Here is a 135675-nt window from a genome sequence, read left to right on the forward strand (position 1 = left end):
TTCAAAACTTAGATATAAATTCCACTTCCCGGCTGCGTGGCCTTGGGCGAGTCACTCGACCTCTCTGAAACCCCGTTTTACCTTCTACTTAATGAGTGGGATGCTAGGTCTCCTAACAAATCAAGTCCGAACGTGCAGGTTGCAAGGGGTGGGAGGTAGGGGAAGGCTTCCTGGAAGAGGATTTAGGAATCAAGGGGTCGGGGAATGGAGGGAGAAAAGAACAGAAGAACGCTTGCGCAGTAAAAACCTCACGCTCTCTTGCCCCGCCCAGAGCCTTCTCTGCAGCAGGGAATTGCAGGCGTCGCTCCACCTATCCCAACCCAGCTAAGCGACACCCTCCTCTTCTCCTTCCTTCTCTACGGATCGTCGCCCTTCGCCCGCCTCCACAACCGCCCAATCCTGGGCGGAAAAAGGACTGGTCCGGCGAATTCGGGACGCCTGCGGGGGCGATCTACTCATCCATTGGTCCCGTTCAACCCAAGTCCCGCCTCCCAAGGCCCGTTCCCCCGCCTTCTTTCATGTCCTCCCTCTCGTCTTTGAGTGGGGGTCATATCCAATCAGTGTTGGATTCGGCCGCTCAGAGGAGGCGGTCCCATGGTGCGTAATCGAACCCTGCCCGTCTCTTGGGCAACGCCCCCTCCTCCGCTCCCGAACGGAAATAGCAGGGTACTGGACCAATCGTAACAGTGTGCTTTTGCGTTGCAACCAATGAAAGAGGGAATAGGGGCGACTACGATCCTAACAGGCAGAAAGAACAGCCAATGGTGGGCTAAAAGCCCCTGACGGCTGGGTGAGGGGGAGGGACCGAGGGCGGTCCGCGGCCTGCCCAGCCCGCCCGCTCTCCAGCCCGCCCTCCCCCTCGGCCGGCTGGGCTCCTCGGCGCGCCTGGGGTCCTTTCCGCCCGGTGCCCGCCTGCCAGCCCCCGCTGTGCTGTGCCCTGTCCGGCCAGGCCTGGAGCCAACACCACCGCCATCATGCCGGCCGTGTCCAAGGGCGATGGGATGCGGGGGCTTGCGGTGTTCATCTCCGACATCCGGAACTGTGAGCTCGCGGCCGGGGGACACAGAAGACGCGGGGGAGGGGGCAGCGTGGAACCGAGGAGTTTGGGGTCACAGAGGGGCCCGGGGCATAGAAAGCCTCTGCGGTCGAAGAGGGAGAGAAGAGGAGAGTCCTGGTGGGAACTTTAGGGTGGGGAGATCCAGGGGCTTGGGGTGTCATAGAGTGCCTCCTGAGGTGACGACACGGAGCGGCTAGAGGGGTCCGGGGGGTCTGCTAGGGGAGGAGGCAAGCGAGGTCCCGGGATAGGGCCCCGGGAATGATAAGAAAAGCTCTAGGCTCGTACAAACCATGGGGTTAGAGGGATCCCCGATGTAGATAGAAATGGAAGCGGGTGCGTGGCGGGGGTACCCTGTGGGGTGATGGAATGGGAGGCGGCCAGAGGGGGCCTGGAGGAAGTGGAACACAGGCAGCCTAATGGGGCAGGGCTTGAGGCCCCGGGGAAGGGGGTGTCATAGAGGGGAAGGGACTAGATAGGTCATTGAGGCTCCTGGTTAGTGGAATCAACGAAGCATAGGAGTGGTTGGAAGTCCAAGGGCCTCGGTAGGACAGATGGGAAGTGGGGGACTATGGAAGGACACTGGTGAGGGATAAAGAGGCTCCAGAATGGGGAATTGCTTAGGAGATATGGAGGACAGTGGGAGCAGGCTTGACTGAGGGAAAAGGAGGGGCCCAGGGAGTGCAGAAGGGAGGGACTACAAGTGTAGAGTCTGGAGAGAACGTGAGACCTGGAACAGGGGCCTGGAAAGGAGAGTGGGAACTGGGGGATGTGCCAGAAGCGGGAGGGCCCAGACCTCAAGGAAGAGGTCAGGGAGTCCTAGGGCTTTGTGGGGGAGAGATCTGTAAAGCCTGGGGTAGGGGAAGGCCAGTTCCAGAGGGAAGTCAGAGGTCAGGGAGCAGGACAGGCCTAGGTCTAGACCCTTCCCTATCTGACCACAGCTGTATGGGTACAATGATCCCCACCAGGAACAGTTGCCTTGTCAATGGCTGGTGGCACGTCAGTTTCAACTCCTGGAAGCGACTGTTGGTGTGTGGAACTGCCAGGAGCCTTCAGAAGCTACATCCACGTGGTTTTGGGGTCAGCCAAACTTGGCTTTGAATTTGAGCTCTGCCACCCCATAGCTGTGTGACCTTGAATGAGGGACTTTGACTATCTTTTTCCTCATCTGTCAGGAGGGAATGCTGATCACACCTTTCTGAGGGTAACTACAATAACATGTGAGACCTTTCATGTGGTCACGCCCTCCATGAATCTTGGCTGTTATTCGGCCAGGTCTTAAGGGGGCTCCCGTGAGGTGCCCATTTGTTGTTTTAGCTTTCATTAGTCCTGGAAGGTTCTGGAATGTAGTAAGTACTCAGTGAACAGGAGGGGTAGAAACTTGGGTTTCGTTTGAAGGAACGATGATGTGGTTATCATGAAAAGGGCTGGATCCGTAAGGTGTGATAGACTTGGAGGTGGTACAGCTGTTATAGGTAGGTATGCTTTGCTTCGGTACCTACCATTACTGTGTCTCTCAGCAAATCATCAAACCATTTTTAGGCTCAGCCTTTTTGTCTGCACACTCCATTCATAATAGCATCTTGCCTCTAAAAGCTCATTCATTCATTCACTTGACGTACTTTGAGATCCCCTCTGTGTACTGAGTCCTGTTCTCAGCCTTGGGGTATAACTAGGAACAAGAATCTCTGTTCTTAGAAGCTTCCATTCCCTGAGGGAGATAGGTAATAAACAGAGAAGGCAATGCATGATATACTGTCAGATGACGACTGGTACAATGAAGAAAAAGTAAGCAAAGAGGAGAGGGACCAGGCACGAGAGGGTGCTGAGAACAGGCTGTGACATGGAGGTGACATCTCAGTGGATCTGACCAACATAAGGGAGCAGGTCCTGTGGGTTTTGGAGAAAAAGGTTCCAGGCAGGGGAACCGTGTGTTCAAAGGTCCTGAGGTTACAGCATGGTTAGTGTGTGTTCAAATAAGAGGGAGGATACCAGTGTGACTGGAGCCGAGTGAGGGAGCAAAAGAGGGGGAAGAGATGAGGACAGAGGGGACAGCAGCTGGTTGAGCTTTGTGGGCCATGTGAGCACTTTGGCCTTGCTGTTAGTGAATTGGGAGCTGCAGGAAGATTTTGAGAGGAGGGACGTAGCTGACTGGTGTTTTAAAATAATTTCCCTGACTGCTGTGAGAAGAATTGACAATTTAGAGTGACACCATGAGCCAAGGGAAGGGTACGGGGGAGGGCTGGCCGGATAGGCTGAGAAGGGACCACCGGAAAGTACCTGGGCTGATGGGTTGTGCAGGGGGCCTGGTGATGGGAGTTCAGGAGAAAAGAGAAAACAGGCAGGTGTGCCGGAGCTCACAGGGGAGCCAGAGGCCGGTGGGACTTGGGTGCAGACTCTGAAAGTGGAAATACTTGCGCTGCTGGCTTGGGGGCTAGACAATTAGGGATCACTCCTGTCCTCTTATCAGCAAGTGTATGTGGAGTGGCTGATTTGTTTCCAGACTTATCGTGGTTTTGGGGACACAAGGACAAATAGGACAGATGTGTTCATGCCCCTGTTAAGTTGCCAGCCCTGTGGGGAGAAGATACTGCGAACAGATGGCAGCTGTCCTCACAGACTCATGCATGGATGTTCACGGCATGATTCCTAATAGCCCCAAAGTGGAAGCAACCCAAATATTCAGCAACTGATGAATAAGCAAAAGGTGGTCTGTCTCTACTGTGGAATATTACTGAGTCATGAAAAGGAATGAAGCACTGACATGCCACAACACAGTGGGCCTTGACAACATTTGGCCAAGTGGAGGGAGCCAGATGCAGAAGGCCACACAGTGTGTGACTCCCTGTAGACACAATGCCAGGATAGGCGAATCCATAGAGACACAAAGAAGATTGGTGACCGCCCAGCAAGGCAGCGGGGATGGGGAGGAGAATGTTTCTCAAGTAGTTTCTTTTGGGGTAATGAAGTTTTCTGGAATCAGTGGTGATGTCCCAGGACACTGAATAGACAAAGACTACCGATTTTGCACTAGAAATGGGTGGATTTTGTGGGCTGTGAATTATATCTCAATTTCTAAAAAGTGAGCAACAGCTGGGAGTGGGGGCCCAGACCTGTGGTCTCAGCCACCTAGAAGGCGGAGGCCGGGTGACCACAAGTTCAAGGGCCCACCTGGGTAACTAGCAGACAGACCAGGGCTCAAAACACAAAATAAAAAGGACGGCATTTAAGTTCAGTGGTAGGGCACCCCTAGGTTCAAACCCCAGTACTGCCAAAGTGAAATTAAATTAAAAAGTGGGGATCCAGCCACTCAGATGACTGAGGCAGGAGGATCATGAGTTCAAAGCCTGCCTCAGCAACTTAGCGAGACCCTGTCTCTAAATGAAATATAAAAGGGACTGGGATGTGGCTCAGCGGATGAGCGCCCCTGGGTTCCATCCCCAGTACAAAAAAAAAGAAAAAAAGATGAGGAACATTTGTGACTCTCATAATCCCATGAGGGGGAGGGAAAGGGCCACGATGTTGAGAAGATGGGGACTCCGTTAGGTCACAGGGCTTAGACCTTGCTAAGCAAGAGACTCTGAGAGCCACGTGGGCAGAATGTGGAAGAGTGATCCAGGCCAAGGGCAGTGGAGAAGAGCCGCGAAGGCAGAGGTGGCAAGTGCAAAGGTCCTGAGGCTCTTTGAGGCTTTGAGGAAAAGCCTGTAGGGCTGGTTCAGAGAGAGATGGATTTGACACTGAGTAGATGAGCAGAGGCCAGGCTGGTGTTTGTCCTGGAGGGCACAGGGGAGTTGGGAGAAAGGATTAGGAATGTGCATTGGGGAGCAGGGGGAGGTGCGTAGCCGTCCTGAGGGAGGGCGCCTTGGGCTCAGGGAAGGGGTGAAAGGCAGGTTTTGAGCAGAGCAGGGGAAGACACAGTCTGCTGATAAGAGGGAGAGACTGAGGCTAGGCCCAGCCTGAGGGTGTGGCCCTTGTCCTGCCTTGAGTGGGAATCCAGCTGAAGTCTTTTATCAACAGCTACTCGGGGCCAGGGCCGCCTCCTCTTCAGGCCCCCACTTTCCCTCAGAGCAGAGTCTGGCTCAGGAAGAACATGGGGAAGTTTGCTGAGCAAGTGACAAGGAGTGGAGTGCTGACTGCCATCATGTCCTGAGCTCCTCCATCAAATGGACCCACTGTGATTCACTGTGTTATGACATCTTCCGCAGACCCTGGAGCTCATCCCCTCCTGGGTCCCAAGTTCTGCCCTCTGCAGGTCCTGGTCCTCAGAGGCTTCAAGAACCAGCCTGCATTGAGTGCCAGGCACTGTTTGAGGGGATGGGGCTCCAGCAACAGAAGCCCCTGCCTGGTGGTGCTCACACTCAAGGACAGAGGCGGACAAGTATACAAGTCACTACGTTAGGTGTCCAGATAGGTAGCAATAGGAGTTGGGAAGGAACTAAGCAAGGAGCAGGGCTGGGGTTGGGGACTGTGCTCTATCTAGGCTAGTCAGAGTCTGGTTGAAAAGGTGGTGTCAAAGCCAGGAATCAATTTGGTAGGTGAATGAGGCATGCATAAAGCTGGAGGGAACAACCTGTGCAAAGGCCCTGAGGCTGGATTTTGCCTGGAGTATAGAAGGAGCTGGGATAAGGAGAAAGAGGCAGTGGTGGCAGCAGTGACTACAGCTATATGGAACGAGGATAGGACTTTAGCCGCAGAGGGACCAGTGCAGATGGTACAGACCCTTATGAGCCATGGAGGGGACTTTACTTTCATATTGAGTCCCCTGGGAGCCCTGGAGAGGGGTTTGGAGTGTGGAAGGCATAAGGTCTCACTCAAGTTTCCACAGGTTCCCCCTGGCTGCTGTGGAGAGAGCAGAAGGATGACTAAGTGCCACTCTGGTGGTGCTCTGGCATTAGTGAGCCTTTGGGATAATCCAACCCCAGGTCTGCACTTCAAGGAACTAGAGAGTTCTAAGCCTGATCCCCAGCCCCAACCCCACCCCCATCTGGGTGTTGTCTCATGGCCCCAGCCCACAGATCCGCGTTCCACGCCTCGCCTGTGCCAAGCAGCTGTAGACCCTGAGGACATGCCAGGACAGAGGCAGTCACATACATCCCTGCTTCAGGGCGCCGGTGTCCATGTCCAGGAGGGAAGGGTTTGCAAATCAGCACCCTGGGCACCTTCCTGCTCTGGACCTTGGCTTAGGCAGGGTCTGGGTGACTTTGGCGGGCACTGGCAGGGTGTGGCCTTGATTAAGGAGAATGTATTTTCCTCACTCAGGGATGGCGACTTTGTCGATAATGTGAGCAGTGTGTAATCCAGCCTAATGCAAGCCACATGTAGGTTTAGATTTTCTTACCACATTTGAAAAGCAAAACAGCCAGTGAGATTAATTTTAATACGTTTTGTTTCTCCCAATGTTGTTTCAATATGGGATCAATTTATTTTATTTTAATTTTTTTGCAGTACTGAGGATTGAACTCAGGGCCTAACGTATGCTAGACAAGCACTCTACCACTGAGCTACATCCCTAGTTTATTAGTTTTTATTATTATTATTATTATTACTATTATTATTATTAGTAGCTGGGCTGGGGATCAAACCCTGGACCTCGTACATGCTAAGCAAGGACAGTACCACTGAGCTTCACCCAGCCCTAGATTTCTTAATCATGGTTTATGTTCCCTTCTTACACTAAGTCTTCAAAATCTAATGTGTATTTCATACTCACTGCGAATCTCAGTTGGGGATCTCTAATTTTAACAATCATTTGCTCTGGATTAAGATTTCTTAAAAAGTGTAGTTGAAAATGTAGATTCACAAAATACCCAGGTGGTTCTAGACATACTTTTTCAGTCACCAAATTTAGAATCAGTTTTTAATAAACTAAAACGAAATAAAATGAGGAATTGAGTCCCTTGGTTGCACTAGCCACGTTTCAGGTGCCCAGTGGCCACATGGTGTTGGTGGCTTCCATTTTGGGGGTGGAAAGGCCAAAATGTTCTGGGCATCACCATGGTCTAGGGTCCAAGGTCTCCCAGAGCCCAGGGCCCTGAGGTTGATGCAGGTCACACGTGGAGTCGAGGTCCCGGCAGGCGGGCAGGTGCGGAGTTTGAAGACCTCTTGGGCTTCGCGGAGCTGTGCTGCTGGGTGCCTGGGTTTCCTCCTTCAGAGCACAGTGGTTCCTCCAGGGCAGGGGCCAGCTTTGTCAGGATGTCTTCAGTGGTAGCAACAGTCCCGCCCTGATGCCTCAGATGCTGCGGCTCATGCGCTTGGGAAGGCTTTATCTCCCCTGACCAGGAGCCCCAGCCAGCAGCTCCCTCAGCTCTGCCCTCTCCGGCCCGTGGCAACAGGGTGTCCTCCTTGCTGTTGCACGTCCATCACAGCAACAGCCACAGCCGCAGGCACAAGAGAGGCTGGCTCCTCCTGTGGTTCCCCAGCACCCTCAGGAAGAGCAGAGGCTTGCGTGGTCTGCCCTGCCTCTCGCGCCCCTTCCGCCCTCACTCCATCAGCCCGATGGCTTGACTGTTATGCTTCCTGACCTCCCACCCCTCCCCTCTCGTGCCTCCAGGCTACTGTACATGCTGGTCCTCCTGCGCAGAGCACACCTCACATGTGGGTCCATTCCAGCCTCACCTTCTGATCCTCAAAGCCTGGGAGCTGTGTACCAGGAAGCTTCGTCCCCTAGCTTGATTCCTGCCTCCCGGCCTCCATTGTTTTTGCCTCAAAACATTCACCGTTGTTCCCGTCAGCCTCTCCTCCAGTCCAGGGCCCACCAAGAAACCTCTTTGTGACCCAGCAGCTTGGGAGGCTGAGGCAGGAGGATCACAAGTTCAAAGCCAGTCTCAGGAATTAAACGAGACCCTGTCTCTAAGTAAAATATAAAAAAGGGCTGGGGATGTTACTCAGTGGTTAAGTGCCCCTGGGTTCAGTTCCCAGTACCAAAAGGAAAAAATCCTGAAATCTCTCAGTGAATGAGAGAATCCCTTTAAGTCTCCCTGACATGTTTGCATGCCGCCTGTGAGGGCAAGCTCATTCCCTGTCGCTGGCTGGCCCTGGGTGCCGGGCAGTCTTCCTTGCCATTAGCCTAGTCCCTGACAGCTGTTTGCAGCCCCTTCCCGCCATGCGTCACTCTCACAGCCCCAGCACACTGGTCCTGGGCCCCTAGCTCTATGGAGGCCACATCTTCTCTTTGGGAGATCTGGTTGGTGCTTTCGTTTCCTCTAAGGTATTTTTCACAGCAAAGTCTTTCAGTTATGCAGAAGACGGTATCAAATAGATGTGGGCGATTTAAAGACTATTTAAAGGAAATCATACACACACGCGCACACATACTCATATATTTAGATGGCCCTCTCTATTCATGGGTTTTGCATCTGGATTCAGCCAGCTGCAGACCAAAAATATTTGAAAAAAAAAATTGCTCCGTACTGAATAGGTTCAGCCTTTTTTCTTGTCATTATTCCCTAAACAATATACTGTTAGATCTGTTTTATAGTATTTACATTGTATTGAGGATTCTAAGTCACCCTGGAGATGACATAAGGTATACACCATTATGTTAGGGACTTGCAAATCCCTGAGTTTTGGTATCTGAGGGAGTCCTCGAACCAATCCCCTGTGGTCCTGGAGGACCACTAAAGAATTTCTTTAAAATGCATTGCTTAAGGAATATTAAAAGACTAAATGTACATGTACATATTTGTAGATATGTACATAAACCCATTTTAATTAGATGTAACTTAATACTTAAAGAATTTATATATCTATTTTTTTTTAGTTGTTGATGGACCTTTATTCATTTATTTATATGCAGTGCTGAGAATCGAGCCCAATGCCTCACACATGCTAGGCAAGCGCTCTACCACTGAGCCCCAGCCCCAGCCCAAGTGTTTCTTTTGATTTTTCGTTTTATTTCATGGTTCTGGCATGGAACCCAGGGCCTGTGCATGCTGGGGGAGTGCTATCCCTCTGAGCTGCCGTCCCAGTCCTTGCGAAGCTTTTTTTTTTGTTTTTTTTTGTTTTTTTTTTTTTTTTTTTTTTTTGGGTGCTGGGGATCGAACCCAGGGCCTTTTGCTTCTTGCGAAGCTTTTTAAAGCAGTTTCAACACAGGTCAGAGTTTTCCAGGGTTAACCTGGGAAACTCGCTGCTGTTCCAGTGTCCCTCTTCAGGTGGCAGAATTTAAGCATCTTCTGAATGATGTGCAATCCGTCTGCCAAAGATGTGGATTTTCTTACCCCTACAGAATAATTTTCAGGCAAACCATCAAAGTGACCGTGTGGGCATACATGAAGCAGGAGTAGACCAGAGCCTGCCCTTGTCACCGCCTCTGTCTTGCCCCAAGGGATGTGCTGCTGACCCTGGCCACCCTTGTTGGCATTCCCTCCCCAGGATGTGTCCCATGCCCCTCTGGTGAGCTGCTTCTGAGCCCTCCTTGTCTTTGAAGGTTCTCCTCAAATGTCCCTCCCCTGGAAGCCTCCACCCAGGCCCCAGGCAGTACCTGGGCAGCTTCTGTCCCTGTCCCTGTACTTCCTACTTAGGTGTAACTGACACATTGCGTGCCTGTCCCCCACTAGGCCAGGACTGCCCAGGGTCCTGCCAGTGTGCCTAGACCTGGGGCTCCTGGCATCATCCTGTTCCAGCTTGGCCCAAGAAACTACAGGAAACTTATAATTAATAAATTACAAGGATCAGGTGGCCTCTGAGGTGACATAGGCCGCGTGGAACTCATGGTGAAGTAAAGGCTTTATCGATTGGCCCCAGCGACCCCTCACCCTGGTCCCTACCATCCACCCTTTCTTAGGGGCAGATCACCACCCTGTACTTCCCAAGACCCATCATTCACAGCTTTTTTCTTTTTTGGTACTGGGGATTGAATCCAGTGGTGCTTTACCACAGAGTTACATCCCCAGCTTTTTTTTTTTCTTGGCACCAGGGATTGAACTCAGGGACACTCCACCACTGAATCATATCCCCAGCCCTATTTTGTATTTTATTTAGAGACAGGTTCTCACCAAGTTGTTTAGTGCCTTGCTGTTGCTGAAGCTGGCTTTGAACTCGCCATCTGCCTGCCTCAGCCTTCCAAGCCGCTGGGATTACAGGCATGCGCCACTGAGCCCTGCTCATCATTCACCTTTTGATGGACTTTACTGCCCCTTGGCACATGGAGCTGCTGCCCTTGAGGCTGGCCTGGGAGACAGGCAGATGCAGATAGTCATGACCTGTGTGGCTCCCCAGTAGCTGTGTGTTTCTTCATTAAAATGAAGTGGGCAAAATTAACTTTAATACTATGTTTCTGTAACCTAGTGCATCTAAAATATTATTTCAATGTGTTAATATTGTAACTATCTATTTTTATTTTTATTTTTTGCAGTGCTGGAGGTTGAACTCAGGGTTTGGCTCATGCTAGGCCAGCACTCTACCACTGAGCTACACCCCAGCTTCATATTTTAGCATTTTAATGAGCAGGTGCTTTATAAATCTCTGGTTATCTAAAGGACAGAGACCTGCTCTGACCCACATCCAGGCTACCCACATCCCTCAGCACGTGGCCTGGCCCCCAAGTGGCTCAGGTGTAAATGAATGAATGGAAGAGTGAGTGGGCACATGTGCCATCCTTCTCTAGAAATTCTGCCTCACCCCACTCCCAACTCCCAGAGAAGCTCCCACAAGCCCCACTTCAGTCTTCCTCCAAGAGGCCCCTCTGATTCAGGACTGAGGGACAGCTGCAGGGTGGCTGACCTCTCAGTCATGCATCTGTTGAGTGTCACTCTGGGACAGATGAGTGCTAGCAGTAAGGGCAGCTCCCTTGATGGAGCACTCAGAACCTGAGAGGCCAACCAGGGAGCCCCATTGAGCGGTGGCTACCGCGGGAGGAAAGGGTGGAGGTCAGCCACCCAGCAGGGTGCCAGGCGCTCTTCTCTCCAAACTTGTGACCTGGAGAGGACCCGGGGCAGAGAATTGATCCTTATAGCCCACAAGCAAGACAAGTCCTCACCACCTTCCTTGTCCTCTCCCAGGTAAGAGCAAAGAGGCAGAGATTAAGAGGATCAACAAGGAACTGGCCAACATCCGCTCCAAGTTCAAAGGTAGACTGGGAGCCCAGACCCCTGGCTGTAAGGGAGGAAGGAGCTGGGAGCTGAGGGTCTGGGGACTTGTCATATGTTCCTCACTGTTAGCTCTCTTTTCTCCTTCCTCTGCCCCAGGGGACAAGGCCTTGGATGGCTACAGTAAGAAAAAATATGTGTGTAAATTGCTCTTCATCTTCCTGCTTGGCCATGACATTGACTTCGGACACATGGAGGCTGTGAACCTGCTTAGCTCCAATAAGTACACAGAGAAGCAGATAGTGAGTCTGGGGAGGAGGGCAGTGGTCTGGACCCCTGGGTCTGAGGGAGGAGGGACTGGAAGTACAGCTCCAGGGTCCAAGGGTTGACCTGGAGCCCCAAAAGGCCACTTGGTCACAGCCTTGCACCTTCTTCTTCACCCAGGGTTACCTGTTCATCTCTGTGCTGGTGAACTCAAACTCTGAGCTGATCCGGCTCATCAACAACGCCATCAAGAATGACCTGGCGAGCCGCAACCCCACCTTCATGTGCCTGGCCCTGCACTGCATCGCCAACGTGGGCAGTCGTGAGATGGGCGAGGCCTTCGCTGCGGACATCCCCCGCATCCTGGTAGCTGGGTGAGGCCCTGAGGACCAACAGGGGAAGAGGGCTGGGGCGGTGAGGTGCAGCCAGGGAAGTTGTGTTCCCTATCAGGTCTCCCAGCCAGGCTGTGGGGCCACTGCTAGGCTAGAACCTCAGAGGTTCCAGCAGCAGCCTTTTGATTACCTCTCCTCTCACCGAGCTGATGGGAGGAGTGAGCCACAGAATCACTGGGCTTTGTGTCTATTATATGGACCTTTAGCATCTAGTATAAAAGTGGTGATAACCTTGCTCCTGCTGCTTCTCCATTTATTGAAGAAACATTTATTAAGCACCTACTATGTGCCAGGTACCATGCTGATGGGTGGTGATATCAACATGACCGGAACACGGTCACTGCTCTCCCAGTGTTCACAGACCAGAGTGAAGATGAACATTGGTGAAAACATTGCAGAATGAAATGTGGAATTCATCTCTCAAAACTGTAGGGCGCAGGGCCCTATAAGTGTGTTTAATGGGGATCAAGGAGGGCTTCCCAGAGGAAGTGGTATATATATATATATAGTCTCCCCTTTTGCAGTACTGGGGATTGAACCCAGGAATATTCTGTCTCTAAGCTACATTCTCAGCCACCACTTTTTGTGGGGATACAGGGGAATGAACCCAGATGTGCTTTACCACTGAGCTATATCCACAACCTTTTTTTTTTTAATATATTTTTTAAAATTATTGATGGACCTTTATGTTTATTTATTCATTTATTTATATGCAGTGCTGATAATCGGACCCAGTGCCTTACACATGTGAGGCAAACACTCTACCATTGAGCTTCTGAGCCACAACCCCAGACCTCCTTTAAAAAAAAAAAAAAAAAAAAGGACAGGGGCTCACTAAGTTGCTTAGGGCCTTCCTAAGTTGCTGAGACTGGTCTCAAACTTGTGGACCACCTGCTTCAGCCACTGGAGTTGCTGGGGTTGCATGTGCCATCGCACCCAGAAGAAAATATTCTTTAATAGATCTGTGAACTAGCCAGAAAATAAGGGACACACAAGACCCAGCACACAGGCTGATGAACAGAGTACAAAAACCAGATTTTGCTGGACCCAAGAGCCTCCCAAACCAAGCTTGTCCAAGGGAAGACTCTAGAAGGCCACACTTCAAAGTGAGAGTGACCTAGAAATAAATCCTCTTGGGGACACTATGCAGAATTATCTGTCACAAACTTTGGCCCAGAACATCCCTGAGACTGACTTTTAGCCTGATTTTACGTGACCTTGGTAGTCCAAACATCCCTTAGTTAATCTTCAGTTTAAAGTGATCCTATTTTCAAGCCAGGCCTCCAGGATTTCCACAGATGAAGTTCAGTGTTACATGAGTAGCTCACATTCAAAGAGCACTAAACACAAGACACTGTGAAGGAGAACTACTACAAATAGAACTAGAAAATAATACCAGAAAAGAAAATAAATGTTTAATGTGTTCCAAGAAGTTAAGAGAACAAGGTTGGGTTGTAGCTCAGTGGTAAAGAGAGTTTGCGTGACAAAGTACAAAGCAGATTGAAAAAGAAATGAAAAATGTAATTAAAATTTTACAAAATAAGTGATCAGTTTAACAGCAGAGCAGATGTAGTCAAAGCAAGAATTAGTGAACAGACAGTAAAACTAAGGGAAATAATCAGAATATAGCCCAGAAAAACCAAGAGATGGAGATTTATTTTATGTACTGGGGATTGCATTCAGGGGCACTCTATTGAGCTACATCCTCAGTTCTTTTATTTTGAGACAAGGTCTCACTTAGTAGCTGAGAGTTTTGCCAATTTGCTTAGCTAACCTTGAATTTGTGATCCTCTTGCCTTAGTCCCCCAAGTTGCTGAGATCACAGGTGTGTGCAAATGCACCTAGCTGAAATTGCATCTAGGAGATTTTTAAAAAAGAAATTGGAGCTGGGTGGTGGTGCATGTCTATAATCCCAGTGACTTGGGAGGCTGAGGCAGCAGGATCGTAAATTTGGGGCCAGTCTCAGCAATTTAGCATGACCCTGTCTCAAAATAAAATAAAAAAGATTGGATGTAGCTTAGTGGTACAGTGCTAGATTCAATTGCTAGTACCCCCCACACAAGCAAACAGAGAGAGAGAGAGAGAGAGGTTGGGCTAGGGATGTAGCTGAGTGGTAAAGCGGTAGAGTGCTTACCTAGCATGTGCGAGGCACTGGGTTTGATTCTCAGCACCACATAAAAATATAAATAAAAAATAGAATAAAGTTATAAAAAATAAATAAAAAGAGTCATAGAAGATAGCTGGCCATGGTGGTGCCTACCTGTCATTTCACCAATAGGGGAGGCTGAGGCAGAGGATTGCAAGCTCAAGGTCAGCCTCAACAACTTTTGACACCCTCAGCCACTTAGTGAGACTCTGCCTCAAAATAAAAAAAAGTAAAAAAGGACTAGGGATGTAACTCAGGTAAAACTCTCTTGGGATCAGTCCCCAGCCACCAAAAAGAGTCCTAGAAGACATATTGCTATGTGGAATTCTGGGATGAGAAGACTGTGGCAGAAGAGATAATGGCCAAGACTACTTCAGAATCAATGAAAGAGGCTGATCCCCAGATTCCAATAACCCAGGAAGTGATAGAAGCCCAGCGGGTGTGTGGGGGAAGCAGGAGACAGCCACGCACCGAGGTGTGTTGGAGCTGGGCGGTGTGGACCAGCCTTGAAGCAGTGGAGCGAGAGGGGCGAGCTCTAGAGCAGACAGAATGGCTTCCGTGTATGAGGAGAGGAGGGAGGGTGAGTCGGAGGGTGGGTGATAGTAGACCCGCACTAGGAGGGAGACTGGGGAGAGCCTGGCCAGGAGGGGAGGAGCTCGGAGCTGGGAGCAGGGAGCAGGCATGGGTGGCCGGCTGGGGCCGTGTCAGGCTGGGCCTCTGAGAGTCCGCGGGCTGCTGGAGCCTGAGGAGTCAGGGCCAGAGGGGACACCGAGTGCCATCCACCAGCGCCTTAACGTTCCCCAGCTCTTTAACGCTTCAGTTTAACCTCATCCATCCAAAATGTTGTTTGACACTGAATCAACACAAAAATTATTCTTGAGCTCTTTTCCTGGCATCCTGTTTCAGTGCTTGGTCTTTGAAATCTGGCGTGTAGTGTGCACACACGTCCTGTCTCCTTTTGAATTCACCTCAGTTCAAGCGCTCCAAGTGACACGTGACTGTGGGCTACTGCATTGGGCACATAGGAATAGATGACAGTTAAAGCCACAGCCTGAATGAAGTCCCTTGGGAGGGAGGTGAACAGGGAAAAGAGGCAGCCTGGAGGCCGAGCCCTGGGGTGGAGAGGAAGCGGAGGCAGGGGCGGTGAAAGGCCCCTGGGAGCTTGATGGGGGAGGGAGTGGTTGGTGGCAGATGCCACTGACAGTTTCAGAAGATAAGGACAGGCAGTCAATAGCAGGTCACCTGCCACCCTGAAGAGGGCAGCGGCCAGTGTGAGCATGGGCAGGCCTGTCTCCCTCCCACAAGGCAGTGGACACCTAGAGGCAGTGCCCTGCCAGGGTCACAGGGCTAGGATGGGGTTGCCTGGCTCTCCACTGGCCTCTGAGCACCGGAAGCTTGGCTTTGCAGCACCCGGGGTGTGGAAGAACTAGGAGTTGAGACAAAATTCACTATTTCAGTGTGTATAATTAACAACTATCAAATTCCAGAACATTTTTCTCACCCCCTCAAAGAGACCCCTTACCTTTTGGTGGTCATACATACCCTGTCTGCCGATCCCCCGAGCTCCTGGCGACCACCAGCCTGTCTTCTTCCTCTCTGCATCATGTGCTTCACATGCAGGTGGCACCTGTCCCAGCACTCCATTCCTTTTGCTGGCCTAGTATTATTCCATGGCAAAGGTGGAGCACATTTTCTTATCTGTGCATCAGAGGTGGCACATTTGGTTCTTGTAGATGATGCACTCCTCTGTGTCCCCTTTGTCTTCTGTTCTCTGTGTCAGTGCCTACGAGGGGAATTGCTGGTATTTGGTATCAACACCTTTTTGGAAAGGGAAAACAGTGAACTGCGTTCTCCCTCAATCCCTCACGTAATCTCTTGCTCCCCCGCCCTGCCTTCCATGTGCCCCTGTACTCGGGTCTAATGCCCCAGGTTTTGTCTAACACCTGGCTCCATATCCCTGGGTGGAAACTTGATCTAAGCAGTGCTGTGGTGATGAATAGCTCTTACTGCTTTTGCTTTCAACTGCATTTACGTCCTGACCCGTAAATGGCAAAGATAACAGGACCTGCGTCCTTGGAGGCCACGGTTAACACAGGGAAGCACTTGGAGCAGAGTTCCAGAGTGAGCACTGGGGTGGAGCCAGGTCTGTGGCAGAAGCACCACTGACCACGGTGTCCAAGACACACCTCCAACTGGCTTCTAGTTTTAACCCAGTGACTCAGGGTGGGGGCCCTTACCAGAGGTGGCCCAGCTCCTCAGAGGGCCAGTCCTGTGGCCACCCTTGGCTCTAGACTCGAGGGTACATCTCCCCGGCCTTGCTGATGGGTGCCTGGCAGAGGTGTTGCTGGCCACGCTGCTGCACTGCATTCTCCTGCACATCCAGGGAAGCAACTCTGCACCGGCCTTTGGCTCGGGTCTGCTCCTCTTCTAGGACTCTGCCTCGTGCCTTCGCCCCCTATTGGGTCCTTTCTGGGAAATCCTTTTTTGTTTTGTTTTGGGTTTATTTTGTGTTTGTCAGTGTGGTCTGGAGATTGAACCCAGGCCTTGTGCATGTGAGGCAAGCACTCTACCAACTGAGCTATAGCCCCAGCCCTCTGGGAAACGTTTAACCAAAGGCCCCAGAGGCCAGCGCACCTCCTCTGTGCTTGAGGCCACACCAGCTTCCTCAACACAGTCACCCCTTCACCCTCAGTCCCTAGAGAGCCCTCATTGCCCTGCTGAGGGGACCTGCTGCCCATCACAGAGTCTGTGGTTTCCTCAGGATCACGTGCCATAGCCAGAACGTCCAGCAGGTATGTCTGACCCCAGAACCTTGGAGGGCCTTTTGGAACAGCATCATATTCTTGCTCAGAACTGGGTAATAGTCCGACACAGAGTAAGCCTCTGAGGTGGGACCCTGTGGGCTACCAGGCTCGGTGTTGAACAAACAAGGGCCTGTTAATTTCCTTGGCCCTTAACAAATTGTGGTGGCTTAAGTCATGCTGACTCTCTCAGGGTTCCACTGGTCAAGTACAAAGTCTGCATCTCCCTGAACTGAAAGCAACCTGAGGGCAGGGCTGGTCCTTCCTGAGGCTCCAGGGGAAAATCTGTTCCCTGCCTTTTCCAGCTTGCAGAGGCTGCCTAATTCCGTGGCTTGTGTCCCCTTCCTCCATCTTTAAAGCCAACCGCAGAGGGCCAGGGTGTAGCTCAGAGGTAGAGTACTCACCTGGCATGAGCAAAGCCCTGACTTGGTCCCCAGAACCCTCGAAAGAGCCAGCAGTGGCAGCTCCTCTATTTGCCCCCTGCTTCCATCCTCACGTTTGTCTCTCTTTGACCCAGACCCTCATCTCCCCTCTTATAAGGATCCTGATGACACTGGGCCCACCCGGAGAATCCAGAATCCCCTCCCTATCTCACAGTTCTTAGTCACATCTTCTGAGTCCCCTGTCCATTCACCCATCCATCCCCATTTATTTATTGATTTGATACTTGGAATTGAACCCAAGAGTGCGTTAGCACTGAGCCACGTGCTCAGCCCGTATTATTTTAAGACAGAGTCTCACTGAGTTGCTTAGGGCCTTGCTAAGTTGCCAAAGCTGGCTTTGAACTTGTGATCATCCTGCGACTCCTGAGTTGCTGGGGTTACAGGAGTGTTCCTCTGCACCCAGCTATTTATTTATTTTTCGCAGTGCTGGGGATGAAACTCAGGCCCCGTGTGTGGGAGACAAGCACTCTGCCACTGAGCCACATCTCAGCCCCTTTCTGAATGTGAGGGAGCATATTCACAGGTGCTAGGGATTAGTAGGTGGCACCTTTGGAGGCCATTATTCAACTCGATGCAGCATTTTATAGGAGGGCAACAGGAACAGAGGCCCACATTTTAGAGGACGATATGGAGGCTCAGAGAGAGAAAGGGACTTGTGGATGTCACACAGCGTGGGCACCCTCCCTGGCTCCTCTGGATTCCAGTGCCACCTACCCACTCGGCACCCACCCTTCGAGTCTGTGCCCTTCGAGTGTTGAACTTGGGTTCCCTTCAAGGCCTGCCTTGTTGCCTGGGCCCCCCACACCCACATAGTGTTTCCACCACTTACCACACATATCCCTTGGGTCAGAAGGCAGACAGCCAGCGTGGTGCCATGCCTCTGCACAGTGACTCCCTGCACAGACGGTGTGCCCTCCTCCTGCCACCTGCTTCTGCTCTTGCCTCTCAGGTCTCTTCTCCACACGGCAGCCAGAGGGACCCTTGGAAAACAGACATCAGATCTGGGGATGCACACTGGACGATAGTACTTATTTCTTAGTTTACTGTGAAGGTGAAATAAACAAGTTAGTCCATGTAAGGGTAGCGCCCCATTCGTCGGGAGGGCTCTGGGTAACTGGCTGCTGTCAAGCTGGCGCCCCATTGCTTCTCTGCTCACCATCCCAGCAGCTCATGTCACTGCCCAGTGGTCTTGGCTCTCTCTCCCGCTGTCACTCGCTGGTTGCAGCCTCAGGCCCCCCTGCTTCTCCCCTTACACACAGACCTCTGCCTGCCGCAGGGGGATTGAAGCCAGGGCACTCTTCCACTGAGCTACACCCCCAGCCCTTTGAGCTTCTTTGGAGACAGGGTTTGCTGAGTTGCTCAGGCTGGCCTAGCACCTGTGACCCTCCCCCTCAGCCTCCTCAGTGACTGGGATTACCAGTGTGCGCCACTATGTGCTGCAGAAACGTTTCTGTCTCTCTGCATTGACTTGCTTTTCTGTACCTCTGTTGTCTTAGCTCCTGTGCTTTGTGCTCCCACTTGCCTTGGTTTGCTCTGCAGCAGTCAGAATCCCAGCAGTGTCTAGGTGGAGCGGGCCACCTGCAGAGGGAAGCATTAGGACAGACATTCGCACTGATGTGGCCCCACAGGGCCCGCAGCAGTGCCCGTGCCTCTGCGTGTGCTCAGGAAGTGTGTGGTGAATGGCAGAAGGTGCTGAGTCAGGCTGGACACTGCTTAGTCCTGCCAGGGACTCCACCTTGCAGATAGAGAAACTGAGTCCCCGCGAGGGCAGCCCCAGGCTGGACCCCATCTGCCTGGCTTCCTGCGTCTCTGGCTAGCCATCGGCAGCCTCCTGGGAGGAGCAGGAGAGGAGTGTGTGGAGCCCAGGTTGCACTGATGGTCTCCCGCCTGCCTTGTGCTGTGTCCCCACAGGGACAGCATGGACAGTGTGAAGCAGAGTGCGGCCCTGTGTTTGCTGCGGCTCTACAAGGCCTCGCCAGACCTGGTGCCCATGGGCGAGTGGACGGCTCGCGTGGTGCACTTGCTCAATGATCAGCACATGGTGAGGCCCTGGCTACCACCCCAAGACCCGCCCCCACCCAGCTGCCCTGAGGCCCCCTCTGTTCCAAGGCCACCTGGGTGCCTGAGCCCCCACCTCTTTCCTGATCTTCACCCAGGCACCTGGAGACCCTGATCTGGTATCCCTAATACACACAACCTGCCCAACTGTTCAGAAACCCTCTCACCTCTATCCCCGACAACCCCCGACTACCCAGGGATCATGTCCTGTACCCCCGTCACCCAGCATCCCTCCCGGACCCAACCCCTCAGAAAATTTTAGCCTCTTTCTGACTCCCAGAGATTTCCAGCAACCGCTATTTCTTGTCTGGCCAACAGAGACCCCAGTCCTCCCGTCCCCTTCCTGGTCTCCAGCCCTTAGGCTCCTCAGAGAGACCCTGGGGTCTGTGTTGGCTAGGGCCCTGACGCCCCATAGCCTTCTTACCCCCCAAAACACCCATATAGCGACAGGTGTGCACACCCCGGCCCCTGCCCCACTCATCCTCCTGATGTCCACACTGCCACCCTGCTCTGGAGCCACTACCCTTTGGTCCTCTGCAGGGACTGCAGCCTGACCCTGACCTGCCCCCTTCCCCTGTCTACAGGGCGTTGTCACCGCTGCTGTCAGCCTCATCACCTGCCTCTGCAAGAAGAACCCTGACGACTTCAAGACTTGCATCTCCCTGGCCGTGTCCCGCCTGAGCCGGGTAGGTGTGGTCTCTGCTGGCAGCAGGTCCTGTGCCTCTGACACCTCTCTGGTTCCCCTGCCTCCCTGACAGGCAGCCCAGCCCTGTGGTCACAAGCTCAGGCCCTGATGATCCAGGTGCAGACTGGTTTGGCCACTTCTTGGCCGTGTGGTCCTGGGCAAAGTGGATGCCTCTCTGGGGCTCGGTTGCTCCTTGTGCTCAGTGGGAATAGCAGTTCAGTGTGGCGCAGGCTCGGCTAGGGGAGGCCTGGGTGTACGGAGGCTCAGAGTCTAGAGTGCGGTGCCTGAGCACAGCGCTGCGGGCAGAGTACTCAGGTTGGGGCCTGAGGCCAGCGAGGCCAGCGCTGCCTCCCCGCCACCTCTTCCTCTTTTCCTGGCTTTGCTTCCCATGCTTCTCTCCCACATGCCTCCCTTACGCTCTCTCCTGTTCCTCTCACCACCTTTGCATCTGTCCTAGAGCACCCCCAAGGCCTCCTGTGTACCTGGTTGTGGGGTGACATCAGGGACATGTATGAGTCAGACGTTAGACCTCGCGGAACTCCCTGTCCGCGAGGAGGAGGGTGTGTGGCAGGGGAGGTGACTGTCAGACTGTCGCATAGGGGTAGTTTGTGTCTTCATGGAGGGAGCTCAGGGCAATGTAGGTACCCAGTGGAGGCACGTGACCAGCTCGGGAACCCAGGAGGGCTTGCTGGGGGAGGTGGTTCTGAATTGATGCTTGAAGTACATGTTTCCTAAATAAATAAGTAAGTGTTCCCTGTGCCCATAGGAAGAGGCCTGGATTCTTTTTTTTTTTTTTTTTTTTGTACTGGGGATTGAGCCCAGGGGCACATAACCACTGAGCCACATCCCCAAACCCTTTTATATTTTTTGAGACAGGGTCTCACTAAGTTGCTTAGGGCCTTGCTAAGTAGCTGAGGTTTGTGTAGAACTTGTGATCCTCCTGCCTCAGCCTCCTGAGTCACCGGGGTTGCAGGAATGCACCGCCGTGCCCAGCAAGGCCTGGATTTTTGAACAAGACACAGACCACTCATTCACTCTGTTCTTGTTTCTTTCATTCATTCATCACCCCTCTGTGCCAGGCCCTGTGGGAGGCACAGACAGTGACAGGGATGGGGCGCATGCCATCACGGAGGTGCTTCCTGCAGAAAGGGTTTTCAGGGTCGAGCAAGAGTTTGCCATGAGGAAAAAGTCACATGATTTTGATGTGATTCCCCACATCCTTCCTGAACCTTCCCCGATTCTGACCTTGTATCCGGCCCAGTGATGGCCCCTGAGTGGTGTCAGTGTGGCATGGGCTCTAGCAGAGGAGGCCTGGGCACTGGGAGGCTCAGAGTCAAGGTTGGGGCACCTGAGCCTGGGGACTGCCACGGAGGGGAACCAGCAGAGACTTCTGTCCCACTGAAGCCAGCATTGCTTGGAAAAAATCAGCCAACCCGGGCTGTCCCTGTCCCACTGTGCTAGGCATGTGCCCAAGGGACTCCGTTTCCTGCTCTGCAAAACCATTACACCTTTAGCATCCCCTGAAGGGTGGTGTTGGCTCCAGAGGACAGTGCCCACAGCCCCCACTCACTGCCCCCGGCCCCCGCCTGTGCCCATCTTTGGCCTCCTCCCTACAGATCGTCTCTTCGGCTTCCACCGACCTCCAGGACTACACCTACTACTTTGTGCCAGCGCCCTGGCTCTCTGTGAAGCTCCTGCGGCTACTGCAGTGCTACCCTCCTCCAGGTAACTCTGCCGCCCGCTTGCCTGTGGCTCTGGACTGCTCGGGCTTTCTGCGCTGGGTGGACACCTCTAGCTCTTGTGCTGCTGCACTTGGTGAGGGCAGCTCAGATCCCAGTGCTCCCTGCCCTAGCCGGGGTCCCTGCAGCTGGGCTCTCACTGAAGCCCTGTGGCCAGGGGCTGTTAGCAGGCCTGTTCTACAGAGGAGGAAACCAAGGCTTAGAGAGGAGCTCCTGGCCCAGGGTCACACAACTGGCCAGAGGACAGTTCCTGGCTGCTCTGTTAGGAGTTTTCGTCTCTTGTAGGGGACCTTCCCCCATTGCCCACAGCCACAACAGCTGTGGCAGTGAGCCAGGTGTGGCAGGGCCCATTCACACCTTCCCAGCAGAGCTGGAGAGGAAGAATTGTCTGGGAGCGGAGTCCATGATATGCAGACAGAGCAACTGAGGTCTGGCAGTGAGACGTGGCCATCCCAGGCAGAGTCCCACCCCTCCCTGTGTACCTGGTTGGGCACCCCCGAGCTTTCAGTGTCTCAGCCACATGGCCTCAAAGGGCAGTTGGTGGGACCCCTGTGCTGAGGCACTTGGCACATAGGCGGTGTCAGAGAACCAGTTCCCTTGAGTCAGCTGGCACCCAGCACCTGCTGCAGGCCTGGGCTGCTGTGTGTGCTCCAGGCATCTGTGTGGATCTGCCTGTGTGTCTGTGCGCATGACTACATGTGAGCGTGTCAGTGTCTGTGTACCTGTGTGCGTGTGCATTCCAGTCACTAACTGAACATATGATATAGGTGACGCCAAAGGCCCCACCCAGCTCTTGAGGCCAGGGATGGATATTGTCCTGTGGCCCTGTGGAGTCTCCACCTTCTCTGACTCTGTTCCAGGAATTGAAACCCTGGCCCTGCTCCTGGCCCTGCTGGGGGAACCCCCCTACCATCCTTTTCACCAGGTGGCCCTGGGCTACCTGCAGTTTATTTCTAAGTATTTGCAACATGTTATGAAAAGTTTCCCAACAGAAAAACTCCCATTAGGTCGACTTCATATTTTGCTGACTCCACACCCACTTCTGTTTTGTTCTGAACGGGTGTGGAGTTCGGGGGCAGAGCTCTTGCTTGGTGTGTGTGAGGCCCTGGGTTCCATCCCTGGCACTGAAAAACAAATTATTTTTCTGAAATACTTAAAAGTAGAAATAACCATGTTACCTTTAAATATTTTGTTGCATATTTTATTAAACTGTGTGAGCATTTTCAATTACAGCTGCAAGTCAGTTGTCACACCTCAAGCTACTGTTTTCTTAATTTTCCTCATAATGTCTTTCAGAGTTGACACCAAACGGGATCTTAGCAAGGCCTAAGATTGAGTTTGAGCATGATTTCTCACTTTCTACCTGATAGAATTGCCCCTTTTATTGCATGACATTAGTTTTTGCCATTATTATTATGAAAAATTTTCAAACTTAAAAATAGCTTGGGAGAACAGTGTCACAAACACCAGGCAACTCTGCCCAGACTCAGCGGTCGTTAGAGCTCTGCACTCTTTGTACTCCCCTTTGCTCTCAGACACGCACTTGCTGGACAACTATGAAAGTAGATTTGCAAAAGTAGATTTGGGGGGCTGGGGAGATAGCTCAGTTGGTAGAGTGCTTGCCTTGTAAGCACAAGGTCCTGGGTTCGATCCCTAGTACCGCAAAAAAAAAAAAAAAAAAAAAAAAAAAAAAAAATGTATACACACACACACACATTTATCACAAATATATCACAGTATTATCACATAATAAATTGGATATCTTGATTATGTCTTTTACTCTTTCTTTCTGTAGTGCCGAGGATTGAACCCAGAACATAGAACATGGCGTCTTCTACCACTGCTTCCTTTTTTTTTTTTTTTTTTTTGGTACTGGGGATTGAACTCAGGGAACTTAACCACTAAGCCACATTCCCGGCCCTTTTTTGTATTTTATTTAGCAACAGGGTCTCACTGAGTTGCTGAGACTGGCTTTGAACTTGATATCCTCCTGCCTCAGCCTCCTGAGCCCCTGGGATAGCAGGCGTGTGCCACCACACCCGGCTACCACTGTTTCTTTTACTCTTAATAATCCCCACTGCCACACAGACCTGTTTTGGGAGAAACCAGGACAATTGTGTCCCACAGGGTGTCCCATGTTCTAGATTTGACTGATTGCCCTTTGGGTGATTTTTCACTTGTTCCTCTGTCCCGTAAATTTCCCGATAGATTTGGGTTGATGGTTCTTGCTAGAACACTGGACAATGATTCTGTGCTTTTTTTTTTTTTTTTTTTTTTTTTTTTTTTTTTGGCGCGGTGCTGGGGATTGAACCCAGAGCCTTAGTGCTTGCAAGGCAAGCACTCTACCAACTGAGCTATCTCCCCAGCCCTGATTCTGTGCTCTTGATAGCACATCACATTTCAGGAAATGTCAGTGATTGGTATTCCTGTGGGCTTCTGGCTGGCATTCCTCTGTCTGAGCAGAGGGGAAGCTGGGGGCCCTGGGGAGCTTTCCTGCTGTTGAATTCCTAGCCCCAGTGAGGAGCACACCCCGAGCGAGCACACAGTGGTCTAGGCCAGCGGTGAGGGCCAGTGCTTTGTTCTGGGCACACAGATGACTCCTCGGGAAGGTCTGGGGAGGGGGTGCTTTCTTAGTTCTGGGAGGATCCTAATGACCACCAGTGCTGCAGGACAGGGAACAGCCTCCCCGGGGTGGAGCCGCTTGCCCAGCGGAGTCAGAGAGAGATGAGAGCTCGAGCTCAAGTCTGGGGATGGATCCTCTGTCTCAGGGGTGCCTTGTGTCCCTTCCCCTGCTGGACTGGGGACTTGAGAAGTGTTGAGGAGGCAAAGGCCCTGGCCTGGAGCTGCAGAAGCAGCCTGAGCTTCTCCAAGAGCAGTGGCAGGGCTGCTGCCTCACCAGGTGGACCAGTGGGCAGCCAACTCTGTGTGCTGTGTTCTCCGTTTGCTCAGAGGATGCGGCTGTGAAGGGGCGGCTGGTGGAATGTCTGGAGACCGTGCTCAACAAGGCCCAGGAGCCTCCCAAGTCCAAGAAGGTGCAGCACTCCAATGCTAAGAACGCCATCCTCTTCGAGACCATCAGCCTCATCATCCACTACGACAGGTATCCACCGGGCTGCTGAGGCTGGACCTGGGTCTGAGGGAGGAGGCTGGGCCTGGACCCTGGGTCTGAGGGAGGAGGCTGGGCCTGAGGGAGGAGGACTGGGGCTGGGTCCCTGGTTCTGGGGGAGGAGGGCTGGGCTTGGTAAGACGAGGATGGAGGTGTCAAATGTTACCCCACGAAGTTGGTGCTGCGGCCCTTCCTAGGTGGCAGAGTTGCTGTTTATCTGGGCTCATCTGAGTCCTCAGGAGGGTCAGGTCCAGGTTATAGGGGTGGGCAGAAGTTAAGACCTGAATCCTGTGGGAGCAGTGAGCTGGATCAGCTGGAATCTAAGACCTCTGTCTCATCTCCCATCTCTGTTTCTCCCCTGCCACTCCTCATGTGTGCCCTGCCTGTGGTGACAGTGAGCCCAACCTCCTGGTGCGCGCCTGTAACCAGCTGGGCCAGTTCCTGCAGCATCGAGAGACCAACCTGCGCTACCTGGCCCTGGAGAGCATGTGCATGCTGGCCAGCTCCGAGTTCTCCCACGAAGCTGTCAAGACCCACATTGACACTGTCATCAACGCTCTCAAGGTGCAGCTTTGCAAAACTTGCCCTGGGCCCTTGACCCACCTCAGGAAGCCAAGGGCTCCATGGCCCTCGAGTGGCCAGCCCTATTCCACAAGGGACCTTAGAACCCAGCCTGGCCCTGCTCTTCCCTCAGACGGAGCGGGACGTCAGCGTTCGGCAGCGGGCAGCTGACCTCCTGTATGCCATGTGTGACCGGAGCAATGCCAAGCAGATCGTGTCAGAGATGCTGCGGTACCTGGAGACGGCTGACTATGCCATCCGGGAAGAGATTGTGAGTCTGAAGTGGGCTGGAGCTGGAACTCCAGAGTCTCCAGATGAGGGCGGTGCTGAGCCAAGGTCCAGGTGAGTCCAGAGGCTGGCTCCCGCCCTGTCCCCCACCAGCCTTCCCACTTCCCTCCCTGCGGCAGGTACTGAAGGTGGCCATCCTGGCCGAGAAGTATGCCGTGGACTACAGCTGGTATGTGGACACCATCCTTAACCTCATCCGCATTGCTGGTGACTATGTGAGCGAGGAGGTGTGGTACCGCGTGCTGCAGATTGTCACCAACCGGGATGATGTCCAGGGCTACGCCGCCAAGACTGTTTTTGAGGTCAGCATCCTTCACTGTGACCCCTGTGATGGGACATCGATGCTGAGCAAGGACAGCTGGGCTGTGGGACCTTGGCTCCTGCAGTGTACCCTCAGTTCCATGCCTTTAGCCCTCTAGACTACCCAGGGGACACGGGGACTATGGCTCCTTGAGCCTGATAAAGAGTCCACAGAGCATGGTTGTGGGTGCCTAGGGTGTAGTGTCCCATCCTATAGTCTTAGTACTTTCCCATTTCCTGTGCCCAGGGAGGGAGGCCCAGTGCTGCCCCATTTTCCTACCTGCATGAGCTTGGGCCAGTCTCTTAACCTCTCTGTGCCTCTCCCTACCTGTAGTCCTACCTGTGGCACAGTTATAAAGGTTCCGCCAGTTAACAGGCCTAGCCCTGTGTCTGTGCATGCTGAGCATTCACAAGTCCCTTGACCCTCTCCTGATTGTCTTGGCCTCCTCCCTCCAGGCCCTCCAGGCCCCAGCCTGTCATGAGAATATGGTGAAGGTTGGTGGCTACATACTCGGGGAGTTTGGGAACCTGATTGCTGGAGACCCCCGCTCCAGGTGAGGGAGCCTCAGGCTGGGGGGTGAACACCGGAGCTTCTGAGGGGTCCAGGGCTGGGGAAGCTCTAGGAGTCTCAGGGCTGATAATGATGGGGTCGCCAGGAATTCTCTTGGCCTTGCACTCCCACCATCTGACCGGGTAAGAGAGAACCCAAGCCCCAGGCATCTGGGACAGTGATACAGTGACCGCTGTCCCTGGGGAGTCTCAGCCCCTTGGGCCAGCCTGTGGCCCTGGGGAGGGGCTTCCTGCGGGAGGCAGCTCCTGAGGGGGCTTCTGCAGGGCGGTGGCACCAGCTGCTGCTGACGCGGCCCCTCGCTCAGCCCCCCGGTGCAGTTCTCCCTGCTCCACTCCAAGTTCCACCTGTGCAGCGTGGCCACGCGAGCCCTGCTGCTGTCCACCTACATCAAGTTCATCAACCTCTTCCCCGAGACCAAGGCCACCATCCAGGGCGTGCTGAGAGCCGGCTCCCAGCTGCGCAATGCCGACGTGGAGCTGCAGCAGCGTGCCGTGGAGTACCTCACCCTCAGCTCCGTGGCCAGCACGGACGTCCTGGTCAGAGTCTTCGCTTCTCCCACCTGCCCTCCTTTTCCTACGACCAAAGGCCCCTCGCCTGACCTGCCCGTCCCACCTGCAGGCCACAGTCCTGGAGGAGATGCCCCCCTTCCCCGAGCGTGAGTCCTCCATCCTGGCCAAGTTGAAGCGCAAGAAGGGGCCGGGGGCCGGCAGCGCTCTGGATGATGGCCGGAGGGACCCCAGCAGCAATGACATCAATGGGGGTGTGGAGCCCACCCCCAGTACCGTGGTGAGCCCCACAGGGTGGCCCACACTCTTGGCCGAGGCTGGGTCATAGCGGTCGCCTTGTCTCAGCTTCGCCCCTCTCCCTTCCAGTCCACGCCTTCGCCCTCTGCTGACCTCTTGGGGCTGCGGGCAGCCCCTCCCCCGGCGGCACCCCCAGCTCCCGCAAGTGCAGGGAACCTCCTGGTGGACGTCTTCTCTGATGGCCCGCCTGCCCAACCCAGCCTGGGGCCCACTCCTGAGCAGGCCTTCCTCAGGTACTGCCTGCCACGCCAGGCCCTCCTCCAGCTCCCGGGGCTGCCCCCTCTCAGCTACTGCCCCCTCTTCCGCTCAGCCCCTAGCCACACTCCTCTCCCTGTCCCTGGTGCCTTTCCAGGCCTGGATGCTGCCTCCCTTTGGCCACTCTGGACTCTGCGCCACCCTGGCCACCCTTTTATTCTCCTCTCCCATCACCATTTCTTAGTCTACTCTTCCTTTTCTCCTTCCCTTCACCCTTTCTCTCTCTTCGGCCCTCTTGCTGCCTCTCTGGGATTGGCTGCCTGCTGCGCCTGTCTTCTCTGTCTGCTCTGGGATTGGATGGCCCAGCGAGCTGGAGCCGCCTGCCCCTGAGAGCCCCATGGCTTTGCTGGCTGATCCAGCTCCAGCTGCTGAGTAAGGGGTGGCCTCTGGGTTGGGGGAAGACTCAGGTGGCCCCAGGGTGGGTTGGGGGACTGGGCACACTGATCAAGGGGTTTCTGATGATCAGCAGAGGCAGGGATTGGAGGAAAGTGAAACTTGGTGCCCTCTGGTGCGGGGGGCAGGCATCTGCCAGGGTCCCATTTGCATTGGTGGCAGCTGCTGGTCTGATTCTGGAGTTCTCTGAGGTTCTTTGGAGAACCTAGGCATGGGAATTCTGGGGTTCTGACCTTCACAGGCTTGTGTTTTGCACCCTTTTCCTCCAGCCCCCCATTTCCTTCATGTCTCATTCCTTTCCCCACCCCCAGCCCAGGTCCTGAGGACATCGGCCCTCCCATCCCGGAAGCTGATGAACTGCTGAATAAGTGAGTCCCAGGAGAGATGGGCAAGGGTGACAGGGACAAGTGGGGAGACCAGGCCAAGCACCCTGCCATCCTAAACTCCCCACCACCCCATCCAGGTTTGTGTGCAAGAATAATGGGGTCCTATTTGAGAACCAGCTGCTGCAAATTGGAGTCAAGTCTGAGTTCCGGCAGAACCTGGGTGTGTTCCGCTGGCCTATGGGGACTGGGTTGGTGGGAGACCTTGGCTCGGCTGGTGGCTGGGGATGGGGTCAGAACTCAGACGGAACCCTGCCTCTCCACCACCCCAGGCCGTATGTATCTCTTCTATGGCAACAAGACATCAGTGCAGTTCCAAAACTTCTCGCCCACCGTTGTCCACCCGGGAGACCTCCAGACTCATATCCTCTCAGGCCTGGCCCACTAGGAAACCAAGACCCAGGTCCAGACATGTTCAGCCCTAGTACTGTGAGAGCCTGGGCATGTGAGATTTGGTGTCTTCATCTGTAAGTTGCGCCTCTGAATCTCTTCCCCCAGTCACAGATGATAATGAGTGATGTTCAGAAGACATTACTTTTTTTTTTTTTTTTTTTTTTTTTTTTTTTTGCGGTGCTGGGGATTGAACCCAGGGCCTTGTGCTTGTGGGGCAGGCACTCTACCAACTGAGGTATATCCCCAGCCCGAGACATTACTTTTGGAACTTCAGCAACCAGGGCCTTCTCTGTGGGACTTAGGCCCAGTCCCTGTGCCTCTCTCAGCCTCCCTAGCCCTTCTGTGAAACGCAGGTCCATCTCTCCCTTCTCATAGGGCTGCTTTGGAAGATCAAAGCAGTTGGAAAACTCTGGAAGGTGGCTGGCAGTGCCAGTCCCCTCCCACTTCTATAAAATTCAGGGAGCCAGACTTCCAAACTCAGAGCACCTTTTCGGTTTTTTGCTTCACTCATTAATCAGGGGCAGCTCTGTGCAGCACACAGGGTTGGGGGTGGGGGTGCTAAGACCCAGCCTCGCATGCGGTTGACGACGTGAAGGCAGGTGTGAATGCAGGTGATGACTATACCAACTGCCATGGTCTGTGTGTGACAGGCAAGTACCTGTGAAAGAGTCTTTCATTGACTCCTGAGGACATTTTACACGTCCGTTTTGTGGATGAGGCCAAGAGAGATTAAGTAGTTTGCCCAGTCACCAGCTGTAAGGGCAGGGAGTCAGCCCCTACCCCAAGCAATAATGGAGCCACCATAAAGGCCTGCAGACCAGAGAGGCAGCTAAGTGGCTCCAAGGTTTCTGCCTAGGAGGGGCTCTAGAGCGGGTCTGGCAAGATGAGCCCAGGATTGCCCTTGGGGCCCGTCAAAAGCCTATAGACAGGCTGCCAGAATTGCGGAGTTGTGACCAAGATCCCCTCAGGGCACCCTGCCTGTGTCCCTGGCTTCCTTGACCATTGGGGGACACAGCTGGCCGTGCAGACCAAGCGTGTAGCCGCACAGGTGGATGGCGGAGCGCAGGTGCAGCAAGTACTCAACATTGAGTGTCTGCGGGACTTCTTGACGCCACCCCTGTTGTCAGTGCGCTTCCGGTGAGTTGGGTGCAGCGCTCCCTGGAACACAGGGCTTCCAGGGCAAGGGTGAAGGGCCTCATGGGGCCCTCCCTCTCCCACCAGGTATGGTGGCGCCCCGCAGTCCCTCACCCTAAAGCTCCCAGTGACCATCAACAAGTTCTTCCAGCCCACGGAGATGGCGGCCCAGGACTTCTTCCAGCGTTGGAAGCAGCTGAGCCTGTGAGCAGTGGGGGCAGGCGGGGCAGCACATGGGGGGTGACAGGTCCCTGACTTTTGAGTTTTCCCTTCCCCCAGCCCTCTGCAGGAGGCACAGAAAATCTTCAAAGCCAACCACCCCATGGACGCTGAAGTTACCAAGGCCAAGGTGAGAGGCTGGGGGCGTGTTTGCCAAGAAGTAACTGCTTAACTTCCCTGAGCCTGTTTTGCCACCTGTAAAGTGGGACCAATACCCATTCACAAATATTTGGGGGACTGGGATTTGATGGGAGCTCACAGCTCTGGCACTGATGGACACTTCCCCGCACAGCTTCTGGGGTTTGGCTCAGCGCTCCTGGACAATGTGGACCCCAACCCTGAAAATTTCGTGGGGGCTGGAATCATCCAGACGAAAGCCCTACAGGTGGGCTGTCTGCTTCGGCTGGAGCCCAATGCTCAGGCTCAGGTGAGTGCTGCTGAGGGAGGCCTGAGGCCAGGGCTGACTCAGACTGGCCTGTGATGCATTTAGCACTGTCTCCTCCCCACTGTGCTCTTTTAATCCCTTCCCCCTCTTTGAAACTGCCTGTGTCCCCACTTCCTCCCAGCTCTGCTTTTCCCTACCATGCCCCTCCCTGATTTCTGCTTGAGTCCTCCCCACCCTTTCTTGTTCCTTTATCCTTCTTCCCTCTTTGTCTCTCATCTTCCCTGTGTCACCCTCTCCCTGGGCTCTCTCCCCTCTTGCTTGGCTATTTCCTCTGACTCCTTCCCCAATGTCCCCATCCAGATGTACCGGCTGACCCTGCGCACGAGCAAGGAGCCTGTCTCCCGCCACCTGTGTGAGCTGCTGGCCCAGCAGTTTTGAGCCCTGGACCCTGCCCGGGGGATGTAGCCATCACCAGGCAGCCCCTAGGACTGAGGCAGCTGTGGTGGGTGGGGCAGTAAGGGGGCCTCCACTGGTGACAGGGAAGACCCCAGGGGTAGGGGATGCCTGGGACCTTCCTCTGGCCTTTTGTATTTTTATTTTTGTTCATCTGCTGCTGTTTACATTCTGGGGGGGCAAGGGGGAGCCCCTCCCTCCCCCCCAAGCACAGAGGGGAGAGGGGCCAGGGAAGTGGGTACCCCCTCCTCTCCCCCCATTGTCGCCCTTCCTCCCCTCCCCGTCCAGGGGCTGTGTATTATTGTGAGCGAATAAACAGAGACGCTAACAGCCCCATGTCTGTGCTGGCGCCCATCCTAGGTGGTTCAAAGGAGAGGGCTGAGGGCATGCAGAGTGTGGGTGGCCAGGCTTCGCAGCCCATGGGTGGGGCTCTGAGGAGCCAGCAGCAGCAGCAGCAGCCGTAGCCCCAGCTGCAGAGCCACCAGTCGCAACCCTGTGCCTGGCTCCTCAGGCCCTAACACCAGATAGCAGGCGCGTGGCAGCTGGGCCCGGCTGACATCATCCTCCACCTTTTCCAGTGGTCCTGGCTCTGGGGAAGGACAGGGAGGGCTGAGGTAACCAGTGGGGCTCAGCAAGAATGCTGACCTTGAAAGTCATCCTTGGCCCAAGTCTGGAATCGGAGGGACTCAGCACAGGCTTTGGGACCTCCTTCTGAAGAGGGCCTTGCAGCTCAGCCAGCAGTCAGTAACCTGAAGAGGGCCAGGGGCTTTCTCCCTCAGCTTACCCTCTTCCCGCCCAGCCTTGGTTCTTGTTTCCCTGGGAATCCTGTGTGTGGCACCAGGCAATCCTCTTGGCAACACAAATGGCAACTTGCAGGTGACACCACATGCTAGACGCTAGGCTGACACCCAAGCTGGAGCCTCATGGAGGAGCTGGCTGGGGAGGTGGAGCTGCAGAGCTAGGGGGATCTGGCCTCAGACGGCCCTGCATAGATGTGCTACATTAATTGGGTCTCCTCAGGACTATGCTGTCTTCTAAGGGGCCCCCATGGGTTCTGTGACCACCTTTTCTTCCTAACCTGGAGTCTGCAGAAGCCTCACCCCCGAGAATGGGCAAAGCTGTGCTTTTAGCAGTAGGTGGATTTTCTGGAGTCTGTGGTTAGGGGAGCCTGGCCACTGGGGTTTGAACTGTGGCTCTGCCCCTTACTGGATGAGCGTCAATCTGCTCTTCCATGTGGGAATAATGACAGAGCAGGGTTATCCCCACCTAGAGGACAGAATGGGTTCTTAAATTAAAAATACTGGCAAGATGGGGCTGGAGTTGTGGCTGAGCAGTGGCCTAGCATGTGTGAGGCACTGGTTTCGATTCTCAGCACCACATATAAATAAATGAACAAAATAAAGGCTTAAATATTTTTAAAAATTACTGGCAAAAGAAAAGGCCTTGTGTTAATTATTATTAACTAGTAGAATTACCCAAGAAAGTCAGAAGCCAGGCAGGAGCCTGGGTACCCTCCCTTCCAGCCTGTGTCAATGCTGGGTGCTCAAGGGAAACCATGGCCAGCTGTGCTGGGTTTTCCTTTCAGTCTCTCTAGTGTCCCCCAGCACGCCTCTCACCTGCTGGGAAGTGCGCTGTAGTGACCAAGGCGTAGAAATGGCGGAGGAGGCGCCTGCGCTGTTCTGGGGAGGGTTCTGAGAGGGAGAAGAGCCGGTGATGGGGGGCCTCTCCCAGGCCCATGGCCCTCCACACCCGCCCTCCTCGATTACCTTTATTCCCCAGAGGCTCCACGGTGAAGAGGCAACGTTTCAGTTCCAGATGGAGGAGCAGCAGTCTGGGGGAAAGGAGATGTCAGGGCCAGAAAAGAGGAATGAGGGCTGCCACCCACTCCCTGCCCGAGCCCTACCCTAGGATGTCCGTGTGCAGGGGGAAGCCATCGGGCAGCCCTCGGGGGCCCAGCGGCAGGCAGGCCCGCAGCGGGTCCAACAGTGGCTGCCACCAGCGCTCCAGAAGCTGCAGGGGGAGCGGTCAGGTAGGGCGGGGCAGAGAGGAAGAAGGGAGTGCCCGATGGACCCTCAGGGCAAGGCAGGGACTAGGGAAAGGGAGCGTGGGAGAGCTGGGGCGAAAATGATTGGTGCGCGCCGCGAAGAGGGCGGGCCCAGGAGGGAAGAGCGGCCGCGCGCAGGTAGAGGGTAGAGCTGGGGAGCCTGACCGGCCTGACTCACCTGGGGATCCAGCTGGCTGAGGGGCGGGCGAGGACCGCAGAGCAAACACAGCTCCAAACCCGGTAGCAGCGTCAGCGTCAGGAGCCGATGCGGGACCTGACGCAGGCGACAAGGATGAGGTTGACCATAGCTGGGTCCCTTCCATCGCGGTTCCCACCTCCTGGGGCCTAGCGCTCTAGAGCCCGTCCCTGGTGCACCTGCCCCAGGGCAGAGCGCCTACTGCCCTGCCTACTTACCGTGGGACTCCCGTGGGGCAGGTACACCGGATAGTCACGAGTGGCCTGTGGCGGCAGGGACCCCACCAACCAGGGAAGCAGCACGGCCTCAGGTGTCCCGAGCCGCCACCATCCCTCTGTCGCTGATACCACGCGGCCTGACACCACCAGACTGACGAAGGCTGTGCCCATGGCTTCAGCGAACCCAGAGAGAGCTTCCTGGGTAAGGGAGGCCAGAGTGGGAGTCAGGAGACAAGGGCAGGGGCGGCAGGGACACCCTAGATGTGCAAGGAGGGGAAGGAGACCCACATACACAGTTCAGAGACTGCTAAGTGGCCAAGCTGTGTCTCACCCTCTCTCAGCCCCAGTTCCTTCACCTTCTTTCTTGTGCAGTCACAATCCACAACCCACTGTGAAGTTTGGTTAACGGCTCAGCCTGACCTGTGCATACGGAAGCTAATGTTTTTAACAGCAGCAGCTAACATCTGATGACCCCTCTTATGTGCCAAGTAGACATTATTAATGACCTCTTGTAGACACAAGAGGAAAGTCACACTGCGGGGAGGTGGCCCCATCAGGTGAATGAACAAAAGCAGTATTTTGGGAAAGGTGAAAATTCACCAGGTGAAGGAAGAATATGTTCCCAGATTGGGAAGCTGGAAAGTTGTTGGGCTTTGTGGAGCTGGAAAGACAGGTGGGAAGGTAGTTTGTGGATTTTGCAACAGCTTGACAGGTGCCAGATTCTACAAGGTCTAAAACACCAGGCTGAAGGGCTGGGAGTTTGTCCTGAGGGAAATGGAAGAGCTGTGGGCAGGGAAGGGGCAGAGCTGATTTTCAGTGCATAAAGATGCTTTGGAGCCAATGGGGGCTAGACTGGAGATCAGGAATATAGGAGGCTGGGATAATGGTCCAGGGGAAGAGGATGAGACTGAACCAGAGGCCTAGAGACAGATTTAGGAGTTTCCATAGCCTTGCCAATACCTGCAGGAGAGACCCCTCTGGAGGAATCACGCAGTCTACACATTGGGTCAGGTCTCCAATGAGTTCCGAGTCCCCCAGGAAGCTGTCAATGAGGTGATAACTGGCCTGGCAGAGGGAGAAGGGAGAAACCTGGACTTGGATGGGTCCCAGATCTGCCACTTCCTCCAGAGAAAACTGACAATGCTGGGCCTAGCTTCAAGGTCAGATAACCAAGTTGCCACCCCCAAAACCATGGGGTCTTGCTGTTCCAGAGGTTGCAGAGAGTTATAGTTCCCAAATGGCAAGGCATAGGTATCTTAGCTTCCCATCATGTGCTACAGCCTCACCCTCAACTCCTTCTTCAACCTCTCTACGTTGCGAATGTTGGTCAGTTCTTCAAGTCCCACAAGAAGAACCTAGAAGAACCACATAGGAGAGCAGGAAACCCTTGACAACAGTTCTAATAGAGGAGATAGTACCTGAACTCTCCAGTATGAGAGAAGAGGGGCCAGGTACTTTGACAGCTGGGACTGAAGACTAGGATTCCTGGGTTTTGGGGAAGGAAGATGTTGGGAGCTTGGACTTCTAGGTCTGAGGGAGAAGGATGCTAAGAGCTCAAAGCTCTGGGATTGGAAGAGAGCTGAAGATTCTCACCATGGCCCCAAATACCATCTGCAGTAGTCTCTCCAGCCTCAGCTCGGAGGTGCCCTCCTCAGATGACAGAACAATGAGGGTGATGCTGTGGGAACCAAAGATGAGAAGGAAAAATGAGTCCAGGCCTGGGAAACAGGGCAACAGGTATAGTAGAGTCTGCTTATTGATCCTAGAATTTTAGCTACAACCTCCCTCAGTCCAATCGGGAATCAAAGAGTAACTAGATTGTCAAAGATCCCACTGGCTAGATGACTAGTTGGAAGGGGGGTTGCAGTGTGGCTGAGTGGTAGAGTGCTCCCCTAGCACAGGTGAGGCCCTGGGTTTGATCCTCAGCACCACATAAAAACAAAAGGTATGAATAGCTGGAAAGCCTACGGGGTCTTCTTCGACATGGGCTATCACCCAGGCCCCAAGCTCCCGCCTAGAGACCTGTCGTGGAAGCTTTTCCACACCACGGTTGTGTCCTTGGTCCTCGCAGAGCTCAGTTGTACCTCCAAATTCTGCCCGAACATATGGACTCCATTGAGAGAGCCGATGACAGAGAACGGGAGCTGGGGATGAGTCGGAGATATTAGACAGGCGCAACCCACACCCTCCTCCTTGATACCCAAGTGTCTGAGCTCCAAGCCCCCTCCCTTTCCATATTCCCTGGTAGCCCCTCTTCCGGGAGCCAGGCTTATTGTCCTCCTGGGATATCTAAACTCAACACGGAAATCTCCCCAGCCCCTTCTCCCTTGAAGATCTGGAGTCTAAAGCACCCTAACTCCCTTCTATTTAGATCCAGGCGTCCAAAGCCCCACCTGCTGACGGGCGTGGGCGCCGCCGCGGCTGCTCCTGCAGAACAGGGGGACCCCGCTAGAGGCCGCGAGGCACAGCAGATGCACCGAGCCGCCTGTCCCCTCCTCTCCCATTTGGAACCCCCAGTACTCCGGGACGCGGGCACGCAATCACCCCCCTGGGCCGGTCAATGCCGGTCTGGGACCATGGTGGTAATAATCACACTAAACTGGCCTGCTGCTGGAGCCGCCAGAGGGCGAGAGGGAAGCTAATATGTAGCCGACTAAACTCCCGCCTTCTTCATCCAACTCAGACCCTCAAACCTTGTTAGATTCTCTTCCGCCCCAGCCGGAAGTCATAATGCCCCCAACAAAGATGGCGACTAATTGTACTTGCAAAGTTTTGTACTTCCTTTCTGACGTGATTTTTCATTTATGTAACGAGGAGAATGAAAAGAATATCTTGAAGATTGTCACAGTGCCAAAGTGTTGCCTAGCAACTATCCTACAGGCTATAATTTACATTCTAAACAACAAAAAAAATCTTTGCCCCGATCAAAGATGGCGACGGTGCCAAAGCGTTGCCTAGCAACCACATCCCTCTGGATTTCCATTTCGTGGTGGTAAACATTGTGCCCCACTTAAAGATGGCGACCGTGCAAGCTGTTGCCTAGTAACGACCATTCGCTCTAATTTCCATTCTAAAAGTGTAAACAGCCCTGCTCAAAGATGGCTGTTTGTCCAAGTCCCAGCACCCTCCTTTGGGCGATATCGAGAAAACACCCCCCACACAATTTTGAGGATGGTTTGGTCCGGAGAGCGTTGCCTAGTAACCACCGAAGGAGATGATTGTTTTTGTTAATAGAAAAAGGAAATTCTTTATTTTCCCGAATCATAAAAATTGCATTACTTTCCTAACAAATTTATACATGATAGTGTACGATGTAAAATGGGAAAATACTCCTCAAATTCTTTCCCTAAAATAATTTAAAAAATTAACAATGCAAACATGTTTTCGCAAATGTGATCATTGTACCGAACTTTTCATGCTTTTTCTCATCAAAAAGTATGTGTGCTTCATGTTTTTTTGTCTTAAAATCAATTTTATGGATGTAAAAAAGTGACTTGAACAATCCTGTATTGACATATATTAGATTCTTTCCTCTTAGTGTGTTTGAAGTGATACATTAAATCTTCATTGAGTTAGCAATTAAATCAGTTCGTTTCTTTCTTTGTGATAAGTTACCTTCATTTATCCAAGCGTATTTAAAATATATACAATATATTTAAAATAATATTTTTCTCCTTTTGATACTGGCAATTGAACCCACAGGTGATCTACCATTGAGCTACATCCCCAGCCCTTTTTCTTTTTTATTTTGATACAGGGTCTCACTAAATTGCCGAGGGTCTTGCAAAGTTGCTGAGACTGGCCTTGAACTTGTGATCATTCTGACTTGGCCTCCCAAGTGACTGGGATTATAGGAGTGCACCAACAGGCAACATTTGTTTCTTTAAAAATGTTTCATTTTCATTCTGGATTTGATTTTTAATAACTAAGAGAAAGTTAAGATCTTTACCCTGTGCATTAAATTGCAACAAACTTCTACAAGAAGAAACACAAACAAAAATTAGTTTGCAAAATAAAATGTTTCTTCCCATAGGCCCAGGATTTTTTTCTTTTTCTTTTTTAAACACAATACTTTTATTTTATTTATTTATTTTTATGTGGTGCTGAGGATTGAACCCAGTGCCTCACACATGATAGTAGGCAAGCGTTCTTACCACTGAGCTACAACCCCAGCTCCTTTTAAAGTAATTTTTGAAATTATTTTAATTTTATTTATTTATTTTATGCAGTGCAAAGGATCAAACCCAGTGCTTTACACTTGCTAGGCAAGTGCTCTGCCAGTGAGCTACAGCTCTAGCCCTTATTTTTTATTTTTATTTTTTTAATTTTTATTTGTTCTAATTAGTTGTACATGACAGTAGAATGCATTTATACAGTTTGATAGATCATACATAAATGGAGTGCAATCTTTCATTTTTCTAATTATGCATATTGCAGGATCACATGGGTCATGCAGTCATACATGTACATGAGATAATTATTTTTTATTTTGAGACAGTTTGGCCTCAAATTTGCAATCCTCCTGCCTCTGCCTCCTGAGTTGCTGGAATTACAACATGCCTGGCCTGTTTTTAAATTTTTAAAACTATTTTTCATTTCCTAATATTGCATTTTGACTAATACATATGTGTGTGTGTGTGTGTGTGTGTGTGTGTGTGTGTGTGTGTATTTTTTCTATACTGGACATTAAATCCGGGACCACAATTTGCAAGGCAAGCACCCTACCACTGAGCTGCATCCCCAGCCCATTTTGTTTTGTTTTGAGATGGGGCTTCACAAGTGAGATCCTCATGCCTCAGCCTCTGGACTATACATGTAAGTCACTGCATCTGACTTCTTGATATTTTCTTGCCGTTGACTGATTTTTGTGATTGTGTCTTCAGTAAACTGTTTCTAAAATGGGTCTCAATGACCTCCACCCTCTGGTATTCACCCCTCTCCTCTTTTCTTGTTTGTGAACAAATTTTTAATAAATGCAAGCCATTTTTAATAAATGGAGCCAGGCACAATCTATAATCCCAGCAGCTTGGGAGGCTGAGGCAGAAAGATTTCAAGTTTAAATCCAGCCTCAGCAAAAGCCAGGCACTAAGCAATTCAGTGAGACCCTGTCTCTAAATAAAACCTGCAAACACGCCCACCAAAAAAAAAAAAAAAAAAAGGGCTGGGGATGTGGCTCAGTGGTTGAGTGCCCCTGAATTCAATCCCAGTACCCCCCCCAATAAAATAAAATAAAAAATAAATGGAATTTAGTGAAAGTAATGGGAAGTCACTTCTGAGACTTTGTAAAGACTGTGTCTTCTATCTTACTTGAATGTGCTCTTGTTTGCTGTAATGCAGCAAGCTGCCCTATTGTGATCCACTCTAAGTCAAGACATAGGGAATCAAGGTTGGCTTCTGGTCAATAGCCTGTGAACTGAGTCCTGCCAACAATTGTGTGAGTGAGTGTGGGTTGTTATGTTTGAGCCTAGGGATGATTGCAACACTGGCCACCACTTCAGCTACAGCCTGGAAGAGTTCCTGAAACACAGAACCCAGCTAAGCCATGGCTGGACCACCTGGTCTACAGAAACCTTGAAACAATTGTATTGAACTGCACATTGAACTTTGAAATAATTTGCTACATGGCACAGATAACTAAGACAATGTCCTCTGTTTTTCCCTCTGTTTTTCTGCACTTTGTGGTACAATATAAACCTAAGATTTCCAGCACTTTGAAGTCTTTTTTTTTTTTTTTTTTTTTTTTTTTTTGCAGTCATTAGTATTATAAGCTCTTAGCTCACCCAGAGAGACTGGAGGCTGAGGTAGGAGGATCGAAAGTCCAAAGCCAGCTTCAGCAACTTAGTGAGGTCCTCAGCAATTTAGTGAGACCCTGCCTCAAAAAATAAACAGTGCTGGGGATGTGGCCCAGTGGTAAAGTTCCCAGAAAAGCAGCTTGCACTTGATGGGAAACCTCGGTGTGTGTTTGTGGGGTGGTCAGGCCCATTCCCTTTTGTCTCACTTGGAGCAAGGTCTAGCTCCATGGAGTATAGTTTCCTTGGTCTCTAATTTACAGTCCTCTTCGTTTTCTTTTAATATTTTTTCAGTTGTAAATGGACACAATACCTTTATTTTATGTATTTATTATATGTATTTTTTTAAAGTGGTGCTGAGGATCCAATTCAGTGCCTCAAGCATGCTAGGAAGTGCTCTACCACTGAGCTACAGTTTCAGCCCCTACAGTCCTCATTTCTTGGCTGGTTTTCCATAACTGTGAACTCACAACAGACTGTGAGTACTGGATACTGAGTCTTATGGGGAGTACTCACCTCTGCCTCTGCATGTGACCATGGGTGCTACCAACTTGGAACTAGATCTACTACTCTGGAAGACCATTGCCTAGCCGGGAAGCCAGACTCAGTTTTCCTATTCCGCAGTCCTCAGGCTTTTACCTGGTAATACCAAGGCAGCCCCTTCCCTTCTTAACTGATCCACGTTTTTGTGAGTTTCTGGTTCTCCATTTTTTTTTTTTTTTTTTTTTTGGGCGGGAGGGAGGGAGCAAGCAATTTTTGAAGTCTACCCAATGAAACCTCACTGAAACACAATGAGTGTTATGAAAAACAGTATCATAAAAACCATGTCATGATACATCAATTATTATGGCAGAAGCTGAAGTCCAGTCTAAAATATCTAATTATTTATTTTACAAATTATCTAATACATTAACAGGCATGGCAAAAAAAAAAAATCAGCTGATTCAATTGAATGTTCATTTTATGTAATGAAATGTTTCTTTATGGGTAATGGTAGATTTTAATTTCAGGTACCATTTTAATCTTTGTATCTGTTATTCATCTTTGTTTTCTTTGTTTCTTTTATCTTCCAGAGGGAAAAACAGAGGACATTGTCTAAGTTATCTGTGCCATGTAGCAAATTATTTCAAAGTTTAATTATACTGGCATGAAAGAGGAGGAAGCAGTTCTAGATGAAATGTTAGAGTCATAATATCTAAATGTGTGTGATTTGGATACTGATTCAAATAGAGCAACTATAAAAAGACTTTTTGAGATAATTGAGGATATTTGATTATGGACCTAGTGTCAGACGATTCTAAGAAATAATTTTGTTTTGATGTTGTGTTATGGTATTGTGGGAAACAGACTGGTCGAGAAGCAGCACTTGGAGAGAACTCCAAACTATTTTACGTCAGCAGGCTCAGAGGAAAACAAACTACAAATTCTGAGCGCTGATCCACAGTTTTTCACAACATGTATTGGCTATTTGGTGCCATAAAATTTCTGGTCTACATGACAGAAGGCCTTCTATGGGGCTTTCCAGTGGGAAGCATGGTTACAGAAGCAAAAAGCAATAAGAGAAACTGGCTGTTTTTCACAGCCAGTAGATAAATCTCTAGCCTTGTGTATGAAGCCTCCTGACAGGGGTGTTTACATTTCAAAAGGGAGTAGTCAGACTCCTAGAGATAGTTATTTGCCATCCAAAAGGTAGAAGCCCATGGTTAATTAGATTTCCTGAAGAAAGGCTGACAGAGGGGAGGAGAACTGACCCTTTCTCCTGGTATTTCTCAAGATAGTGTTCTTTTTATATATGCATATATATATATATATATATATATGTATACATATATACATATATATGTATATATGATTATATATAAAACTCAGGGCCTCATGCATGCTACTCGACCCCTCTACCACTGAGCCACAACCCCAGCCCCAAGATAACATTTTTCTAATTTCATTTTACAACTGAGTAATGGCACAGTGGCTATACAAGAAAGTGTCCATAAATTCTGAAAGATGCCTGACAACCATGTAGAGGTAAAATTACATGATTTTAGGAATTTGCTTCAAAAAATTTCTGCAAAGAAAATGAAAGAGAAAAGGAATGGATAAAATAAATGGGAGAAATGGCAACATTGCTTTGATATCAAAATACTTTGATGCTTAATACAAATATCAATGACCATTCTTTCTTTTTCTTTTCTTTTGCATCGCTGGGGATGGAACCCAAGGCCTTGTGCATGCAAGGCAGGCACCCTACCAACCGAGCTATATCCCTATTACTGATAGCCTTTCTTATTCAAACACAGGAACCACCCCTGGAGGCTGTCCTGCAGACATGTTCATGTGCACGATCAACCTTGAGGCTCACCTGTGGGAACACCTCCAGCCAGCTCCTTTGTCCTAGAGGTGGGAAAGGCAAGGCAGGGTAAACCTGGATGGAAGTTATAGGAAGGCGACATCCTTGGTACCTTTTCAATACCTGTTTTACATACATTTTGCTGCATGCCCTACACAGAACCATATAGAAACTCCTAAGCTGACACACCAAAATGGGTTTTTCTGTGATCAGGTCCCCTCCTCCACCAGCATGGCAGGAGTCGACCTTGATTAAATAAATCTTGCTCTGTTTACTCTTCCCTTCGGTGAGTGTGGATTTTATTCTTCAAAATTTGTGATCCAGAGGAATTTGGCAAAGCGAGAAATCTAGTCTCATCTCAAAACTCTGGTTTCAGTACTGCTGTGTTTGAAGGGAATGCATTTTTGCCCTAAAACATATTGCTGACCTGTATTGGAGAAAAAAAAAATTTTTTTTACTTCAATTTCCATTGGACAATGTCTGAGCTTGCTAATTTCATCTGAATTCAACCACATTATTATTATTGTTGTTGTTGTTGTTATTATTATTATTATTATTATTATTTCAGTATTGGGAATTGAACCTGGTGTTAGGGACGCTCTACCACTGAGTTACATCTCAGATCTTTTCATTTTTGTTTTGAGAAAGTGTCTCCCTAAATTGCTAAGGCTGGCCTTGAATTTGAGATCCTCCTGCCTCAGACTCCCTTGTTGCTGAAATTACAGGCAGGGGTCACCACACCAGGCTGTATTTTTAACTTTATTTATTTTATTATTATGAGTTTTTGTGGTGTTGGTGTTGTGAATCAAGTCCAGGGCCTCATGTATGCTAGGCAAGGGTCTACCATTGAGTTATGTCCCCAGCCCTCATTTAAAAATTTTGACACAATTGTACATATTTATGGGCTACCGTGTGACATTTCAAAACAAGTATATTATGTGTAATGATCAGAGCAGCTTAACTGAAATATCCATCACCAATTTATAATTTCTTTTTGCAGGAAACACAAAAAGTCTATTTAAAAAAAATTTTTTTAGGGTGTATATTTATGTGGGAGGAAGCCCCTTGAGAATTCTTCACATTTAAAAAAAATTTATTCTATTTTTATAAGTTGTTGATGAGTAATAGTGTTTGCAGGATAAAGTTCTATCTATCCATATGTTACAAAACTTCCAATTTATTGTATATTTTTCAACTTGTTTTTTGGAGCCTTTGTCGGTCAAATTTTATTAAGCTTTTGTGCTTTTGCTGTAATGAAGAGACTTCCAGTTTTCGGGATTATACAATGTATTCCTTTTCCCTTCTCTGATAGTTTTATAGAGTTTCATACGATACATTAATATTGCACTTGGAATGTATTTATGTTCTGGGCCACTTCCTGGCTTCTTCTCCAGAAAACAACTATGGCGTTGCCCAGCAACCTCCACTCGGGCTGGAGTTCAGTTTCTTTTCAAGGGAAAACAGCTGCACCCTCGTCCAAGTTGACCGCAACCTTAAAACGTTGCCTAGTAACCTCATCTCGGACGACGTGATTGGGCCCTTCATGCGTCCTTCCCCCCACTCTCCCGGTGCCAGAACAGAACCCAGAAACTTAATCCCTAGCTTAGAAAACACTGGAGGCGTGCGCGTAGCCTAGCAACCAGGTCTCCCGCCTCCCTCAAGACCAGAGACAAAAAAAAAAAAAAAAAAAAAAAAAAAAAAAAAAAAAAAAAAGAGGCGCCCCTCTCAAAGATGGCGGCCGGCTGTCCCGCTTTCCATTTACTGCTCTCGATAGTCCTGACAATAATTCAGTCTTCCCCATGAGGTCCACTAAGCGGTTCACTATGTCCTGTATGGGTCTCTCAGGCTGTGGGTGTAAACAAGGATGGAGATAAAACATCACACGCCGGGTGCCCCGCACAAACATGGCCGCCGGAGCATCCTTCGCGGCAACCAGCGGACCGGGCAAGGTGCGCGCGCAACCCGGGCGCACTTCCGCTCATCCCGGGGTGGCAGAGGCGACGGTGGCGGCTGCTGGTCGGGTTATGGTGCCCGGGTCGGAGGGCCCGGCCCGCGCCGGGGGCCTGGTGGCCGACGTGGTGTTTGTGATCGAGGGCACAGCCAACCTAGGGCCCTACTTCGAAGGGCTCCGTGAGCACTACCTGCTCCCGGCTATAGAGTGAGTGCGGTTTCGGGACTCAGCCTCGCTCTCCAACTTGAGTTTTCCGCAGCCTCCCTACCTGACCCAATCTTTACTCTCCGGTCCTCGCAGGTATTTTAATGGTGGTCCTCCGGCTGAGACGGACTTCGGGGGAGACGTGAGTGTTGGGAAGAGGAGGAAGGAGGAGCTGGGCCTGAACCCTTGGGTTGTGGGAGGAGGACTGGTTCTGGACCCCGGGTCGGAGGGAGGAGGGCTGGGCCTGGACCCCTGGGTCTGAGGGAGGAGGCTGGGCCTGGACCCCTGGGTCTGAGGGAGGAGGCTGGGCCTGGACCCTGGGTCTGAGGGAGGAGGAGGACTGGGCCTGGACCCTGGGTCTGAGGGAGGAGGAGGACTGGGCCTGGACCCCTGGGTCTGAGGGAGGAGGAGGACTGGGCCTGGACCCCTGGGTCTGAGGGAGGAGGGCTGGGCCTGGACCCCTGGGTCTGAGGGAGGAGGGCTGGGCCTGGACCCCTGGGTCTGAGGGAGGAGGGCTGGGCCTGGACCCCTGGGTCTGAGGGAGGAGGGCTGGGCCTGGACCCCTGAGTCTGAGGGAGGAGGGCTGGGCCTGGACCCCTGGGTCTGAGGGAGGAGGAGGACTGGGCCTGGACCCCTGGGTCTGAGGGAGGAGGAGGGCTGGGCCTGGACCCCTGGGTCTGAGGGAGGAGGGCTGGGCCTGGACCCCTGAGTCTGAGGGAGGTGGGCTGGGCCTGGACCCCTGGGTCTGAGGGAGGTGGGCTGGGCCTGGACCCCTGGGTCTGAGGGAGGTGGGCTGGGCCTGGACCCTGGGTCTGAGGGAGAAGGAGGACTGGGCCTGGACCCCTGGGTCTGAGGGAGGAGGAGGACTGGGCCTGGACCCCTGGGTCTGAGGGAGGTGGGCTGGGCATGGACCCCTGGGTCTGAGGGAGGAGGACTGGGTCTGGACCCCTGGGTCTGAGGGAGGAGGAGGACTGGGCCTGGACCCCTGGGTCTGAGGGAGGAGGGCTGGACCTGGACCCCTGGGTCTGAGGGAGAAGGGCTGGGCCTGGACCCTAGGGTCTGAGGGTGGAGGGCTGGGCCTGGACCCCTGGGTCTGAGGGAGGAGGGCTGGACCTGGACCCCTGGGTCTGAGGGAGAAGGGCTGGGCCTGGACCCTAGGGTCTGAGGGTGGAGGGCCAGGTTCCAGATTCCTGAGTCTGAGGGAAGAGAAGGATGCTGAGATCCTTAAGATTTTTTTCTGAGGGAAAAGATTAAACTTTCCTCTGCCTTTCCCTCCCAGTATGGAGGGACCCAGTACAGCCTCGTGGTTTTCAACACTGTGGACTGCGCTCCAGAGTCTTACGTGCAATGCCATGCTCCCACCAGCAGCGCCTATGAGTTTGTCACCTGGCTCGATGGCATTAAGTGAGCTTTTCCCCCTACTGTGGTGGGGTTTGGGTCCTGTGAGGGACTGTGAAAATGGTGTCTTGGGCCAGACCTGCAGGAGCCATTCTTTCACATAAGGTAGTTGAAAAAACTTTGAGGGTCCATGTATTATAATCCATAAATCACTTGTCCAGGGCCTGATTCCTGGGCTGTGGGAGAAGGGCCGGGCCCTGGAAGAGCTCAGAAGTGTGTTCATCTGGTTTATCTGGTTTACTTCCCATTCAGGGAGGCTTGGTTGAGCAGCACATCTGCCATGCACTCCATATGTGATTCCACCTTTTGTCCCCTTTCCCCGTCCTCCCTGTCCTCCTTCAGATGAGTACATTGAAGGGATTGTACTGTGGTTTGGGTTAGAGCTTGATAGTTCATATTGCAAACTCTGGAGTCAGGTGGCTGCGGGTCATGTCATTGCTACTCCTCTACACATCTCAAGAGTCCCTGGCTCCTGTGTGCTCCTTTCCCATGTAGTGATGTTCGTAATAATTGCATTAGTTCTTTTAATTATCTATTGCTGCAAAATGGTCACCCCCAACCTAATGATTTAAAACTACAGTAAGTCATTGCCAGTGGCCCATACCTCCAATCCCAGAGACTCGGGAGGCTGATGCAGGAGGATCACAAGTTCAAAGTCAGTTTCTCAGCCACTTAATGAGACTCTGTCTCAAAAATTAAAAATGACTGGAGATGTGATTTAGTAGTTAAGCACCACTGGGTTCAATTCCCATATTTTAAAAAAATACATAAAAAAAAAAAAAAGAAGAAGAAGGAGGACTGGGATTGTGGCTCAGTGGTAGAGTGCTTGCCCAGCATGTGTGAGGCACTGGGTTTAATCCTCAGCACCACATAAATATAAATAAATAAAATAAAGGTATTGTGTCCATCTACAGCTAAACATTTTTTAAAAGTAGATATTGATAGACCTTTATTTTATTTATTTATATGTGGTGCTGAGAATCAAACCCAGTGCCTCATGCATCCTGGGCAAGCACTGTACCACTGAGCCACAACCCCAGCCCTGACAGCTAAAAATATTAAAGAAAAAAAACTTGGGATGTAGCTTAGTAATAGAGCACCCCAGGTTTAATTTTAATTCCCAGTACTACATGAAAAGAAAAAAAGGAAAGGAAAAAAAAATGGAAGTAATTGTCATCTTGTACCATGTCTGTGAAGGAGGAATTCAGCAGGAGCTTAACTGGAAGTTTTGCCCTGGGATCTTTCATGGTGTTGGAATCATCTAAGACTTGGGCTGGGCAGGAGGATCCATGTCCAACAGCCATCTTTCTCTGGCTCTTGACTGGAGACCTCAGTTCCTTGCTGGCTATTAGCCACAAGTTTTTTTCCACAAGGCTGCTTGACTGGCCTATTGTAGCACCTGACCTTCTTCACAGTGAGTGATTCAGAAAGGAGAGCAATGAGGAAGCTACCATGCCACTTTCTAGGTCTCGGAAGTCACACATCATCACTTCTGCCAGGTTCTCTTTGGTAGACAAGTATGTCCTATTTTGTGTGGAAGGAGGGACACTCATGGTTGTGAATATTGGAAGTCAGGATCTTTGGAGGCCCTCTTGGGAGCATGCTACCACACCTCATAGGATATTTTGGCAATTAAATGAGTTCATGACTGTGTTTTACATGGCCTATGCATAGTAAGTGTCTTGCAACTTCTGGGAAGCTGGGACTTGCCTTTGTTGTGCTTTTGTGGTGCTGGGGATGGAACCCAGGACCTTGAGCATGCTAGGCAAGCAGTCTACCACTGAGCTACATTTCAGTCTTTGTAGGATGTATAACACCATCCCTAGCTGCTCCCCATTAGATGCCAGTAGCACACCTTCCAGAGTTGTGACAACCAAAAATGTCTCTAAGCATTATCAAATGTCCCCTGGGGGCAAAATCCAACCCAGATGAGAACCACTGGGCTAGATTGTGGTAAGGCTTGACTAATACTACATGGAGGCTCCTTGAGGACCAAGTTCAGATCTAACGCATCTGAAGTCCCCTTGACCCCTAGCTCCCAGCATAGGAGCCCTCAGGAAAACTTCATTGGAAGAGTCAATGAGTGAATGCTCACAGTGCACTGCCTGCTGATGACCCCAGTAAATTCCTACATCACCTTTCAGACTACAGCTTCAGTATCTTCCTGGGTGGGAAACCATCCTTGATTTTTGCAAGCAGTCACTGGCTCACTCCTCCATCCTGAGGTCCCTCCTATGTTCCTGTTACAGCCCATGCCTCTGGACTGTGGATGTCCTTGAGTATTTCTCTTTATTTCCATCTGGCACCCAAAAGACCTTAGCAGACCTTGACTGAGTAAGTAAATATATGAGTAAAAGCTACAGGCAGACTAACCACCAAGAAACCAAACCTTCCACAGGTGTGAAATATTGGGAAAAGCAGTTGAACTCCCTTATTAGAAAATTCTGTGTGTGCATGGTGTCTCATGCCTCAGATCCCGGTGCCTCAGGAAGCTAAGGAAGGAGGATCCCAAGTTCAAGGCCATCCTGGGCAACTTACTGAGACTCTGTCTCAAAATAAGATAAGAAATAAAACCCCAAGGACATTGACAAGATAAGTGGGAGCTGCTATCTGAATGCCTAAATCACATGTCCATCCTGCTTAGCTCAGAATGCACTATAATAGAACCAAATGAAACTATGTGTCCTTACAATGGAGGCCGCTAATCAGCTGATGAACTTTTTAAGCCATTATTATTATTGTCACTGTCATTATCTTTATCCTTGTAGTTTGGTACTGGGTACTGAACCCAGGGACTCCTTACCCCTTTTATTTTCATTTTGAGATAACATCTTGCTAACTTGTGGGAGGCTGACCTCAATCTTGCAAATCCTCCTGTCTCAGCCTCCTGAGTTGTTGGATTTCAGGTGTGTCTGACTGGCTTAAGCCTTTTTTTTTTTTTTAAGTGTAGATGGACACAATACCTTTATTTTGTATATTTACTTTTATGTGGTGCTTAGTATCAAACCCAGTGCCTCACACGTGCTAGGCAAGTGCTCTACTACTGAGCCACAATCCCAGCCTTTAAACCATTTTTTTAACATTTCCAGTGGCTATTGTTTTGATCAAGTCCTATGTAATCAACTGAACTCATTTTCTGTGACATTCCAGGTGGGTCTGGAACAGGCATCACAAGAAATTCAGCCTGTTTTCTTCACACTGGGAGAAATCGTGCGTTCTCCTGGCATGTCTGATGCTGAAGGAACAAGGCATGCAGTGAAAGTTCTCAAATGTCCTTGCTTTGAGAAGATTGCTTTCTGATGTTACATTTCCCTTCTTACAAGGGGACAGTTTTTTCCATCTCCTGGGGAAAAAACCTGACCTAGAGTCAGGAAAAATAGAGGTAGAAGGAAAGCAGACAGACCTGAGTGTCTTCCCGGTAGCATTATGGCAATTCATTTGTTCATTCATTGGCACCTATGAGTTACCAGGGAGGACAAGACAGGCCAGGTCCTGGCTCTTGCTAAGTTGCAGAGGCTTACCTCAAACTTGGAATTGTCCTGCCTCAGCCTCTCAAGTTTCAGGGATTATAGATGTACACCACCATGCTGGCTTTATTTTATTATTGTTATTTTTTGGTACTGGGGATTGAACCCAGGGGTACTTAACCACTGAACCATATCCCCAGCCCTTTTTTATATATTTTATTTAGACACAGGGTCTCCCTGAATTCCTTAGGCCCTGGCTAAGTTGCTTGGCAATCTCTTTTGGAGCTGGTAACATGATTTATTCTCAGTGTTCAATAAGAAAAAGCAGGTTTTAGCCAGGTGTGGTGGTGCACGCCTACAGGCCTAGCAGTTTGGGAGGCTGAGGCGGGAGGATTGCAAGTTCACAAAGCCAGCCTCAGCAACTTAGCGAGGCCCTAAGCAACTCAGCAGGACCCTGTCTCTAAATAAAAAATATATAAAAAAGGGCTGGAGATGTGACTCCAAGGTTGAGTGCCCCTGGGTTCAATCACCATACCAAAAAAAAAAAAATGAAAAAGCAAGTTTTAGGGTCTCATAGTGAACAGTCTGTTATACTTTCTTAAGTTTTATTTTTATTTTATTTTATTTTATTTTTATTATTTATTTATTTATTTTATTATTGTACACAAATGGGATACATGTTGTTTCTCTATTTGTACATGGCGTAAAGGCATACCATTTGTGTAATCATAAATTTACATAGGGTAATGTTTGATTCATTCTGTTATTTTTTTCCCTTCCCCCCACCCCTCCCACTCCTCAAGTTTTATTTTTAAATTGAAGAATAATTCACATGAAAATACTCTTTTTAAAGTGTGGGACTTGGGGCTGGGCGCAGTGGTACATGCCTGTAATCCTCATGGCTTGGGAGCCTGAGGTAGGAGAATCGAAAGTTCAAAGAACCTCAGGAACATAGTTAGCAAGGCCCTAAGCAACTTAGAGAGACCTTTTCTCAAAATAAAAAATTTTTAAAGAGGGCTGGGGCTGGGGATGTGGTTCAATCCCTGGTATGGAAAAAAAAAATTCTAAAAGTGAGTGATTTGGCAGCATTTGGGACCCATTACAGTGTTGTGCACCCATCACCTTTGTCTCATTCCAAAACATTTTCATTACCCAAAAGGAGATTCCACATGCATGAAAAAATTGCTTCCCATTCCCCCCAGCCCCAGGCAGAGCACTTGGCTCAAGTCTCAGAAAGACCTCCCAAAGTTATGGTTTGATTTCTTTTTTTTTAATTTTTGGTACTGGGAGTTGAACCCAGTGGTGCTTTACCACTAAGCCACATCCCAGCCCTTTTAAATTTTATTTAAAAAAAAAAATATTTTTAGCTGTAGACAAACACAATACCTTTCTTTTTTTTTTGGTATTGGGTATTGAACTCAGGGTCACTTGACCACTGAGCCACATCTCCAGCCCTATTTTGTATTTTATTTAGAGGCAGGGTCTCACTGAGCTGCTTACCACCTTGCTTTTTTGCTGAGGCTGGCTTTGAACTCGCTGTCCTCCTGTCTCAGCCTCCCGAGTCACTGGAATTACAGGCCTGCGCCACTGTGCCCAGCTACAATACCTTTTATTTATTTATTTGTTTATTTTTACGTGATGCTGAGCATCGAACCCATTGTTTCACATGTGCTAGGCAAGTGCTCTGCCACTGAACTACAACCCCAGCCCCATTTTATTTTTTATTTTGAGACAGGGACTTGCTAAGTTGCTGAGGCTAGCCTTGAACTTGTGATCCTCCTGCTTGAACCTCCTAGTCGCTAGATTACAGGCGTGATTGCGCCTGACCCTGTGGTTTGATTTCTTACATGGTGGGAAGCCAGGCAACAAACTATATCTAGGGTTGGTTCATTCAGTGGAGTCCACCCCTACTCTGGCCTTAAAATTCCTGTGGAAAACAGCCTTGAAGGTGAGGAAGAGGAAGGCCAGGGAGTGGGTGGGAAGGAGCAACAGTGGGGACCAAGGTCTGTGAGACAGGGAGGAGCGACCTGGGGTCCAGGAGCTCCCAAGCCAAGTGAGACTGCAAAAAAATCAGTCTGTGAACTTGGGTGGGGAATAGCAGGGCTATCTTGCTCTACCAGGCTGCTGATGGGATGGTTCATTCAGCAGGTTCCCCAAACCTGTGTCATCTGTGGTGCATTTTGTAGTGAGGGCTCACATGACTTGGACTCCCTCACTGAGGGCTGCACAGGCCAGGTACGGCAGGGGCTGGCTGTGGAGGGAAGCATGACAGTCACAGTGTCGGGTGACTTGTAATGTGATTGAGATAGCAGGCAGGGCAAGCTTCCTGGAGGAGAGCATACTAGGCTATGTGTCACAGAATAGGCAAATGAGGTTTCTGCTGAGGCCAGAATCAGGTGTGGCATAGGGGGAACACATGTAGAGACCTAGGAGTGTAAGATGTTCTGGAAGCTTCTCAGGCAGAGGCTGTGGAAAGGGAGAGCTAGGCAGTGCTGGAGGTGTGTAGGGCTCTAGATGCCTGGCTGAGGGCTTGGAACCGTTCCAGCCTTCATGGACTCAGTTGGCTGGGTAACCTTTTGTTTATTTAGCACACTTTTCCCAGAGGCCTCCACATGCCAGACTGTGGTGGATAGGGCTGGGGAAAAGATAATATTCACAACCTGTCCCTGCCTGTGGGAAACATGGGAGTGGACATGGATGCTGTGACCATGTGTCCCCTGAGGCAAAGTCAGCCTGAAGAGAGGTGGCTGCAGTAGCTGTGCAGGATGAGATGCCTTCCCTTGGCCACACCCAACGTGGGGTAGACTTTGCACCTGCAGAGTAGGTGCCTGGGAAGCTTGAGTGTATGTGTTAGTTTCCTAACCTGCTGAAGGAAAGCACTGAAACCTGGGTTAGAATCATCTCGGGGCTGTAAAAGGTGGAAGTCAAGATCAAGGTGCCAGCAGGGCCATGCTCCCTCTGAAATCTGTAGAGCAAGGGTCCTTCCTTGCTGCTTCCAGCCTCAGGTGGCCCTGGCATCTTTCACCTTGCTTCAGTGTCACCCAGTCTTCCTATGACCGCCTTCTCTGCCTCCTCTCTGTGTTTGTCTGTGTCCAAGTTTTTCGTTTTCATAGATGCTAAGCATATTGGATTGGGGTCCCCTAATGATCTTCACTTCCCTTCAGGACCAGGGTAGGGATGTAGTTCAGTGGTGGGGCCCTGGCCTAACATGTATAGGATGCTGAGTTCCATCCCTGGCACTGTAGAACAAAACAAAAAGCTCTCTTTCCAATAAGGTCACATGCTGAGGCTCTGTGGCTTAGGACCTCAAGCTGTCATTGCGGGGAGACATTTCCATCCATAGCACTAGGTGGACAGAGGAAGACCCCCTTGTTGGGAAGGAGAGGTGAAGCCAGGGCTGCTTTAATCATGTGGCAGACATCCTAGAGAGGCAGGGACACAGGGCAAATGGGTTAGTTACACTAGGACTGGGACACAGCCTAGGGGCCCAGGTGTGGTGACCTGGGTGCTTTACTATTCCCTGTTCTGAAGGTCTCTCTCCCAGGCCTCATAATTAAGAGGTCAAGTGTTCCCTGTCCTTACTCAGCCTGGGGCCTCACCAGCACCAGGAATGGAGCGGAGAAACAACTTGTGTCCCATTGTTCCAAAGTGCATAGTCCCGTGTGGCCACGACTGGGATGCTTCGGGTGGCTTTGGGTTTGGGGGTAGGGGGCACCCTGGAACTGACTGCCTGGCACCCTGCAGGTTCATGGGTGGGGGCGGAGAGAGCTGTAGCCTCATTGCCGAAGGCCTCAGCACAGCTCTGCAGCTGTTTGACGACTTCAAGAAGATGCGGGAGCAGATGTGAGTCCCCTGTGTGGGCCTGGTCCGCCTCCCCTCACCTGTTCTTGGTAGTAGCATGTCCTGTGTCTCTACCTCTATCCTCACCCTGGAGAGGAGGGAGGCGGGAAATGTGTCCCGGGGTAGCTTGGACCAGCGTTTCCTTTTCAGGACAAGGCCTCAGCTCTGGGTCTTCCCTCCTGCCTACCTTTTCTACTGGGTGTCTTAGGGAGTTCCCGAACCTCTCAGAGCCAAAGTATAAAGTGGCATCACTTTTGGTTTATTGTGGGTGAAGTGTATGAACCTGGTACTAGGTCTGGGTCCCTTCTCAGGGCCCCTGTTGGGGCCTGCTCCATGTCTTGTCTTGTCCCTGGCAGTGGCCAGACACACCGAGTATGTCTCCTTATCTGCAACTCGCCTCCATATCTGCTGCCTGCTGTTGAGAGCACCACATACTCGGGATACACGACTGAGAGCCTCGTCCAGCAGATTGGGGAGGTGAGGACCCCTGGCCTGAGAGAGGAGGGCTGGGCCTGGACTCACAGAACAGCTGGGGACTCTGGCCAGCTGTTTACTTGTTGAAAGAATTATAGCCCAGGGTTTCCGGGGGCAACTAATACCTCATGTCCTCATCTTCTGTCCCATAGCCTGATGGGAATGAAGGGTTCTAGAGCCCAGGTCATCCAGTCGCACCATGGTGTGGTAGCATGGGCGCTGGCTCCCACAACCCTATGAAGGGACCCTGTCTTGACCCCTGTCCCTTTTTCTGCAGCGCGGGATCCACTTCTCCATCGTGTCTCCTCGGAAGCTGCCTGCCCTGCGGCTTCTGTTTGAGAAGGCGGCTCCCCCAGCCTTGCTGGAACCGCTACAGCCTCCGACAGATGTGAGCCAGGACCCGAGGCACATGGTGCTGGTGCGGGGGCTGGTGCTGCCTGGTGAGGCCCCGGGGTGTCAGGGCAGGGGCTTGGGGTGTTTTCCCAACTGTCTTTGACTGGGATTTTGGATTTCTCTCCCCTCTCTTCCCCTCCAACTTCTCTCGGGGGCCTGGTCTTGCATCCTGCTTCCAGTTGGGGGTGGCTCAGCCCCAGGACCCCTCCAGCCCAAGCAACCAGTCCCTCTGCCTCCAGCTGCCTCCTCGGGTGCCACACTGTCCACTGCACCCCAACAGTCCCTGCCCCCCGTCCCACCACAGTACCAGGTACGGATGTTGCCAGGGACAGGCCTATTCATGGGACCTTGCAGGAGCCCTATGGGATAGAACTAATTGAATGGTGGGGCGTGTGGGGTGTGACAAGCCTGGGACATTGAGGGGCTGGCGATAGGAATCCTGGGCTCCCAGGAGACGAGCTGGGGCGGTGGCCTTATGGGGCTCTCTGCACACAAGGACTGGCAGTGCATGGTCCTTACAGCCCCCTCCCCTCTGCTCCCAGGTCCCTGGGAATCTGAGTGCAGCTCAGGTAGCTGCCCAGAATGCAGTGGAGGCTGCTAAGAACCAGAAGGCTGGGCTGGGCCCACGCTGTAAGTGGTGGGTAAAGATGGGGGTTGGGGGCTGGGCAGGCCCTTCCCACACCTCTGTTCCCCACTTGCTCCCTTGGTCTCTCCCACAGTCTCGCCCATCAATCCTCTTCAGCAAGCTGCTTCAGGAGTGGGGCCCCCCTTCAGCCAGGCCCCAGCACCACCGCTACCCCCAGGGCCCCCTGGTGCTCCCAAGCCGCCTCCTGCTTCCCAGCCCAGCCTGGTCTCCACTGTGGCTCCTGGCCCGGGCCTGGCCCCTCCTGCGCAGCCTGGGGCACCATCCATGGTAGGTGCCCACGTGCCCTCTTTGCCATTCCTCTTCTTGGCTACATGGGATGAAGAGGCTGAGAGAGCCATTGGCCTTCCTGAACAGTGTCCAGGGGGCATAGCTTTGTGGCCTGGGGCCACTGGGGTTCAAGGATCACATACTACATGGCTATGAGGCAAGAGGTTGGAGGAGAATCATGAAGCTTGTGGTTTCATGTGCGTCAGAGCTGCTCTGAGGAGGCCAGGCATCGTGGGACTTGAGAGTCCTGGTGTCCTGCAAGGGTGGAGCATCCATGGCCTAGTGCTGTTGGATGTGTAGAGGAAGAGACCTTTGTCCCACTCTCCTTGCCTGTCCCTCTTAGGATCACCCCTCCTGGGAGATGGTTTAGCCCCGCTCATCCCCCTTTTCCCCCTTTGCAGGCAGGCACTGTGGCCCCAGGTGGGGTAAGCGGCCCTTCCCCAGCCCAGCTTGGGGCCGCAGCCCTTGGAGGGCAGCAGTCAGTCTCTAATAAGCTCCTGGCCTGGAGTGGAGTTCTTGAGTGGCAGGAGGTAAGTGAACTTGCAGGTCCCTTGTGCGTGTGGGACCAAGTGCCAGGCCAGGGGACTTGTGGACCAGAGGAGAGTTCTGAGGATATGTGGGATTTGTGGCTCAGAGTTCAGGACTGGGGGTGTTCGAGGGTTATATTGAAGTTAAGAACCCAGGGAAGCCTAGGATCTGGGGGCCAGAGAGATGTCTCAGGGACCTTGCAGGAAAAGGGATTATGGAGTTTGGGCCAGGGGAGGAGCCCTGACCTTTGTTGAATTTAGAGACTAGAGGAGCATGGGGTTGGTGCTGGAGGAGCGCAGGGCGTGTGGGGGGTAAGCCGAGGGACAGCTTGAACTTTGGAACTCCCAGAGTGGAACAGAAGGGGGCAGGGAACCGGGGGCTCAGGCCCTTTTTACTGACTCCTCCCTCTTCCCCCAGAAACCCAAGCCTGCCTCAGTGGATGCCAACACCAAGCTGACCCGGTCACTGCCCTGCCAGGTCTACGTGAATCATGGAGAGAACCTGTAGGTGACTGTCGGGGGCGGGGCGGGGCTGGGGCGGGGCTGGGGCTCCCACCCTCCTGACCCCTCTCTGGCCTTGCCCTCAGGAAGACTGAGCAGTGGCCCCAGAAGCTGATCATGCAACTCATCCCCCAGCAACTGCTGGTAAGTGGCTGGGGTGGGGGATGCCAAGCCTGTCAGTTGGCACCCACCCTGTCCTCTGTTCCCCATCCCTTCCCTGCCTCCGTGCCCCCTCCTCACTCCCCACACGATGACTTCTGTGTCTCCCCAGACCACCTTGGGCCCTCTGTTCCGGAACTCAAGGATGGTCCAGTTCCATTTCACCAACAAGGACCTGGAGTCCCTCAAAGGCCTCTACCGCATCATGGGCAATGGCTTTGTGAGTCCTGGTCACGGTGGTTGGGCCCTGACTCTTCTGCCTGCTTCTGGCCTTTGACAGGAACCCTCAGGGTGCCAGACCCAGGAGCTTTTCTTTTTTGGTGCTCTAGCCTGGAGCCATTTTTGAGGGTTGGTGGGCTTAGTGAGCTTGGGCTTTCTGGCCTTTCTCCCAGACTCTCAACTTTTATCGTAATTATATTTTGTGCCAGATTGAGGTACATCCCATAGAGATAGTGTGACTGTGGTGCGACAGGAGCAGTTAGGAGAACTCCATTCTGACAGTTTTGCTGGGTGTGTTAGTTTCCTCTGCTGCTGTAGCACACTGCCCCAAACTGAGGCAATTCACTCTCGTGATTATGGAGACCAGAAGCCGGAGGTGAAGGCAGGCAGGGCCATGCTGTCTCTGCAGGCCCAGGGAACACTCTTTACTGCCTTCTCCAGCAGGGAACCTCTGGCTTCAGGCAGCATCATCCCATCTTTTTTGCATCCAAGCTCAGGCCCGTCTTTACCTTTCACATGGTTTTGAAGTGTGTCTGTGTCTTTTTTTTTTTTTCTTTCCCCATTTTAGGGATTGAACCCAAGACCTCATGCATGTTGAGCAAGTGCTCTGTTACTGAGCTACACCCTTTAGTCCTGTGTTGTTCTTATCAGGACACCAGCCATATTGAATTAGGGTCCACCCTAATGACCTCATCTTGTATCTCAAAAAAAACTGTTTCCAAATAGGGTCACCTTCAGAGGTGCTAGAGGTGTAGGACTTCAACGAGTCTTTTTGGAACACACAGCTCACCTCCTAACACGGATAGGAGCAAATCCAGTGATTCCCTATGCACTGTCACTGTTCCAGGAGCAAGACCTGTAGATGGACTACCTCACGGAAGCCTCTCAGAAACCATGAAGGCACCAAGTCTGGAGGTGTATGCTTGTAATCCTAATGACTTATGAGGCTGAGGCAGGAGGTTTGCAAGTTCAAGGCCAGCCTCCGCAGCTAGCAAGGACCTATCAAATTGAAAAAAACAAAACCAAAACCAAACCACTGGGTTCTATCCACAGTGCCATATACACAAAAAGAACATGAAGCTGACATTCCCTAGAGTTGGGAACACTCTCAGCTGTAGTATTCCCAAGAAATAGGTCGTTGGCTCACGAACAAGTTACCTTTCATGTTTCTGTGTCAGGCGTGGGCTCTCTTCATATGGTTGCCATCCCATGGCAGCTGAGACCACAATCATCTGGAAGCTTGACTGGGCTGGGTGTTCAGACTGACCCACTGACCTGGTCCTGGCCGTCCTCTGGGACCATCAATCAGCACATCTGCATGTGGCCCGAGAGTGTGGCTTAATCTTCCTCACAGTATGGCAGCTGGGTTTTCCAAGAGCAAATGCTCATTTTTGTCATGGAACAGGACCTCGGAGGCGGGCAGCTATTGGGGTGGGTTTTGCAGCTCTGCGACTCAGGACCATGGTTTCTGTGGTTCTCTTGGCCTCTCCCTCATGGTCACAGGTTGGTTCTTATTTCCAGGCATCCTGCAAGGGGAGGAGCCATTGACTGTGTCCTTCCCATTCTTCAGGAAGCCAGAAACTGTTCTAGACCCCTTGGCAGGCTTCCTTTCCATCTCTGGGGCCAGGCCTCTTGTTGCAGAGGAGGCTGGGGGGACGGGCACGTTGTTTCCCTGAACAGCATTGGGCTCTGCTTGGAAGGGGGACCCATGGCCGTTGGGTAGGCATGAGCAGGCCTGCCTCAGGAGGAGGCCGGGGCTCAAGGCCAGCTCCTCCCTGAGGAGGAGCTGGGAACACTCAGTGTGATTGCCTTCACGGGGGACAGGAGTGTTTGCTGTGTGCTTCTTGTGGGCTGAGCTGTGGGCAGGGAACTTGATGTGTACCCTGTGTCCCTGAGATGTTGGTGCCACTTGGTTTGCACTGGCAGATACCAAGGCAGAGAGCAGTGTGACCACCCACTGAGTGCTCTTGGCTCTGCCTTTACCATTACACGTGGCTTCAGGCCTTTCCTCGCCCGCCTCCTCCCAGCAGCCCTGGTATTTTGTGGCCAAGAAAATGAGACGTGATGGCTGGGTCAAGGTCAGAGTGCTGGACCCCTCCCTATACCTGAGTCCTTTCTTTGATGGCGTCCTTAGCACTTGAAAGGAGCCCCAGTCTTGCTCTGGCGTTTGGGTACCCAGCTTACCCTTTAAGTCCTCTGGAGCCACCCAAAGCAGACCTCTCCTCAAACTTATGGTCGAAACCTCACTACCCTTTTATGTGGGGCTTCTAGAGCCTTCTAGAATGGGGAGGGATGGGATGCTTCCAGAGGCTGGACGGTTCTGAAGAGCCCCTGTCTGCAGGCGGGCTGCGTGCACTTCCCTCACACGGCCCCCTGCGAGGTGCGAGTGCTCATGCTCCTGTACTCGTCCAAGAAGAAGATCTTCATGGGCCTCATCCCCTACGACCAGAGCGGCTTCGTCAACGGCATCCGGCAGGTCATCACTAACCACAAGCAGGTCCAACAGCAGAAGCTGGAGCAGCAGCGAGGGGTGAGCAGAGTCTCCACCCGGTGTCCTGCCTCTTCCTGTCTGGGGTCCAGAACTTAGTTGGTCCTTTTCCCAAGACATGGCTCCCCAAAGTTCCAGCATACCCTCACATTTCCTGGCAATCCTCTCACAGCTTCCGTGCCCACATCAAACTCCTTATGCCCTCTTAGGGACCTGGGAGCCTGTGACTTACTTTCATACTGCTGTGCCCCAAGAGAATGTTCCTGACTCCATACGTGCTCAGGTCTTCCCCAGCTTGGGTTCAGGACCCCTCTCTTCCCTGTCACTGATCTGACCCCTCTCTCCCCATGCAGATGGGGGGACAGCAGGCACCCCCTGGTCTGGGCCCCATTCTGGAGGACCAAGCAAGGCCCTCACAGAATCTGGTGAGGACGGGGTTGATGGGGTCAGGGATGGGGTGGGATGGCCCCAGAGGATGCCAGGCCGAGGGTGTGGGGGCTTTGCCCTTCTCCCTCACTCCCCTCTCTCTTCCCACCAGCTCCAGCTCCGCCCACCTCAGCCCCAGCCTCAGGGCACTGTGGGGGCCTCTGGGGCCACAGGGCAGCCCCAGCCCCAAGGTACCACCCAAGCCCCCCCAGGGGCTCCCCAAGGCCCTCCTGGAGCAGCCCCTGGCCCACCCCCTCCTGGACCCATTCTTCGACCCCAGAACCCTGGGGCCAACCCTCAACTACGGAGCCTCCTCCTCAACCCACCACCGGTGAGATTTGGGGGTGGGGAGAGCCAGGGTCTTGGATCCTGGTCCTAGTGGTTTGGGTCTTTCATCTGGGAGGAGGGACATTGGCTTTGGTCAGGGTATGAATGGAGACCCATGAGGGCTCCCAGCAGGACACCTCCTTGGTGTTAAATGGTGTCTGCTAAGATGGATCTGTAGGAAGACCTCCCCAAACCGCAGGCCGAGACTTCTCCAAGCAGCCTCTCAGGCAGAGGCAGGATGGTGGGAGGTGGCAGCTCTCCCATCAGGGGCCTCTGAGCCACTCTGTGTTCCCCTAGCCCCAGACTGGGGTGCCCCCACCCCAGGCCTCCCTCCACCACCTCCAGCCACCAGGGGCTCCTGCACTGCTGCCCCCACCGCATCAGAGCCTAGGGCAGCCCCAGCTGGGGCCACCGCTCCTGCATCCACCACCCACCCAGTCCTGGCCCACACAGCTTCCCCCACGGGCACCACTGCCAGGTAAGGGGGTTCCGGGGGAGGGCAGGGGTCTGGACTGAGTGTCCCAGCATCCCCTGTGCAAGAGCGCCAATACCCTGTGGCCCTTGGGGGGCTCTGAGGGCGACTGGGAAGTGCAACCTGTGGGACCAAGGCCCTAGTAGTGGGAGGAGAACTCTTTCCCTGATCTTCTCCCATGTGTCCTGGGGGTGCTGGAAACATGATCTTGGGGCCAGAGAAAGTAGTTCAGGGGAAGGGCTCCCAAAGGCTCATGGGAAACAGTGTATTTGCAACCAGATGAGGTTAGAAGGTGCCTCTGAATGGTCCCCCAGGACTTCCTAGAAACTTGAGTGCCTTGGGCTCCCAAAGGAGGAGGGAGGAAGCAGGCCCAGGGCCCTCCATGGCCCAGGGTCTACTGGGAGATGCAGTCCCTTCCCCACTACCCCCCAGGTCAGATGCTGCTGAGCGGGGGTCCCCGGGGCCCGGTTCCCCAACCGGGCCTGCAGCCCAGCGTCATGGAGGACGACATCCTCATGGATCTCATCTGAACCCCCAACACCCAATAAAGTTCCTTTTAACACACACCCCGGCTCCCGTCACTGACGTCCCCCAGGACTGGGCAGGAAGAGACCTGGGGAGACATCTCTGTCCTTGTTTCTCACTTCAGCAGACTTTCCTGGGCCCTGGGCTGGATGAAGCCAGTCTTGTCTCGGCATGAGCCCGAGGCAGTCTGGTGCAGCCGGGTTCTGGGGGAGACATGGAGGCAGGCAGGCAGCACTTGGGACCACATGCTCTCTGGGAGGTTGTAGAAGACACCGCAGGAGAACATCTGAGCTAGCCAGGACCCATGGAGTCTGGAAAGAGAAGTAGCAATTGGTAAGGCCAGGAGGGACCTAGGTATGAGACTAGCAGAAGGGACACGTGGCTGTAGGAGACAGCAAGAGGCACAGCCAGACAGTGGATGGTTCTGTGCGTGAGTGTGAGGGAGGGTGGGAGGAGCTAGAGCGCTAGGCATGCGACAGATCGTGACAGTCTAAGATTCCAAACTGGGCAGCTTGAGGTTCATCTTGGGGACACCAGGCCATGAGAGGCTGTGAGCCAGGGCAAGTCTGGGCCAGCCCTGTTGTCAGAAAGATCCCTCTGGGCTACGGAGTGTGTCGAGGTAGGACAGGAGGCCAGGCAGGTTGGAGCTGAGAAAGTGGGGTAGGGTCAAGGTCAGCAGTCAGGGCCAGGCCTGGGTGATGATAGGTGGTGAGTGCCAGCAGTCCAAGGGATGTCAAAGGGACAGGTGCCATGGTGGTCGCTCAGGACATATCTTTAGAGGACAGTGTACGCTTGGTGGTTGAAGCATGGGAGTGGGTAAGATTGCACATGAAGAGAGGCCAGGTCCCGGGTCCCAATCAGATCAACCTCCTGTGGTTATGGACGAGGTAGACGGGCCGTTCCTTAGTGGAAGACCTGGCAGGGAACAGGTTTGAGACTTGGTGAGGGAGAGGGTCTTGAAGAATGTCAGGTGTCTGGGGCAGCTGAATACCGGTGGGTCTGGGGTGCAGGCCGTCTCCCCTGGGTGCAGAGAGTGAGTTGTCTGTTGTCAGACTCTAGATGTTAATTATTGTTCAGAGTGTGGTCCACACCTGGACCACAACTATCCAGTTTTGGGATGCTGGTTAGCAAGGCAGGTTCACAGGCTTGTCCCAGGAGAGAGGTTGCAATCTGGTGGCCCTTGGGCCACTCTGCAGATGAGTTTTGTTTGGCCTTCCCTGTGTTAGCATATGTAGCACTTTTTTTTCTTACAAGTTAGTTGTAAAAATCGGGATAATTCTCTCTCGTGTGTGCACACACACACACACTCACTCACTCACTCACTCACTCACACCCAATCTGCAGTCTTGGCTCCTCTTGATAAGTTGGAAGATCTGGCACCCCGGGGCCCACCCTTCTGCCCGGCAATAGCTGGCTGGAGCTGCCCCTTTCAGTGGGGCGTGTGCTCTCCAGTTCGCCACAGTCCCCACCACTCCCTCTTACTCCCCCACCATGAGGCAGCAGGGCACTGCCTTTGTCACTGGGCTGGCACTGTGGTTGTTCTGTGGTAGTGTTCAGAGAAAAGTGAAAACTTTCTTGTACCCATGTCTCTATCAAAAGCGGCAAAACGAAAGAGAGAAGGAGAGGGCCGCGTGTTTCGAGAAAAATGGGAACGAGACTATTTCTTTGTGGAAGTGAAGAGCATGCCTACGTGTTTAATATGCAAAAGAATCATGTCTGTGTTGAAAGAGTACAACCTGAAACGCCATTACAAGTCAAGGCACAGTAAGAGCTTCGACCAGTACACGGAGCAGACCAGAGATGCAATCCTCAGCGAACTGAAAAAGGGACTCAAGTGTCAGTAGGGTTTGCTTTGGAGAGTGAAGAGTAGAAGCGGACGGCTGCCATGAGCAGTTCTGAAATGACCTGAGAAGAACGACCTGGGCATTAAAACCTGCGACAGACCGTGAGTTTATAACGAGGAGCAGGATGGTGTCCTGAGTACAAACACCACTGTTGCAACTGTTGCTTGAGTCTAACGGGCATTTGTGTCTCACAGTGAATTGAAGATAAATTGAGAGGCTTTACAAGTCCAATTGCCTGAAAGAGTCGAATCAATCGTGGCCTTTTTCTATCGCTGCTCATAAACTATTACCATCCAGTTAGCTTTATTTATTTGTGGTGTTGAGAATTTTGATGTGACCGAAGAAGTCTGTGATGTGGTGCCGAGGCGGGCCCGGTGCTGGGGGCTGGCTTGCTATTGTGTAATGAGAGAACTGAGGAGTTTCATATGTACTGGTCAGAGTTCTTAAGCACAGCTGCGGACAGCTGTAGTAATCTGTCACAGGGGGATGTGTCCAGGCACCTTGATCCAAAGTGGCAGCGTTTGGCAACGACAGAGGTCAGATCCTCACTCAATCACCAGGCATTGAATAGTTCTAAAAAGCTAAGTGGAGCACACCACAGAGCCCTTGACGCTTAGTTCCTGTGCTTTAGCCACAGACGAGTTGATGGTGGCTTGACCCAGTGTGTTTCACAGAAGCTCTACAACCTGGGTGTGGAAATACCCCAACTGCTGAAGCTTACCACCTGGGTTCATTTCATATTACACAAAAGCCACACCTTGGTTCTCCTGATAAGGTCAGTTGGAGACTTCCGGTCAAGGTCACAACCCTTTGAACACTGAATACATCTCTGCAGAAACAGTCACAAACCACTCCTTGAATGTATGATTGTACTGGCCCAGCCCTGCAAAAATGGGGAAGCCTTGGCAAGGAATAATTTGGTACCTTTTCCTTTGCTGCAGTTGGTTTCTTGAAAGAGATGACCCAGACTTTGTCCACCCAGATTGTGGGGTCAGAGGCCAAGTCCCCAGAGGCTTCCTGCATCCACACGCTGTAAAAACGAACTAACACCGTCTAGTTTGCGCTTGTTGGTTAATGTGGCTCGCCAGAGTGAAGACCACAAGTAGCAGTTTCCCAGCGGGCACTGGTTCCTAGATGCAGTTGTTTTGGAAGATTGGAAGATTCTACGACTATCCAGTAGTTGACCTGAATATCCATATTTGGGGTGCCCACATGTGTGAGCAGCCAGCTGTTTCCGTTACGAACCTGAATCAAACTACTGCTTCCAGTTGAAGGGTTCATGGTTGAATTCCCAACTGCCTGTCCCACTGCGCCACCCTTGCCTGACACCGACCTCTTGGTGTAGAAGGGAAGATGTCAGTCTCCTGGCCTCAGCTCAAAGGAGCAAAAGAATAACGAAAGAGAAAAAAATTTTAATAATTAAATATTTCTATTTTTCAATTTGTATTTTTTCAATTTTGAATTTAAAATATAAACTCCGGTATCATACATGTTTGTATTATGTTCCATGCCTTCACCATAGTTCAGTAAAGATCCAATTTGATCATATTTTCTGGCCATGGACTTTTCTTATGCCTGACTAGTGCACTCATTTATGTGACCCGCCTGGCCCCTGGAGGCACTGGAGTCCCCACCCCTGCTCTGGAGCCCTCGGATCCAATCTGGGGCCTCGAGGGGGCTGGGAATCCACATTTGATACAAGCTCCCAAGGTGATTCTGATGCATAAGAAAGATGGAGGAGGAGACACTAGTGACAGCCGAAGACAGGAAGGTGGTGAGATTTCCCAGGCAGCCTGTGTAGTTGGGGTGTGAAAACGCAGATGACCTAAGGGACCAGGCAGGTGATGAAAATGCGTGACGTGGACGGGTGTAAGACAACAGGGAATGATGGGGACTGTGGCGAACTTGGAGAGTGCTTGCCCTGCCTAATGGCCTTCAAATTAAAAACCAAAACACTGTGAGGACCAAACAAAATCTGTTTGTGGGTCTCATGAGGCCGTAGGGCCACCATTTTGCGACCTCTGGAAGAAGACCCCCAGGACAAGAGCCAGAGAGAGACCCACCTGTGAGGGTGGGCAGGGAGCCAGAAGACAGAAGGAGAACAGGCAAGTGTGTTGTGGAAGCCAAGAGGTTTGCTGAGGAGGGAGTGAACCACGGTGTCAGAAGCCCCTGGAAGGGGAGAAGGGAGGGGATGGAAAGCAGCCTGTGCTGCTTCCTTGGGATGGACATCCATGTAGGGAAACCTGGATTTGAATCCAAAACCACTTGGTCAAAAAGAAATGTTTCCAGTTGCCACTGTGGCCATCTCTGGTCAGTGAGGCCTTCCTGATCTTAACACTCAGATGAACCACAGGGACCGTTATGGCCTGATCACTCCATGGACATACAGGGTGAGGCAGAAGAACACCCACGGAGCACACCCAGATACAGGGAACTCATATCCCCATGTCACAGTGCAGGTGGCAGTGGGACCTGGGAGCTTCCTGTGCCTCTGAAATACAACCAGCACTGAGGCAGTAGGTCTTTCAGGGAAATATTTCTCAGAACAAAAAGGAACCATTGAAGCTGTGGAAGTGTAGAAGAAATAGGACAGTTGGACTTGACCCCCAGTTTCTGCATCCGTTAACTCAGACTTGGGGGCAGGTCCCTGTCCCTCTCTGAGCCTCACTTTGCCCATACATCAAATTATGACTATCTCCTAGAATTATCACAAGGAACAAACCTTCTGGTCCAGTCCAATCCATGACAGGAGAGCTGGTGGCAGCCATTGTTGTTGACATTGGCCAATGATCCCAGCAACTTGGGAGACTGAGGCAGGAGGATGGCAAGTTGGAGGTCAGGTGGGCAATTTACCGAGGCCCCATCTCAAATTTTAAAAAGGCTGGGGATGATAGAGTGGTAGAGTGCTTGCCTAGCATGTGCAAGACTGTGGGTTTGTTCACCGGCATTGAACAGAAAATCACTAGTGAGCCTGCAAAGGTTAGAACCGGGTGCGTGACTGGTTGGAAACATTTCATTTTTGACCAATTCTTGTGGATCTGTGCCTGTGGCTGGAGGCAAGGCTGGGAATGCATGAAAACTCCCAATGGAGCAGGTCTGGCAAGAATGGCAGGGCATGATTGAAAAGAAAAACACTTTTTGAGGTAAAAATGGTAAAACATTGGCACATTAATAGTTTTAAGTCTGTCTTAGGTGAATGAAAACGCCCACTCACCATCCCTAAAGAAAAATTACGAGGAAAAATTACACCTAAAAAGAGCAAATACAAGTATTTATTTTGAGGTACACAAAAGTCACTAATAGTGTTTTCACAGTCTGTGTTTTTAAAAATGTATTGAGTTACAGCCAGGCATGGTGGTATACACATGTAATCCCAGGGACTCAAGAGGCTGAGGCAGGAGGATGCTAAGTTTGAGGCTAGTCTCTGTAATCTAGAGAAGACTCTCAAAAAAAAGACTCTGGGCAAAGCTCAGTGGTAGAACTGTGCTTAGCATGCTTGAGGCCTTGGGTTCCAACCACAGCATCACAGGGAGGGGGTCATTTTCCTACCAATACTTAGTGCTTTTTTAAAAAAAAAAAATTTAGTTGTGGATGAACCTTTATTTTTATTTATTTGTTTATGTATGTATGTATTTATTTACATGTGGTGCTGAGGATTGAACCCAGTGCCACACACATGCTAGGCAAGCGCTCTACCACTGAGCCACAACTCCTGCTCCTTGCAACATACCAATATGAAATTGCATTTATATGCATTGGATTATAGACACATTGATAGTAACTGTGTATGCGTGTGGTACTGGGATTGAACCCAGGGGTGCTCTACCACTGAGCTACATCCCCAGCTTTTAAATTTTGAGACATGGTCTTGCTAAGTTACTGAGGCTGACCTCAAACTTGTGATCCTCCTCCCTCAGTCTCCTGAGCCGCTGGGATTAAGGCGTATGGCCACCTCATGCAGCTGACTGTTTCTTAATTCTTTTACATAAGTGGCATCAATCTATATGTTGTTCTTCAGCCCCCATCCCCCACTTAGTAATGGTCACCTGTCCACACCATTCATTACCTGTGGCTCTGTGTCCTGTGGCCATACATAGCCCACTAAATGGGTGTATTGCAGACCTGCAAGCCAACCTGGTTGTGTGATGTCTGTTGATATATGACAGACCCCACCACAGACCCTTGGCATAGAACAGGCATTTGTGTCTCACACTTGCTGCAGGCCAGGAGTACAGTTCCATGCTTTCTGAGGGCAGGGGACTCTGGTTTCTTATTATTAAGCCTCTTCCAGGGCAGCTTGGGATGTGGGACCAGCTTCTGACAGGAGAGAAGGTGCCCATGATGGAGGCTGCAGTCTTTGTACCTTAATCTTGGCAGTGCCAGCCCATTGCCTCTGCCACATTCTGTTCATTATGATTTACTGAGCGCAGCCCACTCCCCAGCTAAGAGGATGCTACAGAAGCAGTGTCTCCATGGGGGGTGGTCTCAGAGGCGGCTATCTTTCAGACTGCCTGCCAGTTCATCTGTGGGCAGCTGGATAGCTGTGCAGTTCTCATTGTCTTCCAAAACGTTCCAGAGGAGGAGCGTGGGTGTGAGTGAACGTGTGTGTGTGTGTGTGTGTGTGTGTGTGTGTGTGTACTCACTCGAGCAGGCATTCCAATGGAATGCGTTCCTCACAGTGATATTTCAAATCGAGTATGCCGATTTTATTTTTATTTATATGGCTTCAAGTATTGAATTTATTTTTGCATATATAAGTTTTCAAAATGGCTCCTACTTTGGTTCCAGAAACCAACCCAATGCTCAAGTCTTTCCCATTTCCTTCTAGAAATCACTAGCAATTCCTTATGTGTCATTTCAGAGAGACACAGGGAGAAGCAAATAGAGAAGTACATACATCTTCCTGCATTCCTACCCTGAGGCAGCCTACTTTATTCTTCAGCTTTTTTTTTTTTTTTTAAATCTAACATGTCTTGAAGTCTATGCAGGACAGACAGCCCTGTGCTTATCATCAGGACTGCAGAGTGGTCTCTCCTATGAATGTGCCATTTTTTTCTTTCACCCTCGCTCCTTTTCTCTTTCTCTGAGATGGGGGTCCCACTGTGGTGCCCAGGCTGGTCTTGAACTGGGCTCAAGCAATTCTCCTGCTTCAGCCTCCCAAGTGACCAGGGCTAAGGTGAATACCACTGGGCCCTGTGTGTACCATTTTCTTAATCAGCCCCCTGTTGCTGTCCATTGAGGATGTTTCGTTTCTTTTTTCTTTTTTTTTTTTTTTTTTTGCAGTGCTGGGGATCGAACCCAGGGCCTTGTGCTTATAAGGCAAGCACTCTACCGACTGAGCTATCTCCCCAGCCCTTTATTGAGGATGTTTCTGATCTTTGGTGCCTTTTTTGGGGATACTGGGGATTGAATCCAGGGGTGCTTAACCCCTGGGCCACATCCCCAGCCCTTTTTAGTTTTTATTTTGATAGGGTCTTACTAAGTTGCTTAGGGCCTCTTGCTGAGGCTGACCTTAAACTTGCATTCCTCCTACCTTAGCCTCCCAAGTCCACTGAGGTTACAGGCATGTGCCACCATGCCCTTTCAGTCCCTATTTTGTTTTGCTTTTGGTGGTGCTGAGGATTGAACTCAGGTCTTGCACCTGCTAGGCAAATGCTCTGCCACTGAACTCTATTCCCAGCCCTCAGTACCTATTTTAGACTGAGACAGAACTGACCCATCACCCCCTTCATAAGCCATTCCCTGCTGCCCATCAACTGTACTAGTCTGTTTATCACCAGTTCCCCTGGTGTGGGTCACCCTGGTGGCCAAAGCAGGCAGGGGACAGGCAGGGTGTGTGGCAGGCTCAGTGCTCCTTGCCCTGTCGTGAGGAGTTGTGGCTGTGGCCTGGGTCTTACAGCCCAAGCACTTGGGGCAGTGTGTGCTGGAGAGTGGGGTGCTGAGGGCAGCTGTGAAGGGCTGCAGTGATAGGCGGGGATGTCCCATCCTGCACTGATGGTCACAAGTGGGCCAGAATGAAGGGTGAGGGGGTACACTGCTCGGGACCACACTTTCCCACCAGGTGCCTTCTGTTGAAGCTAAAGCCCAGCCCTGACCTCATCATGTCCATCTCCTCAGCCTGTGAGCACAGGCTTCTGCCTCCTGAGCTTTGGTTTCCTCATTCGAATGAGGGTAATAATTATAATCAATAGAATGGCCTTGTGGTGAGGATTCAGTGAGTTCAGGTATGAAGTGTTTTTCCACAATCCCAGAGTGCTGGGGACTTGAACCCGGGTCTCCAGCATGAGAGGCAGGCACTCTACGAGATGGGCTATATGGCCTGCAGGTATGAAGTGTTTTAAGAAATATTAACTAACCCCTGGTACAGTGACTCACACCTGTAATACCAGCTATTTTTGGAAGCTGAGGCAGGAGGATTATAAATTAAAGGCCAGCTTCAGCAACTTAGTGAGACCCTGTCTCAATATAAAATGAAAAGAGCTGTGGATGTAGTTCAGAGTTGGGGTGGCAGCTTGCCTAGCAAGTGTGAGGCCCTGGGTACTCGAGGAAAAAAAAAGTACCTGAGGGGGCTGGGGAGATAGCTCAACTGGTAGAGTGCTTGCCTTGCAAGCACAAGGCCCTGAGTTCGATCCCTAGTACCACAAAAAAAAAAAAAAAAAAAAAAAAAAAAAAGTACCAGGGGGGGGGAAAAGAATTATAATTGTTATTGCTTTTCCAAGATTTTTTAAGAAATGAGGTGTTGCAGGCAGGGCACCAACTCACTGACGTGGGTTTACTGTTGTACAGTGGAGGGGCTGAACGCATCTAGAGAAGAGCAGGTAAACTGGTAGGTGGCGCACACCTGTAATCTCAGTGACTGGAGGCTCAGGCAGGAGGATCTCAAGTTCAAAGCCAGCCTCAGCAGTTTAGTGAGACCCTGTACTGGGAGAAGGAAAAGGTGGGGTAAGCTAGGGATGTGACTTCAGCGCCCCTGAGTTAATCGCCATACCAAAAAAAAAAAAAAGTAGAGGGAGAGAGAACAGCAGGTAATAAGGAAAATGTACAGACTCTAGGATGAAGCAGCAGGGCCTAGTAAAGTCAGAGGTCATAGATTTGCAGTTCATTCATTTGAAAACACAAGTTGGAGTCATGCCCTCCTGAGTTGGTGGGAAGTGGCCAGGTGACTCGATGTACTGGTCCCTCTCAACTGTAAGGTTTCTGTTGAGCTTCACTTGAAGGACCCTTTTGAGAGTTAAGTGAGAACTCCTTTTCCTGGTTGGTAAATGTAACTGTCCATCATTGTGGGTCATTCTTTGATAGTACACCTGGAGGGAAGGGCAGGTCGAGTGGGGACAGTGTAGGATACATGATAAGTAGATAATGGCATTAAAGAGTCCTCTCCCTTTTGTGTCCCTGACGGAGGTGGGTCAGGCTCCTCCCTCTAGCCCTTCACCCAGTAACCATCCATACCTCCATGGGGAGTGCACACTGCCTTTAACTGCCTGGGACTGGAAATGGGGCCATGCTCCCACTGTGAGGAGCTGTGTCACCATCCACCTGGCAGGTGGTTCTTCAGTTCCTGCTCTGTGCTGGGCACGTGGGCTACAGCTGTAAGTTAGACGTCGTCTTCCTCAAGAAGCTCCCAGTCTAATCACAAGTTCCGATGAGAAAGTTGAAGGTAGACGATACAGAGCTTGTGGAGCATGTATCAGGCAGACTTTGATAAAATTTAATCATACATCATTTGTAATTGCAAATGAAAATGAAAAAGTAACCCAAGACAGAGATCCAGCTACTGTCATTTCTCAGTATGTTTTTATTTGTTCATGTGTCTCCATGTCTTTATCTGTCATAAATAACATTCCTCCTATATGTGCTCCCAGTTCATCCCTTTAGTAAACTCAGACTGGCAGTTCACTTTAAACAAATGCTGGGTAAAATGGTTATTTGTAAAGGACATGCCCATGTCAGGACAGGTCCCATGTAGTGCAATAACACCTAAGTTGCAGGGGCTGGAAATGATAAGGGTAGGTTTCTCTCATGTTGCATTCAGTGTCAGCGTGGTGCCAGACTGAATTCACATATGTCAAGGTGGGTTTTTTAGTTATTTATTTATTTTTTTTGTTTGTTTGTTTGCAGATCTGGGGGTTGAACCCAGGGCCTTATGCAGGCTAGGCAAGTGTTCTATCACTGAGCCACACCCTTAGCCCTTTTTAAAATTTTTATTTTGAGATGGGGGTCTTGATAAATTGCCCTGGCTGACCTTGAATTTGCTATCTTCCTATCTCAGTTAGCCCACATTACAGGTGTACATATGTCATTTCTGCTTATTTATTATCCTGCTCAACCACAGTGGGTTCACTTTCTGAGAGAGTAGAGAGTTACAAATACATGGCAAGTAGCACTAATTAACATTTTAACACTTTATGTGTTTTATTTTTTTTATTTTTTGGTGCCTGGGATCGAACCCAGGGCCTTGTGCTTGCAAGGCAAGCACTCTGCCGACTGAGCTATCTCCCCAGCCCCTATGTGTTTTATTTTAATCAAGACTATTTAAACAGACATTTAGCTCCATTTAGAACAAAGGCCTTTTCTTTCAGTATTGGTCTCCCAGTTAGCATACAGCATCATATTCTTGTATTTTACTATGTTCACAAATCACAATGCGTGACCTCACTTTTAATTAAGCCTTTAAGTGACTTGAGAGCCTAAACACACTTATGAAGCAAACTGAGAGCTGATTCTTCCTAGGTTTTTATGAGCTTATCCATTTAATCACTTACAGTTGCTTTGCTTGCACTTAATTCGGCAGCATCTTTTTCTTTCTAGCAACTCATGTTCATTCTTTCCATTGTAACCTGGTTTGCATAAGACAATTCTTACATTAATATTTGATTAAATTATTATTGGATTAAATTATTAACTTAAGAACAATCAGCATACACAGGTTTGGGAACAAATATCTCACAGGAAGTATATAATCTGACAGATGGGAGCAGGGCTGCTAAGTCATAATATTGACCTGATAGCCTGTGCCCAGGTTTTACAGATGAATTGGAGAGTTTATTTCAAATTGGCAGACTGGGTAGGTGACATGATTTCAGAGAGCTTTACTACAGTATTACTGATAGAATTTCAGCCTACATTTTCCTTTCACCTTTTGACATCAGTTTCCAGTTTGGTCACCCTGGAGCGTATCTCTCTCCACGTATGTATGGTCCTGGGCATTCATCCCCATGTGTGTCTTGATGGAGTCTGAAGGAAAAGGAGGTGTTAACTAGGTAAAGAACAAGAAGGATGGAGAAGAGCTTGAGAGATGATCTAGAGAGGGCAGCAGGGGACATGACCAGGAATTTGGATTAATTTTAAAGACACTGAGAAGCCATTGTAGGATTTGATTGGAGGAGTGAGCATTAAAGTGACAAAAGTTGGGCTGGGGAGATAGCTCAGTCGGTAGAGTGCTTGCCTCGCAAACACAAAGCCCTGGGTTCGATCCCCAGCACTGCAAAAAAAAAAAAATAAATAAATAAATAAAAATAAAAAAAAATAAAGTGACAAAAGTTAGGTGATATCATCCAGGTAAGAGATGGCTTGGACCAATGAGAATGGGGAGAAGAGAGGATTTGGAAACTCTTGTCTCTATTTTCTCTCCTCTTTGCTATAGAGGTACTGTTCATATCTAACTTGCTGTCTGTCAAGGAGCACTGACTCACCTTTTGGCTACAATCCAGGTCATATTCTGGGCTCAAGCTATTCCTCTGAAGCCCTTGGGCAGGAGGCTTAGTGGGGCAGGGAATTGATGTGGCCTAGGGGTTCTCCCTATTCACCTGCCACTCTTGTGCCCTTTGCTGGTTGCTCCACATGGCCCCAAAGCTACAGGGCTGGAGTGATCAGTTCAATCTGCACACAACACACATGTTCCTCATCCACTCAAACACTGAGGACCATTGGTTTCCATAGCCAGACCCCTCTCGCCTACATTGTTTAGTCAACATCTCAAACAGAAGTGGCAATTCCCTCCCTAGCTGCAATTAGTGTCACTAATTCCCTTCCTCATGTCAATTAGTAGTACTCCTATGCAAGCCAAAACCTGGTTCAACTTTCTCTCTCACTCTCTCTACACAAATCCTTTGAGCTTCAGCTTGAAAATCAGTTGTGAAACTGACCACCTCCACTGCAGCCATCCTGCCCTTGATGCATCCTGTCGGTTCCTCTTGTCCAAATTATTGCCGCAAACTTTCGATTGTGTTTTCACTGTTATTTTCAACATAGCAGCCAGAGGGATCCTTTAAAAAAAACCTTCCAAAAGTTATTCTTCAGTAGATAACATTTGTATAAGGTAAGAGAAAAATGAACAGATTCTCCATTTCATCCCTGTGTACCCCACTTTATTCACCTTACATCTGCCTTCTCTCTTCAGAGCTGACTACGGATTCTTGCTGCTTCTGTAGCCTTTTTTTTTTTTTTTTTTTTTTTGGTACTGGGGATTGAACTCAGGGGCACTCAACCACTGAGCCACATCCCCAGCCCTATTTTGTATTTTATTTAGAGACAGGGTCTCACTGAGTTGCTTAGCACCTTGCCATTACTGAAGCTGGCTTCGAACTTGTGATCCTTCTGCCTCAGCCTCCTGGCTGGGATTACAGGCATGTGTGCCACCATGGCCGGCTCCCACTCTTTTTTTTTTTAAATCACACACACACACACATTGTTATGTGGTGTTGAGGATCAAACCCAGGGCCTCATGCATGCTTATTGAGTGTGCTACCACTGAGCCACAACCCCAGGATCCCCAGCCCTTTTTTGAAAATATTTTTTTATTTGTTTTAATTAGTTATACATGACAGTAGAATGCATTTTGACACGTCACACATAAATGGAGCATAACTTTTCATTCGTCCGGTTACACATGATGTAGTTGTGCAGGTCATGTAATCATATATGCACATAGGGTAATGCATTCTACTACTATTCCTACCCCCAGGTCCCCTACCCTCCTTTCACTCCCCTCTGTCTAGTCCAAAATACCTTCTTCAACCCCACCACCCCCAATTGTGAATCAGCATCCATGTATTAGAGAAAACATTCAGCCTTTGGTTCTTTGGGATTGGCTTATTTGGCTTAGCGTAGTATTCTCCAGTTCCAACCATCCATATACCAGCAAATGCCATAATTTCATTCTTTAAGGTTCCCCAGCCCTTTTTTTTTTTTTTGTGGTACTGGGGATTGAACCCAGGGCCTTGTGTTTGCGAGGCAAGCACTCTACCAACTGAGCTATATCCCCAGCACCCCCCCCCCAGCCCTTTTTAAAATATTTTATTTAGAGACAGGGCCTTGCTGAGCTGCTTAGGACCTCCTTAAGTTTCTGAGGCTGGTTTTGAACTTGTGATCCTTCTGCCTCAGCCTCCCAAACCTCTGGGATTACAGGCATGTACTACAGTGCCCGGCTCTGTATAGTTATAGCTAGATTCTGTACGTTCTACGAATGATTTGTTTACAATGGGAGACTATTGCTCCTTGCTAAAAATCTTTTGGTGGTCCCCCAGCAGAGGCTAGAACCCAAATTCTTTGGGTTTCTACAGAACCCTCCTGACATACCAGTTCTCCTTTACCTCACTCTGCTCTCGCAGCAGCACCTGTCTCCCTTCCTCTATCCACTCTAAGGATTTATGTTTGCTGTAACCTCATGTAGCACACTCTTCCCTCTTATCTCGAGTTGTGGGCTGCTAAAGGTCACTTTCCTAACTCCCCTTGTTAAATTTTCCCCATGGTCATCAGCCCACAGACCTGTGCATTTGCTCTAGTCAACAAGCACCGCAACTTCTGATATTTGTTTTCCCCAATGGATTAAGGGCTCAATGAGGGACCTGGAGTAATTTGATCATCGCAGTATACTCACTGCCCAGCACAGAACCAGTCAGGGTACTAATAATAGGATTTTTTTTCTTCTTCTTCTTAAAAGGTAACAAGAGTAGTGCACTGGTCCTAACATTTTATTACATTCACTTGATCCTCATAATCACTCTAAGTTGGATATTATAATACTTGAAGAGAGACTGAAGCAAGAAATCGTATGCAGCGACTAGTAAATGGCTACGCAGTCACTTAATTTTAGTGAAGCTAGAGTCAATCAACGAATAGCGGGTGAGACGTGAGTGGCAGAAGCTCGGAGGCGGCGCAGGGGGTGGAGCCTGGGAGCGCAGCCTGTGACTGGAGGAGTTTCCAGGGCCCGCTGGGAGTTGTGGTCCCCTACCCACCTAGCCACGTCACCCCTACAACCTTAAAGCCCTCCCCTTGTGCGTGGTGCTACCCTTGCCCTCGGCGTCTTGGTAGCGGCCCCCGGGCTGTAGGTGAGGTTCCCCAACCCCCAATTGGGAGCCGACTTGGTATCACCTGGTGCCATCAACCCCCCACCACCCTTTGGTACGGTCTTTGGCTCCCGCCACGCCCCCCCACAGTTGTTTCTCGTACCTCGGACCTACTCCCTCCCCCCATGCCGGAGCGGCCCATAGTATCTTCCTATTGCCATTCTTCTCACACACCTTCTTTTCCAAAGGTTCCCCCAGCCCGTTTTGGTACGGTCCGACCACGCCCCCTCGCGGACGCCGTTGGTACGCGCCAGGCTCCCCCGCTTGCCGCAGTGGTTTGGCCGCGGCGACCCCTCTGGCAGTGCGTCCCTCGCGCTTGGTACGGCTCAGCCCGTCTCCCCCGAAGCCGCGCGCCCGCGCCCCTCAGTCGGTGGAGCTCGCAGCCCCCCGAGTGGCCCGTGGCAGCCCTTAGCCCGCTCGGCCCGCGTTCGCCATGGTCCGTCCGCGCCGCGCCCCGCATCGCTCTGGCGTTGGGGGCCCTCTCGGGGGTCGCGGCCGTCCCCCGCGGCCCCTAGTGGTGCGTGCGGTCCGCTCGCGCTCCTGGCCGGCCAGCCCTCGAGGCCCGCAGCCGCCGCGGATCCGGGCCCGCTCGGCCCCTCCCATGGTGAGCCCCCCGCCCTTTTTCCAGAGCCTTCCACGGCTCCGCCCCCGCCGGCCCCTCCCCCGAGATCACGCTTTTGTCCGAGGCCCCCTCCTCTCCGGGGTCTCCCTAGTGGCCGGAAGGGTGGTCCCGCCCAGGGCCGGGTTCCCCCATGGAACCCCCTGTGGTACACGCCTTTGTTACGCGTTTCTACTGCGGTGGGGGTGGGGTACGGGGGCGGGGTGGGTTCAAATTACTGCTGACTCCGCGGCCCTATTTAAACGCGGGTTGGGGGCGGGCGGATGCCGCCCGGGTTGTTTTTCCATTTGAAAAGTTGGTCTCTCCTCGGGCAGGAAATCTGGAAATGCGTGAGGGGCTGGGTGACGGCGGCGAGTAGGGGTGGGGGCAGCGTTTTGCACACGCGCACCCAGATGTTGCAGCCGGGGGTGTTCTCCCCCGGTGCCCGAATGATGCCTGTGGCATTCGCACCTAGAATTTGCACTCACGTCCAGATGTGGGATGTCTTTATGAATTCCAGTGAACCCAGACCTTAAAGGTAAACATTGGAGGTATTTTAGGCTGCACATACTTCCCCAGACCCGAAACGTGCACATTCTTTTCAAAAATCGTAAAAAGGTTTACTTGGGGGCGGTAAAACTGTACACCACGGCGTTTCACGCGCAGTCAAACCATGCACACTTGTCCACATGTGAGACTTCCCCTACGCTTGTGCTCAGGCTCACTTAGTACTTTGCCCAGACGTTGCCCATGGCCGAGAGCTGAGGCAGCTTTATTTAAGCCTCAAACATTTCTTTGCCGCGGTTCTGAAACAGATGCTTAAACTCTAATCATCGTCCAGTTTACACCTTTCACTCCACTGCCTTCCCGCTGTCTGAAGCGTTCCCATCTAGTTGCTCAAAAGTGCTTCCTAAATCCTCAAACGTGCATTGGAACGCTTTAAACTTCCCTCCAAATCCCAACAGAGCTACCCTATGCAATAAATAGAAAATCAGCACAATTTTGCACACACTTACCTAGATGAGAGATTTCCTTTGGGGTTGCTTTTAGTGTAGACCTTAAATGTGATCCTCCTGATTCGATATGTTCATCCTGAAGTTGCAGATGTAGGTAGGTACAGATCCAAATATGTCAGGTTCTTAGGGCTCTGTCTGTCTGTCTAGACAAGCAGACCTTAAGTGTGTTGCTGGATCTTATGTTGGGCCCTTAGAAAAATGTGTTCACCTGTTCTTAATTTAAGCTCATCTGTGGCTGTAAATGCATACGTTTTTGGCCATGTGTTCTGTCCCAGAACATGTATACAGTTTAGGTAGCCCAGGTCCAAGCACACCCTAATTCCTGGGCCTTATGTATTATAAGTACACCTTCATCTCCCAGGACTCCTGAAGCTGTGTTTTACCTACCTTTGCTCAGGTGCTGAGCCTCCCAGGTGGGTAACTGCAAACTTGGGCCTTCAGCACCTGTTCTCTGTCCCTGACACACTCCAGTCTTAAGCACACCAATGCTTTCTTATACTGGAATGTTCTCTTGTTTTCTTCTTCTTGTGTGGTTTTTTTTTTTTTTTTTTTTTCCCCCTCTCTCCAATGTATCTCTGGTCCTCTCTGGTTTTCTTCTTGATCTTGTATATTTGCCCAAATCCCAGATTCACTTGTCCAGGTGGACAGCATGCTTGCTCATGTTTTTCTTCATCTTAAGCTCTGATAAAATAGGAATTTTTCTGCTTGTCATTATTCTGGGATAAAAGTATCTCTATATGCTTTAATAAGGAATGTAGAAGATACCCATTAGTGATACGATGAAAGGTAACCACCTTAGAAATTTGCTTTTTACCTTCTACTGAGATTTTCACAGGTTTCCTACTCCCAACCTCTTTCTAAAACTTTCCCTTGTTTGCTTGATGTGTTTGGTTTAAAAAAGAGAGTTTAGAGAGCGTCCTGTTAGAATAACTTGTAGCTTGGTTTGGCTGTACTGTGCCTTCTGGTGTTTTGTGAGCATTTTGGTGTGACTCCTCCAGGGTTGGTCGTAACCCTCTTCCAGATTCCTCCCTGCTTTTCCTGGATAACTCTGTTCCTCCCTCCTCCCTGGGTTCAGCAAGAAAGGTCACCCTCTGCGTAGAAAGGTTGGCACAAGCTAGCAAGGGTGTTTGGACTTTTTCCTGAGGGTGGTGGGTAGTCTTAGAAGGGTTCTGAGTATTGGAAGGACAGGACCAGCCAGTGTGCAGGACATCCCACTCAGGGGGCTCCCAGCAGGCCCTGCTGGGTACAGGAAACCCTTAGAGAGCTGGCTTTTGAGTTGGGTCTGACAAATTGTTCAGAGGATGAGTGGTGGCATCTTCTAAAGGGGCAGAATGGCATTCCAGACTGAGCACAGCTGGAGTAGAAGCTGGGGGGGGAATAGGCTGGTGACTTTCAGGATCCATTTGGATCAGTGTCATGTGACCAGTGGGTTGTGGGAGAGAGGGGTGGAGAAAAAGGACATGGGGGTCAACCTTGAGGGGTGTTGACCACTAAGACAAGGGATTTGACGGGGACGTTGGGAGTGTCTAGCAGGGAATTTGAACATTAGAACATCCCCTCTGGACTGTGTTTGGACTGCCTGTCCTGGAAGGTCTCCTGGTCTGAGTTTCCTCACCCCTCTCTGCCACAGGAAGGTGCTCGGGTCTTCGGAGCTCTGGGTCCCATCGGGCCTTCCTCTCCGGGCCTCTCTCTTGGGGGTCTGGCTGTAAGTGAACACCGGCTCAGCAATAAGCTGCTAGCCTGGAGCGGAGTCCTGGAGTGGCAGGAGGTGAGCAAGTCTTTGTCAGGTTCATTGGAGTCTTTGTGCCTGGCTTAGGTGGGGGCTGGCCTGGGCTTCTAGCCTGTGTCCTATGACCCACATCTGCCTCACTCCCACAGAAACGCAGACCCTACTCTGATTCTACCGCAAAGTTGAAACGGGCCCTGCCCTGCCAGGCCTATGTGAACCAGGGCGAGAACCTGTGAGTACCTGGACAGGGGACTGGGTGGGCTCATGGCCAGAAGGTGCTCCCTGACCTGCTCCTTCCTACAGGGAGACCGACCAGTGGCCACAGAAGTTGATCATGCAGCTGATCCCGCAGCAGCTGCTGGTGAGACTCCCTCCAGCCCGCCTAATCTACCCGCCAGAGCACCCCATGCTCTGGTGGTGACCCAGCTGTTGCCTTGTTGCCCCCAGACCACACTGGGCCCCCTGTTTCGCAACTCCCAGCTGGCACAGTTCCACTTCACCAACAGAGACTGCGACTCCCTCAAGGGGCTCTGCCGCATCATGGGCAACGGCTTTGTGAGTTGGGCAGTGGGTGGGCAAATCTCTACCCCCAGTGCAAGGCAGGGTTTGGGGGTGGTTGTTCCCCTGCATGTGTTTCAGTCTCTCTTTTTGTGGTATTGGAGTTTGAACCCCAGAGTGCTTTACCACTGAGCTACATCCCCAGTCTTAACACAGGTTCTCACTAAGTTGCTGAGGCCGCCCTTACACTTGGGATCTTCCAGTTTCAACCTCCTGAGCTGATGAGAGTACAGGCGTGCACCTCCATGCCTGGCTGCTGTTTTCCGTCTCTTGAGAAATTCTCAGTAGGGCCAAGAGAACAGTACCTTCCCCCCTTGAGTCTGTCTCAGGCCCTGGGAGCTTGCCATAGGGATGGGAGTGAGTAGAGGGACCTGGGTGGGACCTGGTCTGGCCCTGTTGGGGTCCAGAACATGCCCTGAACCTAGTAAATGGGTGTGGTTGTGGAAAAGGAGCAGGCTAACACAGTGTGTGTTGGGGCTTAGTTTCCTCTTCTCCAAAATGGGGCTTCTGGGGCTGGGAATATGGCTCAGTGGTAGAGAGCTTGCCTGGCATGCATGCACAAGGCCCTGGGTTCAGTCCCTAGCACTGCCAAAAGAAAAAAAGGGGGATTACCAGTAGCCCTTACTTCATGGGGTTTCTGAGAAGATGGAATGTTTGTGTACAGTGCTTATAACAGTGACTTGAAGTAAATGTGAGCTGGTAAGACTGCCGAAGAGTTTGGGGTTTGGACACAAGGCAGGTCAGGAAGTGAGTCCCCTTGGAGTTCTGGGCCAGAATGTCCCCTTTTAGGCCCTGGTTTGGCAGTGGCCCTTGGCCCCCTCAAAGTTGCCTGCCTGTAGAAGTTGGGTTCTGGGGGCAGGGTGAGAGTCATCTACTTATGATACCCAGAGGACATGGCTCTGGGCTCATCCCCAGTCCCTGTTTCCTTTGAATAGTTGGCCCCTCCCATTCTCTGCCACCTCCTCCAAAAATGCCATTTGTGCCAAGACCCGTCTAGGTGGCTCTCCATTCCTTCAGGACTTAGACACACCAGGACTTGTGACTGGTGTGAGGTCTCCTAGCCAGCAGGTCCTCTTCACTCAGTACCTGGTGAGGGTGGATGTGTTGGTCCCCAAGACCCAGACTGCTAGGAGATGGGCATCTGCACATAGTGTTCACAGTGTGACCTGGGATGTGGTCCCTGAGCAGGTGGATCCTGCACTGAGGTCAGGATCAGGTTAGGCTGCTGGTTGTGGTGGGGCATACCTGTAACCCCAGTGAGGTAAGGGGGTTGCAAGTGAGGCCAGCCTTAGCGAGTTAGGCCACACCCCCTAATATAAAAGTAGAGTACTTGTCTGTCACGTGCAAAGCCCCAGGTGGAATCTCCTGTACCCCCACCTCCCTAAAAAACAAGTTGGGCAGGTAGCACAGAGCCAGGTGTTCTTGGAGGCAGACCATTGAGGTTGGCATGGACCTCCTTTCTCCAGACACATGTGGGATGTCTTGTCAAGCTCTTGTCTTCCTGCCTGCCATCGAAGATGTTAGAAGTTCATGTAATGAGCATTCACATAGTACTTAGTGCGTGCACTGTTATTAACTGTGTTACAGGTGGGGAAACAGGTGACTTGCCTTAGCACCCCAGCAAGGACGTAGTAGAGCTGTGTTTGTACCAACAGCCTGGCCTGATATCTGTACTCTTAACCACAGGCCAGGCTGCTGTCACCAGGTGGCCCAGGCCCTTCCTGGGAGCCACCCAGGTTCTGCAGAAGTGGAGCCTCTCAGGATCCTCACACCACAAGTGTGGGTCCAAGATGCCACCCCCGCCTGAGTCAGTGCAGGGTAGGGGAGATGCCGTGATGCAGCATTCTCTTGGGAAGGTATACTGTAACCACAAACCTGCAGGAAGACCACGGCCTGGACTCTGACGACCTGTACTGCTCTCCCAGTCTCTGGGTAGCCTGGAGGGGCGAGTGGCTCCTCAGTAGTGCCCGGGGTTCCTGACCTGCTGGCCTCTCCCCCAGGCGGGCTGTATGCTTTTCCCCCACATCTCCCCCTGTGAGGTGCGCGTGCTCATGCTCCTGTACTCATCCAAGAAGAAGATCTTCATGGGCCTCATCCCCTACGACCAGAGTGGCTTTGTCAACGCCATACGACAGGTCATCACTACCCGCAAACAGGTCAGGTGTGCCAGCCAGGTACAGCCTGGCCCCCAGTTGGTGGACATGGGCAGCTGCACTCATCTTGGCAGAGCATGATGTGACAGTTGGAGCAGGGAGCATTAGGGGAACTCTGGAGTCCGTGGCTCATTTCCATCAGGGCTTGTCAGTGATTCTTTAAAGGGCTGGAGGGACAATGGAGGTCAGGTGCTGGCAACAGAAAAGCCTCTGGAGCAGGGTGGCAGCATTAGGTGTGGCTTGCTCCTCAGAGGGAGGGGTGATGTGAGGCTCAAAGGCTCTGGAGGGTGACGTGTCCTGGTTTATGCCTCATGCCTGTCAATTACTGATAGTGCTGCCATTTCTCAGGAGGGCATCAGCTTTTACAACAAATTATAGGCCCTATGGGCTTTGTACACGAAGTGACAGGAAAAGACTTGTCTCAGGACACTTGGGAATCACCAGGAAACATTCAGCAGGCAAGGGGGCATGGCCAGCCCTGAGATTCCCCTGGGGCTGTGGTCAAGGCAGACTGAGGTGGGAGGGTAGGTACAGCTGGAGCTGACAGGCCAGGGCAGGAGGAAGGCTCGGGAGCCCTGCGACAGTGCTGCAGTGTCCAGGGAGCCTCTCCTGGTGCACAGCCCACCCTGCCTTTTCCTCCCACAGGTGGTGGGACCTGGTGGAGTCCACTCTGGCCCTGTGCAAATTGTCAACAATAAGTTCCTGGCATGGAGTGGTGTCATGGAGTGGCAGGAGGTGAGCCCTAGCGTGCTGGGGACCCTGGGACCAGTGTATTTCACTCACTCTGGGCTTCAAGGGCTGCTGGCATCTGGTGTCCCACCCCTTAGGCTTCTCTCTTTCTCTGTCCCCAAAGCCTAGACCTGAGCCCAACAGTCGGTCCAAGAGGTGGCTGCCGTCCCATGTCTATGTGAACCAAGGAGAGATCTTGTGAGTGTTAGGTTTGGGAACAGAGGCTACCTCCTAGCAAGACAGACTCCTGACCCTGCCCTTGTGCCCGCAGGAGGACTGAGCAGTGGCCAAGGAAGCTGTACATGCAGCTCATCCCACAGCAGCTGCTGGTGAGTTGCAGGAGGGCAAGTTCTTAACTGGTGTGCCCATGTGACAGCAGCCAGCCGAGGCATCAGGGCCATGGGGGGGCAGCAAGGGTAAGGCACTGGCTCTTGAGTTGCCAGCTGGACAGCAAGCCAGGCCAAAGGTGGAAGCACAAAATTCACTGAGGCCTTGGGTTGTGCGGCCTGTCTAGCAGGTGGAGTAGGGGTGTGGAGAGCAGGGTTGATAAGGCCCCCCGTGGCTGAGTGAGGTCCAGACTTGGTATAGGCTGCTGTGAGGGAAGTGAGAGGCAGGGCAGAGGTGGCCTGCACCAGATGGTAGCTGCCGAAAATAGGCGAAATCGAATGAACCTGCATTGTCGGGGCACCCTCGGCACAGGGCTGGGTGAGGAATAGGAGGGGGGCGGGACTCTTGGGTCCCCAGCATTTGCAGAGGTGACATTTTTCTGAGCTGGTAAAGGCACACAGGAGAGCAGGCACAATATTAACAGGTCACATTGGCTGGTGTGGGAGGTGGGTGACCAGAATGAGGGGCCCATGGAGTCAGCCCCTTGGCTTTCCCACAGACCACTTTGGTGCCACTGTTTCGGAACTCCCGTCTGGTGCAGTTCCACTTCACCAAGGACCTGGAGACGCTGAAGAGCCTGTGCCGGATCATGGACAACGGCTTTGTGAGTGGGGCCCACACAGGCAGAGGCAGGCCACCAAGCAACAGCTTGGAGCCTCAGGGAACGTCCAGCTGGGGTAGGAGGAGGCTGCTTCTGGATTTGGAGACAAACATGAATGAATAAATGAGTGTGACTTTCTGCAGAGCCAGCCAGAGTGGTTGTGCCCAAAGGAAGGGGGCATGTGCCCTGCACAGGCACCTGTGCTGCTCCAGACATTCCCTGGTATTCTAAGCTGTCCTGATTCTGTTACACAGATGGGGAAATGGGCCTGGGACTTCTACCTAAGCTGGTATGGATTCCAGGCCCACCCCTATAATGCTGGTCCCAGGGACTGGTGTCACTGACTATAGGCCCTACATGTGGTCTTCCTTGTGCTCCCCCTGCCCCCTGCCCAGGGTTTTCCAATGGGAAAACTGGGGCTCTGAGCTTAGGTCCCTTCCCAGACAGGAGGTCTTTCTGCCTCCAGCTTAGATCCCAAGCACTTGGGATTGTCTTGTTGGCTGGGTTTCAGCTGAGTCTTTTCTCTGGACCTGTTTCCTCACTGAGGTGAGGAGAGTGGCCTTCTTTGCTTCTGAACCCTCAACCAAGGATGTCCTCCTTCTGGGTACTTTCCATGCCTGGATGACATCTATCCACAAGTCACCACCATATTTCCCTCTACGTTAGTCTGTAACAGTAGCCATGAAGTCGTCCTTTTGAAGGTATGGTTATATAGGTTTTACAGGTCTCTTGGGAAATCTGTTTAGGCCCCATCCCTCTGTTGGCTCTGGTAGGGACAGGCACAGCCCCTACCCAGGAGCTCCTCAAGAATTTCCTCCTGGTACCCTTGCACCACAGCCCCGAAGCAGTACGCAGGGCTGAGTCCTTTCTGGTTTGGGCGGGGCCTGTGAGTCCTTCCCTCTCTTGGCCTTGGTTTTACCTCTATAATGTGGGAGGGTTAACTTCCTGTGCAGAATCCAGTGGAATCCATCAGGGACAGCCACGATGAACCCTTGGTCAGCCATGTGTCTGAAGCCTGCCTGAGACCTGTGGTCATGGAAGCTTGGCCATGGTGGGGCTTTGGCGCCATCTCCAGCAGCTTTGCTTCACTTTTCCCTGGTAGGAGGCCGAGTTTGCAGGAAGTGGAGGCACGGTGCTGGTCTGTTCTGATGGGCTCTTCTGGAGGCCTCCCATGTGCCTGCTGCTCGAGCCTCAGCAGTGCTTGTTACCCACAGACTGCTGGGCCATTCCATGGAGGCCTGTTGGTTCTGGTCCACTCATTGATCTTGGCCTCGGCCTCCTTGTCCTCCAGATGGGGGCTTCGAGGCAGGGCAGTGGGCAGCATTGGGCAGGCAGTGTAATCGCTGGCCCCAGCTTGGGGCTGAGGGAGGCAGTGTGTAGGAAGAGCGGACAGGAACAACCTGTGACATGCACCCCGTGCCCGCCAGGCTGGCTGTGTGCACTTTTCCTACAAAGCCTCGTGTGAGATCCGCGTGCTCATGCTCCTGTACTCCTCGGAGAAGAAGATCTTCATCGGCCTCATCCCCCATGACCAGAGCAACTTCGTTAATGGCATCCGGCGTGTCATAGCCAACCAGCAGCAGGTCCTGCAGCGGAATCTGGAGCAGGAGCAGCAGCAGCGAGGGGTGAGGCCAGCCTCAATGCCTGCCTTGCACCCCCCACCCTCCCTACTGCTGACTCTGCCCCTCACTTCCTCTACAGATGGGGGGGTAGTGCCCCTCCCCCAGGCCGGGCCCTCCAGGAGTCACAGATGAGGTCCCTGCAGAGACTGGTGAGTGGCAACCCTGTTCAGTGCAGATGGATCTCCTCCTCAGACTTGCCTGGGGTGTTGGGAAGAAGCAGGGTGACCCTGGCCTGGGGAAGACCAGAGAGAAACACTGCAGTCCCCAGTGGTCTGTGCCACCTAGGAATACTAGCCCCACCCTGGCGGGGAATTGGCTCTTGGGGCAGCAGCTTCCAGGCCTAGGTATGGTAAGGGCTCTTCCCACAGTTGCTGGGGCTGCTGAGATGCTGTGTCCAGCCCCTTCCACTACATCCCCTGCCTCCCAGGTCAGATGCCTCTGTGCTGGGGCCCCTGGGACTGCAACTGCCCAGCAACACGGAGGACAGCGTCCTGAAGTCTCCAAGGACGGTCTCCGTCCCTTTGCGTTTCCCCAATAAAGTCTTTTAAAAATCCACCTGTCACCTCAGCTTGCTGCCCAGATGCTGTGGCGGGATCAGACACCATGGCAGGAGGTTGAGCCCCTGTCCTGGCAGCAGTCCTCACCTGAGTGCCTATGTAAGTTCCCAGCCCTTGAGATGCTGGTGGTGTTCACTAGGGGCCTGGAGTGTCCTTAGCAGGGTGCTAGGAAAAGCTGTGGCTACTGTTCAGGAGTTGCTTTTTGAGATCCCTATCACCCAAGGTGGGAGGGAAAGGGCCTCCAGAGTTACCTGGCATGGGTTCTTCCCTAGCTGTGACAAGTGGGGGTGGTTGGTGGCCTTGTCTCCTGGGGCCTTTGTATCTGTTCTCTGCATTTCCAGCACTTGCTGCTAGGGCCTCGCAGGTAGTGCTCCTGGTTTTCTCTGGAGTTTTGACAACTTCACTTAGCTGTAAGAAAGCATAGGCCAGGGGCATTTTGGGGGGGGGGGGGTTGTGGGCGGTTTACTGGCAATTGAACTCAGGGGCACTGACCACTGAGCCACACCCCCAGCTCTATTTTGTATTTTATTTAGAGACAGGGTCTCACTGAGGTACTAAGTGCCTTGCTGCTGCTGAGGCTGGCTTTGAACTTGAGGTCCTCCTGTCTCAGCCTCCTGAGCCTATAGGTGTGTGCTACCACACTCGACTGGACAGGGACATTTTTGCCTCCTATAACTGGAGGGGATCCACTGCTCAGCTGCAGGCAGGTCCAATGCTACAGAACCCAGGCCTGGATTTTGTCCTCATGTGTACTAGGAGTTGAATCCAGGGCCTCAGGCACTGGCAAGGATGCTGCCTCTGAGCACCTCATGGGCCGTCTTGGCTTTGGCTGGTTGAGGGGTCTGTCAGTGCCCTGCTTTCCCATGTCTCAACTTGCCTGTCTGACCTGCCCATGCTGACCTTAGTACCACCACCTAGATCCCTTTCATGTCCAGGGTGGTGGAGTGGTTGGTGCAGAACGTCTCAGAGTAGAACATGAGCTGGGTGAGGGCCGGCCTGAGCTAATCCAGCTCCCCTTTTCTGTCACCCAAAAATGTTTCTAAGGCCTCTCTCTGTATGAGATCAAATGGAAACCTTTCTGTGTGCAGGGCAGAACCCCAAGACAACCACCCCTTCCTCCCAGCAAAATGCTGGCCAAGCTTGGAGAAAAACAGTATTTATTGCCAGGTGTGGGCAAGGGGTATGGGACTGGGCAACTCAGCCCTCGGAGAACTGCCGGTAGAGTCGCTCAAGTCGCAGCTCCAGCTGCAGGCGGAATGGGATCTCCAGGATTGCAGAGAAGCCTTCGGCCAGGGTAGGAGCCTCGAACTGCTTCCTGGTGGCAGGTGGTAGACTGGGGTGGTGAGGGGAGGCCAAGCCCCTCCCACCTGCGCACCCAGCCACCCAGTGCCTACTAACTAGAGGTACCTGTAGCCGAACATGACCACATCGGACACTGGCGCATGGGAAGAGCCGGTCATCTCCCGGAACTGCTGGGGGATGGTGCAGGGCGTGGCGATCAGGGGCAGGTCAGGGTGGGTGGGGCCAGGGGGTGGGGCAGGAGGGAGGTGCAGGCCCCAGGCATAGCAGCCCAGGGGCTCACCCGGTTGTTGTGGCGCGCCTGCTCCAGCGTGGCAGTGAAGAGGAAACAGCGGCAGGGGACACCTGCGTCCCTGGCACACTGGATGTACCTGTCGAGGCCAGGAAAAGGCTGTCACCAGGCCCTTGCCTGCCCTACTGGAGACTTCCCAGGGGTCAAGTACCTGGCCCTGATCGGGGCGTCCGGGTTCGTGTTATCGATGGCCACCCGTTTCCTCTGCTTCAGAGCGGCCTCACACGTGCTCACACAGCGCTGCCAGGAGCCCAGTGTGTCCTGGGAACAGGAGAGAGAAGGTCACAAGCAGGGATGGTCCAACCTGGGGAATAGAAGATGTTCTGGTGGGGGCAGGGCGGGGCACCAGAGCTGCAGGAGGTGGAGGCTGGGAAGCTGCTCTGAAGGCTGGGTTGGGACTGGTCAGGGACTTCGTGGATGAGATGGCACCAAGGCAGCCTCTTACCCTGTTCACGTGAACATATCCAGCTGATACGAGGTGTTTCTTAAGGAAGGTGGACTTCCCAGCTGAGGGACACAAGATCAGTATCAGTGGGTGCTCAGGACCCACAAGGACACTCAGGCATCCAGATGGCAGTCAAGGCATCTCACCCCCAGGGAATCCCACGGCGACAACCACCTCTGGGTCAGAGCTCAAGAGGGAGCTGGACTCTGGGAGGTAGAGCGGTCCCATGCGGGAGACAGTTCTCTAGGAGGGGTGGGACAAGAGGCTTGAGACTGACTGCTGCCCTTGTTCCCCTCTCCCGTCCCTCGGGCCTCACCGGGTCAAATGCTGGGAGGACAAAGCCTGCTGCGGGCCACTTAAGGAAGAACTCCTCCGGGGTGGCGAAGGGCAGACCAAGGTTGAGCGCAAACTGGGGCAAAGGCAGAGGTCAGGTAGAGGTCAGAGGGGGCAGGGCTCAGGGAGGGGGCGTGCTCACCAGGCGGTCAGCGCAGGAAAAGTCTTTCTTCTTGCGGCCAGGGGCCCAGTTGGCGGGGCGGCCTGCTGCATCTGGAACACGCAAGAATGCCTTTCACCACCAGCAGGTTTGGTGTGTGTGTGTGGGGGGGTCCAGGTGCCCCCACAGCAGCCCCAAGCCCTTACCTCCCACGAAGATGCTGTGCCCCATGGAGATGGGAATGCCTTCGTTGGCCTGGAGAGACAGACAGAACCCCCTCCTTACAACTTTCGTTCCTGTGTACTGGAGGGCCCCCTGGGGCCACTCCACTTGGTCTATGCCCTGCATCAGGCCAGATGGCAAACCTTTCACCTCCTCCTCATCCTGGCTCTTTTCATGCATCACTGCCTTGACTCAGTCTGGCCAGGGCTATTCATTAGGTACCTTGCTGGTGGCCTGGCCCCCATCCCCACCTATACCCCACGTGGTCGCCAGAGGGCGCGTGTTCCCACTCTGCTCCCCTGGCCTACCAGCGGCCCTGCCCTTGCTCACCTGGGTGCAGCCTCGCGGGCACCCACACTGGGGAACTCGCAAGGCTCAGAGCCTTTGCACAAACTGTCACTCTGGACCACTTCCTTGGACATCCATGTGGCTCCTCCCTCACCTCCCTTAGACCTTTACTCAAATGTCACCTCTGAGAGGTCCTCCCTGGCCACCAGAATGACCACCACACCCTGCTTTCTTGCTTCCTCTTTCTGCTAGCTCCCACCCTCTGTGTGGTCTGCAGCTGGTTGTGAGCCCTGCTGGAGCGGGCACACAGGTGTTTTCACCAGTATTTTCGACTCAATGTAAGTGGGCATCGGAAGATGCCATGCACGGAAGACCCGGGAATCAATGAGCAATTTCTCAAACACTTATTTTTTTGATGGTACTGGGGATGGAACCCAGGGACTCAGACATGCTAGGCAAGTGCTCTACAACTGAGCTACAGCCCCAGCCCTTTCATTTTATATTTTGAGACAGGGTCTCCCTAAATTGCCTAGGATGGCTCAAACTTATCCTCCTGTCTGTCTCCGCTCCCTAGTAGTTTGGAACACAGATGTGATCCAACCTCTGACTTTCTGAATGTAACAGCACTGTCTCACACCAGCACCCAGGACATGCCTCAAGAACTATGGGGGAAGAGGAGAGAGGAACAAGCCCCAGGAGTGAGGGGCTGGAGCAAGAAAGGAGAAATGTAGCTCACCCGCTCCTGCAGATGGTCCCACATACCAGTCACTGGCTTCCGATATAGGCCTGCATGTGTGGCTACCAGCACCTGCGGTGGGGCAGGGGTCATATGCAATCCTCAGCTCTTCCACGAACACCAATCCCCAGAGAGCTGCCCATGGCTTGACCCCAGTGGAGGCCTCTGTCCCACACATTCCCCAAGAGCTCTGGGTCTGTCTCCCACCCGAGGGTGTTTGTCCCCTATCCAGGCCCTAGCCTCCATTCTAGTCATACCTGGAAGGGAACCCCCAGTTTCTCCACCACAGCCTCCACCTTGGCCTTGAACTCCTCTGCTGGCAGTTTCCCTCGTCCGATGCCCATCTGGTTGGTGAAGATCACCAGCTAGGGAGCAGACAGTGTCACCAGGGTCGCCTCATCAGAGACCCCTGTAGTGCTCCCTCACACAGGCACACACCTTGTAGCCCTCTGCCTCCAACTCCTGCAGCTTGCGTGGAATCTCTTGGTACAAAACCCTAGCGTGGGCGGGAAGTGGACAAGTGACCTGGGGCCTGGAGGAGTCCTGGCTCCACTCACTCTCTTCTCTTGCCCCTCCTCACCTCCAGTCACTGGGGCCAGTGGGAAACACCTTCCCGGAGCGAGTGGTTATGAGGGTCCCATCCAAATCAAAGGCAGCTACCTGGTGTCACCAAGAACAGAAGAAAGGCAGCACTGTGACACCTGTCTCTTCACTCACAGGATGAGTCACAGTAACACTGCAATGCAGGGAGATGGGGAAACTGAGCCAGGACACCTCTATGCAGTACCTGAGATCCTTACTGTGTCCACCCCACCTCTGCCTCTGTCTTTCTAGTCTTAACAATGAGGATTAGGATCCTACCACCCTCTCCCCTGGGCTTCTGCACCTTGGTGATTAGTAACCACCAGTGGGGAAAAAAACAGGAGAAAAGCTTTGTTGAGGTATTAACTGCCTGTCAGGGGCCAGGCCACATACTTTTCAGGGAGTCATCATTTCAGAGGTGAGATGTAGACTTAGCGTGGCCTTGAACACATCTAAGAAGTGTAAAGAGCCCCTGCTGACCTGGTCATGGCCATCCTGGCTGATTCCTGGGTGGCTACCAAGGGGTAGCAGGGGCCAACATGCATTTCCCCCAAGGCTAAGAAGATTGAAGACTTGCCCAGGATCACACTGTGAAGTTCAGACTACATGCCAAACTATGACACCTCAAGCAGCCCTCACCTTGTCCCGAGGCTTCACCCCAGGTGCTGTGAACACTAGCAGCTTCTCCAAATTCTCCCAGCCAGGGGATGACTTCCGCATGCGCTTTTTCTGCTGCTTAGGATCCTCTTCCTCCTGCTCTTCATCTAAAGCTTCCGTAGGGGTGCCAGGCGGAGTATCTGGCTGGGATTCTGGTGTATAGGTCTCTTCCCAGCGCAGGGTCAGCGGGTAGAGGCCATTGACCAAATACAGTGTGTCCCCTACCCCCAGAGAACCCTCCAACCCTGGCTTCAATTCCTGGGTCCCAGCAGTTGAAGGGTTAACGCCCAGCTGCAGAGAGAGGGAGGGGCTGGGATCAGCCCCACCCACCGTGAGAACCTCCTCCAAATACCCTAGTGCAAGACTTGCTTTGCTGCACCTATCAATCAGACCCTTAAGCCCCACCTCTTAACTGTGTAACCTCTTTACTGCCAACAAGACTTTGGAAAGGCCACAAGCTTCTTGAATACCCTAGCGAAGGTGGCAACTCTTGTACTGGCACACCTCCTTCTCCTGGCCAGTTTTGTGGGGTTTATTTTTGGAGGGGCAGTGGTACGGGGGATTGAACTCAGGGGCACTCGACCCCCGAGTCAATCCCCACCCTTCTTTTGTATTTTATTTAGAGACAGGATTTTACCGAGTTGCTTAGCACCTCACCATTGCTGAGGAAAAACTGGGGTCACAGGTGCACGGCCAGTTTTCTAATGGGTCTATTCCCTGTCAGTTTTCGACTCTCCTCCAGGCCCTACCCCCAGGCACCACTGCCCCTTGCTAAAGCACGGGTACCTGTTTCACAGCCACTGTCCGGGTCTCAGGGTCTGCAACCAGCTCCACTACGGGATGAGGGGGTGGAGTCAGTATTCGCATTCCTGTGTTAAGGGCCCCCTCATACTGGGGAGTGTGGCCAGTTTCAGGCCACGACATGGTGTTACAGCATCCATTCCGGAGGGAGCAGGGGACAGTTTATTTCTCAGTGGGATTGGCTCCCACAGCTAGAGTCCCTAGGATTGCCTGTGACTCTGGTCCTCGCCTAGTAACAGGGCAGATACTTTTATATATAGAATTGGCCTCTTCCTTGACAAAGTGTGGCTAGAGGCAGGTCCTGGGCTTGCCGTGTTACCATCACCCGACTTTACTTTTCTCCGTAGGATCCTCTCTCTCTTCACAAAGATGGTGACCAGTTTTAAACCTTCAAATGGCCTGAGAACAGCCTCCTGGGCCCACTGACAATTCTCACGGGGTTGGCTCCACACCTTCTCCCCCAAGGTCAGGTACCTCTCTCTCCCCTTGCTCCCCAGAAGGCACCAATCAACCTCAGGGTTGGATGCACCACGCAATTCTGCCCTTAGCCGGCGTCCCTCAGTCGGATAACCGTCCACCTTTCCTTAGGGCCCTGTTCCTGCCTGTAAAGCAGGCCACACCCCTTCCAGCTCAAGCTCGCCCGCACCTTGGTTTCTGGAGCACTTCCGGTCTGTAACCCGGGTCAGGGGTCCCCGGCCCAGGACCAGGGCTTGCCGGTTCGAGGGCAAGAAGATGGGAGGTGCTGCCCCGGCGGGGCTCTCCAGCCACAGGCGGCCCTGGACCTCCGTCTCGGCCATCCTGGTGCCGGCCTAGGGGGAAGTAAGTATCGGGGTCTGAGCTACAGGAAGTCCCGCCTCGGTCCACCTTCCGGGACTAGGAGTCCCCTCCCTGTATTACCGGCTTCGGAAATCCTACCCCCTCGCTGTCTTCGGGCTAGTGTTGCCTGCCAGGCGACAACGCCGGCCCCAACCTGGTGAGGGGCTCACCTCTCCCGGCAAAAGTCGAGAGCGTCGCGCGCACCCCTAACTCTCACCCGTGCCCGCCGCTTGGACCAGAGAGGCCCCGCCCGAGGCGCTCTGCCGGCTACTCAGTAGACGCCTCTCTGCTTCCGGCGAACGGAAATGACTCGCTTACGCAGGGAGCGGGGCTCCTCCTCGGCGGTAGCCCCGCCCTCCTCAGTTCTCCTGTTGTTAGGGTCCTTTTGCAGCTCTGCCCTGCATCCCTCTTGCTGCAGCGCGAGGCTCAGGTCATTAGGCGGGGTGGATCCTCCATCCACAGATTTCCCATTTCCATTTTGATCTCTTATTTTCATCCCCTTTGCTGGAGAGAATTACAACAGGAGGAAGATTTCCGACTTGACGATCGTCGTCAGAAGAAACTCATGCCCCCTAGTCATCCGTCCTACTTTTGTTTCACCCTCGATGCTGCAGTTAGATTCTCTTCTATAAAGTGGAGATAACTGTTTCCATTTTGTGGGGTTATAGGAAGATAAAGAGTTGATATATGTAAATAGCTTGTAAAAGTGAGCGACAGTAGACCCTTTTAAAGTCTTTTTCACTGTTCACTTCTCAGGTGGTAGTCTGAAGATGGGGGATGAAGATTCATTTTTTACCTACCCGCCCCCCCCCCTTTTTTTTTTGCTTCTGGTACTGGGGATTAGGTGTTCTATCACCGAGCCATTCCCCGCCCCCGCCCTTTTTTCTTTCTTTCTTTTTTTTTTTTTTGTGGTGCTGGGGATCGAACTCAGGGACTTGTACTTGCAAAGCAAGCACTCTACCGACTGAGCTATCTCCCCAGCCCGCCCTTTTTTATTTTGAGGCAGGGTCTCGCCGAATCGCTCCGGCTGGCCTTGCGCTTGCTATCCTCCTGCTTCAACTTCCTGAGTCGCTGGGATTACATGTGCGCTCCACCAAGGCCTGCCCGAACCTAGTCCTAATTTCGGACCAGGTTCCACCTGCTGTATAATCGCCAGCTATCTTCTTAAGGTGGCCCCGCCTCAAAATTCCTGGCTTTGCTTGGGGAATCTTTGCGCTGCCCTCCAGAGATCGATTAATTAAGGACCATCACGGTTCCATCACTCATTCCCACGAAGGCTGGAGTTCCGTAGTCACACAGGACTGGAATGGTCTCAACACTGTGAAAAGCCGTTTTCTTATTAAAAACGGGACATTAATCCCAACTTTCAGCTTCGCACTGAGAACCAATGAACTGCTGCTCTTTGGCTTCGTGAAAACACCCAAAACACTTCGCACACACTTGAAGAGGTAAAACTCTTTATCTCAGAGCCCCCCTAATTTCCGACCCCCCCCAACTCTCTCCCCCACACCAGGGCCGGAGAGTGAGGCCCCCTGCCCTCCACCTCTGGTGGACGAGGGCCACTTTAAGGCACCTGTGGGGGTGGGGGAAGAGGAACGGGAGCTGGTTCCGTCCTGGATGCGAGGACGGGCTTCGATTGGCAGGGTTTTGTGGGATGGAATCAATGAAGTGGGGTATCAGACTCAGGGACAGGATTGGGCCATCCCTGAGGTGGCCAGGGTCACAATTGTCAGGACTAGGGGCAAAAACGACCCCAACCCCAGTAGTGTAAAGCCATAAATTGAAAGCCGCAGGTCAGTTCTGGGCGCCCGAGGGGCCGGAGCCAAATTAGGTGGGAGAACTCAGGAAGGGCGGGGGCGGACCTCGGGAGACTGACCGAGCCCGCGACAAGACTCGAGCCGATCAAAGAAAGAGCTGCCCGTTCACCAGGCTCGTCTGCCACTCCCCAAATCCTGGGCTTGGCTGTGCTCCTTCAGGGTCGGTCAGTGCCGCCAGAGCGAAACCACTGTCGCTTAGGCAGAGCTGACCCGGGAAGGGTTTAGGGACCGCCACGCCCCCGACGGCGGAGCGAAGCAAAGAACCTGTCGCTGGGCAAAGAAATGGGCGACAGACCCCTTGCGGAGACTGGCGGGATCCCGCTCCTGCGTGCGGAGGTGGAGGGCTGCAAGGGCGACGGGAATTGGCTGGGCGGGTCAGTCCTGGGGCCGCGGATTCGCGGGGAGGCCGTCCCAGCTCGGGCGGGGATTGGCCAGACCCGGGGGCGCGGCGGGGGTGTAGTGTGGGCGGAGCAGACGCGGGCCCCGACAGCTTCCTCCGTCTGCCTCAGTATTTCCGCTTCAGCTTCTGGAAGTCGCTGGTGTTGAGCCGGGGTCGCGGCAGGTCCCCGAAGACCTGGGTGTCCTCGGCCTCCCGCAGCACCAACGCGCGCATGCTCGCCGCGATGCGGTCGAGGTCCGGCGACGAGGGCTGCAGAGACATGGGCGGGGTGGGTCAGTGCCCTCAGGGCCTGCGGCACCCACCCTGAGGTCCAGCATTCAGCGCCAGCACCCTGGGCACCAGGCTCACTCCCGGCATGTCCCGTCTTCCCGCTTGTGCCCCGCGATGCCCACTGCCAGCCATGTCCTTCTCCATCTTGCTCCTCAGGCAGCCTTCCTGGCCTCTACCCCTCCCCATCTTGGCCTGTGTGCCATCACAGCTGTCTGTGCCACCGCAGGGAGGGATCTCGGGTCAGATTTGGACTAAAGGTTCTGTCGCGTTCCAATCAGACCTCTGCCACTGACTAGCTGTACACAAGATTCTGCCTTCCAAGGCCTCAGTCTCCCCTTCTGAAAGATGGGGCTAATAGGCCCCTGTGAGCGCTGAAATTAGATCATCAGCTTGGAGACCACAAGGAAGAGGACTGTCAAGTGGCCACCACTGCACAGAAAGGACCCTCACATCTCACATCCACCTCGAGTTCCACCATCAAAGTCTTCCAGTAGACTGGGAGAAGCCATGGAGTTTAGTCAGTTAACTGTGTGTGACCAGAGCTGCCAACAAGGACAGCAGTGCTGCATCTGATGCCTCACTAAGCCTTTCTACAGCCTGCGGGCAATTTTGATCACTGATCTGCAAGTAAAGACAATGAGCTTTGAGCGGCACAATGGGGACCCAGGGTGCTCCCTTGCAGCCCACAGCTCCTCTGAAGGAAGATAGGTTCCAGTCCCAGCTCTGCCCCTCGCAGGCCCAGACTTCTGGGAAGCTAAGTGTCCTCTCAGTGCCTCTTGTTTCCTCCAGGCTTCAGGAAGTGTCAGTGTTGGGTATCTGGAGCTGCCCCAGGAGAGCAGAGGAGGCCTTCCCTACAGCACCCTAGGGCATATCATGAGGTGCAGTGGCTAAAGCTGCAGGGCTTTGGCTGGAAACCTGCCTCGCACAGCTGAGGGCTTCCTGCAGCAGGTAGCTCTGAGCACTCCCGGCCCCACCTGCCCCTCACCGGCCCATTCTCCTCATCTGACGACCGCGCCTCTGTCCTCTTCTCCTTGAAGGCCCATACAGGCACCGACACGGGCAGAGACCGGGCATACTGCTGTGTGGGCAGTGCTGAGGCTGGGGGCACTGAGTAGGCTGGGGGGCCAGCTGGGGTTTCCTCGCTCAGGCTGCCATCTGTAAGAAAGGGGAACTTCAGCTTCTGTCCCTGCTCGCATCCCAGTTCCTGGGTGTGGGGACAGTGGGGTACACTCACCATCTGTGCTCTCAGGGTCTGACTCGCAGAAGGGGGGCAGGTCCTGGAGGGTGGCATCCTCATCCATCACAAAGAGCCCTGTGGATGGTGTCAGAGGCCCTGGCCAGTCAGGTTCCCATCCTGCTACAAGTGCCCCGACTCCAGCCACTGCCACTGCCTTTTGGGAGCTACTCAATTACTATGCTCTCAGACTCAAACACCTGGTGCCCATTATCTGTCTGGGCATGAGCAGAATTCATCTGTCAACCTGTTACACCCTCAGGTGCAAAAAAAACTAGCTGAGTTAACAAGGAACCTCTAAGATCTGTCTGGGTGGGACAATAGATGTGACTCAAAACACAGGCTCAGAGAAATATGGCACAATTATGACACCCGCTTGACAAATGGAGACCCAGAGGCCCTGACAGATCATATCACTTGCCTGAGGTCCCACAGCTAGTAAGTGACATCGCCAGGATTTCAACACAGAATACCTAGCTCCAATCTGTGCCTTCCCACTTTGCAGGTTTTCTCCAGCAATGGGGACTCAATAAATAGGAATACTCTTGCTGTTGTCACCCTCTCACTCCTCAGAGCCTTGGTGTTGAGTCCAGACTCTGGGAGGCACCCAACCTCCACAGTTGGCTGCAGTGCTGCCCTTTTCTGCTGTGTGGATGTTCCATGGAGATGGCAGCCCCAATAGCCTCCAATGGCTTTGGCTTCCTTGGAAAGTCCACAGCAGGCGGCTGGCCAGGACTAGACCACCCCAGCCCCCGCCTGGCCTCTTCTTACCTCCGTTATCGCTGCCACCCAGACGCTCCCCAGAGGTTTCTGTCTCTGTTGGCTCATCCTCATCCTCCTCCTCATCCTCCCTGGCCAGGACAGGCTGGAGTGGGCTTGGAGCAGGGCTGGGTGGTTGTGGTTCTGGTGGGGGGCCAGGTGGCCGGGCAGCAGCAGCTGCCCTATGGGCCTGGGCAATGTCGTGGAGGCAGCGGCGGGCAGCCTCAGCCAGGGCCCCACGTCCATGGGCTGCGTAGGCACAGGGCCCTGGGCGGGGTGGTGGCGCAGCAGTCAGCAGCACCAGTTCTGTGCCTGTCCGCGCCCGGAAGCGCTCAGCAGCCCCTACCACGGCCTCCCACAGCTCCTCTGGACGCCCTGACGCCATCCGCGCCCTGTGGGCCAAAGCAGGACAAAGGGGGATGAAGCTCAGGTGCCCATACTGTCCCCACCCAGCCATATTCACCTGCCCCCGAATGCAACTCACGCCCCTCACATCCACTTTGTCCCCGATGAGCTCGGTGCTTTCTGCAAACCTGCTACCTCCCAGGGCCCCTCGTGCCACCCCTCACTCACACCCACCTCCCTCCTGCCCCAAATGTCTGCACTGTCCTTTCCCAGCCCGGGGTCTCCTCCTGGCTCTGCCCTGTCCCACTTGCAAGTCAGGAGTCCTTGGAATGTGGCAGCTATAAGCAGAGAGGTGCTGTGAGTGTCACAGCCATGCCGGCTCTGAAGACTTAGGAGCAGCAGGAGGCAAACTGCTCAGCAGCCACCGCTCATTCTGGATCCCACGTTCAAAGGATGGCTTTTAGACATAATGGCTAAATAAAACAGATGGCGGAAATGAATTTCATCTGTTTTCTTTTTCCAATGGCTTCTAGGAAATTGTAACTCACAAGGGCAGGCTGGCAGTGCATTTCTGTTGAATGAGCTGCGCCGCTGCCTCAGTTGTCAGTCACCTAACACAAGGCCCAGAGGGCCCTCTACTCCAGGAGCTGACCCTGCCCCTTGCCGAATTCCCAGGATGAGGTGGTTCCTACTGGGGACGCTGTCCTCCACTCGCTGCCAAAAGTTCACTCATCCTGAGTGGATGAAAACTTCCCTTATCCCGGGATTGAGCCAGCTCCCCTCCTTGGGCTCCCACGTCTGAGCAACCTCCTGTCACCACACATTTCCCTTAGAAGAGGACTGCCTGGCTCCATGACAGAGTCCCATGGGCACAGGCATTGAATAAAGGCAAAAAAATGGCCACGTGAGCTGCTCTGTGGTTGGAAATCCGCCCACTGAAAGCTCTGCACTGCCTTCGAGATGCCGTCTTGCCGCCTTGTAAGTCTTCCTCAGCCCCCACAATGCCTGGGCTCCCTCCATTCTAGCTCATGTCACCTGAGTTAGTGACAGCTGCACCACTGCTTGACTCCTTCCTCAGACTTTGAGCTCCCCAAGGGCAGGAATCTGTCTCCAGGACAAGTCAGCCCTAGGCAATAGCGGTGAGAAGAGCCAGAGACCCGGGGCTGGCTTCCTGCCCTGATTCTGACCTGCTACATGACCCCGGGCCACCATCCCCTCTTCCTTTTTCTTGTTAACCAGAGTGGTGAGCCAGAGCTGCTGGGCAGCTGAGGAGCTTCCCTGGAGACATAATTAAGTACCCTGTCACTGGAGAGAGTCAAGCTCACCAGGGTCACAGTGAAAGGAAGCAAGGAATCTGAATTCAACTTTCAGGCTCTTTGTGAGTCATGACCACAGAAGCCAGTGTCTGCCGTACCTAGTAGGTGCAGACACTCCACGTCCTCACCAAGGAGGGGTCTGTTAACCCACAACAGGGTTCAGAGTACACAACTCTGGTGAGAGGGAGGTCTACCCAGCACCTTCCATTCACCAGGCAGGGCCTGAGGGTGGAATCAAATCTTCTCATCTCACTCCCAACTCTCTAAGGGGAGGGGAGAGAGTATCACCCCACTCCACCTCACAGTTGCAAACTCTGGCCCAGGGAAATTCAGCACAGTGACCAGGGTCACACAGCCAGAAACAGCAGGGCTGGGGCCAGGACTAGGACAGGATCAAGAGAGTTCTTAATTCTGCCTGCCATCCTGCCTGCCTTAGGAGGGAAGATTCATGATTTTCTCATCGAGATTGGGAAAATGAGGCTCAGTGAGCCTAAGACACTGGCCAGAAGACACAGCGGGACAAGGCAGAAGAGGGGCTAAAACTGCTGTCTGCCTGACTTCTGAACCGTGAAGCACTGGGAGGAGCCCAGTGTCTCCTACCCACTCAAGTCCTTCCCATCTGATGAAGGAAACCCAGGCTCTGAGCAGGAACAGACTTGTCCAAAGTCACAGGTGAGGCCTGATAGTGACCGACATAGTCTGGGCACTCAGTTTCCTGTGCCTCCTGCCACTATGGACATGCAGGAAATAGAAGAGGAATCAAGATCCAACTACCTCTCTGCACTAGATTTTGGAGTGGCCATAGGGCTGACCAGTGTGAAAGCGGGGGCTAAGTGGGTTTTGAAGGTCCCCGCACCTCAGACAGGAGGCAGGGACAAAAAGGGGCAGGGTGACTTATGCGACATCTCTGCCAAGGCCTGGGGGCTCTCTGGACCGTTCCCCAAAAGGGTAGCAGCTAAGAGCTTTGAGCCTCCCGCCCCCTCCTCCGGGAGCGAGCCCCGCCCCCCGTGGAGTTTAAGATCGGGGGTGGGAAGTGTCCCCTACAGCAGGGGGGTGGCAAGACTACTGGTCCCTTCGGATGGGGTGTGGAGTAAAGAAAGGTGAGGAGAGGAAGACGAGTGAGGAAACACACTCCAGGAAGCGGTGAGGGCAAGTCCCCAAAGCATGAGGGATGCTAGCGAAGCCCCCCACACCTGTCAAGCTGGAAGCGACCCTCGCCCGGAGGGGTGAGGAACGCGAGAATGCACGCCGTAGCCCGGGAAGGGTGAACGTCGGGGGTGGGCTCTGCCGCTGAGACCCCTTCCCTCCACGCCCGGGGTCCAGGGAGGCCCCACTTCTCCAGGAAAAACAGGAAATCCCGCCCAGGTGGGGCCAGGACCGGAAGTCCCGCCTTTGGACGGGTGAGGGGCGCCCCGAGCCCCCCGGGCGACACCTCGACCCAGTGGCATGGCTCACGGGTCAAGGTTAAGGATCCTGTGGGCATGGACACTGGAAAATAAGGTTGTCTAGGATTTTCCTCAGGACAGACATGACGGTTCCCACGGGAGACCCTTTTCCAGCATTCAGCCAAAGGTCCGCTGGACGATTTCTGCTCGCTGACCTATGCAGGCCGTACCCCTTCCGTGAACCGCTAGACCTCCCAGCGCCCCCTCTGCCTCCGGAACGCCAAATCCTCCCCACACCACGGTTCACAACGCCGCCTCCACTCACGTGCCCGTAGCCAGCATGGCCGGCCCGGCGCCGTCGCCGCCCTCAAAAGGCATGGCGGCGCTGCGTCACTTCCGTGCAGTTGCCCCTCCTCCACTCCGCACACTCCTCCTCCCTTATCCGGGCCGCCCGAGACCAAAATGGCAACCATTGATGCTTCATCTGGACCAATGGGGCAATAGTAACAGCAGAGTGCCCATAAATGAGATGGTGAAAGAAAGGTTTCCGCGCAAGCCTAAGCCACTTCGATTTGCCTCCAAGAAATATGGCTGACCGCAGATGCTCACACAGGGTTGCAATAAACTCAGGCAAGTGACCTGACATCCCTCACGCGTAACTGTTTTTCCGCAGACACGAAAGTGGAGTAAAACAGTGCCCATCAGCGACAAGGCAGCCAGTCTGGCTTCATTTTCCCATTATGTATATGGATATTCCCTCCCAACCTACCCCCCTGCTGCACCAAGACTGGCAAATATCCAATATGGCAGCTGGCAAAGATCCAATATGGCAGCATTTCTTGCTTCGGTTGCCCAGCTTCAAGATGGCGGCTCAGCCCATTTTCCACGGTGACTCAGAATTCGTCTGGGACAGCTTCATTTCCAGCGGCATTTACGGCTGCATCCCGCTATCCCGAGCCCCTCCGAACGTCTTGTGTACATCTCCTCTCACCTTCTTTATCTGTTCCTCTTTTCCAACACCTCGCTGTCGTGCCCCGCAGAGAAATGAGACTGCCCCGCATTAACATGGCCTCGGCCGACCTGCTATGACCGTGCCCTTGAGCAAAATGGCTCCTCTTTGACTTCGATGCCAGTATACAATATGGAAAAAGAAGTAGACGTTTTGGGGCGAACTCTACCTAGGGGGCGGAGCTCTTGGGCCCTCCTACTTGTTTACTCGGTGTCTAGAGCGGCGACACTGCGCCTGCGCACACTCTGACAGCTCCACCTTCAACGTCTACGCCATGTGACTCGAACCCTTGCAGTTCAAGTTCAACTACCCCATCCTGAAAGGTGGTTTAATCCACTCCTGCTTTAGAATGGTAGGGACGCTACCACCATCTGGACTGGAGGGGGAGTGTCCTTTCCGGATGTGACACCACTTTGACCCGGAAAAGAAGGAAGCCGGGGCAGTGGGGCCTGGTGGCAGCTATGGAGGGATCTGGCCACAGGGTAAGCACTCAGAACCTATTCCTTCTCTTCTGTCTATACAGATCACCTCCTTCCAATGGTCTGCTGGTCGTGCAGGGGCTATAGGAACCAGGCAAAGCCTTAGCAAACACCATTCCCTTGTAAACGCGCTGTCACCCTCCGCTTGGCTGTCCGAAGGGACACCCTGCCTTTTAGCCCCGCCCTCTTTGGAATGCGCGCCCACGCCCGAACGCGGGGCAGGTCTTTGGGCTTGGTCCCACCCTCCCTAAGTCCTTCACAAAGTCACGGGCCCCGCCCCTGGTACTAGCTCCTCCCAGGCCCGCTCCCATTGGCTCCCTCCCGGTGCCGCTCCTTCACGCGTCTGCCCTGGCGGTGTTTCACCCTCCCTGGTTCGCTCCGGCAGGTGGTGTTTGAGAAGGGAGGCGTGTACCTGCACACCAGCGCCAAAAAGCACCAGGATCCGGACTCGCTCATTGCAGGTGTCATTCGTGTTGTGGAGAAGGTGGGCCGAAAGAGAGCAGGGCCTTCAGAAGGCAGGGGTGTAGGGTGTGGAAGGTTGAGGGTGGGGACTGCAGAATTTGGGAACCTGTACTAAAGCTTTGAGGTGGTTTGGAGAGCCCTCTAATTCCTCTTCACTGCCCCCAGGACAGTGACGTCCTTCTGCACTGGGCTCCTGTAGAGGAGGCTGGAGATTCCACCCAAATCCTCTTCTCCAAGAAGGTAGGCTTCCATCGCATCCCACTTCTTACTGTTTTCTAGGTCTGAGCAGCAGAAGGCATTGAGGAACCTGGGTGCCATCCTAGGCAGTATGCCTGGGACACGTGTGAGTCTGGCTGAGTACTAGGATCTCTCCACTCCTCCGTTTCCTCTTTGTGAAATGGGCTGAAAATGCCCATTCAAGGGAAGAGGACCGTGACATTCATGGCTGTGAGGACACCTGCTCCTGCCCCCTTTGCTCCTTGGGAGAGCCCTGCTAGGCTGGGAGGGGAGAGCTCAGCCTGTGGATTCCAGTTGCTTGAAGGGGTGTGACATTTCTCAGGTAGTCTGCCATCATGCATAGAGAACAGCTCACTGAGGCTTCTTACCCACTTGTTCCCTCCTCACAGTTCTTATGTACTTTGTCCGTTTCCTGTCTTTCCTGGATTGTCACTAGCACCACTGGCTTTCACTCTACTCGGCCCTTGTCTGTACCATTTCACAGAATCTGCCCAGCAGCCCCTGAGCTGGCAAAATTAAAAGCAACCACTGTTATTGACTCTTAACTGTGTACCAGCCCCCATGGTGGGGACTTGTTATTTTCATAACAGTCTGTGAGTGAACTACTTTTTTTCATTGTTGAGATATAATTCACCATAACATTTTAATTTAAAGTAAAATGAAAAATCCAAAGTGTGTAGTTGAGTGTACGTACTATCATCACTAATTCTAAAACACTTATCATTCCCCAGAGAAGCTGTGCACCTCCTGGCAGTCACTCTACAGAGCCTGTACAGTTGTGGATCTGTTTCTGTCTTTGACTTTGCCTATTTGGGATGTTTCATATAAATGGAATCATGCAGTTCTTTTACTCATACTTTCAAGGACCATCCATATTGTAGTGTGGCCCCTGAGGCTGAATAGTATCTGGCCTTCATGTCACATGGGTGTGCAGCATTTTGTTTCTTCATCAGTTTGATGGATATTTGGGTGGTTTCCACCTTTTGGCCATTATGAATTATGTATTATGACCATGTCTGAGTATTTGTGTGGACAGAGGTTTTCCTTTCTTTTGGGCCCATACCTAGGAATGGAATTGCTGGCTCATTATGGTAACTGTGTTTAACCTTTTGAGGAGCTGCCAGGCTGCTTTCCAGAGAAGTGGCATCATTTTATATTCCCACCAGCAGTGTAGGCAATTTGGTTTCTTTGCATCCTTGTCAACATTTGTTATCATGTATTTGATTCAGCAATTCTGGTGGGTATGAAATGATATCTTCTTTCTCTCTCTCTCTCTCTCTCTCTCTCTCTCTCTCTCTCTCTCTCTCTTTTTCTTTTGTGGTACTGAGATGGAATCCAGTGCTTCATGTGTGCTAGGAAGTGATCTATCACTGAGCCATACCCCCAACCTGTGATTGGCATCTTATGGTGGTTTTGACGTGAAGTTCCCTGACAAGTGCTAGCAGGTTCCTTTAAGTACTACAGCCTCAAGGTCTCACTGAAAAGCTACTTGTTCAGTGGCATTCACCTCCCCATGTACTGGAAGACTTGGGTTCAAGTCTTGGTTCAGTCCCTGGCTGTGCTGGGTGATCTTGTTCCAGTGCTGTGCCATCTTTATGCCTTCTCCCTGTTCAGATGGACTGCCTTCTAGCGGATGCTTGAGGCTCAGATCTGGAGACTCAGAATCCATAGCACCTCATTCTTTTCTTCCCCCAAGGACTCCAGTGGGGGTGATTCCTGCACCTCTGAGGAGGACCCTACCTTTGACCCAGGCTATGAACCCGACTGGGCTGTCATCAGCACTGTGCGGCCACGGCTGCACCACTCAGAGCCCACAGAAGGTAGGCTGAACTGGTGTCCCTGGGAGGCAGGTGGAACGCCTCTTGCCCTCAGTGGCAAAGGTTTCGTTGCTTAGGCAAGATGGCCACCTGGACCACCTTCCTGTCCCAGGAGAGGGGAATGGATTAGCCTTAGGCTCTCCCTGAGTCCTACCCCTGAAGGTTTCCAGGCTGATGGATGTGACAGTTATAGCAGGGCATCCAGAGGCAGCATCCATCCTCTCTGGTGAGAGGAGGAGCTTGGCTCTGAGGGACACTCGGGAATTTTCTCTCCCAGCAAGGCCAGAGGAAGCAGTACAGAGGGTTTTATAGAGAGCCCCACACCTTTTGTTGTGGTTCAAGTGTGGAGTCTGAAGTGAAAAGGAGGTTGGTGGTGAGATAGGAAGGTGTCTGACTTGGGACAGACCTGCGGGGCTTCTGGTACCAGGTTGAGGAATATGGTCTCCACCCTGAAGGCTGTGAGGGCTTGGGAAGCCTCTGGAATAGGCACATGTCCACCAGGCTTCTTCCTCATTTTATTCAGTTGTATTCCCTAAGTAATATAAGATGGTTCAGTTCCCAGAGGTTGGGACATGGGGGCCACTTTTTGTGGGACCTCAGAAGACAACTGTGCTGACTAGGATGCCTCTGTCCTCCCATACTGCTTCCAACACAATGCTCTCTCCCTAGGTGCAGAGCCCAGCTCCACCAGGGGCCCCTGGGCCTTCTCAGTGAGCCTGGGGGAACTCAAGTCCATCCGCCGGTCCAAGCCAGGACTCAGCTGGGCCTACTTGGTCCTGGTGACTCAGGCTGGAGGCTCACTGCCTGCCCTGCACTTCCACCGTGGGGGCACCCGAGCCCTGCTCCGTGTCCTCAGTCGCTACCTGCTGTTGGCCAGGTGAGTCTTCTCTCAGTGCTGGGCCTCTGACTAGGTCCTGTCCCTCTGCAGCTACAGCTTGACCCCTTGGCTCTGTGAACAAAACAGAATTCAAACTGACTTAAATGAAGAGAAGGGAATTGACTGGCATATACAAAACTGAGAAGCCTGGGCTGGGGATATAGCTCAGTTGGTAGAGTGCTTGCCTCACAAGCACAAGGCCCTGGGTTCAAATCCCCAGCACCACAAAAAAACAAAACAATAACAAAAAAAAAAAAAAAAAACAGAAGCCCAAGAGTAGTATGGATTTCAGTCAGGCCCTGGGACCCACCATGTTGGAGGTTGTGCTTTTTCTCTCTGAGCTTCTGTCATCCTTGGACCCCCAGCAGCCCAGGCTTAGCAATGCCCCTGTATCTTTCCACTTTCCACATCTTTCCACTGCATTCCAGCAGAATCCTACATCTGCCTCTCACTGGCTTATCCCTGAGTCAGCCACCCTGGCCAGGGAAGTGCAAGACCCTTATTGCCCTGCCCTGGGTCATGTGCCCACCTGCGGTCCACCTGTGGTCTCTGAGATGAGGGATTCCCAAGGGCAGCTGGGATGCCAAAATGGACAAATGTGTGCCTGGACAGTCCAGGACGCTGGGCCCTCCCCCTCCGTGCGCATCACCTGTGCATCCCCTCCCACCTACCAGCTCCCCACAGGACTCCCGCCTCTACCTCGTCTTCCCTCACGACTCTTCTGCCCTCTCCAACTCGTTTCACCACCTGCAGCTCTTTGACCAGGACAGCTCCAATGTGGTGTCTGTGAGTATCTTCTGTACCAGGCCAGCAGGGTGGGAGTGGGGCAGGACCCAGAGGGGTCCATGATAATCTTTGTTTCGTGCCCAGCGCTTCCTCCAGGACCCCTACTCCACCACCTTCAGCAGCTTCTCCCGAGTGACCAACTTTTTCCGGGGAGCCCTGCAGCCACACCCTGAGGGGACCTCCCCTGATCTTCCTCCACCACCTGATGATGAGCCTGAGCCTGGGTTTGAGGTCATCTCTTGCGTGAGTATCAAATGAGCCCTGCCTGTTACTCTCCGGCTGTGTCACATGGGCACATGACTTAATTTCCCTGGGCTTCCATTTCCTCCTTGATAATATGGGACAGTATGGCTGGGCACAGTGGCTCACCCCTGTAATCCCAGCAACTTGGAGTGGGGCTAAAGCAGGAGGATCATGATCCTGAGGCCAGCCTGGGCATCTTGGCAAGACTCTTCTCAAAAAAAATAAAAAGCTTAGAATGTAGCTCAGTGGTCCTGGGTTTGATCCCCAGTACCAAAAGAAAAGAAAGAAAAGAAGAGGGAGTGATTTCATGGAAGCATGTTTGCTGTGCCAAGCACAGTGCACACCCGATGGCTGTTGTCGCTGAGGCCTGTCCTGCCTGGCGTGGCTTTGCTACTGACTCAGGGAGGGAGCTGCTTTCTGTCCCTTCTGTCCCTGTCTTATCAAAAGGGACAGAAACCTAAGAAGGGTTCTGAGCTCCCTTGGAGGTGGACTGAGATGGGGCTGAGGGCCAGATCCAGCAAGCCCCAGGCTCACCTACCTGTACACTGCAGGTAGAACTGGGGCCACGGCCAGCTGTGGAACGGGCTTCTCCAGTCACAGAGGGGGAGTGGGCCCTCCACGTGGGCCCTGAGGGCCGCCTGCAGCAGGTGTCTGAATTGAAGAACCGGATCTTTTCAGGGGTGAGCACCAGAGGATGGGGAATGGGATGGGCTAGTGGCATCAGGAGGTCCTCTGAGCTGTCTATGCCACTCTACCCTCAGGGTCTGAGCCCCAGCCTGCGGCGAGAGGCCTGGAAGTTCCTCCTGGGCTACCTCAGCTGGGAAGGCTCAGCTGAGGAGCACAAGGCCCATGTGCGCAAGAAGACGTGAGTGAGAAAATGTGACCTCTGTGTTCTTGGGGTACTTCTGCCCTGCAAAGCTTTGGCTTCAACCTCCCTAGTCTCCCAGGTGGATTGGAGCTTCTTGATCAACAGCATGTCCCCACGAGCCAGCACAATACCTGGCTTTTCACAGCACACTACAGACGATAAATAGGCTTGTCCCACAAACACTGGTTTTGAGCCTGCCATATGCTGGGACTGTCCTGTGCCATAGGATAAGGTGGTGGACCAGGCAGACCTGCCTTCCGGGGTGGTCTGTCTCCAACCTGCATTGCTTTCCTTCCTGGGCCATGCTGTGTTACTAGTTACAGCTGTGTGCCCTCCCCACTCCTTAGGGATGAGTATTTCCGCATGAAGCTGCAGTGGAAGTCTGTGAGTCCTGAGCAGGAGCGGAGGAACTCACTCCTACACGGATACCGCAGCCTCATTGGTGGGTGTGCTAGGTATTGGGTTGGCACAGAGATGAAAGGGTAGGGTGAGAGATAGGAAGTAGTGGGTTGGGCCGGGGCAGGGATGAGGTCCTCTGGGGAGGAAAATGGGGGTGAAGAGTGTGGTAGGAATGGCCAGGGGGAGCAGGACAGGGATGGGGGTGGGGGAGCTTTCAGGTTCAAGTGTCAGCTGTCACTGGGAGATCTAGACAAGTGATTTTAAATCTCTGGGTCTCAGTTTCTTCATTCGCAGGATAGGGTGAGCTGGTGAGTGAAGCCCAGTGCCTCACAGCAGGAGTGTTAGTGATGATTTTGGAACCAGTCCTACTCCTGCCCCACAGCGAGCGCTGAAGCTGGGGGCTGCCAGGGAGCAGAGTAGGCAGGGCTGGTGCTGGGGCCAGGAGAGATGGGGCCCTCACCTTTGTCATGTTTGCATTCTGCACTGGGTTCCTGCAGAGAGAGATGTGAGCCGCACTGACAGGACCAACAAATTCTACGAGGGCCCCGAGAACCCAGGGCTGGGCCTCCTGCATGACATCCTCCTCACGTACTGCATGTACCACTTTGACCTCGGTGAGGAACTGGCCCCGGGTTGGGGTCCGGTGGGGGAGCTCTGGGATAGACCCTGACTTCATGTCCCCCCCAGGCTATGTCCAGGGCATGAGTGACCTTCTCTCCCCGATCCTCTACGTCATTCAGAGTGAAGTGGATGCTTTCTGGTGTTTCTGTGGCTTCATGGAGCTTGTGGTAAGGCCCACCATGGGGGTGGGATACAGACCTCGCAGAGTCAGGGCTGGGGCTCCTCACCTGCCCCCTGCCTTCCTCTCCCTGCAGCATGGAAACTTTGAGGAGAGTCAGGAGACCATGAAGCGGCAGCTTGGGCAACTCCTGCTGCTCCTGAGGGTGCTGGACCAGCCGCTGTGTGACTTCCTGGGTATGTCCTTAGGGCTGGTGGTGGGATGGGTGGACAGGGGATTCACAGACCTTGCCCAAGATTCTGTCAGTAGCCACAGAAGGTCTGGGACGCCTGGCCTTGATCTGAACAGGAGAAACATCCTCAGGTAGCCCAGATCCTGAAGTTGTGTTAGGGCCGAACGGCAGCTGCTGCTGAACCTTGGCACTGCCCACGCCCATGCCCACCTCCACCTGAGCTGGCTTCAGTGTGGCTAAGCCTGCCCAGGATGTTTCAGAAACGAGGACCTCTGTGGGAATCCGCCATCTCTCTCCACCTGCTCCTGCTCACCTTGGGCCAGGATCAGAAATTCGTTTTCTGGCCCCTGGGTGGGGCTGTTACATGCTATCTATAAGCTTTTTCTTTTTATTTGTTCAATGTAAAAAATACTGAAAATTCAGATGAAGAAAAAACTAAAAGACAATGATAAGGTAATTCATTTACGAACATTTTTGGCTGGGGATGTAGCTCAGTTGGTAGAGTGCTTGTCTGGCAAGCATGAGGCCCTGGGTTCAATCCCCAGCACCACAAAAAAAACAAAACAACAACAAAAAACAAACAAACAAACATTTACAAACATTTCCTTAAAGAAGCTCTAGGACTGCTGGGGGAGGGAGATGATATATACCTGACCTCGCCTTACTAAAGAGGAAAGAAACTGATTCTTGGGAAAGCATGTGTCACTTTTCTGGGACATGAGGACCTGAGCTGCCTCTCTGCAACATTGTCTTCTGAATGCATGGAAACATGTCTACAGCCTGAATGCTCCCAGTCTCCTCTGAATGCATGGAATTCTGTCTCCTGAAGGACACACTAGGAGTGATTTAACCTGCTGGACATTCAAGTCACTTGCAGTTTCTCATCAGGACCAATAGTCTGGAAGATAGTTAAGGTCATAATTCAAAAAGGGGACTGACTGTGTCAAGGGCAACACTTACTTTTACAGCTTTTGGGCTGGGGTGTGGCTTAGGGGTAGAGCACTTGCCTGTGTGCCTAGCTGGGCTCCATCCCCAGCACTGCAAAAGTTTTATAGCCCCCTACCCCAAAACTGGGAATTGAACCCAGGGGTGCTTTACCATCGAGTTACATCTCTAGTTCTTTTTAGTTTTTATTTTGAGATAAGATATTAAGTTGCTTAGGCTGGCCTGGGACTTGTGATCCTCCTGTCTCAGCCTCCTGAGTTGCTAGGATTAAAGGCATGTGCCATCTTTTGAAGTGATGTCCTGGTCACCACATACCTGCAGTTACCACCCCAACTGACATTTTGGCCAACAGTGTTTCTGGGTGTCTGTGTCTACAACCCTCACAGCACTGGTGGCTAAGATTTTGTTTTCCTTGGGTGTGTTCATCTCAGCACAGTGGAGAATGTGGAGGTAGTTCACGTCCTCTGGAAAGTGGCAGCCTTGGTGGGAAAGCTCCTGCAATGAGCTTCTGAAGCCCCTCAGCCAGCACACATGACCTGTCTGTACCCAGGGAGGGCCTAACAGCCAGGACCACTCAGGCTCTGTCCAGCTGCTGGGCATGTTGTGAACTGGAATTGGTTTTGAGTTTGTCTGTTATGGGGCACCAACTCTGGATGAGGCTGAGTCATGCACTGTCCTCCCCCAGACTCCCAGGACTCTGGTTCTCTCTGCTTCTGCTTCCGGTGGCTACTCATCTGGTTCAAGAGAGAATTCCCTTTCCCAGATATCCTTCGACTGTGGGAGGTGGGCCAGCCAGTTCGGGTGGGAGGGTTGAAGAGGAAGAAGTGGGAGGGGCTGGAAGATTGGAGGGAGATGAACAGACGTGAGTGGGGCAGACTCGGGTAGGATCTCAGACAGGTTCCTTCTGGCACCCCCAGGTGTTGTGGACAGGGCTTCCTGGTCCCAATCTGCACCTGCTAGTAGCTTGTGCCATCCTGGACATGGAACGTGACACCCTCATGCTGTCTGGCTTTGGCTCCAACGAGATCCTTAAGGTGAGGGTTCCCCCTGCCACCCTGACCTAGCTGTGGCACCTGGAGGCTGGCACTGCCTGGCCCGTGCTACAGTGCTCAAATGGATGGTTGGCTGTGAGCACTGTCAGAATGGACCTGCTGATTTCCCCCTTCCCCGCCTGGGTTCTAGCATCGTAGCCACAGAGCAGGTGAGTAGGGCCTCCCGTACATGAACTCAGGCTACTTCCCTTCATTATGCAGTGTGTCTGGTGAGCAGTGAGTGCTGGGAATGATGGCTGCAGGATTGAGAAACCTGGCTCCCTGACCCCATATCCCTGCTCTGAGCCCCCAGAGGGTCAGCCCTGTCTTCCCTCCACTCCCCAGCACCAGGCAGGTGCAGAGTAGGCACTTGGGCAGCGATGGTGATGAGGGCCATAAGCTTGACCCACCCCCTCCCACAGCATATCAATGAGCTGACCATGAAGCTGAGCGTGGAAGATGTGCTAACGCGCGCGGAGGCCCTCTACCGGCAGCTGACCGCCTGCCGCGTGAGTCCTGGCCCCCCCCACAGCGGGCTCCCTGCTCCTCCTCCGCTAGCTCACCCCCGATTTTTGCCTCCCTGCCCCTAGGAGCTGCCCCACAACGTGCAGGAGGTTTTGGGTCTGGTGCCGCCCTCAGAGCCCCGCAGCCCCTCGCCCCCAGTGTCTCCACTGCCACTATCACCCACACGGGCCCTGCCGACCCCGCCGCCTTCAGTGGACACAGCCCCACAGCCTGACAGCAGCCTAGAGATCCTGCCAGAGGAGGAAGAAGGTGCGGACTCCTAACCCACTGACCAGCCACTTGATCTGCCCTGGGCCTCTGGCCAGGGAGGGAGGGACCTGTGAGAAGCGTGGCTCCCTGCCACACCCCTGATAAGCTGGTTTCATTAAACTGACATATTACTTTTTGGCACTGTGGCCAGGATGAGGAGGTAGTGACCCATGTGACCCCTGAGCGGAGCCCAAGCCTGACCACCTGACTCGGACTTGGCCAATGAGACATAAGAGGAGGTCCCTGGGAGAGTGTGTGGAGGCGGGCTTTCCAGCTGGCCTGACTTGGGGCTCTGGAAGAAAGGGGGGGGGGTTTCAGGGCTGTGGCGGGAGCCACCTGCTGGACATAATGGCAGTAAGGGGCCTGCAGAGCTGCACACTGGGATCCTGCCTACTGGCTACTGCTCTTGTGAAAAAAATAAACTTGTTTAGCCCACTGGGAGTCAGGTTTTCTGTTGTCACAGCCTCCTGACCAGGCTGGGGTGGGGACCCACTTACGAGAGTAGTGCATTGTCCTGTACCCCTTTCCATAGAGACCCCTGTCAGGAAAGAAGCTGGAGACAGCTTCTGGGCTCCAGGAGAAGCACTACCCTTTGAACTGGCGGGCGAGTAGCCGGTCCAGGCAAACTGGGGAAGCAGCAGAGCAGGGAGAAGGCTGGACCACGTGACTTTTCCGGAAAATACTTTTAATTTGAAACCCTAACGTGGGTGGTGTGCCGGACAGATGGGAGGCGATGGGCTGCACGGTGGCTGGCTTCTCCCTTTCCCTCTTTGCATGGGACATAGCCGGTCTCCTCTGGGACATCCCCCTGCCTCTCGTGGATCGTATCCACGTGGTCCATGTGCCCCTCGTGAGCCACGTGCCCCTCGTGAGTCACGTGCCCCTCAGGAGTCACGTGCCCCTCGTGAGTCACGTGTCCCTCGTGATCCACGTGCCCCTCGTGGACCACGTGCCCCTCGTGATCCACGTGCCCCTCGTGGATCACGTGCCCCTCGTGGTCCACGTGCCCCTCGTGGACCTCGTGGACCACGTGCCCATCGTGGACCTCGTGGACCACGTGCCCATCGTGGACCTCGTGGACCACGTGCCCATCGTGGATCTCGTGGACCACGTGCCCATCGTGGACCTCGTGGACCACGTGCCCCTCGTGGACCACGTGCCCCTCGTGGTCCACGTGCCCCTCGTGGACCGTATCTGTGCGCCCCTCGTGGGTCGTATCCACGTGCCCGGCCCATTCCCGGGTGTTGATTTTTATGGCAGCCCGCAGAGCCGACTTGACAGCCGTCTCCACCCAGCCGTGCGGGTGGGCAGTGTGCTCCCCGGCGAAGTAGATGCGGCCATAGGGGACCACCCAGTCGTAGTCCTGCCCATTGTCCTGATCAGTTTGCCAGAGAAACGGCGGCTGCACCACGAAGCCACCCTGGCTATGTGGGTCATCCTCCCAGCGCTTAACGACACCGCTGCCGTCCCAGAGCCGGTACACAAGGGGCCCGTGCAACGACGCCAAATCGTTGAGTGCCAAGCGCATGGCATCATTCTGGCTCAGACCCGCGAACGGGGCCGCGGAGTCTGCCCACGTGTAAGAGGCCAGCAGCAGCGCGCCCTCATCTGGTGCCGGGTAGAGTATCTGACGCGATGGGCGGTCGGTGTTCGAGTGGCCGCCCTCGATATGTTCGTCGTGCCAGAAGGGCCGACGGAAGCTAAGGAACACCTTGGTGGCGGGCACATAGTGTAGTTGGCGTAGCGCCTCCTGCCGCTTGCGCGACAGCGGCGGTGAGAAGGTGATACGCTGCAGTGCGGGCCCACTCGTGGTCAGCAGCACTACATCTGCGGTCAGCTCCTTCGGATTCCGCGATGGGTGCGAGGTCGCAATGTGCACGTGCACCTCGTGCATGCCCTGAGTTACCGCCATGACTGGAGCGTTCAGCAGCACTGGCTGGGACAGCGAGCTCAACAGCGCGCGCGGCAAGCAGGTCCCAGCCGCCCACGATGCGGCTGTACCTGCGATCCGGGATGAGAGTGAGTTGATATTTGCCGCTAGGTTCCTCAGCTCAGGCCCCGCGTTTCTGGCCCCTAGTGGCACCTCCTTGACCCCGCCCCTTCATCCTCCCCGCCCCCCTCGCCCGCCCCTGTCTATTCTGGAGGGCCCCAGGCCCCAGTAGGATCCAGGACTGGGAAGCCCCGCCTCTTCCCTGGGGCACACCCTTCTTTGGAACGTTTCTTACCAGGTCCTCTGGAGGACCTCTGTTGCGGGCAAGCAAAGCAAGACCAGATGCGCCGGCCTCTTCCGTCCTTTAGCCCACTCCTTCCCCCCTGCAGACCACGCCCTTCGCGCCAGCTCCACCCACCCACTCCTGGTTGTTTGCCTGGTTGGCCCCGCCCACCCGCCGCTCACCGGAGCCGGTCGCTGAGACAGCTGTGTGCCCTCAAGGCCTCGGTGAAGCCGAGGTGGAAGAATCCGTCCTTGGACATCACGTCTCCCAGAAGCTGCACGGCCGACTGGCTCAGGTTGCTCTCCCAGACGAGGTATTCCTGTGGGCCGATGCAGGCCCAAATCAGCTGGCTGCACCTGCCAGCTGTTACCTCTGTCCCCACTTCCCTGAGAACCAACCCCTGACTGGGCCTCCTGTTTCTATGCTCTGGACCTTAATGATCTGGTCCCCTCTTGTAACCCATGAGGGAAAAAGAGGTCCAGAAAGGGGGCGTGTCCAGGGAGCAGCCAGACTGGAGCCTTGGATTCCTTACTTCTTTGGGAAAGCCCCACGGGCACCCTCTTTGCCCTCGTTTCTGACAGAAAAATCGAAGCCACCACTCACCAGAAGTGTGAGCCTTTCAAACCTCTTCATTGCCTTTTTGCAGCCCAGCACCATGACTTCTTTCAGGGCCTGTCCGGGGAACAAGCAGAATGTGCCAGCAGGAAGGGCTGGGTTCCCCTGGTTCTTGCCCAAGGCCAGACATTCACCACTCTTTCAAGTCCCCAGGCCTCCACCCATGCTGCACCACCAGCCTTGCCCTCCACCGCAACTCTGATGACACCGTGGGGAGGAATATCTTAAATGTTCGTTCCCCTCACCCCTCATGAGTTCAGTTCACCCAAGAACTGTGTCTGTGCCAGCCCAGCTGTGTTCTTCTGGATCACTGCTGGCATGGACAGAAGATAAGTCCCCTCTGCCATTGGTCAGCACTGCCAAGACATGATGGCTGAGAAGGTGTGTTCCCAACCTTTCTCTTGACCACTGCCCTCTGACTCCCCCTCAGCCTGGTGTTCCAGGTTCCCTTTTTCAAGACAGCTCTGGTTCTACAGAACAATGTCCAGTGCCTAGGCTGCCCCTGGACCCTCCTGCCTCCATCGCTGCCCTGTGATTCTCCTGCCTCATCTATGCCTGGCACACAGTGACTACCCTTTTCAGTCTCTGTTCCAAGTCACAGTCCCTACCAGAAGCCTTGCTGCTCAGTTCAGAGTTCAGCCCTCTCATTTGTCCATCTGCTTTTCCCTCCTGACCAGGAACCCCCCACAGAAGGATAAGCCCCTACACTTGCCACTCACTCACTCGCTCGGCTGGCATTTCCCTAGGCTCTCTGTACTATCAATGTCAGGGCACAGAGCTGACCAGGATTTGGTGCTCACCCTTGTCTGTGAAGGGAAATGGACAAGGAAGGGGCTCCCAGAGTTGGCTATGGCCAGTCCACCCTAAGGGCATCAGGAAGGCCTCCTGGAGCTGGGGAGCTGGCTCTCAAGGGACAAGCAGGAGCTCCTTGGTGGGGAAGCAGGAGATGTGGTGAGGGTGCAGGTATGGGATGACGGCTGAGTGGAGCAGGCTTCAAGGAGCAAAGAGTGGGTGTGTCTGGACCAGTGGAGGACTTTGGGGGGTAATGAATTTCTTGGAGAAGAAAAGGCTGAAGAAGGGGAGGCAAGGCCATGTAGAGCTGGCACATGAGTCTCAGGGACTAGGACTTTGTCTGAAAGGCTCTGGAGAGCCAAAGAGTGCTGTGGGCAGGGTCAGCTCTGAGTGGGAAGACTGCTGTGGAAGCAGGAGGCTGGGCAGCCAGGGAAGAGGCTGGGGTGAGGATTCAGAGGGCTTGGGCTTGGGCTTGGGCTGGATAGAAAGGTGGGAACATGTGGTGGGGGTGGGAAAGGGAGTGGGGAGTGAGAATGGCACCTGGGGGTCTCCCATGTGACTGAATGGAGCCATTTTAAGATGGAACCCGGGAGTACAAATGGGTTTAGGGAAAGATACTGAGCTCAGTGGGGCTGAGGGGTGGTCAGGGGACATGGCACAGGTCTGGGTTGCAGGAAACAGATTTAGGAAACATCACCTGGGTGATCAGAGTTTTAGCCAAAGATGGTCCAGGACAGTGCGCAGTGGGAAGGGGAAGCTTCTGGTGGGGGAGTTAAAGGCAAGAGCCAGTGGCAGGAGACAGTAAGGGACGACAGGGAAGGTGGGGCACAGAAGGTCAGGGTGGAGGAGGATGTGGGGCCACCTACTTTGTGGAGAGCCATCTGGTAGATTTCTTCAGGTGAGTGACCCTTCTCCCTGGGGCGCAGGTTGTAGCCCAGCTTCTCGGGCATCTTCTCTACCACATAGTTCCGCAGCTTCATGTCATTCACTTCTGTCCACGTGTTCTCATCGTATTGGGTAAATTTTGTCAGATTGAGTCCCAGGCTCTTGCAAAGCTCATGAAGGATCCTGAGAATGTGGGAGAGGTTGGGTGAGGGCCAGGGTTTGCATTCCTAGTGGGGCTTGGAGGAGGGAAGTGGGGATGGGCATGAGGCTGGAGTAGATTTGGGATCATCAGTGCTGGGGATGGGAATGAAATGGAGACATTGTTGGAAGGCTGAGAGCAGAACCAGGATGAGGACTGGGTCAGGAGTAGGGACTGGTTTTCACTGGGAATGAAGTTGGAGCTCAGGTTTGCCTTGAGAACAGGAAGAGAGTTCAGGACAGCTGGAGGTTAGGGATGGGGAAAGGGTCAGAGACAGTGGTCACACTGGTGCATAGGGTCCTGAGGGCATTGGGAGAGGGAGAATTGGGGAGGCTTGCAGGGGATGGGATGGCACTGGCTTGGGCTAGGGGCTCTGGCTGGAGGAGGTGACCTGAGCCCTGCAGCAGGTACCACTGCGGGGCTGGTGCCAGGGGACCATGAGGTTGGCATTAGGTGAAAGATGAAGTTGCAGATTAGGTACAGACCCAACTTGTGTGGGGCATCTAGGCCTGAGGGTGAGAAACTGGAGCAGAGTGCTGGGGGTGTAGCTCAGTGGTAGAGCTCTTGGTTAGCATGCATGAGGCTCTGGGTTCAATCATCAGTACCATAAAAAGAATAAAAACAGACACTGGAGGCTGGTGCTGGGATCAAGGTTGGGTTCTGGTTGTGTCTGAGTACAGAGGCAGGGCTGGGGGCACCCAAGTCTGGCCTTACCTGTGGGAGTTGGGCATGCGCATAGCTCCCAGTTCCCCAATCCAGCCTGTCTTCCGGTCCCGGAAGGTGAAGATGCGGCCCCCAATTCTGTTATCTGCCTCCAGAATGGTGACCTGAGGGACGAGGGGAAAGCAGGGACCTTCAGTTCCTCCTACTGAGTCTCCCACCCTATGCCAGACTCTCCCTTCCTCCATCCTGCAGTGGTATGGATCTAGATCAGGATTGCTTGCTTCCTCCCTCCTCCCCACCCTCTCTCCCTCCTCTTTCTCCTCTCTCCCTCTCTTCTCTTTCCTCTCCTCTCCAATACTGGGAATTGAACCCAGAAGTGCTCTACTACTGAGCTACATCCCCAGCCCTTTTTATTGTGAGACACGGTCTCGAACTTGCAGCCCTTCTGCTTCAGCTTTCCAAGTTAGCTGTATTACAGGTATGTGCCGCCATGTCTAGTTGAAGATTCCTTTCTTTATGGGTGGTGGGAGGGGTTGGTAGAAGAACAGAAAGTGGGCATTTCTAACAGGAAAGTCACTGGCTGGATTGCAGAGGGACTTCCCAGTTTAGGAAAGGAATGGGGTGATTTCCCAAATGCATAGAAGCCCCTGGGCTGGCTCATTCTCATTCTTAGATTTCAGTAGGGGAGACTGTGGTTAGACTGAAAGTGTCAGTTCCCCTTGGAGTTTCTGCCTCCACGAACACAAATCCTCATCCTTGCTCCCACCTGACGTTTAGAGTGATTTAGAGCTGGGTATGGTGGTGCACACCTGTAATCCCAGTGACTCAGGAGGCTGAGGCAGGAGGATCACAAGTTTGAGGCCAGCCTCAGCAACTTAGCAAGGCCCTAAGCAACTCAGTGAGACCCTGTCTCTAAAATATACAAAAGGGCTGGGGCTGTGGCTCAGTGATTAAGTGTCCTTGGGTTCAATCCCTGGTACCAAAAAACAAGAAGAGTGATTTAGAGGGAGTGGAACAGAGCATGTCAAAGATCTCTCAGGGCACACATGTTAGAGCAGAGGTTTCAGGAGAAAGGACAAGTCTCTCTCTACCCCGTCACCCTGCCACACCAGATGGGATGGGTGTCCTCTTTCCAGACTCCCAGGGGGACTATAAGAAGTACTTCTCACCTTGTGTCCAGCATCACTGAGCACCTTGGCAGCCACCAGCCCAGCCACACCAGCACCAACCACGATCACCTTCTGAGGTCTTAAGGTTCGATTGAGGCCCAAGGTCACCACCTTGAGCAGCTGCTCATAGTCAGGATCATGCATGCATTTCTCAAAGGGGTCCTGGCTGAAGGCCACCTTCCAGTCCAGGGAGGCTGCCAGACTGAGGAGGATTGGCACTAGGGTGAGGAGGCGCAGGGCTGAGAACAGAAGGAAAGGGTCAGAGCATACATGGGGGCAGGATTCTGCCCCATTTGTCCCAGGGCCACTCCCCTGCTAACTTACCCAACTGGGCCATGACTCTTAGTGGAGATGGTGTCTGGGGTGGAGGAAAAACAGAGGCTACTATGACCAGAACCTGTGTTCCCCCAAGCCTGACTGTCCCCCAGTGGCCTGCCTGGCTGAGCCCTTGCCCTGCGGCTGCCTTTCTCTCTGGGCTTGTGTCCCCTGACTTGGCCCTAACTTTCCAGCCTGCCTCTGCTCTTATCTCCCCGCTTCTGCCCCTTTCTCTCTCTTCTCTCTGCCCTGTTTCTGTCTCCTCATCTGACAGTCTCTTGTGTCTCTTTGTCCTCCCCACTGTCCCTATCAGCCCTGCTCTCTGCAGGCCCATCTCCATTCCACCCCCACACCAGCCTCCGAGGCTCTACCTTCAGCTCTCTGAGGACAGGGCAGCAGGGCTGGCTCTGCAGCCCCCTCTCTCTTCTTAAAGTAGCTGGCCCCACCCTTCCCTCCCTTGGGAAGTTGGGCTGGGGAAATGAAACTGCTTTCTTGGAGTCTCAGATGTCAGAGCTAACCTGGAGGGCAGCCTGGGGAAAGAGGTCAGGAGGAAGTAACCCAGTCTATTTTCTTCCTCTTGCCCCAAATAGTTCTGGGGCAGTCGGGAGGCCAGAAATTTGTATTCAGGTAACCATACCAAGGGTGGGGGCTTCCCCCAGAACCTGCCCCATCCTGGTCACCAGGTCCTTGTCTCTACTTCCCCTGTGCTCTCTGCTTCTTGGACTCCTGGGGCAGGGGGACCAAGGGTTTCTGGTCTTGGGGCTTCACGTGACTGGGTCAGACTTCCTTTCTCCTCTGAGTCCTCCCTTTGTCTGCTATGGCTGTGCCTGTGGGGCCCCTGCTGGCTCCATTTCCCTTCCCATATACCATCTGAGCCTTAATTTCCCCTCTATGGAATGAGAACAGCAGTGTTCTCTCAGGCAGCAGTGCAGTGAACAGGATGTGGGCTCCAGGTCAGCCTGTCCTGATCCTGGATCCAGTGCCCACCAGCCAGGGTCTTTGCCTTCTCAGTGTATGGTTCCTGAATGCTGTTGTCAAGTGGGCGCTGTTAGAGTGTGAAGGGATATGGTGAATCCAGGTAAGATCCTGCATATAGCACTTGGATTAGACTAGAACCTGTTCCTTTGGTCAGCTATGGTGGCTGCAGGGGGACTGGGGGCTTCCTGAGTGGCCACCTGGCAGTTGGATGCTTGCCCCTCCTTTCTATCCCTGCCTTGAGAATACCATGCACTCCGCACAGGCCACGGTGTGGGGTGGCACCTTGAAGAAATGGTTCCCCCAGAGCCTCTACTTCTTTAAGGTCTTCATGTCAGGCAGCAGTGAGACCAGATGACCTGGAGTCATCTGAGTCTCTACACAGGGCAATACTTAAGCCCCTAAGCCAATGGTGAAGAAGCAACAGGGGGTTGGAGAGAGGGAGGGGTTGCTGAGGAGAAAAGTTAGAGGTATTTGGTTCTCTAGCCAGGGTGGGGGCAATACCAAGAAAGAGCAGGCTGGGAAATTCTGCAGTAAATCAAAGGGGGATGTGGTTTGGTGAGGAGGATTGGGTGAATGGGAATGAGTCAGAGAACTTGATGCAGGGGTTGGGGAGGAGTGGCCAAGGGGCAAAATCAGTGAGCTGGACAGAGCCAGAATGCTGAGGGAAAGAGCTCAAATCAGCACGGACAGCAACAAGGAACTAAGGGACCATTTCAGCTGTAGTCTCCACTTGGGCCACCCTATGCTCAGAATGTTACATTCACTGTGACTCGTACAAGGCCTGCATTTGACAGATAAGGAAACTGAGGCTCAACCATGGCAAGGAGGACCACAAGGCTCAGAGGGGAAGGACTTGCCCTGAGTCCCACAGTGGGAGCAACAGCATTGGGGGTTCCTCGATCCTTGCTGGCCTGGCTCCTGCCCTGAAGACCCTGACCTCTGTAGTCTCATAATCACATCCTGTACCAGTTAAAGGAACTAGAAACCACCATGAAAAGGGGTGGAGGTGGCAGAGCCAAGGACTACTAGGACACATCAGGGCAGGTGTTTGGGTCCCCAGGGTGGGTGAGTCCCTTGTCCTTCTGGCAATGGGCTGCTCTGTTCATGGCTTCCCCTCACCTGGTGGAATCTAGGGAGCAGGAGGGTGGCTACAATGGAGGGTAGAGTCCTATCACATAAAGCATGATAAATCCCAAGCTACCGATGACAGCAGCTACTGCTCAGTAGTACTTAAATGTATGCTAGATCCATTGTACAGTGGATAAAACTGAGGCCTGGCTAGGTCACTAGCTGGAGTGGTGAGCCTGTGCCGGACATGTGCAGCCCAGCTCCAGGCTTGTATTCTCAACTGCTTCTGCTGTAACAAGCTCACATTTTTTATTTTTTTGGTACTTGGAATGGAAGTAGGGGGCACTTTACCACTAAGCCACATCAAACCCAGGGACATTCTACCACTGGACTATATATCTCCAGCCCTTTTTATTTTTTATTTTGACCCAGGGCCTTGTTGAGTTGCCGAGGTTGGCTTCAAATTTGCCATCCTTTTGCCTCAGTCTCCAGAGTTGCTAGGATTACAGGCATGTGCCACCAAACCCAGCTCAACAGATTTATGGGTCAGGGCAGGGTCTCTTTAGCTTGGTGCTATTGACATTGGGGCCAGTTAATCTTGGGTGGAACTATTCTGTGCAGTGCAGGGTGCCAAGTGGCTCCTCTACCCACTAAATGCTGTAACACCCTACCCTCCACTAAGGGCAACAATCAAAAATGTCTCTGGACACAACCAAGTGTTTCCAGGGGAAGTCGGGGGGCAAAGTGAGGGTGGGATCAGGGAGGTAAGAGCCACAAAGAAGAGCAGTACAGGTTAGGCTTGGTGTCCAAGGTGTGGGCAGGAGACAGGACAGGATGCCCAGACAGAGGGCTGAGGTCAGACGAGGGGGTGAGAGGTGCGGTGGTGCTGAGAGAGGCCACACTAAGCATCTGTTTGTTTCATTTGGTTTTGGGAAATCCTGGAATTTAAGATGGAATTTCCAGAAGACAAGTTTAATCCTTCTAGGTAGAAATGGCCTTTAGGGGGAAAAACCCTACCCAATTTTGTTTTACTTCCAGAACCATAATTTCAGTTCTAATGGGGTTTAGGTTACATCCACAGGAGTCAGAGACCTGGCCCCAATCCCACTGGGGGTCCCTGTGGCCCCTCAGGGCAGAGAATGCTGACAGTGACCATGCAGACGTCCCAGGGACTGGGCTGCTGCGTGGCATTTTGTATGCTTTTCTCTGAGTCTATCTGAAGACCCTGAGTGATCAGCATTCAAATTTTCCCCAAGCCAGGCACAGTGACCCATGCCTGTGATCCCAGTCACTCAGGAGGATGAGGTAGGAAGATCCAAGTTTGAGGCTGGCTTAGTGAGGATCTGCCTACAAAAAAGAAAAACAAACAAACAAAAACAGGGATGGGGTGTATCTCAGAGAGCTTGTTTAGCATGCATGAAGCCCCGGATTCCGTTTCCAGCACTGAAATGATGACAAAGCACTATCCAAGTCACAGAGGGGCAGGGACTACCCAGGGAGAAGTCAGAGGTCCAAGCCTGGATATGGCGGGCAGAGAGAGCAGAGGACAAACTTACCTAAGGCTCCTGATGTTTGGCCTGACCCTTAAAAAGGGGTTCCCTTCCCACAGAGCCCTCTTGTCCCTTCCTCCCATTTCCAGAACACCCTTGGGTCCCAGATTCGGGGGCACTCACTGCATGGCCAGCTGTGGGGGGCTTTCTCAGTGCCCATGGCCTTTCTGGTTAGCCTGGGACAGAAGTCATCATCAGACGTATGCAGAACTGGAACGAATGGCAGTGGCTTTGTCGTGCCGCCCTTGTTGGGTCAGGGATGCCAGGTCCTGGTTTGGGTTAGAGCAGTTGGGAAGCTATGGGAGGGCAGGCCCTCCTTTCCTAAATGTGTGTTATTACGGAAACTTTCCAACATGTATAAAAGCAGACACGAGGATGATGAAACCAAGTGCTTCCACCATCTCACAGCCTTGCTTCTAGTTACATTTTCTTCCTCCCCAAACTGGATTATTTTGAAGCAAATCCCAAATGATGTTTCATAAATATATACTTCAGGATGTTTGTCTACAACAGGGAAAGGCAAATTTTTTCGGTAAATGACTGAGATTTTACAGGCCACGTCTGTTTCAATGTAGTCCTACCCAAAACAATGTATAGGTGAGGGTGTGGCTACGTTCCAATAAAGCTTTATTCACAATAATAGGAGATAGGACCACAGTTTGCCATTCTCTCATCTAAAAGATAGGAACTTACTCCCCCTCTCACCCCCTGAGATTGAACCCAGGGATACTTAACCACTGAGCCACATCCCAACTCTTTTTAAATATTTTATTTAGACAGGGTCTTGCTGACTTGCTTAGGGCCTCCCTAAATTGCTGAGTCTGGCTTTGAACTCACAGTCCTCAGCCCCCTGAGCTGCTGGGATTATGGGCATGCACCACCACTCCCAGCAAGGGCAAACTTTTTTAAAGCACTTAATTTTGGGGTTCCCTCAAAATTTAGAATCAGTGGTATGCTGGCACTGGCTCCATCAGATTCACAAAAGCCGATTTAAAATCTCAGGATTTTGTTTTGTAAGCAACTCAGTCTTAAAAAGATACCTACAATTTAATAAATGTTATTAAAAACAAAGACAATTAATATTTAAAGCCCATCACGTCCTAATTTTTTTTTTTTTTTTTTTTTTTTTTTGCAGTACCTGGGAATTAAACCCAGGGATACTCTACCACTGAGCTCCATTCCAGGAATCCCAACTTCTTCCAGAGTTGCTGGGATTACAGGCATGCACCACCACTTCATATGAGTGTTTTACCCTATTACACATACTCTTGAAGTAAATGTATCTTCTGTACTGGTGTGTCCCCTCCCAAGTCTGTGTTCACCAACCTTACATGGACAGTTAGAAGTCAGCTGTGGTGTGAGGAAGCACATACAACCATATAGACTGGCATCTACTGCCATTATGCTTCCCCACTCCAAGATGAACAGTTAATACACTGCCAGTGTTAACACTGCAAGGGAACCATCTATTCCAACCTTCCACAGGGGACCAAGGTACCCCTTTTCTGGAAACTTAAAGCTGTTTCAGAAATCTGACCCTTCCCATGCCACGCTGAGCCTGATGGGATAGGGATGCCATCTAGGGGAAGGGGTTGGGCAGTAAGGTGGGTAATTGTTTGAGGGTCATTCCTAAACAAGGTAAGGGAATGCAGGGAGAGCTTGTGAGGAGAATCACCTTTAAAAGCCTTGGATTCCAAACCTAGTCACCACTTGTTTGTTGTCTTCATAATATTTAATGAAGAGGAACTTAAGTGGAAGGACCAATTGCTGGACTGGCAAGGAAGCACATCTGCCTGTTTTCTTCCTGAAAAGGGACAAACTGCAATTATAATGAAGTCGTCATGCTAAGGGAGGCCCCAGTACACTGCTAATCCTTTTTGTTCTTGGGGACCCTCCCTGACTGCCCCCAGGCCTGCTGGGGCCATTTCCCTCTGGATCCAGAGCACTACACATGGTGATTCTTATTTAGCCTAATTGCTTGTGTTCTTCAAAGTGGGGTGCCCAAGATCCCCCAGGGCATAAGAAAATATCAGAACTCCAATTTGTTTTTTAAATTTGTTTATTTTTTAAACACAAGAAAGCTGAGGGTATAGCTCCATAGGGTAGTACATAGTTAGCAGGTATGAGGCCTTGGGTTAAAACACCTAAGCACAAAATCCTTCCTGTCACTGCCCGCCACACCTGACAAAAACCCAACTGTAAGAAAGTAATTAAGCTTTACTCATGCTTAATATGCAAATAGGAATATTATATTTTTTGTACTGGGGTTAAACTCAGTGGCACTTTACCACTGAACATCCTTAGCCTTTTGAGACAGGGTTTGGGTCTTGCTAAATTGCTGACAGGGGCCATGAGCTTATGATTCTCCTGCCTCAGCCTCCAGAGTTGCTGGGATTACAGGTACATGCCACTGGGTCTGGAAGTAATAGGGATATTTAAACACACACACACGTGAAATGTATGCTCAAAATATTCTCTAATCACATCTGAGTGGCTCCTGCCAGTGATGATCTTATGGGAGAGAAACATCACTCCATTTCCTAACTACAATGCCAGATCAGGAACTGGTATGAAGCAGATGCTCCAAAAATGGATGCTGAAGGAACAAACAGATAAAACAAATAGTTTCCTGTTTTCTAGGGGAACTTGAGGCTTTCCTTCGGGCAAAGGGATCGGATAGGCATCAAGGTATGGCAGAAAAAGGACAGTAGTGGGCACAGCTTTAATGGGAAGCCACTGAGGCAGTCAGGGCTTCCCTCCTCTAGTTCATTCTGCTCCCTCTCCTGTGGCTTCTGCTGGAACAAAATTTGTTCTTTAGTGCCCATGATCTCAACTTTGGAAGACTTCTTTCTGGAAACTGGGCCATAAATCTCCAAAATGTGTGGCCCAGCTTAGTGTGGAACAGGTTGAGGAAAGCCCAAGGGTCTGATTCTCCATCCCCTAGAAGCGCAAGACTCAAGCACTTGGCATCACTTGAGCCCAAGGGTGTCTGGAGGGCTGAGGCACATGGGCGGGGGTGGTTTACCTGGAAATTGCCCTCCCACACAAACCCACTCCCTAGAGCTTCACCTAGCATTAGCTTCACTAAAGCATAACCTAAGCCCTACAGCTGGCACTGTGGGACAGAGAGGAAGGCAGTCTATGATGTCGCCATGACACTTATACCCACTTGTGGCAGATGACAGCACTCACACATTATGGTAAGACAGAATTCTACAATAAACATGGCCCTGGGGCAGGACTGCCTAGGTGCTCCTCTTCCACCTGTAGTACCTATCCCGTCAGCAGAAAGCCTATCTTGAACTTGTGGTGCTCCCTCTCACCAAAGGTCCAATCACATATTGATGGGTGTCTATAAAGAGTGTAGTTTTGCTTCAAGTAGTCGTCGTCTTTTTTTTTTTGCAGTACTGGGGATTGAACCCAGGACCTTGTGTTTGCAAGGCAAGCACTCTACCAACTGAGCTATATCCCCAGCCCTCAAGTAGTCTGCTTTTCAAACTGAAAAGCAACTTTCTCCTAATATCTACCCAAACGGCTGGTTTTGTTTCACAATGCACTTTATTTAGGAAAGCAACATACCGTCATAGGTATTTCAAAGAATGCAGCAAAGTACAAAGATAAGATATAAAAAAGACAACTGGAATATAACCAACTGGCTTTGGCCTTCAAGACACTGTGGACCTTACTATGACTAAGTTAACTCTGACCATGGGAAGTTCAGAACCAAGTCTGGTTGCTTCTGGCAAGTCAGGTCATATCAACAGGTACTTGTGTGGACTAGTGTTTGCTGTTTCATCTTCACTGTTTATTGAACATGTGACAGGGACTGTGATGAGGACACAAAGGGGAACGACAGTCAGTCTCTGTCCACAGGAGCTCACAATCTAATAGTGAGATTGAGAAGCACACAGTCAACACAATATGGTGTGAAGTGCTAGCCCAGTGTCTTATGGGGACCACAGGATGGTCACCTAACCCAGCTTTGCACAATCAAGGTTTCCTAAGGCAAGACCTGGTGGATGAGCACGCATATTAACCAGGCAAAGGGAGGCCTCTGGGTGTGAATCCTGCCCTTTTGCCATCCCTTGTGGACCCTAGGGGACCATCTCCTCTGAAACTATCCCATTGTCGGTCCCATTCTGGGTCATGGTGGTTAACTTTCATAAGCACACATGTACTCCAAGACCAGGTTGCCATCTCCTCAGAGGACAGGGAGTAACCTTGGTCTTTTTTTCAGTTTACCCAAGACTGAGTTGGACAAAGTGGCTGCTGAACACAAACCCTGGATAGGGAATAGATTGTTCTTTGACAGATCAAGCATTTTTCTATCACATAGCAGGAACAAGAAGGAAGAGGTGGGTAGTTGTAGTAGGTGCAAGGGGTCAAAGATACAAACAAAACACAAAATCCAGCCACTAGGTTGCTGCCTGCACCAGAAGACTCAGAATATTTCCTATTTGCTAATGGGAAAAGTCCAACCACAGAACCATTCTCTCAACAGCACAGTAATTTGAAAGAAACCCCAAACTAGACAAAACGACCCCCACCACCCCCTGCCCCAAATCCACAGCCCTGCGTTCAGTCGAAGGTGATTCGGAAGCTGCGCTCCTGCTCCTTGCGACGTCCTTCACACACTTTGGTCACTTCTTCTACCTTCCTCTGTAGCAGGGCTGAATTCTGGTCAATCCACTGCAGAGAGTCCATGTGCGCATTGAGGATCTTGCAGATCTGCTGTAGAGGGTCACTGGTGTCAGCGGGGCCTCCAGATGTGTTCAGGTGCTCGATGATGTCCTTCAGGTCCTGGGCCATGCGCTTCAGCTGTGCGTCAATATTCTCAGCCAGCTTGTAGGTCTTCTCGCGCTCCTCGTCAGCATGCTGCAGGTAGATGGTCCCGCTCTGCTCCTTGACTGACTCCTCCAGTGGGCTCAGCAGGTCTTCCAGCTCCTTCTGTTGGGACAGGATGAAGTCAAGCTCTTGGTCCAGCCGCTTCTGGTCCAGCTTCACCTTCTCTACCTCACGGTGCAGGCTGGTGATCTTCTCCCCATTCTCAATCAGTGTACGGTCCCAGGCGTTGACCTGGGTGGCCTGCTGGAGGAAATGCCGCTCCTGGTCTTCCAACTCCAGGCTCCACTTGTTGATCAGGCTTTCCAGTTGCGCATAGGTCATCACGGGACAGGTGGCTGCTCCAGCAGCTGTACTGGTGCCAGGTGGAGCTGTCACAGCAGCTGCTGCATTGCTGGGGATCCCACTTGGCACCAGTGGTTTTAAACTCAAGGCAAAGCCAGTAGTGGTGGTGGTGGTGGTGGTGGTGGTGGAGGATGTTGCTGTGGAGGCACCAGAAGCTGCTCCAGGGGCTTTTAAGCTAAACCCCAGCATACCAGCTCCAGGAGCTCCAGCAGTGGTTGCTGGGGCACAGAGGGAGAGCCCTGTGGTGGTGGATGAGGTCGGAGCAGCTGCTATTGAGGCAAAGAGGGTAGGCCCCACGCTGGTGGTGGCAGCAGTGGGTGTGGGAGCGGCCGGCTGTGTGGTCCCTGCTCCAGTGGTTGCTGGTGTTGCTGGAGTGAAGGGTAATCCAGTAAGTGCTGTGGGCTGGGCAGAACTGCCCACGGAGCCAATGTTGAAACCAGAGGTCCCAGTCTGGGACGTACTTCCACCGGTGAAGGAGAACCCTCCAGATGTGGTGTTTGGGGCTGCAGAGGTGGTAGAAGAGCCAAACACAAAGCCAGTGGGTGCTGCCCCCTGGCTGGAGGTGACGGTGCTCGATATGGCATTGGTAAGGGTGCTGCTGCCAAGCCAAAAGCCACTGGGGTTCACTGTGGCTGGGGTGGCAGTTGTGTTGCTCAAATTTAGCTTTGGAGCATTGATTCCTAAGGAAAAGCCAGTACCTCCAGAGGAAGGAGTTGTTCCAAAACTGAACCCTGAGGTCTGTGTTGCTGGAGCTTGGGTAGTGAGTGAGAACAGGCCAGTTGAAGGGGTGGTTGTAGCTGGCTGTGAGGAAGTCCCAAAGTTAAACCCTCCAGTGCCCGAAGCAGAGAAAGAAAACCCCGTTGTAGGGGTGGTTGTTACTGTCTTTGCAGTGCCAAACGTGAACCCTCCTGTAGGAGCCCCAGTGCCTCCAAAATTAAACCCGCTCATGGCTCCAGACTCTGGTGGCGGCAGCTACTCCGGCTTCCAAGCAAATTCAACAGCTTCTGCAACCTTGGGGAAGATTTTTAAAGCAGAGGAAGCAACATGATCAGATGGCAGTTTTGGAAAGGCAACCTCAGTGGCATGATGGAGCATGCTTGGTTTGGAGGGTGGTGGGGCTAGACAATTAGAACAGGCAGCAACCTTTCCTCTTCCTTCTGTATGACCTTAACTAGACTCTGCTAAACTAGCAAAGGATCCAGAAGCACAAAGTCCATGCTCAAAGGGTTAGGTGTGGGCTGGGGAGATAGCTCAGTTGGTAGAGTGCTCACCTCACAAACACTAAGGTCCCGAGTTCAATCCCCAGCACCACAAAAAAAAAAAAAAAAAAAAGGGTTAGGTGCTAGGGACTAGATGTGCCTGGCAGTGTGCAACCATGTTCAGGATAGTGGGAGCATTCCACTGAAGGAAGAAAGTGGGAGATGGACCCTGAGGAGGTTCAAATGGAGGCACTTCCAGTGAATGGAACTAGAAGGACACAAAATAACTCCTGTGGGACCTGTTCCCAGGGTGGGACCCAGTGAGGTTCCCCTGCTGGCTGCAAGCAAAGTGTTTGGAAAATAATCTGGCTCATGCTGCTGAGAGATGGACCCTGGCTGCTGAAGGCAGCATCCACATACATCCCTCACAACATCAGGGGACGGAGGGCAGGCTGGAGCCTATGTCCTCCTTGGACAGGTGTGAGACCTGAGTGCTCAGTCAGGGCACTAATGCCTCTGGATGCGGTGCTGGCTCAGGAATAAATCAAGACATGGTCAGTCAGTCAAAGTGCTCCCCTAGGGTTTTTCACCAGGCTAAAAGGCAATACCTTCTTTTATTTGCAGGTGTAACCACAGAGGGTATGAATATAGGCCTTCCCCCTGGGCATCTTCTTAGCCATCTATAGTAGGAAGCAATGAGTTGCCACCAGAGAGTGATGGGTTTGGGGAAAGAGAAGAGAGAGGGATAAAGAGCAACCCAGAAGCTTCCAGGGCCAGCACATCTCCATTCACTTTATTTTTGGTACTGGGAATTAAACCCAGGGGTGTTTACCATTAAGCTACATACCCAGGCCTTTTAGGCCTTTTTATTTTGAGACAGGATCTTGCTAAGTTGCTGAGGGTCTCACTAAGATGAATTATATCTACAGTCCTTTTTTTTTTTTTGTGGTACTGGGAATCGAACCCAGGGCCTTGTGCTTGCAAGGCCAGCACTCTACCAATTGAACTATATCCCCAGTCCTTACAGCTCTTTTTTAAAATTTTGAGATAGGGTCTATCTAAGCACTAAGTTGCTTAAGGCTGACCTCCAACTTGCAATTCTCCTGCCTCAAATTCCTGAGTAGCTGGGATCACAGGTATGCGCCACCATGCCCTTCAAGGCCTTGGTTTTTGAAAGAACCAAATTATAGAATGTGAATTAATTCTGAGGTATTAGTGGCCTCAGAACCAGTTTTTTTTTTTTTTTCTCACAACCAGTTTTATAAACACAATCCAAATGCAATACACCGAGTTAATGAATTAAACAAGTCACCCTAGGCAGGCTTTCTGTCAGACTCTGCCTTGCCTCAAAGATGATGGGGAGGTCTGGGGAGATAGCTCAGTTGGTGGAATGCTTGCCTTGCATGCACGAGGCTCTGGGTTCAATCCCCAGCACTGGAGGAAAAAAAAAAGAGAGGAGGGGAAAGGGGCTCAAGAGCAGGTAGGTGGAGACCACAGACTAGCTAAAGGCAGCAGCGAATGGCATATGCAAACCATACAGGTCTGGCCCAAGCATGAAGAGCATAATATTTCCATATAAGCAATGGGGAGCCCTAACTAGTTTCTAGTACAGATGGTGTGGCAAGCAGTATAATGACTCTCCCAAGATGTCCACAGCCTAATTCCTGGAACCTGGGAGTATGTCACCACATATATTAAAAAGGACTATGCAGATGTGATTAAGAATCTTGTAGTAGGGCCTGTTATAACAGTACATGCCTGTAATCCCAGCAACTCAGAAGGCTAAGGCAAGAGGATAACAAGTTTGAGGCCAGTCTCCAACTTAGCAAAACCTTAAGTGAGACTGTATCTCAAAATTAAAAAAAAAAAAAAAAAAGAAAAGAAAAAGAAAAAAAAAGGGCTGTAGGTGTAACTCAGGAGTAAAGAACCCCTGGTTTCAATCAATCCCCAGTACAAACAACAAAACAAAACAAAACCCAAAATGCACACAAAAAACAAACAAATATTATATGGGGAGACTATCCCGGATATTCAGTAGGTTCTAATGTAACCACATATGACATTGTAAGATGGATGCAGTGGATGCAAAGGGAAATTTGATGAGAAGGTCATGTGATGATGGAAACAGAGATTGAAATAATGTGCTTCAAATAAAAAAATGGAGAACCTGGAAGTATGTTCCCTGAACAGAAGAACCTGAGCGACAGTCTCTAGGGAAAGACAGGGAAACGGATTCTCCCCTACAGCCTCCAGAAGAACCAGCCCCGTCTATACCTTGATTTGGCCCTGTAAAACTTACTTTGAACTTCTGACCTGCAGAACTATAAGAGAACCAATGTGTGTCGGTTCAAGTCATTAAGTTTGTGGTAATTTGTGAGAGTAGCCAGAGGAAAGGAATACGGTTCTGAAGTAGATCGGAGGTGGGACTCAAGTCATTCTCTTGGATGATAAGGTATAGCAAACCTCTGAGTTCAGTTATCTCCTCAGGAAAGTTGGGGTATCACCTAGGGTACTGATGTATAACCAATGTAGGAAGGGTAAAAGCCAGGGTACTCACTCTCACTGTGGCAACAAGGAAGGAACAGAATGGCATTTTCACACTGTGGACACCTCTGGAAGATGGTGAGGAAAGGAGCTGGGAGGTACTGTGAACACCAGCTGTGAAGTTCTTTTGTAAAAGACCCCAGGTGTGGTTGACCTCAAGTTTAATACGAATTCAGTTTGTTACCACTGCTTAGTGTGTCTGTGGGTTGTGTGGCTACAAATGTCAATTCTTGGAGCTTTCTGGACAGCTGACGTCAACCCTGACAACTCGGTGTGGCCAACTCCCTACTACACCCTTTCCTCACCCAGACCCTCAGCTAACCTCCCAACTGTCCTGGCAGGGAGGTCAGGATTTTGGTCCCTGTGCACAGGTCAGGAAAAAGGCTGAGGTGGAAATGGGCTGTCAGTCAATTCCTATCCTATAGTGGGCCATGTACCACACCACCCTCTGTATTCCAGCTCCATAGGCACACACCCCTCCTTCCATCTCACCCTCAAATTCTGATTTTCCCTTCACCAAAAAGAGCTGAGGTAGTGCAGCTTCAGGGTACCTTCTGCTTTCAGGCACAAAGTCTGTTCCAGATGCAAGGAAAAGAACAAAGCTTGAATTCTGTGTAGCCTATGCCACTTACTAGTTCTTCCAAAGTTTTCTATGCCTTGTTTTCCCCTGTACGTAACAAAAGCAATCTCCACCCTCTTGTGAAGAATAAACAAGGTCACAACTGAGACGGGTCTGTTTCTTTTTCCCTCTCCAAGCCAGTTCTTATTTCTGGGTGTGTTAACAGGAACTCACCTCCTAGCTGAAGTCAGAAGAAACCTACCGTAGCTGTCTTCATCCCTTTCACTGTGTCCTTTGCTTTCTTCATGGACCCCTATTTTTTCCACAGTCATGTGGGAGATGTCCCCAGGGTCACATGCTGGATTGGCCTGGTCTAATCTGGTAGATCTCAACTGGCTGCCCAGTGGTACTACCTGGGAGCACTTAAAAGACAACACTGCCAGGTCAAGGAAGTCAACCTTCTAGAGGTGGGATCCTGACCTTGTCATTTTTATAAGCTGTCCTAAGGAATTCTGTGAAAGATTCCTTCATGCTGGGTCCCATGGTGTACACCTGTAATTCCAGCAACTCAGGAAAAGGTAGGAGGATCCCAAGTTCAAGGCCAGCCTCAGCAACTTAGCAAGACCGTCTCAAAAAATAAAAAAGGCTGGGGATGTGGCTCAGTGGTTAAGTGCCCTGGGTTCAATATCTGGTAATCCCCCACACTCCCCCAAAAGTCCTTTACTCTCCAGAGGCCATGGCAGATGTCTCGGCTCCCAGACCTCTTCATGTGTGAGACTATACCTCCTCACTATTGGGCCACCTTGAACTGGGTTTGTTATTAGAAGCCAAAACATCTGAATGGCTAAATTTACGTTTCAGTTCTCAAGAACTCAGTTTGAGAGAGCTTCTGCTATTAATAAGTTGCAGCTAAAATTTTCAAAGAACATTTATAAAAAGTTCTTTACTACTATTAAAAGACTACAAGAGTTAGGCATAATAGCACATGCCTGTAATCCCAGCAAATCAGAAGGCTGAGGCAGAAGAATCACAAGTTTGAGGCCAGCCTGGATAACTTAGCTCAACAGTCTCAAACAAAACAAAAAAAGGTGGCTAATGATGTAGGCTCAGGGTTAAAGCACCCAGTACTATCCCCAGTATTACAAAGAGGAAAACAACAAAAAACAATCCTAGTAGACTACAAGAGAAAAAAAATTTCTGTGGGCTTGACTGGTGTAATGGCTCCCTACTGATTCAATGCTCCATCAGTTTCTGTTGCCTCAAGAGTCAGGGATCTATTCTTATGGTGCATACATGCTGATCCAGCCCTGTTCTATGTGCTTTTGACATTATTATTCACTCCTGAAAGCAAACTTCGAGGTAGGTTCATCTTATCAACCAGGACTATGAGGGCCATAATTGTGAGCTAAGCCATGGCTCCTGCCATCAAGGTGATCAGAGGTATGTCAAATGTGAGCTTCAGGACCAGGTTCCAGGTGGAGACAGGGCTGGGGCACATGTCACAGGAGCAGGGAAGAGGCTCTTACCCTGACCTGGATCCCAGGGAGAAGTCTAAGTGTTTTGAAAGAATCAGGGTTGTCAGGGCCAGCCAGGATCTGGGTAAGGAGGAGAAGTCATCCAGGTGGGGGAGGATCCTGTGAGAACACAAGAGAGCCTGAAACAGCAGGTATCTCTGGGGTGTAAATGGATCTGGAGTGGTTAATGGGACAGTGGATGTGCAGTAAAGGGTTGACGTGGCAGGTGTGGGCTGTCCAGATCCTGAACATTCCAAATAGACTGGCTCTTGTCCAGCTCCTGGGAGAGAATGTCTAAGACCCTGGAAGACAGATAAGTGTCTTGGTTCTCCTGTGGCCTTAGGCCATGCCAGATCGTCTATACCAACACTGATTCATAGTGGACACTGAGAATCAAATATCTAAGTTTATCTACAAAGATGTTCCTTGTCCATGGAACTGATCACCATGGACACTTTGGATATCAAGGTTCAGGTGAACTTCCCTGTTTGGCCTTTCAAATGGTCCCTAATTTACAATGGTTCAACTTAAAAATCTTTTTTTTTTTTTTTTTTTTTTTTTAATTGGTACTGGGGATTGAACCTAGGACTGCTTAACCACTGAGGTACATCCCATCCCTTTTTGTTTTTTATTTTGAGACAGGGCCTCACTGAGCTGCTGAGGGCCTGGTTGAGTTGCTGAGCATGGCCTTGAACTTGTGAGCCTCCTGCTCCAGTCTCCTTAGTTGCTGGGATTACAGGCCTGCACCACCATGCCTGGCTCAACTTACAACTTCTTGATTTCGAAAAGGTGTGAAATTGATATGAATTCAACATAAACTGTACTTCAATTTTTGCTCTTTCCGCAGGCCAGTGACACACAGAACGATCCTCTCTTGGGGCTGGGGAGATAGCTCAGTCAGTAGAGTGCTTGCCTTGTAAGCACAAGGCCCTGGGTTCAATCCCCAGCACCCCCCAAAAAAAAAGAAAAAAAAAAAAGAAAAAAAAAGAATGATCCTCTCTTGAGATGCTGGACAGCAGCCAACAAGGGGTTGCTTGCAGTCAACCCTTCAATCATAAGAGCAATCTCAAGTATGCAGTGCTGCTAAACCAGCTTGTTCAGGTTAGGTATATTCCATACATTTTCAATTTATGATGGGTTTCTCAGGACACAGCATCATGTTAGGTCAAGCAGCATATCTGTACTCCATGTGTGCTGCCACATGTTGTTGCTAGGAGCATTAAATGCTGTCCATGAACTCCCAAGGAATGACACCTAGAAGCTTATCCCTGGTCTTGCCCAGACCTATGCACCACTTCCCTTTGCTGATTTTAGTTTGTGGCCTCTTGCTGTAAAAAACTGGCCATGAGTATAACAGTTCTGGTGAGCTTGGTGAATCCTTAGAGTGAATCACTGAGCCCGAGGGTGGTCTTGAGGACAGTTAGACAAGATGTGGTAGGAGAAGTTGGCAGAGTCTCGAACGTTAGGCTGGCAACTCAAACTTTTTGTTGAGGGAGCCACAGAGGACTTTAAGGGGTGTGTGTGTTTGGGGATTATCATGGCCAGATATGAGGGGGCACTAGACTAAGGCTAGGGCAATTGTCTGGGCTGAGAGCCCAAGGCCTGACCTGGGACTCTGAGAATAGAGCATAGAGGTGAGAGAATCTCAGTTTGAAAAATGAGCACAAAAATTGTAGGGTCACTGACGGACAAGACGTGGAAAGTTTCTCATAAATGCAAGCTATCATGAGCTCTGACACAGGCATTTCCATTTTTACCATAGGGGAGAGTTTTCCTAAAAAAAAAAAGCCAATGGTGCTGGAGGAAGCAGAGAGGAACCCAAACTGAGGAAATGGTGCATTTCCTGTAAAGGTGATAGGCTGATAGGACAGGTGATCCGGGCTGGATAGGACTCAGCTGTAGCCACCTGCAGCTCACTGAGATTACTGATCCCTCTTGCCATTCCCCATGCATCTGCTCTTGTGTTTCAGAACACTGTTACCACTTCTCATTGCCCTGAGAGCTGAAGAAAGACCCACCTGGGATTGTGACCTACAGATTCATCCCATCCCCAGCATGGGAACCATGGTTCTCTTCTGTCATTGCCAACCATCTCTCAGTTGTACTACCGCACCTCCATCTTAAGTTGTTTTGCCACTCCAAGTTCTAACTTCACCTGAATTATTTACTAGAATAATAGTTCACTCAGCACTACCCAGAGTAAGGTGATGAAAATACAGGGGAATAAAGGCTTGTTCCTGCAGGGCACAGTGCTGCACGACCATAATTCCAGCAACGTGAGAGACTGAGGCAGGAGGTGACCAAGTTCAAGGCCAGCCTCAACAACTTAGTAAGACTATCTTAGAATAAAAACGATGGGGACATAGCTCAGAGGTTGAGTGCTCCTGGGTTTAATCCCCAGTAAACCATCCCTGCAAGAGACTTGTTCACTGAGGGGGCATCATAGAGCAGAAATAAATTACTTCCATTACATCTGTTCATGTAGCAAAAACTTCTGAGCACTTGCTGTACCAGGCACTGTCTGAGGCCTGGAAATGTGGCTGCAAGACATGCTCTCGTGGGGTTTACATTCTAATGGGAGACAGGAAACAACAGACATCACTGACTAGTGTGTGTTAGAAGAAGCTCAGCATTATGGGTAAAGGAAAAGGTCAGGGCAAGGGGAGCTGGGGCACAGTGCAAGGCGAAGGTGGTAGGCAGGGCAGGCATCTCAAGTCTAGGCAAAGACTAAAGGCAGTGAGAGGATCAACCAAGGCCTCTCAGTGGGAAGAACATTCCTGATCAGTGAGGAGATGGAACAAGGTCCTGAGGGGACAGAAACAGTAGGACGGTGTGGCCAAGAAGGCAGGTGTCACTGATACTGAGTCCTGGGATGCTTCTGATTTCCTCTTGCCCTAACCTTAGCCCCTTTCCTTAGATGTCTGGAGTAGGGCTGTGTCTGAAAAGGAATATGGGGGGACCTTAGCCTTGGATCAAGAAGAAAGAATGGATTAGAAATATGGGGGGACAGCAGAAAGAATAATGGTCTCCAAACAAGCCCATACCCTTTCCTGGAGCCTGTGACTACACTCCTCACGTGGCCAAAGGGACTTGGCAGATGTGATTAAAGATCTTGAGATGAGGATCCTGGATTACCCATGAGGGCCTAAGGCAATCATATGGGCTGTTTGTTTAGTAGAATGAAGGAAGAGGAGGAAAGAGAGTGACGACTATGGAAAAATGTCTGAGAGACACCAGGCTGCTGGCTTTGGAGATGAAGAGGTTACAAACCAAGGTAGATAGCCTCTAGAAGCTGGAAAAGGTAAGGAAATGAACTCTCTCCCAGAGCCCCCAGAGGGATACAGCCCTGTAGACCCATTTTAGATTTCAGGACTACAGAACTATACAAGAATAACTTTGTACTGCTTAAACCATTAAGTTTGTGAGAACAGCCAGAGGAAACTGGGAAAGAGGACAGTGGGAAGAATAGAGAAAGAAGTGAATTTAGAAAAATAGACAGGAAAACACAGGCTAGAGTTAGGGTCAAGAAAGGCACTGGAGCTGGGTGTGGTGGCACATGCCTGTAATCCCAGCAGTACGAGGCTGAGGCAGGAGGACTGCAAGTTCAAAAGTCAGCCTCAGCAACCTAGCAAGGTTCTGACTCTAATCTCCAAAATACTGAGAAAGCTGAGGCAGAAGGATCACAAATTTGAGGCCAGCCCGGACAACTTAGTGAGACCGTCTGAAAATAAAAACAAAAAAACTCTCTTGGGCACTACTTTCCCTCACTTGCCCTCCCACAGTTGGTGCTGGGCCTGTACCCAGTGTTTCTGCAGGGATTTCCTGTTTAAAATACCATCTTTTGTCCATTTGAGCATATTCACTGGGCAGCATCACCAGCCAGCTCAGAGCCTGCCTTCAAGAATGGAAACCAACTGATGAACAACAAGCACCGTGTTAAGACCTCAGCCAAGGCAGAGGTGCCAATGCTCCTGGAAGAGACTGCAGTGCAGAGGAGAGGCAGGCATTGCTGGCAGGTTCTGTAGTAGAAAGGCCTGTGTGGCCAGGCCACAGCGTTGATGGCAGTAAGCCACAGGAGGAGTCCCACGGGGCAGACTCATCCTGGTTACTGACAGGAGCTCGTGGTGGCCTGACTGAGGAGCAGACTTTTCTCACTAGTTTCAGGAAACCAGCCAGAGAAGCGGTGTAGGTGCTTTTCTAAGCCAAGTCTGCAGCTGAGGAGATCTCAGCCCACCCCTCAAGCACTCTCAGGACTGTCTTCTTCCACAGTCCTGGGCATCCCCAATAGCAGGGAGGGTGGATAGAACAGAGAGGCTGGTTTTTCAACTGACCTTGCTTACCTCCTTAAGTTGCCTGGGATTTGGTACTAATTTCATCTAGCCCATTCCTCCCCAAGGCCTTTCAACCTCCCAGATACACCTACTTGCATTAAGGATTACAGGCCTATTCAAAGACAGAACAGGTGTCTGTCTGCTTCTCAGTTGGTGGGGCAGCAGGAAGTTTCCCTGCACAGATCAGATCATAGTGATCTGTGTAGTGAGTGAATCTTTTCTTCCAGAATGAATCACAGTAATCTTTAGTGCATATTCAGACATTTAACATTCAAATGTTCATATGTTCCTGCATGTATCTGCCACAGAGGCCTCACCACATCTATCCCATTTCTCAGCCACACCAATGACATATTGATGGGCTTAAAAAAAAAAAAAAAAAAAAAAAAAAAGACAAACTTGGATCTTTTCAGTTATAAGCATGATGACTGAGCATTCACACTGCTCTGAGAACTGTGCCTCCCGTTAAACCTTGTTATGACACATGCACATTACCTAATATTAAAAACAAAAACAAAAACAACAACAAAAACTCCTTATTTTGTGACCAGGTGCTATTATGTTCTTGTAGTTCTATGAAGAAAAAGTACAATAAGGAAAACTCTGGTCCCCTGTCCCAAGTCACCTGGCTCTCACTCCTGGAGACAAGTTGTTACTTGTGTCTCTTTCTAGAGGCTTTTTGTGCACCTAAGCAAATGTGCGGTTTGTATTCTCCCTGTTTGTACCTAAGAGACAGTATGCTGACACACTGTTCTTTCTTTATTTAATGTATTTCAGCAGGCTTATTCTCCTCATTTAGTAGATAAGGAAATTGAGGCACTGACCTGTCTGAGGATCCCAAATCCTATGTCTGTCACTTGCTACACAGGGTGGTACCTAAATGACTCTTGGATTCTTCAAGGTCCTCAACATTCTGTTTTCCCTCTTTCCCCTGAAAAATACTCTTTCCCAACAAGTCACAACTAATTAGCAATTACATTCTCTTTCCTACTCCTGAGGCCCAGCCACACCCAAGGAGCTCAGGTGGTG

At 52.0% G+C, this 135675-nt stretch overlaps 9 protein-coding genes and 2 non-coding genes across 29 annotated transcripts in view; 6 read left to right on the forward strand and 5 right to left on the reverse strand.

The window, feature by feature from the left end:
* Window positions 1-833: 833 nt before the first annotated feature.
* Ap2a1 (adaptor related protein complex 2 subunit alpha 1) lies at window positions 834-31181 on the forward strand. Of its 4 annotated transcripts, none has more exons than XM_047528418.1 (24): window positions 834-1041; window positions 11053-11121; window positions 11239-11381; window positions 11524-11717; window positions 19037-19166; window positions 19768-19869; window positions 21485-21593; window positions 24557-24707; window positions 25109-25277; window positions 25408-25545; window positions 25682-25864; window positions 26319-26416; window positions 26738-26969; window positions 27052-27219; window positions 27306-27469; window positions 27798-27863; window positions 28196-28252; window positions 28348-28430; window positions 28540-28629; window positions 29674-29797; window positions 29882-29998; window positions 30074-30143; window positions 30306-30440; window positions 30759-31181. In XM_047528418.1, exons 1-24 carry the CDS (start codon window positions 975-977, stop codon window positions 30834-30836), a joined length of 2937 nt encoding a protein of 978 aa, XP_047384374.1. In that variant the 5' UTR covers window positions 834-974; the 3' UTR covers window positions 30837-31181. The 4 variants fall into 4 exon arrangements, with proteins under 4 accessions (XP_047384374.1, XP_047384375.1, XP_047384372.1 ...); XM_047528416.1 differs by lacking the exon at window positions 834-1041 and adding an exon at window positions 5898-5976; XM_047528419.1 differs by lacking the exon at window positions 27798-27863.
* Fuz (fuzzy planar cell polarity protein) lies at window positions 30734-36021 on the reverse strand. 2 transcript variants are annotated; one of them, XM_047528420.1, is made up of 11 exons: window positions 35703-36021; window positions 35332-35453; window positions 34903-34987; window positions 34596-34664; window positions 34270-34374; window positions 33310-33507; window positions 33074-33169; window positions 32755-32861; window positions 32618-32682; window positions 32468-32542; window positions 30734-31440 (listed from the first exon to the last, which is right to left on the reverse strand). In XM_047528420.1, exons 1-11 carry the CDS (start codon window positions 35811-35813, stop codon window positions 31217-31219), a joined length of 1257 nt encoding a protein of 418 aa, XP_047384376.1. In that variant the 5' UTR covers window positions 35814-36021; the 3' UTR covers window positions 30734-31216. The 2 variants fall into 2 exon arrangements, with proteins under 2 accessions (XP_047384376.1, XP_047384377.1); XM_047528421.1 differs by lacking the exon at window positions 30734-31440 and adding an exon at window positions 31507-31600.
* A 7388-nt stretch (window positions 36022-43409) lies between these two features.
* Window positions 43410-63115, forward strand: Med25 (mediator complex subunit 25). Of its 2 annotated transcripts, none has more exons than XM_047529148.1 (18): window positions 43410-43603; window positions 43697-43742; window positions 44880-45004; window positions 52210-52308; window positions 52662-52782; window positions 53057-53219; window positions 53352-53482; window positions 53715-53802; window positions 53892-54085; window positions 54487-54615; window positions 55031-55116; window positions 55200-55257; window positions 55385-55492; window positions 57833-58021; window positions 58333-58404; window positions 58518-58736; window positions 59030-59210; window positions 61329-63115. In XM_047529148.1, the coding sequence occupies exons 1-18, from the start codon at window positions 43470-43472 to the stop codon at window positions 61571-61573; spliced, it is 2388 nt and encodes a 795-aa protein (XP_047385104.1). In that variant the 5' UTR covers window positions 43410-43469; the 3' UTR covers window positions 61574-63115. The 2 variants fall into 2 exon arrangements, with proteins under 2 accessions (XP_047385104.1, XP_047385105.1); XM_047529149.1 differs by lacking the exon at window positions 61329-63115 and adding an exon at window positions 59637-59790.
* Window positions 63116-74140: 11025 nt separating this feature from the next.
* Window positions 74141-83866, forward strand: Ptov1 (PTOV1 extended AT-hook containing adaptor protein). 2 transcript variants are annotated; one of them, XM_047528199.1, is made up of 13 exons: window positions 74141-74524; window positions 77165-77302; window positions 77413-77495; window positions 77567-77624; window positions 77711-77818; window positions 79822-79977; window positions 80620-80709; window positions 80828-80901; window positions 80975-81032; window positions 81590-81694; window positions 83119-83316; window positions 83393-83462; window positions 83741-83866. In XM_047528199.1, exons 1-12 carry the CDS (start codon window positions 74354-74356, stop codon window positions 83402-83404), a joined length of 1251 nt encoding a protein of 416 aa, XP_047384155.1. In that variant the 5' UTR covers window positions 74141-74353; the 3' UTR covers window positions 83405-83462; window positions 83741-83866. The 2 variants fall into 2 exon arrangements, with proteins under 2 accessions (XP_047384155.1, XP_047384157.1); XM_047528201.1 differs by having other exon boundaries at window positions 74221-74239.
* Window positions 83867-85010: 1144 nt separating this feature from the next.
* Window positions 85011-90811, reverse strand: Pnkp (polynucleotide kinase 3'-phosphatase). Of its 7 annotated transcripts, none has more exons than XM_047528195.1 (17): window positions 90659-90811; window positions 90272-90434; window positions 89611-89657; window positions 88807-89115; window positions 88166-88245; window positions 88024-88081; window positions 87843-87950; window positions 87586-87657; window positions 86546-86594; window positions 86382-86452; window positions 86223-86315; window positions 86053-86149; window positions 85907-85968; window positions 85613-85722; window positions 85453-85540; window positions 85278-85342; window positions 85011-85185 (listed from the first exon to the last, which is right to left on the reverse strand). In XM_047528195.1, exons 2-17 carry the CDS (start codon window positions 90420-90422, stop codon window positions 85068-85070), a joined length of 1578 nt encoding a protein of 525 aa, XP_047384151.1. In that variant the 5' UTR covers window positions 90423-90434; window positions 90659-90811; the 3' UTR covers window positions 85011-85067. The 7 variants fall into 7 exon arrangements, 6 of the variants coding, with proteins under 6 accessions (XP_047384151.1, XP_047384150.1, XP_047384149.1 ...); XM_047528194.1 differs by having other exon boundaries at window positions 90612-90754; XM_047528193.1 differs by having other exon boundaries at window positions 90541-90718.
* A 1092-nt stretch (window positions 90812-91903) lies between these two features.
* On the reverse strand, window positions 91904-99112 carry Akt1s1 (AKT1 substrate 1). 5 transcript variants are annotated; one of them, XM_047529172.1, is made up of 5 exons: window positions 98293-98707; window positions 94934-95313; window positions 94163-94240; window positions 93914-94083; window positions 91904-92907 (listed from the first exon to the last, which is right to left on the reverse strand). In XM_047529172.1, exons 1-5 carry the CDS (start codon window positions 98343-98345, stop codon window positions 92764-92766), a joined length of 825 nt encoding a protein of 274 aa, XP_047385128.1. In that variant the 5' UTR covers window positions 98346-98707; the 3' UTR covers window positions 91904-92763. The 5 variants fall into 5 exon arrangements, with proteins under 5 accessions (XP_047385128.1, XP_047385131.1, XP_047385130.1 ...); XM_047529175.1 differs by having other exon boundaries at window positions 98198-98314; XM_047529174.1 differs by having other exon boundaries at window positions 98183-98293.
* Window positions 99113-99245: 133 nt separating this feature from the next.
* Tbc1d17 (TBC1 domain family member 17) lies at window positions 99246-111399 on the forward strand. 3 transcript variants are annotated; one of them, XM_047529166.1, is made up of 18 exons: window positions 99246-99458; window positions 99841-99939; window positions 100083-100157; window positions 101851-101974; window positions 102641-102848; window positions 103523-103634; window positions 103719-103877; window positions 104429-104557; window positions 104639-104742; window positions 105093-105187; window positions 105642-105758; window positions 105832-105932; window positions 106020-106119; window positions 107746-107843; window positions 107978-108094; window positions 108514-108600; window positions 108682-108865; window positions 111185-111399. In XM_047529166.1, exons 1-18 carry the CDS (start codon window positions 99438-99440, stop codon window positions 111274-111276), a joined length of 2022 nt encoding a protein of 673 aa, XP_047385122.1. In that variant the 5' UTR covers window positions 99246-99437; the 3' UTR covers window positions 111277-111399. The 3 variants fall into 3 exon arrangements, with proteins under 3 accessions (XP_047385122.1, XP_047385124.1, XP_047385123.1); XM_047529167.1 differs by lacking the exon at window positions 111185-111399 and adding an exon at window positions 99500-99549 and having other exon boundaries at window positions 99280-99328; window positions 108682-109306; XM_047529168.1 differs by lacking the exon at window positions 111185-111399 and having other exon boundaries at window positions 99248-99458; window positions 108682-109306.
* On the forward strand, window positions 106595-106668 carry Trnaa-ggc (transfer RNA alanine (anticodon GGC)). The gene has a single exon. It is a non-coding gene; the product is annotated as a tRNA-Ala (tRNA).
* Il4i1 (interleukin 4 induced 1) lies at window positions 109519-116133 on the reverse strand. The gene is given in 9 exon segments (XM_047529165.1): window positions 109519-110834; window positions 110836-110866; window positions 111261-111397; window positions 111682-111750; window positions 113352-113553; window positions 114284-114396; window positions 115402-115640; window positions 115726-115759; window positions 116088-116133. Coding segments are annotated over 8 exon segments (2088 nt in total). The 5' UTR covers window positions 115739-115759; window positions 116088-116133; the 3' UTR covers window positions 109519-109550.
* A 6496-nt stretch (window positions 116134-122629) lies between these two features.
* Window positions 122630-135675, reverse strand: part of Nup62 (nucleoporin 62) — a 22955-nt gene continuing 9909 nt past the window's right edge. Inside the window, exon 2 of the mRNA XM_047529169.1 lies at window positions 122630-125510. Within this exon, the coding sequence (XP_047385125.1) occupies window positions 123891-125447 (1557 nt within the window). The 5' untranslated portion in view covers window positions 125448-125510 and the 3' untranslated portion in view covers window positions 122630-123890. The remainder of the gene's footprint in view (window positions 125511-135675) is intronic.
* LOC124967647 (small nucleolar RNA U13) lies at window positions 135050-135152 on the forward strand. The gene has a single exon (XR_007105569.1). It is a non-coding gene; the product is annotated as a small nucleolar RNA U13 (small nucleolar RNA).

This window comes from Sciurus carolinensis, chromosome 16 (assembly GCF_902686445.1).
Source record: "Sciurus carolinensis chromosome 16, mSciCar1.2, whole genome shotgun sequence".
Classification (NCBI taxonomy): Eukaryota; Metazoa; Chordata; class Mammalia; order Rodentia; family Sciuridae; genus Sciurus; species Sciurus carolinensis.

Bases quoted from the DNA above. Each gene is read 5' to 3' on its own strand.
- Akt1s1 (XM_047529171.1), bottom strand. From the start codon at position 98,065: ATGCCCACAGGATCCTTAACCTTGACCCGTGAGCCATGCCACTGGGTC. The intron at 95,314-97,775 runs GTGTGGGGGGCT...TTTGGCCCACAG, and splicing joins GGTCGCTTCCAGCTTGACAG to GGCGCGGATGGCGTCAGGGC. The intron at 92,908-93,913 runs GTGAGGGGCAGG...ATGTCTCTGCAG, and splicing joins CAGATGAGGAGAATGGGCCG to CCCTCGTCGCCGGACCTCGA.
- Fuz (XM_047528420.1), bottom strand. From the start codon at position 35,813: ATGGGAGAGGAGGGGACAGGCGGCTCGGTGCATCTGCTGTGCCTCGCG. The intron at 33,508-34,269 runs GTATTGGCAAGG...TCCCTTACCCAG, and splicing joins CAGAGGGGTCTCTCCTGCAG to GAAGCTCTCTCTGGGTTCGC. The intron at 31,441-32,467 runs GTGAGAGGCGTG...GTCCTTCCCCAG, and splicing joins TACAGCGCACTTCCCAGCAG to AGCCAGGACCACTGGAAAAG.
- Ap2a1 (XM_047528418.1), top strand. From the start codon at position 975: ATGCCGGCCGTGTCCAAGGGCGATGGGATGCGGGGGCTTGCGGTGTTC. The intron at 11,718-19,036 runs GTGAGGCCCTGA...GTGTCCCCACAG, and splicing joins CCCCGCATCCTGGTAGCTGG to GGACAGCATGGACAGTGTGA. The intron at 30,441-30,758 runs GTGAGTGCTGCT...GTCCCCATCCAG, and splicing joins AGCCCAATGCTCAGGCTCAG to ATGTACCGGCTGACCCTGCG.
- Pnkp (XM_047528195.1), bottom strand. From the start codon at position 90,422: ATGGCCGAGACGGAGGTCCAGGGCCGCCTGTGGCTGGAGAGCCCCGCC. The intron at 85,969-86,052 runs GTGAGATGCCTT...TGTGTCCCTCAG, and splicing joins CGCCGTGGGATTCCCTGGGG to CTGGGAAGTCCACCTTCCTT. The intron at 85,343-85,452 runs GTGAGCCCCTGG...ACCATCCCCCAG, and splicing joins AGGCGCGCCACAACAACCGG to CAGTTCCGGGAGATGACCGG.
- Med25 (XM_047529148.1), top strand. From the start codon at position 43,470: ATGGTGCCCGGGTCGGAGGGCCCGGCCCGCGCCGGGGGCCTGGTGGCC. The intron at 43,604-43,696 runs GTGAGTGCGGTT...CGGTCCTCGCAG, and splicing joins TACCTGCTCCCGGCTATAGA to GTATTTTAATGGTGGTCCTC. The intron at 55,258-55,384 runs GTAAGTGGCTGG...GTGTCTCCCCAG, and splicing joins TCATCCCCCAGCAACTGCTG to ACCACCTTGGGCCCTCTGTT.
- Ptov1 (XM_047528199.1), top strand. From the start codon at position 74,354: ATGGTCCGTCCGCGCCGCGCCCCGCATCGCTCTGGCGTTGGGGGCCCT. The intron at 80,710-80,827 runs GTGAGCCCTAGC...CTGTCCCCAAAG, and splicing joins GTGTCATGGAGTGGCAGGAG to CCTAGACCTGAGCCCAACAG. The intron at 81,695-83,118 runs GTGAGTGGGGCC...CGTGCCCGCCAG, and splicing joins GGATCATGGACAACGGCTTT to GCTGGCTGTGTGCACTTTTC.
- Tbc1d17 (XM_047529166.1), top strand. From the start codon at position 99,438: ATGGAGGGATCTGGCCACAGG. The intron at 101,975-102,640 runs GTAGGCTGAACT...CTCTCTCCCTAG, and splicing joins CCACTCAGAGCCCACAGAAG to GTGCAGAGCCCAGCTCCACC. The intron at 107,844-107,977 runs GTGGGCCAGCCA...TGGCACCCCCAG, and splicing joins ATATCCTTCGACTGTGGGAG to GTGTTGTGGACAGGGCTTCC.